At 43.3% G+C, this 144,179-nt stretch overlaps 1 protein-coding gene across 1 annotated transcript; it reads right to left on the bottom strand.

Moving 5' to 3' along the window:
- Window positions 1-28,576: 28,576 nt before the first annotated feature.
- On the bottom strand, window positions 28,577-127,204 carry ATG12 (autophagy related 12). Its single transcript, XM_075838902.1, has 4 exons — window positions 127,070-127,204; window positions 111,814-111,950; window positions 31,160-31,222; window positions 28,577-29,425 (listed from the first exon to the last, which is right to left on the bottom strand). Exons 1-4 carry the CDS (start codon window positions 127,185-127,187, stop codon window positions 29,366-29,368), a joined length of 378 nt encoding a protein of 125 aa, XP_075695017.1. The 5' UTR covers window positions 127,188-127,204; the 3' UTR covers window positions 28,577-29,365.
- Between the last annotated feature and the right edge of the window lie 16,975 nt (window positions 127,205-144,179).

The following is a 144,179-nucleotide window of genomic DNA, read 5'->3' as shown; positions in this document are numbered from 1 at the left end:
CCACAACATTGGAACCAGGGCTGGCCTTAGGTTGGATGGCGTCCTGTGCATGACTCTCTATTGTTGCCCCCCACAAACAAGAAATGAACCACAAATATAGACACGCACATACTGGAACATATATAATGTACATACATAAGGGCATATATTTAGACATACAGGCAAATCTATATAAACACATACACATAGGTAAATATATAGACATACAGAGGCTGTGTTCACGTCAGCGTCGGGTTACGTTCAACCTTTCCGTTAGAGGAAACGATGAACAGAATGCCAAACGGAAACCATATCTTCTGTTTGCATTACCATTGATTTCAATGGTAATGCTTCCGTTGCAGTTGGTTTCCGTTTGTTTCCATTTATTGTTTTATTTTGCGGAAACAACAGCGCAATCGACTACGCTATTGTTTCCACTTATAAAACGGACTGGTCGAACGCAACCGATGAATGGAACCCGATGCTGATCTCAACAGGCCCTGACACACACACAGGAGGCACACATATACAGTGAAGGAAATAAGTATTTGATCCCTTGCTGATTTTGTAAGTTTGCCCACTGTCAAAGACATGAACAGTCTAGAATTTTTAGGCTAGGTTAATTTTACCAGTGAGAGATAGATTATATTTAAAAAAAAAAGAAAATCACATAGTCAAAATGATATATATTTATTTGCATTGTGCACAGAGAAATAAGTATTTGATCCCCTACCAACCATTAAGAGTTCAGCCTCCTCCAGACCAGTTACACGCTCCAAATCAACTTGGTGCCTGCATTAAAGACAGCTCTTACATGGCCACCTGTATAAAAGACTCCTGTCCACAGACTCAATTAATCAGTCTGACTCTAACCTCTACAACATGGGCAAGACCAAAGAGCTTTCTAAGGATGTCAGGGACAAGATCATAGACCTGCACAGGCTGGAATGGGCTACAAAACGATAAGTAAGACGCTGGGTGAGGAGACAACTGTTGGTGCAATAGTAAGAAAATGGAAGACATACAAAATGACTGTCAATCGACATCGATCTGGAGCTCCATGCAAAATCTCACCTCGTGGGGTATCCTTGATCCTGAGGAAGGTGAGAGCTCAGCCGAAAACTACACGGGGGAAACTTGTTAATGATCTCAAGGCAGCTGGGACCACAGTCACAAAGAAAACCATTGGTAACACATTACGCCGTAACGGATTAAAATCCTGCAGTGCCCGCAAGGTCCCACTGCTCAAGAAAGCACATGTACAGGCCTGTCTGAAGTTTGCAAATTAACATCTGGATGATTCTGAGAGTGATTGGAAGGTGCTGTGGTCAGATGAGACTAAAATTGAGCTATTTGGTATTAACTCAACTCGCCATATTTGGAGGAAGAGAAATGCTGCCTATGACCCAAAGAACACCGTCCCCACTGTCAAGCATGGAGGTGGAAACATTATGTTTTGGGGGTGTTTCTCTGCTAAGGGCACAGGACTACTTCACCGCATCAATGGGAGAATGGATGGTGCCATGTACCATCAAATCCTGAGTGACAACCTCCTTCCCTCCACCAGGACATTAAAAATGGCTCGTGGCTGGGTCTTCCAGCACAACAATGACCCGAAACATACAGCCAAGGCAACAAAGGAGTGGCTCAAAAAGAAGCACATTAAGGTCATGGAGTGGCCTAGCCAGTCTCCAGACCTTAATCCCATCGAAAGCTTATGGAGGGAGCTGAAGATCCGAGTTGCCAAGCGACAGCCTCGAAATCTTAATGATTTACAGATGATCTGCAAAGAGGAGTGGGCCAAAATTCCATCTAACATGTGTGCAAACCTCATCATCAACTACAAAAACCATCTGACTGCTGTGCTTGCCAACAAGGGTTTTGCCACCAAGTATTAAGTCTTGTTTGCCAAAGGGATCAAATACTTATTTCTCTGTGCACAATGCAAATAAATATATATAATTTTGACAATGTGATTTTCTGTATTTTTTTTAATATAATCTATCTCTCACTGGTAAAATTAACCTAGCCTAAAAATTCTAGACTTGTAGAGACTGGTTCGGAATGCACTAGATCAGAGAAGGTGCACGAATAGGGTCCCAACCCAATCGTATTTACAAGAAAGTATTCGGCACACTAAGTCGTGAGTTTCAATTTCTTAGAATTTATTATATTAGATGCCAAGGGTTTGGTGCGTGCAACGTTTCGGTCAAAGGACCATCGTCAAGCACTAGTTCCGCAAGGTTCCTGGTATATCCATATGTACGGCGCTTTCTTCAGAATCGCGGGTTTCCGCTTTTTTGGCGCCAAAAAAGCGGAAACCCGCGATTCTGAAGAAAGCGCTGTACATATGGATATACCAGGAACCTTGGGGAACGAGTGCCTGATGAAGGTCCTTTGACCGAAACGTTGCACGCACCAAACCCTTGGCATCTAATATAATAAATTCTAAGAAATTGAAACTCACGACTTAGTGTGCCGAAAACTTTCTTGTAAAAATTCTAGACTGTTCATGTCTTTGACAGTGGGCAAACTTACAAAATCAGCAAGGGATCAAATACTTATTTCCTTCACTGTATATATATATATATATATATATATATATATATATATATATATATATATATATATATATATATATATATACACATACACACACACACAGGAACATATATACACATACAGAGAGCAATGGAGCAGGGTGAAACTGTAGCGGAGTGCGGCTTGACTGGGGCAGAAGTAACAGGGTCAGTAATGGGGATTACTGGGATTTTAGTGGTGGTTTGTAATACTTAATTTTGGCCACTAGATGGGGGTATTGTGTATGGCCTGGGAGGGGATATATAAAGGAGAGGAAAAGGGAGTCAGCACGAGGTAGAGAAGTTGCAGGAAGTGATTGCAGGAAGAGCAGTTAGCTAAGTTTTGGAAGCATGGCGTCCTCCATGGACGATTTTTTTTTGGCGGCCGTCCGGCAGGCAGTGACACAGCGAGGACAGGACTGGGTGCAGGCCACACTAATGGCTGCAGTGTCTGGTCCTGGGGAATCGAGGACAGCACCTCCGGTCCAGGAGCGGGCCCGCCGTTCCAGGCTACCCGGGCACCCTAGTCCGGAGCCAACTCCCAGAGTTCGGCGCCGGCTTGGGAGCCCCACCAGGGACGCTCCCGTACTTGCAGGCCGGCAGCGGTCTGCCCCGGCGGGCTTGCGGTCGGGGAGGAATCCCGTGCGCCGGTGGGACCCAGCGGAAGGTGGGAGGGAGGCCGCCCCTCCTCCCCCTTCTATTTGTCGCGTGTAAGCAGAGGAATCGTCGGCTGTATCCCCAGGTAAGAGAGCGACTGCAGAGGGTGAAATCACCGAGGAAGACCCGGATCGGGCAGACGACGTGCCACCGCGGAGGTGTCCTCCTCTAGGAGATGTGATGGCCGTTAGATCTGCTAGACAGCCTGGATGTCGGGATGGAGCCTTCACGGCGGCTGCTGGGGATCCTGCCCAGGGACAGCCAGGTGAGGGCACTATGGCGCAAATGAGGAATTATCAAAGTGGGGGGGCTGTTTTACCTGTGGGGGTTGTGGGGCATGAGCGTATAATTCAGGGAGTTTTGTCGGGTATGTACGAATGGTTGGCACGTGTTTGGGGGGCTCAGGGGCGGTTTAGGGTCCCCTGCGATGGCGTGGTCAGCGTTAGGGTCGCAGCAGGATGTCAGTGTGGTAGTTGGCGGCCGCCCGTTGCGTTACCGGTAACTGCTGGGGGAGCTGGAGAGGTTGCGGTGGGTGCTTCAGGGGCTGCGACGGTAGTGAGCGTCGCGTCCGATGGGGGGGATGCGCTCGCAAGTACGAGTAAAACGGGGGACGGTGTTGAAAAAGCTATGGCGGCGGAGGAAGTGAGGCTGGCGGACGTGGCAAAAGGGGAGGTATACATATGCTTTGAAGGTCTGTTAGGCGCTCATTTAAAAATAGAGACGAAGGAGAAAATTTGGAAGGACGAATTTGTTGAAATCTTCTCTTTGTTGCCTCTAGAAAAATTTTACTTGGATAGGGTTAAACCGGACGAAAGCAAAAAGGACGAGGAGGAGAAGCTTCTTTATCGCTTAATTCCCCGCACTTTTTTAAATTGGTTGCAGGCTTTTGCAATCTTGGCAAGCGTAGTGGGAGAGAAGGCACCGGAGAACTGTTCGCCGCTTTTTTGCTATATGGATGGGATTGGGGAGGCTTATCGTGTGTATGGTGGCATGGCTTGGTTACGGTACGACGAGCAGTTCCGCCAGAGGAAGTCGGTACGGCCTAGTTTGCGTTGGGACCACAAGGACATTGGTCTTTAGATGAAGCATATGGCGGCGCGAAAAGAGGGGGGACAGTCCTTTCCCGGAGCAGCCGGGGGCTCCTCAGCAGCGGGGTTCCCGGCCGGTTCGTGCAAGGGCTGTTGTTGGCAGTTCAATGAGGGACACTGCAAGTTCCTGTCGGAATGCCGCTACAAGCACGAGTGCTCTGGTTGCGGTGGAGGGCACAGCTTGTCGCGATGTTTCAAGCGGGGAAAAGGAAGAGGCGCGGAGGTTGGACAAAAGAGGGGTAACACCGGTGAGGGTGGCAGAGATGCTGCGGTTCCTCGGTAGGTATCCAGATAAGGCGGCAGCAGAGTTATTGCGGGCAGGGTTTTCAGACGGTTTTCGTATCCCTTGTCATTTGGACGGTTCAGGGTGGGTTTATAAGAATTTAAATTCGGCGTTAGAACAACCAGGGATAGTTTCGGAAAAAATTGAGAAGGAAGTTCGGCTGGGGCTGATCGCGGGGCCGTTTTGCGATCCTCCGTGGCCTAACATGTGGGTTTCTTCTTTGGGCTTGGTACCAAAGAAGGAACCTAACAAATTTCGCCTCATTCATCACCTGTCGTACCCTGCGGGTGGGTCGATGAATGAGGGCATTGATCCCGACTTATGTTCTGTGTCTTATACGTCGGTTGACACCGACGTTTCGTGGGTTCGGAAATTTGGCAGGGGCTCCTTAGTAGCAAAAACCGACATTGAGTCAGCTTTTAGGTTGCTGCCGGTACATCCCGATAGTTTCCCATTGCTGGGGTTTTGCTGGCAAGGAGTTTTTTACGTAGATTGTTGTCTTCCAATGGGCTGTTCGATCTCGTGCGCATATTTTGAGGCCTTCAGTTCCTTTTTGGAGTGGGTGGTGCAACAAGAGGCGGGCTGGATGTCGGTATTGCATTATCTCGATGACTTTTTGTTTGTGGGCCCCCCGGGTTCGAGGATCTGTTCAATTTTGTTGTGTACCATGGAGCGGGTAGCGGCTTTGTTTGGCATCCCGTTGGTGCCTGAGAAAATGGAAGGTCCGGCGACTCAGGTGAAATTTTTAGGGATCATAATTGATACCGAATGGATGGAGTGCAGGTTGCCGGATGATAAAGTGTTAGATTTGCGCGATACAATAGCTAGAATGGCGGGGATGCGAAAAGCACAGCTGCAAGAAGTTCAGTCCTTGTTAGGTAAATAGAATTTTGCCTGTAGAATATTACCGATGGGAAGGGTGTTCTGCCGCCGGCTGGCCTTAGCTACGGCGGGACCCCATCATTTCGTACGCTTGTCAGATGACGTGCGGGCAGATTTAGCAATCTGGCGGGAGTTTCTTGGGTGCTACAATTCGGTTGAGGCGGTCTTGGCGACAAATTATTCTATCCGTCTTCCTGATTATAGAATCCCCTACAACTATCAATTGTCTTGGCTTACCTGCATTACCATCCCGCCGACTACTAGCTGGGCTGTTCTCCCGGCTGTTAGGGAGATCAGTATCCACTAGGGCTGCCATTTCTGAGACCGACACCCTCGCATCATCACCCAACTTGGCAATTTTGCTTGGAATGTCAGAAATGTTAGAAACTAAGATTTTTTTTTAGTGATAAATTGGGCTGCATATACATCAGTCTGTGAGATGATGTGCTCTAATAAATCATCTGTGATGAAAAAATTGACAGGTGCAAAATCTTCCACCTCTACAGTTATATCTGGGATAGCATTAAAGTCAGGGATGAATGGGGTAGCAGAATTTGAAGTTTCTCATGTTGGAAATGCCACATCCAGGGCCGCACCGCCCATGAGGCCAGACGACCTGCTGCCTGTCTGAGGGGGCGACACCCCCTCATTTACTAATTGTACCTGCGTCTATATGACACAGAAACAATTACATGCAAAAGCGCTGAATGGCCGAGCACGTTCTGTGCCCGACCATTCAGCGCCTTACAATGACGCTGATTGGCAGGACAGAATGACTTGCCCAGCCAATCAGCACCTTTCAACGACGCGCGCCGCTTCTGTTTTTGAAAGGCGCTGATTGGCGGGGCAAGTCATTCTGTCCTGCCAATAAGCGCCTTTCAACAATGCAAGTGGCACAATTACGTCATCCCGTTTGTACTTCCTCGTTCACGGCTTTCGGTAGGAGTTGCCGAGGTGGCCGAGCTCGTGCAACTGCTGGTCGGCTTGGGACTTCAGAAAATACCATAAAAAAAAAAAAGATTTTTTTATTAAGAAGATAAAAAAAAAACTGCGGGACCGACCCGCAAACGACGCCGACGGGGACTTCCAGGAGGTCGGCATGAGGTGTGGAGCTCGTACACGGCTGCCCCCGGGCTTGCACAGCTTCCCCATGGCTCCTCTATCCCACCACGGGTGCAATAGGCAGGCACACGCCGTTCATACTCGGAGCTGGCTCACCGCCGCTGACATGCATCATTCGCGGACCGGAAGTGCTTGTCGGGCGGGTTGATTACGGGACTCACCGCAGGCGCTGTGGAGCTCATACACGGCTGCCCCCGGTCTTGCACAGCTTCCCCGTGGCTCCTCTATCCCCCCACGGGTGCAATAGCCATTTTTAATGTCCTGGTGGAGGGAAGGAGGTTGTCACTCAGGATTTGACGGTACATGGCTCCATCCATTCTCCCATTGATGCGGTGAAGTAGTCCTGTGCCCTTAGCAGAGAAACACCCCCAAAACATAATGTTTCCACCTCCATGCTTGACAGTGGGGACGGTGTTCTTTGGGTCATAGGTAGCATTTCTCTTCCTCCAAACACGGCAAGTTGAGTTAATGCCAAAGAGCTCAATTTTAGTCTCATCTGACCATAACACCTTCTCCCAATCACTCTCAGAATCATCCAGATGTTCATTTGCAAACTTCAGACGGGCCTGTACATGTGCCTTCTTGAGCAGGGGGACCTTGCGGGCACTGCAGGATTTTAATCCATTACGGCGTAATGTGTTACCAATGGTTTTCTTGGTGACTGTGGACCCAGCTGCCTTGAGATCATTAACAAGTTCCTCCCGTGTAGTTTTCGGCTGAGCTCTCACCTTCCTCAGGATCAAGGATACCCCACGAGGTGAGATTTTGCATGGAGCCCCAGATCGATGTCAATTGACAGTCATTTTGTATGTCTTCCATTTTCTTACTATTGCACCAACAGTTGTCTCCTTCTCACCCAGCGTCTTACTTATGGTTTTGTAGCCCATTCCAGCCTTGTGCAGGTCTATGATCTTGTCCCTGACATCCTTAGAAAGCTCTTCGGTCTTGCCCATGTTGTAGAGGTTAGAGTCAGACTGATTAATTGAGTCTGTGGACAGGAGTCTTTTATACAGGTGACCATTTAAGACAGCTGTCTTTAATGCAGGCACCAAGTTGATTTGGAACGTGTAACTGGTCTGGAGGAGGCTGAACTCTTAATGGTTGGTAGGGGATCAAATACTTATTTCTCTGTGCACAATGCAAATAAATATATATAATTTTGACAATGTGATTTTCTGTTGTTTTTTTTTATATAATCTATCTCTCACTGGTAAAATTAAACTAGCCTAAAAATTCTAGACTGTTCATGACTTTGACAGTGGGCAAACTTACAAAATCAGCAAGGGATCAAATACTTATTTCCTTCACTGTATATATATATATATATATATATATATAATAAAAAAATTACAAAAAATGAATGAATTCCCAAAAAGTTCTGGTACTGTATATATGTGCTGTGCTATGTTCTGGTGCTGTATATCTATACTGAGCTTGGTTCTGGTACTGTGTATATACCTATATATATATTAAGCTTTGTTCTGGTGTTGTATATATGTACTGAGCTTGCTTCCTGTACTGTATGTATGTATATATATATATATATATATATATATATGGAGCTTGGTTCTTGTGCTGTATTTATGTACTGAGCTTGGTTCTGGAGTTGTATGCATTTACTGAGATTGGTTCTGGTCTTGTATATATGTACTGAGCCTTGCTCTGGTGTTGTATATATGTACTGAGCTTGGTTCTAGTGCTGCATTTATGTACTGCGCTTTGTTCTGGTGCTGTATATATGTATTAAACTTGGTTCTTGTCATGGGCACGGCCGCGGGCCGTTAGGCTCACTCAGCTCCTGACGGCCGCAGCCATGGAACTGCGAGCGCTGGCCCCAGTCTCCTTCTCAGGAGACGCCAGCGCTCACTTCTGTTTACCTCGGCTGGGTCCTGTAGGGTGCGCGCGCACGCTCAAGTCTTCATCCCCGGGAGCCGGGTTCTTCTTTGTCAAGAAAAAGGATGGTTCACTGCATCCCTGTATCGACTACCGGGGTCTCAACCAGATCACGGTGAAAAATAAGTATCCGTTGCCATTGATCTCAGAACTGTTTGATCGTATACGTGGTGCCAAGATTTTTTCCAAACTAGACCTGCGTGGGGATTACAACCTGATCCGGATTCGCCAGGGTGACGAATGGAAGACTGCATTTAACACCCGTGACGGACACTATGAATATCTAGTAATGCCCTTCAGCCTGTGTAATGCTCCCGCGGTCTTCCAGGAGTTCGTTAATGACATCTTCCTTGACCTTCTCTATGTTTGTGTAGTAGTCTATCTTGATGACATCTTAATTTTTTCTCCAGATCCTATGACTCATCAGAGACATGTCTGCTGCGGTTATTGGAGAATCGTGTGTACGCTAAGTTAGAGAAGTGCGTGTTTGAGAAAGATGCTCTACCCTTCCTGGGAAACATGGTCTCGAATCGAGGTCTCAATATGGATCCTGAAAAGGTAAAGTCCGTCCTGGAATGGCCACGCCCTCAAGGCTTGAGGGCCATACAGCACTTTCTGGGATTCGCCAATTTTTACAGACAGTTCATTCTAAACTTCTCAATGAGATCTCCTATATCTAACCTTATCAAGAAGGGCATGAATACCAAGGTGTGGACTCCTGAGGCAGAGTCTGCATTCAATAGCCTGAAGAGTGCCTTCACGTCAGCCTCTATCCTCCATCATCCAGATTTTTCTCAACAGTTCTCGTTGGAGGTGGACGCCTCCTCTGTCGGTGCTGGTCAACTCCTGTTCCAGAGAGGTTCCAAGGGCAAGTCAATGGTATGTGGATATTTCATATTTCTCTAAGCTCTTCTCTTCCACAGAACGCAACTACTCAATTGGGGATCGGGAGTTACTGGCCATCAAATTGGCCCTGGAGGTGTGGAGACATCTACTAGAGGGCGCAGCTCATCCCATCCTAATTTATACAGACCACAAAAATTTCACCTATCTCCAGATGGCCCAACGGCTGAATCCTCGTCAGGCCAGGTGGTCGCTGTTCTTTACCAGGTTCCAGTTTGAGCTCCATTATCGCCAGGCTGACAAAAATGTGAGAGCCGACGCCTTGTCCAGGTCTTTCGAGACAGAAGACACCATGGAAATTCCACAGAACATTATTGACCAATTTTGCATTGTCTCTGTCAACCCCCTGCAAGTTGGGGACATTCCTCCAGGGAGGACTTTTGTGCGCCTGGCAGACAGAGGGAGAATCCTCTGCTGGGGACACTCCTCTAGACTGGCAAGTCACGCGGGGACCCGTAAGACCCGGGATCTGATTGGCCCACGCTGCCCAAAGAAATTATGGACTTTTTTTTTTTTTATTCCTGCTCAGTGTGTGCAGCTAACAAGGTCGCTCACTCTAGACCTGCTGGCCTTCTCCAGCCATTGCCTGTGCCGGATGCTCCCTGGCAGCATATAGCTATGGACTTTATCACTAACCTGCCTCTCTCTGCTGGATGCAGTACTGTCTGGGTGGTGGTGGATCGATTTTCGAAGATGGCCCACTTCGTTACACTGACCGGCCTTCCTTCTGCTCGACTGGCCAACCTCTTCATCCAACACATATTCTGCCTGCACGGCTTGCCGCGGCATATTGTAATTGTGTCTGATCGGGGGTTTCAGTTCACCTCAAAGTTCTGGAGAGCCCACTGCGGACTCCTTGGTGTGAAGTTGGACTTTTCCTCAGCGTACCATTCTCAGTCCAATGGCCAGGTTGAGAGGATCAATCAAATCTTGGAGAATTACCTATGCCACTTCATCTCCAAGAAGCATGATGACTGGGTGCAGCTGCTCCCGTGGGCTGAATTCTCATACAATAATCACACCAGCGAGTCCACAAGGAATACACCGCTCTTCATTGTTTATGGCCAACACCCACAAATTCCCCTCCCGGTGCCTGATACGTCCGAGGTACCAGCAGCTGACACTGCTTTTAGGGACTTTCTGCAGATCTGGCAGCAGACTCGATCCTCCATCCTACTGGCAGTCAAACGCATGAAACGGAAGGCAGACACAAGGAGAAGAGAACCTCCTCAAATTCTCCCTGGCACGAAGGTCTGGCTGTCCTCTAGGAATATCTGACTGAGGGAGCCATCATACAAATTTGCTCCCAGTTTCCTTGGACCCTTCGAGATCCTACAGCAGATGAACCCTGTCGCCTACAAGCTTTGACTGCCTCCTACCCTCAAGATCCCCAATTCCTCCCATGTCTCCCTCCTGAAGCCGGTGGTTTTGAACCGCTATACCAAGACTCCTAGCCCTGCGGTTGCCTCCAGCGGTCCTTCAGACACCTTCGATGTCAAAGAGATCTTGGACACGAAGAGAGTAAGAGGAAGAACTTTTTATTTCGTGGATTGAAAGGGGTTTGGTCCTGAAGAGAGGTCCTGGGAGCCAGAGGAGAACCACAATGCTCCTACCCTTCTGAAGAAGTTTCGCTCTCTCCTAGTGTTTTCCAGTTCCCAGTGTTCCCCGTACCTGTATCCTGGGCTACCTGGTCAAGTGCCGTGCTGAGCTGTAGTCATGCTGTGCTGTATTCCACGCCTGTCCTGCTACACCACGCCTGACTGCTGCCTAGTCCCAGCCGAGCCTGCCTTGCTACTGTCCGAGCTGCCACAGGTACACTATATGAACTATAGACTGTGACCTGCGCCCTGTTGGTCAGCTGCCATACCGTCAAGGCGGTACGGCCCAGTGGGTCTACGAACCCAACATGACAGTTCTATTGCTTTATATATGTACTGAGCTTGGCTCTGGTGCTGTATATATGTAAAGAGCTTGGTTCTGGTGCTGTATATACGTACTGAGCTTGGTTCTAGTGCTGTATTTATGTACTGAGCTTGATTCTGGTGCTGTATATATGTAATGAGCTCGGTTCTGGTGTTGTATATAGAACTATATTGCTTGTAAAATGTACAAATGGTTTTATGCTCAAGTTACACAAAAAAACAATGTGGAAAAAAAATTACACCTCATTCATTGGTAGAGAAAACAAACATGTAGAGAGGGAAGGAAATGTCGGGTGTAATGTCTATGGCTGTGGACCGTCGTCCGGACTTACCCTCTGGCGGCCGCGGACGAGTAAGTTCCCAGCGGCATCTCCCTCCTGAGGGACGCCGGCACTCACTTCCTGGTCCAGACACTGTCTCCCACAGGATGCGCGCGCCCGCGCGTGCACAGCCTTAGAGGGCCAGTACGCGAACAGTTGAAGAATACTGCAATCCACCCAGAATACTTTGGGGCTCTGCCCTCTCGATCCTTGCTTGAGCATTGTTGCGTTACCTAAATTTTGTCATTGCAAATGGCCTCCTAGTGTTACCTGTTCCTGCTGCCTGTACCCTGTATCCCGTGCTACCGTACCGTCAAGAGTTGGAGTCGTGTTGTGCCCTCCGCTGCATCTATAGTGTCGCACCCTGCCGGGTGTCTGTCTACTGTCAGAGCCTCATCTTAGCCTGAATCTACCGCTACTGTCTACATTGCCTCAGGTACCCTTTCTGAACTATAGACATTGCATTGTACCCGTTTGGCCAGCTGCTATCCCGCTACGCGGTACGGCACACTGGGTCCACACCCCGCTCCGTCACATCGGGAAAGACGTTGGTGGGGCGCCAAACTGAATCTTTGCCCCGGGTGCTGGAGAACCTAGCTACGACTCTGCTGACACGACACTCCCTATATAATTATATATATTATAAAACAGAACTGATATAAGTGGTATTAAAACTAAATTAATTAATTTGTACTAAAAATCTAAAGAACTGACGCAACAAAAATTAATTAAATGGTATTGGAAATTTTAAATACATTTTTAACTGATGTTAAAATTTTTATTAATTGTTAATATTAATTAACCCCTTCCTGTGGGAAAGTAGTAGAACGTGAAAAAACTATATAAATTTGGTGTCACTGTAATCATATCGACCCACTGAATGAAGTTAACATGTTGTTTATACTGCACGGTGAACACTGTAAAGAAGAAGAAACAAAACAATGCTAGAATTGCTGTTGTTTGGTTTCCTTGTCTCCCCAAATATTGAATAGTGATAATAAAAAAACGCATGTACCCCAAAATGGTACCAATAAAATGTACAGCTCATTCCACAAAAAACAAGCCATCACAAGCGTTGTGACTCTGAAAACGCAATGATGCAAAATGATGCTAAATGACGGCCCAAACTAATTTTTTAGGTCCAGCAGTTTTTCACTAAAAACCCCACATCGTCATTTGCTAGACCCCACAGGTGGACCCCGTAGATGCAGCAGAGATGTGGTAACCTTAGGGCTTTGTGCTGCTTATAGGGCTAGTGTAGAAGTCAAAGATTAGGCATTTCTGGAGCGCAGATATTTTGTACAATACCCGAAAAACCTGGCCTGTGCATAACATTGGTTCAAAGTGTACCACACCAATCCATGAATTATTAATTGTATTATTCATTCACCCCATTATTACATCATCCTATTATGCCCTGATGTATTCCGCCCAGCTTACATATACTGTGATGCACTCCGCCCTGTTTACATGTACCCTAATGTACTCCGCCCAGCTTACTTATACCCTGATGTACTCTGCGCAGCTTACCTATACCCTGATGTACTCCACACAGCTTCCATATACCCTGATGTACTCCACACAGCTTACATATACCCTGATGTACTCCGCACAGCTTACATATGCCCCCAGTTATAAGCAGAAATACCAGTAAAACCCCAAATAAAACTACTTTCAAGCAAAATCTACACTCCAAACACCAAGCGGCGATGCTTCTGAGCCTGACAGTGTGCCCAAACAGCAGTCAGGAACTAAGGGACTATATCCCATAACGTTCTAACCAGGCAAAAACATCCTACGGTTTGTCCAAAAATATGGTTGAGCCATTGTGCGCTAGCCTGAGTTTTGCAGGTTAGACCATAAAATAAGAGATTTGATTCTCCCGCAGAGTTCTTGGACTCATTAAATCGTTGCCTTTGTTTCTGTACCTCAAGAGAATAGTAGGGGAAGGCGCATACATCTTAATTATCATGTTTTAGAGGACCTTGTTTCCTTGCAAGTTCTAGCAGCTTGTCTCTATCCTTGAAGTTGAGAAACTTGGCTATAAATGTACAAGGAGGTGCTCCAGGTGGAGGAGTTCTGGTCTGGTTGCAGAACACAGGAGAGAAGGCAATTTGGCCAAAGGTCGATTTAAGCCAATTTTCCAAGAAGGCAGCAGGATCCGGCCTCTCTGCCCCTCCAGTAGACCAACAAAACGGATATTACACCTCCTCAAAGGGTTCTCTATAACATCCATTTTAGCTCGCCAAGAAATTTGTTGGGACTCTAGAGCGTCAACTCGAGATCTCAGAGGAGTCACTACATCTTCTAGGTCATGTATCTTTCGGACTCAGTAGCCCTCTCATGTACTGTGTGCACATCAGTCCTAAGGAAACCAAAGTCTGTCTGATGGGCATCTTTTTCCGTCAGTACTATATGGGATTCTTTTATAGCATTTAGGACATCCAGCATGGATGGTTGTGTAGGAGTCAGCAGTGGTGGAAGCAGAGGCCAAAGCAACAGAAGGCTGCGACATGCATGGACGAGACGCCGCTCCCGCCGATTTTTCCATCTTGTCGGTAATTTTGGATTGTTTGGAGGGCGCCATTACAAATGTATCACATGGAATATATATGTGCATTAACAAAGAGATTACTCAGGCTAGTGCACCAGAAATATACTTCAAAATAGTGTTCGCATAGGGGGGGGGGCCCTCCAGATGCTACATCACTGTCACATATTTAGATATAGTATAATGCCACAGGTAGAATGTATAGTAGCTTCAAGGAGTGGATCCAACCATAGAATGGCCACACACCGCACCACTGGGGAGAAGAATTCCCCCAGAGAGCCAGAGCTGGAAGTCCAAAAATAGCGGCCGCGTCCACCACACTGCTAGAAAAAGGTGATATGTAGGGATTACACCAGGACACACGTTCAGGAGGACACCAGGGAGAGGAGGCAGAATGTATGTGAGCTGCCGTTCTTAGGCTGTAGCCGTTGGTCTTAAGGGGTCTCCGACTGTACCGCCGGAAGTGCAGCCCACGCACTTTCAATATTAAATTTAGTTTGAAGATCCAGACGCCACAAACCGGGCGTAAGGGGCTCTAAATCACATGGCCACTTAGTAGGAGCACCATGGTATGCTCCAGAGAAGAATCACTGGCACCCTGAGGAAGGATGGGGCCGGATAGTTAGAGTCACTAGTGGAGCTCACCCGCCACACATCTGCTCCCACCAACATCCCCCCTTGAGCCAATTTTCAATCCAATTACAAATTATACCTTCTAAACCCTTCGTTTACCCATTAGGCATCTATAAGGGACAGTGTGAAATGCCTTCGCAAAGTCCAGAAGCACTATATCCACAGCGGCCTCTCTGGATTGACAACTTCTGTCCTTCGTAAACCCATGCTGGCTGTCACTTATAATACAATTTTTTGTCACATACTCCTGTATATAGTACCTCAATAGCCCCTCAAACATTTTTCCCACAATGGACGTTAAGCTTACTGGTCAATAATTACCCGGGAATGACCTAGAGCCCATTTTGAAAATAGGCACCACATTTCCCCTTTACCACTTCCTTGGCACTATACAAGTAACTAGAGAATCTCTGAATATTATGTTGTACCCTCAGATTTGTATATTTCAAATGCCCTTTTTTTGTCGTATATTGAACTTTTTACTGAAGGTGTAAGCCATGTGGGGTTTAATTTTAGTTGTAGATACTGTAAGTTAATCATGTCCCGCCTTAGTCATCTCTTTTCAAGGCTAAATAGGTTTAATTATTTTTATCTTTCCTCATAACATAGATTCTCCATGCCCTATATCAGTTTAGTTGGTCTTCTTTGTATTTTTTCCAACTCCAGGGCATCCTTTCTATGAACTGGAGCCCAGAACTGAACTGCATATTCTAGATGAGGCTGCTGTAAAGGATCTGCCAGGCACAGCTTCGGGGTTAACTCCCATAGGTAATCGGTCTACACCTGAATCTACGTCTCTGAGAATGACTCCATCTTCCACCACTCAGGATGGCAGGCTTAGGAGTGGGAGAGCCTATCGCAGCCTGGCCAGACGGAGCTAGTTCCCGCCCTCTGTCTATTTATACCTGCCTTTCCTGTTCTTCCCTTGCTTGTGATTCTTTCCGTGTGGTTTCCTGGCCCAGCTACAGCTCCTAACTATTTGATCCTGCTCCATACTGACCCTGGCTTACTGACTACTCTCCTGCTCTGCGTTTGGTACCTCGTGCTCTCCTGGTTTGACTTGGCTCGTTCACCACTCCGTTGCTCACGGTGTTTCCGTGGGCAACTGCCCCTTTCCCTTTGCTTTGTATTCCCTTGTATGTTTGTCTCGTGCACTTACTGAGCGTAGGGACCGCCGCCCAGTTGTACCCCGTCGCCTAGGGCGGGTCGTTGCAAGTAGGCAGGGACAGAGTGGCGGGTAGATTAGGGCTCACTTGTTCGTTTCCCTACCCCCGTCGTTACAGCTGCACTAATGTTTTGTAGAGAGTCCATGTCTCTATTAATAGATGACAATATCTTGCTGGCTTTGGAAGCAGCTGATTGACACGGTATGCTGTTATTTAGTCTATGATCTACAAGTATAACCAGATCCTTCTCAACAAGTGACTCTCCCAGTTTAGCTCCCTCTAAAACATATGATACATGCAGATTGTTCGTACCCAGGTGCATAACTCTACATTTATCCACATTGAATCTCATCTGCCAAGTGGATGCCCAAACACTTAGTGTGTCCAACTCAGCTTGCAATTTATGAACATCTTCCATAGACTGAACAATCCTACATAGCTTGTTGTCATCTGCAAAAATAGAGATAGTTGTATTAATCCCATCCTCTATATCATTAATAAATAAGTTGAATAATAGTGGTCCCAGTACTTAACCCTGGGGTACACCACTTATAACCGGTGACCATTCAGAGTAGGAATCATTAACCACAACTCTCTGGACACGGTCCTTGAGCCAATTTTCAATCCAATAACAAACTATACTTTCTAAACCTATAGTCCTTAATTTACCCATTAGACATCTATGAGGGACAGTGTCAAATGCCTTTGCAAAGTTCAAAAATACTATAACCACAGCGGCCCCTCTGTCTAGGCTTCTACTCACCTCTTCATAAAAACAAATCAGGTTGGTTTGACAACTTCTGTCCTTAGTAAAAGCGTGCTGGCTGTCACTTATGATACTATTTTTTGTCACATACTCCCTCAACAGCCCCTCAAACATTTTCCCACAATGGACGTTAAGCTTACTGGTCAATAATTACCCGGGAATGACCTAGAGCCCTTTTTGAAAATAGGCACCACATTTGCCCTGCGCCACTCCCTTGGCACTATACAAGTCACTCGAGAATCTCTGAATATTATGAAGAGGGGGACAGAAACAACTGAACTAAGTTCTTTAAGAACTCTAGGGTGTAACCCATCTGGTCCCGAAGCCTTGTGTACATTTATTTTAATTAACTTAGCTTGGACCATAACTACATTTAGCCAATTCAGTATATTAATTGATGTATTAACAGTACTGGCACCGGCTACATCAGCTGCTCTTTCTACTATTGAATATACAGAGCTAAAGAACCAATTTAGTAACTCTGCCTTCCCTTGATCCCCTGTGACCAACTCCCCATTACCACTATTTAGGGGTCCTACATGCTCAAACTTTGTCATTTTTGCATTTATATACTTAAATAACTTTTGGGGATTTGTTTTGCTATCCTTGGCCACCTGCCTTTCATTTTGTATTTTTGTTGATTTTATTAATATTTTGCAGATTTTATTAAGCTCTTTGTAATTTTCAAAGGCTAGAGCTGTACCCTCAGATTTGTATTTTTGAAATGCTCTTTTTTTTGTCATATATCGCCCTTTTTACAGAAGGTGTAAGCAATGTGGGGTTTAATTTTAGTTGTTTATACTTGTTACCTATAGGAATAAATTTTGCACTATGATTATACAAAGTAGATTTTAAGATCTCAGAAATATCATTTGTACCATTATTTGACTTTAGTTGTTACCGGTCTATGTCCTGAATTGCCGCCCTTATCCTGGGGAAATTGTTTTTTCCCTCCCAGACTGTTGTTTGGTTTTTACAGTATAGGTAGTACAATGGCAGTAGATTTTTATTTAAATGTTTTTTGTTTTTTTTACCAGAGTGCAACGTTTTGGTCCAAACATAGACCTTTGTCAAGCACTTCTATACACTGGCGAGTCAGCGTGACGGCACAAGGTAGAGCGGATAACCGTGTGATCTTGGTTACCGAGGTTTTCACGAACAATGACATTCCCAACAAACTCTGCATTATTAGAAATGACCAGATCCAAAAGAGCTTCGCCACTAGTCCGGTCTTCCTCAAACAGGGCCATCAAATTTTCCTGCAACAGGTTGAGGAAACGTCTCCCCTTGGCAGTTGTACCCGAACCATGACACCAATTAATATCTGAGTAATTAAAATTTCCCATAATCACAACGGTACCCGCCTGTGCAACCTGCTCCATCTGTTTATATAGCTGGCCTTCCATCTACTCAGATATATTGGAGGAGGGATCTATAGATTACACCAAAAGTAATTTTTTCAGTATTTACTTCCCTTTGTAATTCCAGCCACAAGGTTTCAACCTCCTCACAATCTTCACCCACTATTGCCTCTTTCACACTCGGCTTCATATCACTTCTGAGATACAGACATACACCACCGCCTTTCCTTTTTGACCTGTCTTTCTGAAACAGTGTAAAACCCTGCAGATTTACAGCCCAGTCATGTGAAGAGTCTAGCCAAATTTCAGCAACACCAACTATATCAATATGTTCCTCCAGTACGAAGACTTCAAGCTCCCCCATTTTGCTTGCTAGACTTCTGACATTTGTGAACATACACTTTAACTTACATTTCACTTTGTAACGTTCGGTATCAGAAATGCGATTTGGGCATTTTTATTTTCAATGTTGTTTTGTAACAAGAGAATCACCTTATCCTGTTGCTTAGTCCTCTCCCCAGAGTCTATTTCTGCCCCCACCAATATAGTCTGACCCTTCTCTAACCTAACTATCCCTTTATTTTCTACATTGACCTCCCTCCTCAGCCCTAGTTTAGATACTCCACCACCCCTGCTAGAATTCTCTCCCCCAGCACAGCGGACCCTCTTCCATTTAGGTGCAAATCATCTGCAGAATACATTTTGTACCCCAATGAAAACTCAGCCCAGTGCTCTAGGAACCCAAAGCCATCTCCTCTACACCAAGACTTAAGCCATGCATTTAACTCCCTGAGCTCCCGCAATCTTTCCTGTGATGCGCATGGCACGGGCAGTATTCCTGAGAATACAACCTTGGAGGCCCTTCTCTTCAGCTTGTAGCCTAGTTCTTTAAAATTATCCTTAAGGCTCCACCACCTGTCATGTATTCTGTCGTTGGGACCCATATGGACCACGACAGCTGGATCATCAGAAGTCCCTCCCAGTAATTTATCCACCCGTTCCACCATATGCCGAGCCCTGGAACAAGGGAGACAGAATCCCCTACCAATTGTTTTGCCTTACCTGCATTACCATCCCACCGACTACTAGCTGGGCTGTTCTCCCGGCTGTTAGGGAGATCAGTATCCACTAGGGCTGCCATTTCTGAGACCAATACCCTCGCATCATCACCCAACTTAGCAATTTTGCTTGGAATAACAAAAACAGGATGGCCTTCCTTTTCTTGGACCCCTTTCTACTGCCCCTAACTACATTAACCCAGCTACTTGCATGGTCCTGCTGACCCATGTCTTCACCCTCCAGATCTATCCCACTGACCGCTTGCTCAGTGAGCAGCATGCTCCGCTCAAGGTGTTCTATCGCCCTCAGTGTTGCATTTTGCTCCTCCAGATCTCTAATGCCAGTTTCCAGGTGAACAACATGCTCACATCGGCCACAGATGTAGTCACCCTGGAACTCCGGCTCCAGTCATGCATACATATGGCAAACTGTGCACTGAAGAAAACCTCCAATCTTGCTATCCATATCCCAGTCACAAAAAAAACAAAACAGTGAACAATTGATAAAGTAAAAGAAAAGAAGAGTACTTACAGGAACTTAAAGGGAACCTGTCACCAGCATTTTAGCTATAAAGCCAGCAATACCTGGTGAAAGTGGGTGAAAAATCATTGTCATCTAAGCTATAAATATGTTCTAAGTAAGCTCTGTAGCTTTAGTATTCCGTTTTTTAGTGGTCCCACGCCGTATGCAAATGAGCAGAAAAGAGTCAAATCTTCATCTGAAAAGAGTCAGGTTTTCATTCCTCCAGCATCTCAGAGTGGACTCCACCTCCTTCTTTTTGATTGACAGCTCCTTAGCCAGTCAGGGCCGGACAGGTGGTGGCAGTGGGCGTGGTTAAGAAGCTGCATCCCAGAGGGAAAAATAATTACCATAAAAGGCGGGAAAAGTTTAAACGACTATATTTACTGACAGAGGAGGACTTCAGGAAAGAAGAGAACAGGAATGAACTCTGGACAGCTGCGGCCATTGAGGGGTCAGGCGAGTTTAACAGGTAAGATGTTGATGACAGGATCCCTTTAAACTCCTCTTTTCAACTCCGGTTTAATAACTCCACTTGTTCACAAGCCACTTAGTCAACCAAGCCCAAATGAGATGTATGTGTTTCTATATATAGATATATGTATATGCACTTGCGGTCTTGTTTATATCGGTCACAATGTATGTATAGCATGAATATACTATATGCACAATACCTATATATGGTATTTATAGTATCTATACACTGGAAGATGTGTTAGGCTGCGTTCACATCTGCATTGTGGCTTTCGTACTAGAGGACCACAAGAACGGAAGTTAACGTTTCCATCAAGAAACCCATTGGTTTCATTCTTGCTTCAGTTGTGCTCAGTTAGGATACGCTCCATCAGGTTTCCATTGTTTCGACAGAAGAAAGTCGTAGTCTGCTGCGCTATTGTTTCTGTCAAAAATAACGGAAACCTGACTAAAAGGAGCTTTCCATTATTTTTAACATTGAAGTCAATGGATGACGGATTAAAAACCGATATGCATTACGTTTAACGGATCTTTTTTTTGTGCACGTGCACAGACTAAAAATTAAAGCAAAAGATACAAAGATAAAAACAGATCCGTTAAAAACGGAGTATAACTGATGACAAACTAAAAGAAGAGAGTCAGTTTTTTTTGACGGATCCGTCAAAAACAAAGATATTTTACATTCCGCTGCATTCAGTCTGGCATCAGTCAGTCAATTTTTTTAAATTTCAACGGATCTGCTAAAACGGATGCCACAACACAGATGTGAACGAAGCCTTAAAGATACTTTTATTCAGGCAATTCAAACTCGTGCTTATTCTCATTGTTTTTCCTTCTGAATAAAGTTTGGTGATAAAAAAAACTGTTCACTTTTATTTGCTGTATTATCTTTTACAAAACATTTACACAAAAGAGCATTAGGGCGCTAAAACACAGCCACGGGTAGCGCATCAAATTTACAGCTAGTTGCCGGCGGCACCCGGACTCTGTTATTGCTTGAATTGCTATTGCCCCAATTCGGATTAACCTCTTAACGATGAAGTACGGATATATCCGTCCTGTGCGGGTGTTCGTTCCAGCAAAAAGACGGATATATCCGTCCTCTAATCGCGCGGGTACTGCCAGTGTACCGATGCGATCAGCGGCAGGAGCACAGTTGTTATACACAGCCTGGCTCCTGCCGCAATCGAAGCGCACTCCGATTCCGTCAGTTTAACCCATTAGATGCTGCTGTCAATAGCGACAGCGGCTTCTAATGTGTTTGACAGAGGAAGGGAGCTCCCTCTGTCACCCCCTCAAAGAAATCACGTGACGCCGTAGGGTTTCCATGGCAGCCGGGGGGCTAACAAAGGCCCCCATGTCTGCCTTCTCAACTGCCTAAGGCCCCATGCACACGACCGTATCCACAAATACTGATCGTAAATACGGATCCGTATTGCTTTATAGTCATCAGCAACTTACCCATTTTTGCTGAATGGTATCCGCAAATACGGTCCGTAGTGCATCCGTATTACATCCGTATATACGGATCCGCAAAAAAGGAGGCCTAGTTGATGGGAAATCCCCTTTGTGTCGCTTAGCAACACTTCTGTATTTGCAGATGGCTATCCGTATTTGCGGACGCAACTCCGTAGCATTCCGCAATTTTGGCTTCCCCCATAGACTTCTATGGAGGAGTCCATGCCGCAATTGCGGACCAGGAATGGACATGCTCCATAATTCCCGGCACAGTTCTGCGGAACAGACACTTATCCGTAGCGATATGGAAAGGTGTCCGCGTTCAATTAAAGTGAATGGGTCCATTTTTGCGGACCACAATTTCGGTCCGCAAAAATTGAGTTTTTTTTATGGTCGTGTGCATGGGGACTAAGGCCCCATGCACACGACCGGGCCCGCAATCACAGCCCGCGATTGTGGGCACGGCCGGCCGCCGACTAGCACTCGCATTTTCGGGCCGTGCTCCCATACAAAGTATGGGAGCACGGCCCGCAAAATGCAAAACAACGGACATGTTCCATAATTTTCGGAACATTTCTACGGCACGGACACCCACCCGTAGCGCTACGGAAAGGTGTCCGCGTTCAATAAAAGTTAATGGGTCCTGAGGTTTTTTACGGTCGTGTGCATGGGGCCTAAGAGGCATGGCCTAATAGATTGCTGTCAGTTTTACACGGACAGGCAAGTATGCTTTCGTATACTAAGTATACCAAAGCATTATATAAGCAATCAGCAGATCGAATGGTGAAGTCCCCTGTAAAAGCCGTTAAAGGGAAGATGACATTTTTTTTTTTTTATCATTGTAAAGGATCTGCCAGGCACAACTTCTGTGGATACGCCCATAGGTAATCAGTCTGCACCTGAGTCTATGTCTCTGAGACTGACTCCATCTTCCACCACTCAGGATGGCAGGCTTAGGAGTGGGAGAGCCTATCGCAGCCTGGCCAGACGGAGCTAGCTCCCGCCCTCTATCTATTTATACCTGCCTTTCCAGTTCCTCCTTTGCTTGTGATTCTTCTCATGTGGTTTCCTGGCCCAGCTACAGCTTCTACTATTTGATTCTGCTCCATACTGACCCTGGCTTAAGGACTACTCTCCTGCTCTGCGTTTGGTACCTCGTACACTCCTGGTTTGACTCGGCTCGTTTACCTCTCTTGTTGCTCACGGTGTTGCAGTGGGCAACTGCCCCATTTCCCTTAGCTTTGTGTACCCTTGTCTGTTTGTCTCGTGCACTTACTGAGCGTAGGGACCGCTGCCCAGTTGTACCCCGTCGCCTAGGGCGGGTCGTTGCAATTAGGCAGGGACAGAGTGGCGGGTAGATTAGGGCTCACTTGTCCGTTTCCCTACCCCCTTCATTACATAATCACAAGCCCCTATACCTAGTCTACCCTGGTCCCTGACACTACTATGGACCCCCTTGAGACCCTGGCCCAGCAAATGCAGGGTCTCTTCCTACAGGTCCAGGCCCTGGCTCAGAGGGTCAACCAGCCAGACGCTACCATGGTAGTGCCCCTCACCTCACCTCTTGAACCCCACCTCAAGTTGCCTGACCGGTTCTCAGGGGACCGGAGGACTTTTCTCTCCTTTTGGGAGAGTTGTAGGCTTTACTTTCACTTAAAGCCTCACTCCTCAGGTTCTGAGAGCCAGCGGGTGGGTATAATTATGTCCCGGCTCCAGGAAGGGCCCCAAGAGTGGGCCTTCTCCTTGGCTCCTGACGCCCCTGAACTTTCCTCCGTTGATCGTTTCTTTTCTGCTCTCGGACTCATTTATGACGAGACTGACAGGACTGCCTTTGCCGAGAGTCAGCTGGTGACCTTACGTCAGGGTAAGAGACCTGTTGAGGAGTATTGTTCTGACTTTAGGAAGTGGTGCGTAGCTTCTCGGTGGAATGACCCTGCCTTAAGGTGCCAGTTTAGGTTGGGTCTGTCGGACGCCCTGAAAGACCTGCTAGTTAGCTATCCCTCTTCTGACTCCCTAGACAAGGTTATGGCTTTAGCGGTACGACTTGACCGACGTCTCAGGGAACGACAACTTGAAAGTTTTTGTGTTTTCCCCTCTGACTCCCCCATGATTCCTCCCGAGGTCCCGTTGCTTCGCTCTTCCACGGAAGACTCGGAGGTACCTATGCAACTCGGGGCCTCCGTGTCACCCCGACAACGTAGACAGTTCCGCAGGAAGAATGGTCTCTGCTTCTATTGTGGGGATGACAAGCATCAAGTGAACACCTGTCCTAGGCGTAAGAATAAACAGCTGGAAAACTTCCGCGCCTAAGTGATCATCGGGGAGGTCACTTGGGCGCACAGGTATTTCCCGTAAATATGAAACGTAATAAAATCTTGCTTCCCTTTCAGGTCTCTTTTGGTGGTAGGTCTGCTACCGGCAGTGCCTTCGTGGATTCAGGGTCTTCCGCTAATATCATGTCTGTGGAATTTGCTATGTCTCTAGCTATGCCTTTGATTGATTTGCCTAGGCCTATCCCGGTAGTGGGTATCGACTCCACTCCTCTTGCTAATGGTTATTTTACACAGCATACCCCTGTTTTTGAACTCTTTGTTGGCTCCATGCATTTGGAGCAGTGCTCTGTACTGTTGATGCAGGGACTATCGTCCGATTTGGTTTTAGGCCTTCCCTGGTTGCAGTTGCATAATCCCACGTTTGACTGGAATACTGGGGAGCTTACCAAATTGGGTAATGAATGCTTGACGTCATGTTTTTCTGTTAATTCTATTTCTCCCCCTGAGGTGAACATGCTACCTGAGTTTGTTCAGGACTTCGCTGATGTTTTCTCTAAGGAGGCCTCCGAAGTGTTACCTCCTCATAGAGAATATGATTGCCCTATCGAATTGGTACCAGGAGCTAAGCTCCCTAATGGTAGGATATTTAATCTTTCTTGTTCCGAACGTGAAGCCATGAGAGAGTATATCCAGGAATGCCTGGCCAAGGGTTACATTCGCCCCCCTACTTCTCCGGTAGGGGCTGGCTTCTTCTTCGTAGAGAAGAAGGATGGTGGTCTTAGGCCATGCATTGACTACCGTAACTTGAATAAGGTCACTGTAAGGAACCAGTATCCCCTTCCTTTGATTCCTGATCTCTTTATCAGGTTCAGGGGGCCCAATGGTTCTCTAAGTTTGATCTACGGGGGCGTATAACCTTATCCGCATCAAAGAGGGGGATGAGTGGAAGACTGCGTTTAACACGCCCGAAGGTCATTTCGAATACCTCGTCATGCCCTTTGGGTTGTGTAATGCTCCTGCGGTCTTCCAGAATTATACCAAAGCATTATATAAGCAATCAGCAGATCGAATGGTGAAGTCCCCTGTAAAAGCCGTTAAAGGGAAGATGACATTTTTTTTTTTTAATCATTGTAAAGGATCTCCCAGGCACAACTTCTGTGGATACGCCCATAGGTAATCAGTCTGCACATGAGTCTATGTCTCTGAGACTGACTCCATCTTCCACCACTCAGGATGGCAGGCTTAGGAGTGGGAGAGCCTATCGCAGCCTGGCCAGACGGAGCTAGCTCCCGCCCTCTGTCTATTTATACCTGCCTTTCCTGTTCCTCCTTTGCTTGCGATTCTTCTCGTGTGGTTTCCTGGCCCAGCTACAGCTTCTGACTATTTGACCCTGCTCCATATTGACCCCGGCTTACTGACTACTCCCCTGCTCTGCGTTTGGTACCTCGTACACTCCTGGTTTGACTTGGCTCGTTTACCTCTCTTGTTGCTCACGGTGTTGCCGTGGGCAACTGCCCCATTTCCCTTAGCTTTGTGTACCCTTGTCTGTTTGTCTCGTGCACTTACTGAGCGTAGCGACCGCCGCCCAGTTGTACCCCGTCGCCTAGGGCAGGTCGTTGCAAGTAGGCAGGGACAGAGTGGTGGGTAGATTAGGGCTCACTTGTCAATTTCCCTACCCCCTTCATTACAATCATATTGTTTTTATTTTATTATATTAACATAAATTTGATTGATTTTTGTTCTCATGTTCTCCTTTTTACTTTATTCTTACTTGTACTTCTCTATGGGGGCTGCCATTTTTTCTCATCTCTGTATGTGTCGATTAACGACACATACAGAGATGGAATACGGCACATACAACCCCATAGAGAATGCGAACGGGAGTCGTTCCATTCTCTGCAGCGTACGCCGTCTGTGTGGGAACGGTGCATGCCGAAACGAAGCTTGTTCGCAGAGCGAAATCCGGCGCCATTTTCATGTGGACCAGAAGACGCTGCCGGACAGTAAGATGACGACTTCCGGCCACGGCTTCCAGCCATATGTTCAAGGAAGCGAAGGCGAAAGGAATAGGAGCGGAGGCAGGAGAAAGTAATTTATGTTTGTGTATGTGATGTGTGTATTATGTTCGTGTATGTTCGTGTTAAACTGTCTCCTGAGCACTGTATCTAATCCTCCTACACTGCTGTCGCTCAGAAAATGGCGGCACACAGTGTAGGAGGTTTGAAGATTCAAACCCCTCCTTCTCCTGGCACTAGCCAGAAGAAGGGAGGGGGGATTGTGTGAGGACACTAGAGAGTGTGTCCACCCCAAATTTGCAGCATAAATCAATGAGGTTGCTTTACCACATTGACTATGCTGCAATTTTTGGAACTGCTCCCTCTAGTGACCAGCACATGGAAATGCTATAAATTAGAATCTAATTTATATTTCCTGACTGGTGAAAATTAAAAAAAAAAATCAAACAATGTATAATCACTTAAATAATAATTGTTTAACTAAAAAGAAAAAAAAAAAATTCTAGCGACACATTCCCATTAAAGGGAACCCGTCACCAGCATTTCACCTATTGAACTTTACTTATCCCTTACTGGCCGTTGCTATCAAAATTTCATTGCCGTTATCCCCTCTCCTAAACTCCTCCTCCGACTATAAATAACGGTCTGTAAACATGTTGCCCTTTTATCGTAATAATTCGGTGTCCCATTGTACGCTCACCCCAGAAGAGGACATCAATGCACAAGTGATGGATTTTGTGTGCTGGGGGAAGGCGAGGAGCTGTCAATCAAAAGTAAGGAGGCGGGGTAAACTCGGAAAGACTTGAGGAATGAAGATATGACTCTTTTCAAACAAAGATATGACTCTTTTATTCTCATTTTCATACAGTGTGGGAACACTCAAAAACTTAATACTAAAGCTACAGGGCCGACTAAGATGACAATTTTAGGTTAAATAAAAATGATATTTCACCCACTACCCCCAGGTATTGCTGGTTTAATCAGTAAAATGCTGGTGACAGGTTCCCTTTAAAGAGGCTCTGTCACCACATTATAAGTGCCCTATCTCCTACATAATGTGATTGGCGCTGTAATGTAGATAACAACAGTGTTTTTTTATTTTGAAAAACTATCAATTTAGAGCAAGTAATGCACAATTTTAGATTTATGAAGTGTCTTGGGAGCCAGGACGCGATGTCTATTCACACTCCTGAGAAATTCGGTAAAGTTTCCGTAAAAAAATCAAAACATATTACAGTCAAAATAAAATAAAACCATTTTTTCCCACCAAAAAGTGGTTTTATTTAGTAAAAATGTCAAAACAAATAACACATATACGGTATCCCTGCGATCATAACGACTCGAACAATAAAATTAACACATTAATTAAACAGCCGGATGAACGGCGTCCAAAGAAACCGCAAAAAACTAAGGCAAAATTCTCTTTTCTCCCATTCCCCCCATAAAAAATAAAATAAAAAAGTTAATGTATAAGTCCTATGTACCCCAAAATAGTACGAATGAAAACTACACCTTGGCGCACAAAAATCAAGCCCACATACGGCCACATTGATGGAAAAATAAAAAAGTTACAGCTCTTAGAATGCGGCGATGCAAAAATAAATAATGTTTTTCTAAAAGGGTTTTTATTGTGCAAACGTAGGAAAACATATAAAATCTTTACATATTTGGTATCCTCGTTATCGTGATGACCCATAGAATTAAGGTAACAAATTATTTACGCTGCATAGTAAACGGCATCAATTTATAATGTGAAAATCAATGTTGAAATAGCTGCTTATTTTCAATTCTCTCCTAAAATAAAGTTAATAAAAGTTAATCGATACATATTATATGCATCCAAAAATGGTGCAATTGCAAAATACAACTCGTCCCGCAAAAAACAAGTCCCAATATGGTTATGTTGACGGAATAAAAAAAAAAAAGTTACGACTCTTGGAATGCGACCGTGAGAAAACAAAAAATAATCCTTGGTCATTAACGAGCAAAATGGCCTAGTCATTAAGGGGTTAATCCTCAAACATGGGATACGAATTGTTATCTACATGGTTATCTAGAATTAAAAATATCTATGGTGCTTGAAATGTGCATATTTATCTGTGCTGGAATTTTTCTTCTGCGCAGTGTTTTTTTTTTCTGTATGTACTTTTCACATGAGCTCTTTTTATTTTTATACAAGGCCTTGTCATAGAACCTGCTGAACGATATCTTGATTCTTTACAAAATTAGACTGGCAACCTTCATTTTTTTTTTTTTTACACCTCAATATAGATATAAATGTGTACAAAGAACCGGAATAAAATGAATGACATCCCATGTTTGGTTATTTATATACCTCTCCTCTGTTAACCCCTTCCTGCCGCAGCCAGTTTTGACCTTCCTGACAGAGACTCATTTTTTCAAATCTGTGACTTTATGTGGTAATAACTTTGGAATACTTTTACCTATCCAAGTAATTCTGACATTGTTTTCTAGTGACACATTGTACTTTATGTTAGAGGTAAAATTTGATTCATAAATTCAGTGTTTATTTGGGAAATTAGAAAAAATTGCAAAAATGTGAATTTTCATGTATCTGCTTGGAATAGTACAATCTAGAATGTGGCCCTTAAACCCAAAAAGACTGTGCCCCGTGATTTAAAGTAATACAGTAAATATTAGACAAGAAGGAGGGGAGGTGCAGATGCTGCTTTTCTTTATTGAGAAGGGAGGGATGGCAGAAGTGGGGAGATATCTAAATGGCTCAGAGCACAATGCTCAGCACTATGGGAAGTTTGAACAAGAGGAAATGACAGAAAAGTAAAGACAATCAGCATGACAGGAAGAGTTATACAATTTACAAAAAAAAAACAAAAAAACATGTAGGTTAGATATAACAATTCTGCCTGCAATCCATCAAGTATACATCTACAGGTGCCCAGGAAGATTTTTTTTTTTTTTAACAAAAAGGAACTGACCTGCAGAACCTGTCCACATGGTGGTGGAAAGGGGGTGCAGTATCCCAGAAGTCTTAGGGATGCCTTATTCCCAAGACATACCTCTAAATAAAGAGTAGTGGCACAGTTTAGTTCACTGTTTATTTAAGGTTTAATTCAGAAATATATATTGAGAGGGGACACAATCTCACTGTTGAGATCACTGCAGCATAGTAATGTTAGAAGTAAAAAATGCTGCAGAGAAAATAAATGGACTGTCCATGCAGCAAACAAGTTAAGTTAAATTAAATGATTAATTGGTTAGAGCATTGTTCAGCATATATGTCTTGATCCATCTTGCCTTTCTCTGTATTGTAAGGTCACAGTCAAAGTATTATCTCCAAGAACTTCTTTGTACAGAATGGGATACAAACCAAAGATTCTCATAGAGACAACTGGACCCAGGATGTCTAAATGAAAGCAGGATATTCATAAATGTCTTCTAGAATAAGAAGCAATTACAAGAGGAGGTAAAACTGGCGGTTCTTCATCCCCAAGCTTGTGATTTACAGTAATGTAAAACAAGTTTTCCATCGCTGCCAAAGCACTGAAGAAAAAGAAAATATAGTTTAACATAAGGTTACACATGAAGCAATATTTTCTTAGTCAAAACGAAGTACACCATAGCAGACCCGCCTGTAAGTCAATGGCATAACTCTAAACCGTCCTGGATTCAACGGGACAGTTACGTATTCCGGTGATATGTCCTTTTGTCAACTGTATCTGTGTTCTCAGGACGCAGATACAGTTGAAACCAATGTTGAAGCAAGGAACCTTCAGCTCCCTACTTCAGCATTCACTGTGTGAAGCTGCTGCGAGACGCTCGTCGAAGACTCCCCGGGCACAGCGCTATTTTAAGCGCTGGGCCTGGGGAAGCCTTTGACGTCACAATCCATGTATGGACAGTGATGTCGGGCTTTCAACTATGGAGTCCCTGGCGAGAGCATTGCAAGCTCTCTGGCTGGGGAATCCTGTCTTGGGAAAGCCCTTGATGAGGCTCCTCCAAAAGCGGAATACCTGGCCAGAGTGTTGCAAACACTCTGGCCGGGGATTCCGGCATCTCAAAGCCCCTAACATCACTGTCCATGTCCAGTGATGTCAGGGTCTCCTCCTGGGACAGAATCCCCAGCCAGAGTGTTGCCGATGTCTGCTGCATTTACCCTGAGTCAAACGTTGTCCAGTTTCCCCGTGTGCACACAGACCCAGCTATGTATCATACCGTAGAAGTATATATGTAAATGGACTAATTTCTTAAGTTTATTCTTAGTATTTATTATATCCAGCAACTATGAAAAAAAAACTAAAAACAAGGAAACTAAGATTTACTAAATATATCTCTGTGAAAAACAGTCTAAGGCCCCATGCACACGAACGTAAAAACGCCCGTAATCATGGCCCGTAATCATGGCCCGTAATTACGGGGCCATAGACTTCTATTGGCCACGGGTACCTCCCCGTATGCTTACAGGAAGGTGCCCGGGCCGTTAAAAAAATATAGAACATGTCCTATTTTAGGCCGTAAATACGGCACTGGCAGGCACATAGAAGTCTATGGGGCTCCCGTAATTACAGGTGACTATGTGTGTGCACCTGTAATTATGGGAGCGTTGCTAGGCGACGTCAAGGGATCGACAGTAACTCTTTCAGCACCCTGGACAGTGCTACCGATCACAATATAGATCATCGTGTAAAAAAGAAAAAGAAAAGGACGTTCATACTTACCCAGAACTCCCTGCTTCTTCCTCCAGTCCGGCCTCCCGGGATAACGTTTCAGCCCATGTGACCACTGCAGCCAATCACAGGCTGCAGCTGTCACATAGACTGACGCGTCATCCAGGGAGGTCGGGCTGTATGTCGAAAGAGGGATGCGTCACCAAGATAACGGCCGGGTAAGTATGAATTTATTTTACTTTTATTACGGAAAGGGCAGTCCCTTCTCTCTATCCTGCACTGATGGAGAGAAGGGCTGCCGATTAGTGCAGTGCAATTTTGCAGCGAAAACGTGCCCGTAAATACGGGTGGAATACTGGTGACAACGGAACCGTATTTACGGGCACGGGTCCATAAATACTGGTGCAATACAGGTCGAATACGTGTGACCAAGGACCCGTATTTACGGACAGTAAATAATACGTTAGTGTGCATGGGGCCTAAGAATTACTACTTTAAAAACCGTAAGACCATCAGTAATCAGGTCAAATTCTCGAATTATCACAACTCAAACAAACACAAAAAAAGCAACTTTGTTAGAAACAATCATCAAAAACGAAGCGTTTTTTACCTCATATAATATGCCCACTTCTTGGTCAGGTGATGGAGCAAATGATTGATTGACATAGATAAACTGTAAATATATATAAAAGATCATTATATAAACAATTAGGTGTCCAGTATATATAGCCAACTAATAGAACATTTGCAAAAATAATTCTAACAAGAAGCAATGTTAAAGTGGTTTTCCAAGATCAAGACAATTCTATGAAAAAACTCTGCATTGTGCCTAAAGTATTAAACTCTGCAACTTTCAAGTATATCTTAAAGTATAACTAAACTGTTAAAAAAACTTTTGACAGGTCATAGTGACATGTCAGAAGTTTTGATCGGTAGGGGTCCAAGCACTGAGACACCCACTATCTCTAAAACGAAGCGGAAGAAGTGTTCGGGTAAGCAATGTCCTCTCCGTTTCTGATCGGCTTTCCTCAAGCGGTGCACGGCTCAATAAAAAGTCTTCGAGTCCGTACACCCCTCGTTTGGCTTTCCGAGGAAAGCCTATAATAAACGTATTGGCACAACACTCATCAGAGCACTTCTGCCACTTCATTTTAGCGATCGATGGAGGGTGGTCTCAATGCTCGGACTCCCACCGATCAAAACTTCTGACAGGTCACTATGACATGTTAAAGGATTTGTTATCAAAAGTTTAGTTACCCCATAAGTACTTGTTCTTTGCCTGTACAAGACTGCTGCTGCTTCTTTGTCCAGCTGTTAGGCCTCATTCACACGACTGTAGCCATGTGCACGGCCGTGATTTTTGGGTCGGCCGGGGGCGGATTGTCACCCGCGAGCCGCCTGCAAATCGCGGGCTGTGTACATGGCCACTTCCATTATTTTCTATGAGCCTGGACCGCAGAACACAACCGTAATAAGACATGTCCGTTCTTTCTGCGGTCCAGGCTCCTGGGCCATGCACGGACCGTGGAAAGAATGGTCGTGTGAAGGCTCATAGAAATGAATGGGGCCGCAATTCTCCCGTGGATTTTCGGGGGAATTGCAGCCACAAAAGCACGTCGTGTGCATGGGGCCTTAGTGTTTACTGTAGTAGACGCAATGTCATCTCTGTTCGCTGTGATTGGAAGCTGCAATCATTACATTACATACATTTAAGTGAAGAGCGCATGTGAGGCCTATTTTGGTGATTTTCACAGCCTTGGCCCACAATTGCAGGGCTCTGAGGTCAAATAGTAAAACAAACCTCCAAGTAGTGACCCCTATTTTGGAAACTACACCCCTCAGGGCATTTTAAATGTGTAGTGAGCATTTTGACCTGACAGTTTTTTTTCATTAGAAATGAATGCGCAGTGGATGGCGCAAAGTGAAATTTGTAATTTTCCACTGATATGCCATTTTAGTGCACAATATGATGTGCCCAGTTTGTGCCACGGAAGACAAATGCCTCATAAAATGTTAAGCAGGTTTTCCTGGGTATGGCGTTGCTATATATGTGGACGTAAACTGCTGTTTGGGCGCACTGTAGGTTTCAGAAGGGAGGGAGCGCCATTTGGAGCACAGAATTTGCTTGGTAGTTGTTCTGTTTTGGGTTTAACTGGTATTTCAGTTTATAATGTGGGGGCATATGTAATCTGTGCGGAGATCATCAGGGTATAATAAGAGGGTATAATAATGCGTTAAATTATCTGTAGATGCGTGGCCAATGTTACATTGATAAATGGTGCCCAATCTTATCCGCTTTTGGAAAGCACTGCACCTTTTGTGTCATATTCTGAGAGACAGAATTTTTTATTTTTTCTCCAACGGAGCTGTGTGAGGGCTTATTTCTTGCGAGACAATTTTTTCATTGGTACAGATTTGGGGTACACAGGATTTTTTTGATCATTTTATTCGAGTTTTTGGAAAGCAAAATGACCAAAAACCATACATTTTGACAATGTTTTTTTTTTTGTTTTTTTTACAGTGTTCACTATGCGCTATAATTTACATTTTTACTTTATTCTGCGGGTCGATACTATTACGGCGATACCATATGTATATAGTGTTTATGTTTTGCAGCTTTTGAACAATAAAATTACTTATTTTTTGTGTCCCCATATTCTGAGCGCCATAACGTTTATATTTTTCAGCCCAAAAAAATCTGTGTGAGGGCTTGTTATTGCGGGACGGGTTGCAGTTTTTATTGGTACTATATTGGGGTACATGCGACTTTTTGATCACTTTATTCTATGTTTTGAGAGGGGTGGTGACCAAAAAAAAATAGCGATTCTGGCATTGTCTTTTTATTTATTTTTGCTGTGTTCATCATGATGGAAAAATAACGTTATAGTTTGGGTCGTTGATACTAAATATGTGTACTTTTTTCATTAACGGTTTCATTTTTTTCCTACAATAAAAGATTATAGGAAAAAAGTCAGTTTTTGTATTTATTAACGTGACACTTTTATTTTTACACTTGTATACAACATTTTTATTAATTTTCCCACTAGGGACTTGAAGGCCTGCACTTCTGATCTTTACTCTAATACATTGCACTACCCACATAGTGCAATGCATTAGAGCTGTCAGTTATTCACGGACAGGTGGCTCCATTCCCTGCCATTAGAGCAGGGTGTCAGCTGTACCATACAGCTGACACCCGTGGCTGATGTCGCAGGCTCAGCTTCTGAGCCATCTTTTTGCGGCTAGAAGCCTTATAGGCAGGACGTCCTCCGGGCAGGACGTAAAAGGCTTCCGCCCTTGTCAGAAAGGAAGCCAGATTGCATTGTGGGGTTTCGATCAGCAGTACACCCCATAGATGCAGCGCTCGTTTTTGAGCACTGCATCTTAGTGGTTAATCAACAGGGTCAGAGGCTAGCTCTGATCCTGGCCCTGCAGCAGGGTGTCAGCAGTAATATACAGCTGACACACGCGGGCGATGGTGCGGGCTTAGCTTCTGACCCCGCACCAGCAAAACACAATGTACCTATCTGTTGTGCTGCCGTAAGTACTTAACGACAACAATGTACTAGTACGTTGGTTGTCGTTAAGGGGTTAAACAACTAAACTACAAGCTGAAGGGAAGGACCTCCAAGGTGGTATTCTCTGGAATACTGCCTGTAACATGCACATCACAGGACAACCAGCGGGAGTTCAGGGAGTTAAAGGGTAACCATGGGCTCCGTATTATGGATCTGTACAACACGGATCCATAATACAGCCATGACTAAGTCTCCCCCTCCCCAAAAGATTGAGGAATTGCTGATTTTTTTTTTCCTATTCCACCCCGCAAATAATTGTTTTCACAATATCCCACTGTTATTTGGTACAATAAACGTGGCATGAAAATCTACATCTCATCCCGCAGAAAACAAGCCCTCATATGGCTATATAGACGGAAAAATATAAAAAGTTATGGCTTTTGGAAAGTGGGGAGGAAAAAACAAAATTAAAATTAAAATCCAAAAAATGGCTGAGGCGGGAAGGGGTTAAACTAGGGATGAGGAGTGATGTAGACAATAAAGGGGTAGTTATGTAAGAGAGGGGTCAGACTATATTAGTGGTTGGAGAAATGGACTGTGGGAGGAGAATTAGGCAACACAGGCATCACATTCCTGATGATACTAGGGCTGGACAATTTAGCCAAAAAATAAAATCTACATTTTTTTTCCAACCCTATGTGCGATTTTCGATTTGAATCTCGATTTTCTTATTACTATTAAATAAACTGAAAATAAAAACCAATAGATAATTTTATAAATTGTTTTAATTATTTAAATAACTTAACATATATTGCTATAATAATTGTACGTAACTTCAGGTTGTTGTTTTTTTAACATTAGATTTTTATAGAAAATGTAGTAACAGTGGAATAATTTTGTACAAAACATGTATCTTACAGTATATCTACCATAATAGAAAGGTCAGCAACAAACATAAGGTATTGTTCATACAACATTTTTTAATTCATGGAAAAACAGAAAAGGAAAGAATCAGCGGTGCGGGGAAGGAGGGAGGGGGAAGGAGCCGAGAGACATAAGCATAAAGCAGCATCAATCATCAAAATATCGAATCCAAGTATCCCAGAAAGTAGCAAAGGATGCATATCTGTTCTGACGAAGGTAGAAAAGGTGTTCATATATACAATGATTTGAAATTTTCTCGATCACCTCTTTGCAAGAGGGAAATGTGGAGGACCTTCAAGCCTTAGCTATGAGAAGCTTTGCAGAAAGCAATATATGGCAAACCAATCGTCTAAAATCGACAGGTATCTCTTCTACTTCCAACGATAATAATGCCAGGGCAGGGTTTTTACTAATGGACACCCCAGTTATATCTGAAAGAAGGTGGAAAATCTCATTCCAGAAAGGAGTATAGAACATCCCCAAAAAATATTATATAAAGTGCCTACATCGCCACATTGGCGCCAACACAGGTCAGACAAGTGGGGAAAGCCAATTTGAGGGGAGTATAGTACCATCTCATCAATGTACTTCATGTAGATTTGTACACAGTGTGGATTTCATAGTCCATTTATGTGCTGTGGTTAAGGGAAAATGTTTTATTAAGATTCCCTTCCTAATTTAAAAAAGGAGCTTGCTTGGTAATCTCCACATCCCCATTCAGTACATCATGCATTTTCCTAGTATGATTCAAGTCCCCTGTTTTAGGGTCAGAAAGAGGTTTACATATAAAAAGAGGTAATTGACTGTAGTTACAGGCGACCCTTCTAAATACGACTTTATCTGAACATACTTCTAAATCTCTTTGGCAGGAATTTCGGACATATTCACTAATTCGGAGAAAGGTCTAATGCAGTGTTCTTGAAATAAATCTGACGTTATGTAAACCATTCTTGGACCAGTACTTGACTTTAGGTTAGGGATGTTAGGTCAGCAAGTTCAAAACATCTACTGGGATAGGGATTGGATCACCCATAGTAGTAACCGAGGACTTTGAAAGTAGGGAAAGCCATCCCTGCAGGGAGACTCTAACCGTGGGAGTGTTGGGAAGAGGAAGGATCGGTTTTAAAGCATATGCTAAAGAGCGTTATAAAAGGAGTGTCCTCCAAGTATGTGCTTTTCAATTGAGGGCCAACTGGAACCTGTAGTTGAAGATAACCAAGATTCTATTTGCTTGATTAGAAACCTTTTATGTTAATTCACTATGTTTGGAACACCCAGACCTCCTCTGTTTCTGTGAACTGTGGGAATTGATGCTGCTACTCTGGATTTTCTACCACTCCACAAAAAAGATCTAAGCTGTGTTTGGAATTTCATAAGCAGTGGGTGTAGGGACAGTTAGGGTCCGGAAGAAATATAAAAGTTTTGGCAATATAAACATCTTATAACAAACATTGCGTCCCAAACAAGATGGTTCATGTTTAGAAATGTTATTAAGTTCTCCTTCAAGAGATATCAGAAAAGGCCCAAGATTTAATTTAGGACGTCTAGACAAAGGGTATCCATTTTGAATTCCTAGGTAGGGGATAGAAACGTTTTCCCATTGGAAGGGAAATTCTGTTTGTATAATTTGTTTCAGGGTAGATTGAATATGCATACCAAATATTTGGGATTTAGAAGCGCTAATTTTGTAGTTGGAAACGGAGACAACTCGGGAAATAGTATTGGAGATTTCTTTCAGGTAGGGTAGAGGGTCAGTAATTGTAAGAATGACATAGTAGGGAAATAGACCCAACTTGTGTTGACGAAACCCTATTGGAATACCGCTTATGTTCAGGTTAGATCGTATGGATTCCGCTAGTGGTTCCATTACCATTGTAAATAATAGGGGTGAGAGTGCACACCCCTGACGGGTCCCATTGGAAATTTGAAAAGTGGACGAAAGAAAACCATTTGTTAGTTCTTTTCGCTGAGGGAGTGGTGTAGAGAGCCTGAATAGCACTCAAGAAAATCCAATAAATCCAGTAAATCCAAATTTGTTCAAAGTCGAAAAAGCAAAACCCCAATTTATTCTATCGAACACCTTCTCTGCGTCCAAAGTAAGGAAGAGAAAAGGCGCTCGACTACATCCCACCGTAGCCATGAGATTAAAAATTTGTCTTGTACCATCAGGTGCTTGTCACCCTTTAGTGAACCCAACCTGGTCTGAGTGTATGATTGTTGGAAGAACATCTATTAAACGGATAGATAGGAGCTTGGCGTATATCTTCGTGTCGCAGTTAAGAAGAGATATTGGTCAAAAGTTAGCTGCGGTGGTTGGGGATAGTTACTATTGTTGCCAGAAGCATCTCTTGTGGTAAATTACCTGAGGACATTGCTAAATTGTAAACTGTAGTCAGGTGTCGGGAGAGAATGGAGGTGAAGGCACGATACTACTCATTAAAAAGAGTCATCAGGTCCTGGTGCTTTATTAAGTTTTGGTGAACCCATTATTTTGGAAACCTCGGATTGCATTCAAAAAGGACTATTGCTCTAAAGAGAGGGAGGGTAAATGGATAGATTCCAAGAATTTAGTTTTATCAATATTTGTGGGTTGGGGGGGGGGGGGGGGGTGGAAGGGTCTTCCTTCAGATTATATAAAGGGGAATAATAGGAGCTAAATCTCTTGGGAGTTTAGAATCTTAGACCATTAACTGGTGATACTAAATAGGGAATTTTTGTTCTTATTTGACATTATTTTATTTTAGGAGCCATCAATCAGCTAGCTTTATTGTAAGAGGTGTCGTAGGTCATATGCAGGGAGGTGATCTTTTTGTCGTACTCATCTAATAAAAGGGACCTGAGTTTTTGTCTTAAAATCATGAGGTTGTCGTGCAGAGATGGCGATTTTTCACTTTGAAGTTGTGTTTCTAGGGAATGCACTTGTGATAACAGGGAGTCTAAATTAGCTAATTTCAGTTTTTTATAACAGGCTCCTTTTTTAATCAAAAAACCTCTCATAACTGACTCATGGGCATTCCATGAGGAATATGGGTTAATATGGGTTAACTTCTGGGGAGCAATTCAACGAAAAGTACTCTTTTAGTTGGACAGATATACATACGGTCCTTATATTCCGGAATATTCAGGAGGAAAATGTATTAATATGCCATGAAAAGGAAGGGGAAGGATTCTGGGACAGGGAAATAGGTACACAGGAGCATGATCAGACCATGGTGTTTGTCCTATTTCTGACGACTTAACATTGTGAAGAGATCCCCTATCTATCAGAAAGTGATCAATTCTGGAGAAGGATCTATGTCTTGGAGAATAATAAGTAAATTCTCTAGAAGAGGAATAATTTCGTGCATCTAAAACGAGTCATATAGCTCTTCTTTATGAAGCCATGGAGAAAGAATAGGAGGAGACCTCCTGTCCTGATTCGTAGTATCCCATTGAGTATCGGGGATAATATTAAAAAGTCTCGGCATACAATAAGCTTTCCTTTAGTAATCTTTGAATCTTGCGCATTATCTTATTGAGAAAGAGAATTTGTGAAACATTGGGAGCATATACAGTAGCTATTGTAACTAGGCAATTATCGAACAAGCCCACCAGGACAAGATATCTCCCCCTCACATCAACCATAGAGTCACACAACTGAAAGGATACAGAATCTCTTATAGCAATTAATACACCAACTTGCTTTTTAACCACATTGGCCATGTGAATGATGGGGAATTTATGATGTGTACATTTTAGACAACTAGATTGGGGGAAATGGGTTACCTGCAGGCAGAGGATGTCCGAATTAGAGGACAATGCATCTCTGCACACTGAAGCCCTTTTAAAAGGGGAGTTTAACCCCTTAGTGTTACAAATGTAATTTTAAGAGCCATAGAAAAAAACAACTCTGGAGCTTTATCATTCCTAATAGTTGCCCTTGAGACAGAAATAGAATAAAGTAATATGTGACCCAGAAAGGTAGAGAAAACACATCTATATATCTCGGCAGGAGGGAAGGAAACAATTTGGGAGGTTATATAAAACTGAATAGATAAGAAAATAAACAGATCAGTTAGTAACAGAATAACTTCACCAAATAAATTGGCAGTCAGCCACTGAAAAGTGGGGGGAAAGAGTCTACCTGAAGACCAAATCGACCTCTATCAAAATAAGAGAAAAATGGACGCATGTGGAATCAGCAATTCTTAGACATTTGAAGCCAATCCGGAGAGAGTCTTGCGTGTGCATTTCTGTGTGAATCAGAAGAGGGAGACAGAGTCGAAAGTCCCCACTGTTTAAGCATGGATCCACCTTCCTCCAGGTTAATGATGGCGTACATGACTCCATTTCTGTGGATGAGTAGCTTTGTAGGAAAGCCCCATTTAAAGGCTATATTATTTTTCCTCAGGAGTGAGAGGTAGGTATTTCTTTCTTGTTTGTATGGCTGTCTGGGATAGGTCTCCATACAGGTGAATTTTGTCATGTGGCGCAGGTAAAACTTGAATGCGTCGCGCTGTAGTCATGAGGGAGTTTTGTGTGGTAAAAGTGGATCCATGCAATTACATCTCTAGAGATTTCAGGAGGCAAGAATTTTGGTTTGGGGAGCCTATGAACTCTATCAACTATGATATTCGCAGGTTAGGATGAAGGTATCAGATGCTAAATAAAGCTGTTGGATATATGCGATAAGTGCAGCCGGTTGAACAGATTCAGGAATGCCTCTAAACTTAACGTTGTTTCTCCTGTTTCTGTCCTCTAAGTCGGCCATCGTGGATCTGAGATATGTTACTTCTTCTTACAGGGTTTGACGAGCATCCACCATATCATTATGTGCATGAGTAATTTCCCCCATCTTATTTTCTACATGATCCACCCTGTCACCTATTCAGTCTATAGCAGCAGACATCTTTGTAGAATATCGTGATAGGGGCTCATTTCAAAATTACCTAAGTGCCAGGACCATGGTTTTAATAAAGAGTTCTGATGCTACTTGAGCCATAGAAGGAATATCCTCAATAGGATCTCTCATAGGAGACTGCAAAAATCTGTCCTCTTGCCAAGTATGAGCTTCCAGCTCTAGTCTGGGTCTCTGCTTTTCTGGGTTTGCAGAGGGGGGACACCATATTAGATTGCACGGGAGCCTTTACCGCCATTTCAGTCTGGCTAATGATCGGTTCTAATATTTCTGATAGTGGAGAATCTCTAGCGGTCTCCGAACGACTATGGCAAGTCGGACTAGCTGTCCCCAAGGAAGGTAAGGACTTACCCTTACCAATTGTGAGGGATGGCGTTGCTTTGGCATCGCTTCTAGAAGATGAGGTAGGAGAAGCGCTTCCGGAAGGTGGCAGGCTACACAGGCTGGTACTGTAGTAGTAAAGGGAAATGTTAATTACCCAGATATTGATTGGGGTTATGGTTCTGATTGAACTGTAAAGGAGGGGGGGGGGGTCAAGAAATGACAAAAATAGGACATTTGAAAAATATAAAAATCGGAAGGCACAGCTTTAGACTTTGAAAATCACAAAGAGCTTAATAAAATCTGAAGTAAAAAAAAAAAAAAAAAATTAAAAAAGGCAGGTGACTAAAGCAAATAGCAGAACAAATCCTGAAAAAGTCCTCAAGTCTATAAATGCAAAGAAACGAAGGTCAGAACATGTAGGACCTCTAAATAGTGGTAATGGGGAGTTGGTCGCAGGGGGATCAAGAGAAGGCAGAGTTACTAAATGGGCTCTTTAGCTCTGTATTTACAACAGAGCAGCCGATATAGCCGGTGCCAGTGCTGTTAATACATCAATTTAATATACTGAATTAGCTGAATGTGGATATGGTCAAAGCGAAGTTAAATAAAATAAAATGTGCACAAGACTCCGGGACCAGATGGGTTACACCCAAGTACTTTTTGTTCAGGTATTTCGGTGACCCTGTTCATAATATTCAGAGATTCTCTAGTGACTGGTATAGTGCCAAGGGACTGGCGCAGAGCAAATGTGGTGCCTATTTTCATAAACCGCTCTTGGTTTTTCCCAGGTGATCATAGACCAGCAAGCTTAGCATTCATCGTGGGAAAAAGGTTTGAAGGGCTCTTAACCGCTTCCCGACCGCCCACTGTATATTCACGTTGCCATTTGCTGGGCTCTATGCAGTGCCGACGTGAATTCACGGTGGGTGTTAAAAGAACGATCCGGGTATCTCAGAGTAGCGCTGACACCCGGATCGCGCTGTTAACCCCTGCCTCTGGTCCCGGAGACATGACCGGGACCTAATTGGTTCAGGTCCCGGTCATGTGATCGCAGGGAAAGCTTGTTGTAGCAACGAACTGGAAAGTTTGTTACTACAAAAAAACTGGAAAGTTTGTTGCTACAACAAACTTTCCCGGGGACCGATTGCGGGTGCTGCAGTCGGTTATAAGGCAGAACCGGAGGCCATACAACAGCCGCCGGGCCTGCCATGCACAGCAGCCTATGAGAACCAGCCAGAGGCTGGTCCTCATAAGCTTCCTGTCAGTGTGACTCTCAGCGTCACACTGACAGTTTATAATACTTTATACTACCTAGGTAGTGTAATGTATTATAGCAGCCATCAGTGCTGCCAGTCTTCAAGTAAAATAAGTAAAAAATAAAGTAATAAAAATGTTTTATAAAAGTGTAAAAACAAGTTATAAAAGTTACAAAAACAAAAAATGCTTTTTTCCCTATAATAAGGCCTCATTCACACGGCAGGGTTTCCCGGCCGGGTGTCGGCCGTTCATAAATCGGCCGGCACCCGGCTGCATTAGGAATAATAGACCCCTAATGGGGCTATTCACACGACCGATTTAATAGGACATGCTCTATCTTCGGCCGGGTACCCAGCCGCCCGGCTCCCATAGAAGTCTATGGGGCCGGGTAATACACGGCCATCACCGGGATGTGTCCCGAGTGATGGCCGGGTTTTCCGGCGCTTGCGCTCTATCTCCTCCTCCTCACAGCGCAGAGTGCATGTGAGGAGGAGGAGTTGATGCCATTCTGACGAATGGTATCGCTGTACACTGTGTGGCAGGGCCGGGGTGTACAGCAGGTGGAAGGGAGCGCTGCGCTGGCTCCCTTCCCCTGCTTGTTTTAAAAGCGCCCTGGCCAGGCGACACCTTCGATGGCGCCGCTAGCAGCAGCAGCTGCTGCTACTACTGCAGCAACGCCACTATAGCAGAGCAGGGAGGTATCTCCCCGCTCTGCTATGTGCTAGCCGCACTTTAGCTCCTTGAAGGAGCGGAATCCCCGTGTTTTCGGGGATTCCGCTCCTGGACAGAGCGCTTGATGTCTCTGTCCATATCTGGGCAGTGACATCAGGGGAAACTCCTGAAGCGGAATCCCCGAACACATGGGGATTTCACTTCAGGAGTTGCCGCTGATGTCACTGTCCAGATCTGCCCGGCCCGGCACAGATGCAAAACTTTATGCAAACCGGCCGGGCAGAATGGCCGATTTTACCGGCCGGCGCTCGGGCGCGACCCGTTCGTGTGAATCCCGCCCAAGTCTTTTTTTATAGGAAAAAAATGAAAACGTTAAAAAAAGTACACATATTTGGTATCACCGCGTTCGTACCGACCCAAACTATAATATTATTTTTCCCGCACGGTAACAGCGCAAAAAAAATAATTAAAAAACAATGTCAGAATCGCTATTTTTTTGGTCATCAACCCTCCAAAAATATAGAATAAAAAGTGATCAAAAAGTCGCAAGTACCCTAAAATAGTACCAATAAAAACGACAACCCGTCCCGCAAAAAACAAGCCCTTACACAGCTTTTTTGACTGAAAAATAAAAAAAAGTTATGGCTCTCAGAATATGGTGACACAAAAAATAAATAATTTTATCGAAAAGTGATTTTATTGCGCAAATGCCACAAAACATTAAAAAACTATATACATCTGGTATCGCCGTAATTGTATCGACCCGCAGAACAAAGTAACATGTCATTTATAGCGCACGGTGAAAAGTGTAAAAAAAAAAAAAAAGACCAAAAACATTGTCAGAATTTGTTTTTCTGTCACTTTGCTTGCCAAAAAAATCTAATAAAAAGTGCTAAGAAAAAATAAAAAAAAAATCACATGTACCCTAAAATGGTACCAATGAAAACTACAGTTTGTCCCGCAACAAATAAGTCCTCACACAGCTCCGGTGAATAAAAAATAAAAAAAGTTCTGGCTCTCAGAATATAGCGACAGAAATTGTGCAGTGTCCAAAAGCTCATAAGATAGGGCGCCATTTATCAGTGCAACATTGGCCACATATCTGCGGATTATTATTTACCGAATTATTATACCCTCTTATTATGTCCTGATGTACTCTGCCCAATTTACACATACCCCCACATCATAAACTGAAATACCAGCAAAACCCCAAACAGAACAGTTACCAAGCAAACTCTGCGCTCCAAAAGCCAAATGGCGCTCCCTCCCTTCTGAGCCCCACAGCGTGCCCAAACACCAGCTTACGTCCAACATATATGATATTTTATATCCGGGAGAACCCGCTCAACATTGTTCGAGGTATATGTCTTCAGTGGCACAAACTGGGCACAACATATTGTGCGTTAAAATGGCATATCAGTGGAAAATTTTAATTTTCACTTTGCACCATCCGCTGCGCATTAACGCCTTCGCGCACCACGACTTAATAGCATGTCGTGGTGCGGGGGGTTATATATGGAGCAGGCTCATGCGCTGCGCCCGCGCCATATTCTGCAGGTGTCCGCTGTGTATTACCGGGACTAATGGACAGGAACAGCGATCGCGCTGTTACAGGAGCCTGTAAAAATGATATTATACTGCAATACATTAGTACTGCAGTGTATTGTACCAGCGACCTAATGATCGCTCGTTCCAGTCCCCTAAAGGGACTTTTGGGAGGTTTCCACTGTTTTGGTACCTCAGGGGCTTTGCAAATAATGTTCCTTCCCTTCTGAGTCATGCCGTGGGTCCAAACAGCAGTTTATTACCACATATGGCGTATTGCTGTAATCAGGACAAATCGCTTTACAAATTTTGGGGTGATTTTTCTCCTTTATGCATTGTAAAAATTAAACATTTCTATGTTTTTTCAGAAAAAAGTAGATTTTAATTTTCACGGCCTAATTCCATTAAATTCAGCAAAAAAACTGTGTGGTCAAAATGCTAACTAAACCCCTAGAAACATTCCTTGAGGGGTGTAGTCTACAAAATGGGGTCACTTTTGGGGGGTTTCCACCGTTTTGCTCCCTCCAGGGCGCTGCAAACGCGACATGGCACTGAAAACCAATCCAGCAAAATCTGCGCTTCAAAATTCAAATGGCGCTCCCTCCCTTCTGAGCTCTGTCGTGGGTCCAAACAGCAGTTTAGTACCACATATGGGGTATTGCTGTAATCGGGAGAAGTAGCTTTACAAGTTTTGGGGTGCTTTTTATTCTTTATTGCTTGCAAATATCTTTTTTTTTTATATATTTTTTCAGAAAAAAAGTAGATTTTAACTTTCACAGGCAAACTCCAATAAATATAGCAGAAGACCTGTGGGGTCAAGATGCTAACTATAACCCTAGAAAAATTCCTTGAGGGGTGCAGTTTCCAAAACCGTGTCACTTTTGGGGGATTTCCACTGTTTTGGTACAAGACCTCTTCAAACCCTACATGGTGCCTAAAATATATTCTAAAAAAAAGGAGGCCACAAAATCCACTAGGTGCTACTTTGCTTCTGAGGCCGGTATTTCCGTCCATTTTCACACTAGGGCCACATGTGGGATATTTCTAAAAACTGCATAATCTGGGCAATAAATATTGTGTTGCGTTTCTCTGGTAAAACCTTCTGTGTTACAGAAAAAAAAAGGATTACAAATGAATTGCAGCAAAAAAATAAAATAAAAAATTGACATTTTCCCCTCTACATTGCTTTCATTCCTGTGAAACGCCTAAAGGGTTAAGAATCTTTCTCAATGCCGGTTTGAATACTTTGAGGGGTGCAGTTTTTAATATGGTGTGATTTATGGGGTCTATCTAGTACATAAGGACCTCAAAGCCGCTTTAGAACTGAACTGGTGCCTGTAAAAATCGCCTTTTGAAATTTTCTTGAAAATGTGAGAAATTGCTGGTAAAGTACGAAGCCTTGTAACGTCCTAGAAAAATAAAATAATGTTCAAAAAACTATGCAAATATAAAGTAGACATATGGAATATGTGAAATAGTAACTATTTTGTGTGGTATTATTATCTGTTTTACAAGCAGATACATTTAAAATTAGAAAAATCATAATTTTTGCACATTTTCACTAAATTTTGGTGTTTTTCACAAATAAGCAATTTCCACTAATATAAAGTACAATATGTCACGAGAAAACAATCTCAGAATCGCTTGGATAGGCAAAAGCATTCCGGAGTTATTACCACATAAAGTAACATGTCAGATTTGAAAAAATGGGGCTGGTCCTGAAGGCCAAAATGAGCTCGGTCTTGAAAGGGTTAAGGGACTATATAGAGGAGTTTGACAAAAAAATTTTTTAATTATAAGTGACAGCCAGCACGGTTTTACTAAGGACAGAAGTTGTCAAACCAACCAGATTTGTTTTTATGAAGAGGTGAGTAGAAGCCTAGACAGAGGGGCCGCTGTGGATATAGTGTTTTTGGACTTTGCAAAGGCAAATTCCTTCCAGTTCTCCCCCTATCACCCTTTCATTGCCACTTCCCCTAATGTGTCTGCTGCTGGTAAGTGTTTACATTGTGGATTAACCTGGTCAATAAGGGGCCTTAGGCTAGGCAACCGCCGCCTTTTCACGGCAGCCTATCCGAAGTCCTGCACAGGTGTCCCATGCAGGCTGGAGTGGGTGCTCGGCTGTCTGATGACAGCCGGGCTCCTGCTCCAAAAGTAGCGATCGAAGTGTACTTCGATCCTGGCCGTTTAACTCCTTAAATGATGCAGTCAATAGCGACCGCATTATTTAAGTTGATTACAGAGGGTGGGAGCTCCCTCTGTGACCCGTTGGCAGCCCGCAAATGCAATCACAGGTCTCCAATGGCATGTCATGGCAGCTGGGGACCTAACAAATGTACATGCCACTTCTTCAGCCCTTTTTGAAGCCGTTTCTCATAGACTCTATAGAAAAACAGCTCCAAAAACTTGCGTAAAAAACTCCACGAAAAACGCTGCGAAAATCGCGAGTGGCTTAAAAAATGTCTGAAAATCAGGAGCTGTTTTCCCTTGAAAACAGCTCCGTATTTTCAGACGTTTTTGAGTTTGTGTGTGCACATACCCTAATATATTGCCTGTCAGTTTTACACTGACAGGCAAAAACGCCTTGGTATACTAAGTATACCAAAGCATTATAGCAGCTATCAAAAGATCGCATAGTGAAGTCCCCTAGTGGGACTAAAAAGAAGTAATAAATGTTAAATAAAAATTCATAAAGATGCACAGTCAAAAACAAATAAAAAAGAAACAATTTTTTCCATTAAAAAGTGGTTTTATTTAGTAAAAGTGTAAAAAACAAATAAAAGTACACATATATGGTATCGCCGTGAACGTAATGACCCAAAAATAAAGATAAGTAATTTAAACTGCAAGGTGAACGCCGTAAAAAAAATAAAAAACGCTAAACAAAATATGATGAAATTGCTATTCTTTTCCATTGCCAACTCCCATGTACCCTCAAAAAGTACCAATGAAAACTACGTCTTGTCCCGCAGAAAAACAAGCCCACATATAACAAAAAATAAAAAAAGTTATGGCTCTTGGAAAGAGTCTATGCAAAAACAAAATTTATATTCAAAAGTGTTTTTATTGTGCCAAAGTATTAGAACATAAAAAAAACTATACATATGTGGTACCGTAATCGTAAAGACCAATAGAATAAAGGTAACATGTTATTAACGCCGCACGGTAAACGGCGTAAAATTAAAACGCATAGAACAATGGCAGGACTGCCGTTTTGTTTCTATTCCCCCCCCACCAAAAAAAGATAATAAAAGTTAACCCGTTGGTGACCGCCCATTAGGGTTTTTACGGCTGCCACTCACTAACGGGCTTTATTCCGATGCAATTTCCTTTTTACGGTGCTGCATCAGAATAAATAAATAGAGCAGGGCGAGAACGGGCGAGATTGAAATAAGTATCGATAATCAATAGTGAGAGCCGCATCTGAGAGGTTTTGGAGGAAGGGGGCTCTCTCTCTTACTCCACCAGCACCCTGCGATAAGACGGTGTCTAATAAAGGCCCCCAGGTCTGCCTCTAGTTAATGCCTGCTAGGCCTCTGGCATGGTCTAGCAAATGGCTGTCAGTTTTACATGGACAGGCAGTAATACACTGCAATACAGAAGTATTGCAGCGTATTATAAAAGCGATCAGGTGATCGCATAGTAAAGTCCCCTAGTGAGACTAGTAAAAATGTAAAAAAATAAGTTAAATAAAGTTAATAATAATCCAAAGTGGGAAAAATGAAAAACCCACTTTTTTCCCTTACAAAATGATTAACCCTTTCATGACCAAAAGTCATTGATGTCCCTGTGTCCAAGTCAAATTTTCCATTTCTGATGTGCACTTCTTTAAACGATAATATCTTTGTAACCGCTTTGAATATCCTAACAATTTTTACTTTGTATTTTACAAGACTTATGAGGCTTTAATTTTCTAGATTAGTTTAATTAATTCCATGCTTGAAAAAGGTCCTATAGCAGGATGGAATCGTTGCAGCTGTTGACAATAAATTACATATCTTTTTTGGAATCATGGGAGTGCTGGGGGATTTCTTTCATTTATGCATTATAATCCACGGATCTGGATTACCTACTTGCACCCAATACTGCGTTGAAATTTGGCGCTGAGTGCTGCTATATATATATATATATATATATATATATATATATATACACACACACATACATATACACACACACACACACACACACACCAGCTCTTTTAGGCTGGATTCACAGGGGGGTGTTCGGTCCCTAAAGGGCAGAACGTATTTCGGCCGACAGTCCCGGATCGAACACACTGCAGGAAGCCGGGCTCCTAGATCATTGTTATATACGAAGCTAGGAGTCCCTGCCTCTCCGTGGAACTACTGTCCCGTACTGAAAACATGATTACAGTACGGGACAGTTGTCCCACAGCGAGGCAGGGACTCCCATCGTCGTACATAACTATGATGCTAGGAGCCCGGCTCCCTGCAGTGTGTTCGGTCCGGGACCTTTACGGACTGAACATGCTCGTGTGAATCCAGCCTAACAGTTAGCCTTCTTCACTACCCAGGAGAGAGAAGCCTAAAGAGTTAAAACAAAACTTTTAGTACCCTATCTGCCCAGATAACGAGCATACTGGCTCCGTTATCTCTGGGCAGAAGTGATCTCCGGGCAGAAGCCTACGGAGGTAGAAGGAGGAGTGTGGTGCCGACACACACGGGGGAGAGAAAAGTGCACACTCACGTTTGTTTTACGAAACAAAGTCAAAGACGTGTCGGCACTTGTAAAGAGAGCCGACACATAGATTAGTGCAGAACTGCTCACGCTGAAGCAGCTTTTGCACTCCTTAAACCCCAATGCACGCTGCAAACATCTATATACGTGCTAACTGCACAGAGCATTGGAAGTATGGCAGTGGTGTAGGGGGTTAAAAAAAATATGCATCTGGTATTGCTGCGTCCGTAAAAACAACCTCAGCTATAAAGCTATTACATTATTTAACCCGCTCGATGAACGTCCGAAAATAATTATTAAAAAACAATGCTATGTTTTCTGTGAATCCTGCCTTAAAAAAAATTTGATAAAAAGTGATGAAGTCGTATGTACTCCAAAATGGTACCAATAGAAACTAGTCGTCCAGCAAAAAAAAAACAAAAAAAAAAGAAAAAAAAAAAACCCTCATACAGCTGCATTGACAGAAAAATAAAGACGTTTTGGCTCTTGAAATGTGGAGACAAAACCAAATAATTAAAAAAAAAAAAAAAAAAAAAGGAGTTTTTACTGTGTACAAGTAGTAAAACATACAAAATCTATATAAATGTGGTATAATCAATACATGCACTCCAACACGCATTAGTACTAAGGGCAAGGTCAGGATCAGGGTCCGACCTCCCATATATAATCAGATAGGCAACTCTATTTGATTATTGAGAACACAGAGAAACAAGAGCTTATAGCCAAGAAATTTTGTTTAACCATTACAAAATTTTATTATTTAACATATACAAAAAATACATATATATAAAATACAATATAAAAAAGGACAAGACTCTAGAAAGAAGTTTCAAGGAGCAAACATCGAAGATATCAATATGCAAAGATTGGTTTGGCTATATTATCCATAAACACAGAATCGTTCAAAAGTAGGAAAATACCTCTTGTGGGGCAAGATCGCATTGCAAATAGCCCAATGTAAACAGAGGTATTGTGTGGGGATCTAGATACCGAGTATTGCATCAGGATCAACTACCAAGAGTTAGTTACTAGGAGATAAGAAGTGTTGGATAAGGCTTACCCATATGAAATAGCAGTAGTAGTACGATGTGTGCTCCAGCACAAAAACCCCAACGCACGTTTCGCTATGGTATTGCTTCCTCAGGGGGAGATGTGTAACTGTGTCCTGTGTCAGGGAGCCCTTTTATATTGTGTAACGCAACAAGAAATCGCCGATGATTATCGGCGCATGTCCAGGACCACAGCTGGAAGCGATTCCCACTTATAGTTGCAATCATAACAACTCGCTGAATAAAGTTAGAATTATTTATACCACACAGTAAATGGTGTAAATTTAGGACGCAAAAAAAGTGGCGAAATTGCTGTTTTTTCTATTCCCTCCCAAAAAAGTAAATACAAGTTAATCAATAAATTATATGTACCCCAAAATGGTGCAATAAAAATACATCTTGTCCCGCAAAAAAGAAGACCTTATACAGCTATGTCGAAGCAAAAATAAAAAAGTTATAGCTCTTTGAATGAGACAATGGAAAAAAAAAAAATAGCTTGGTCATTAACCCCTTCCCGACATCCGCCGTATATATACGGCGCTGCCGGGAAGGTGTTCCCGCAAAGCGCAGTACAGTTACGTCGCAGTGATGGTGCGGGCTCAGAAGCAGAGCCGGCACCATCACCGCGGGGTGACAGCTGTATTATACAGCTGGCACCCTTCTGTAACTGCCAGGACCGGAGCTATTCTCCGATCCGGCAGATTAACCCCTCAGATGCTGCGCTCAATAGAGCGACCCAACCCAATCGCAATCGGACGCCAGAAAATGGCGTCCGAGTCTGCCTTGTACGGGAGCCGGTGAGGACCCGCCTGCAGCGTGTCCTCATAGGCTTGCTGTCAGTGAATAACTAACAGCGCTAATACACTGCACTACGTATGTAGTGCAGTGTATTAGACTAGCGATCGGGGCATCAGGCCCTCATGTCCCCTAGTGGGACAAGTCAGAAAAGTAAAATAAAGATAATAAAAATGTGGTAAAACAATAAAAACACACACATTTTAAATAAAAATAAAGGGGTGCCGCGCCGGGCGGGGATTTCTTTCTCCCCGCCCGCCAGGCGGGGCTGCACTGCTGGGGGCATACACGAGAGGAGGTGATTTTAACCATGGGTTTATACGATAGGACGCTATCGTGGGTGGGTGGGTGGGGTATATCGGCGGCTGTCATTAGTGACTGCCGCCGAACACCTTACCGCCTAATGGGAAACAGCTGCTGCTTCATTTGAAACCACTTGAGAGGAGAGTATATCTAGGGCTATGTGGGGCATTTGGACATCACCCCTGACGAAGCACCAGCGAAACGCGCGTCGGGTCTGGCAGCGGTCTCCCCTCCCGGGCCTGATCTCCTGCTCATTTTCCACTATGTAGGTGTAGGTATACTGCTCATTAGTTTGCCTATGACTGCACTTTGCATGTATTTTATTAGGTATCTATGTGTGCAAATGTACTATGCTTAGCACCTGCCAAAAAATATTTATTTATGCGCTTTGTGGAATCTTGTGACCAATTTAACATCAGGGGGACCAGGCTGCTTTCATGTTCGGATTCCATCTCTTTATGAGGGTTCATTCTTTTTACTGTGTATAGTTGTAATGTGTTTTTTCTGTGTATTTTTGACTGAAATAAAGATTCTTTGTAATTTTGCAAATACTTGGTCGTGACTTTTCTTCTCTTTCTGGTTTAAATAAAAATAAAGCTAAACTAACTTTTTTCCCATAGTAAGTCTTTTATTATGGGAAAAACCGTAAAAATTAAAAAAACTATACATAATTGGTATCGCCGCGTCCGTAACGACCCAAACTACAAAACTATTATGTAATTTATCTCGCACGGTGAACGCCGTAAAAAAAAAACCACATGAAAACAACGCCAGAATCTTTGTTTTTAGGTCACATCTCCTTCCAAAAAAATGCTATAAAAAGTGATCAAAAAGTCACATTTACTCCAAAATAGTACTAATAAAAACGACAATCCGTCCCGCAAAAAATAATCCCTTACACCGCTTTGTGCACGCAAAAATAAAAAAGTTATGGGTCTTAGAATATGGCGACACAGAAAACAAATGATTTTATAAAAAAAGTGATTTTATTGTGCAAAAGCCGCAATACATTAAAAAAACTATATAAATTTGGTATCGCCGTAATCGTATCGACCCGCAGAATAAAGCGAACATGTAATTTAGGGCACACTGTGGATGGCGAAAAAAAAAACAATAAAAAACTATTCCAGAATTGCTTGTTTTTGGTAATTTCCTTTACCAAAAAATGAAATAAAAAGTGATCAAAAAGTCGTATGTGTTCTAAAATGGTACCAATAAAATCTACAGCCCGTCTCGCAAAAAACAAGCCCGCACACCGCTCAATCAACTGAAAAATAAAAAAGTTATGGCACTAGTAATGCGGTGATGAAAAAACATCTCAATGCGAAGGCTGGAGGGGAACATTCCTTCAGTTTCGGGGCCCTAGTATTTAGGAACTAGGAAGGTAAGGGACATGGCACATCCGCTGGAAACGAGGGTGCCCGTATTATACCAGCGCAAAACTTTCCCAGTAATATTTCTGAAACTACGAAGGAGAAAAAGTCCCCAAAAGGTGCAGAGTGTTACAAAAGGGGGATAAGAAAGAAAACCGTTTATCAGTGTGACACCGGCCTGTGCATAACGGATCGCTTCACAGCGTAACACACATCTATGGATAATTGTATTATTTACCCCATTATTATACCCTCTTATTATGCCCTGATGTACTCCGCACAGATTACATATATACTGATGTACTCCGCACAGATTACATATGCCACCACATTATAAACTGAAATACCAGCAAAACCCCAAACAGAACTATTACCAAGCAAAATCCATGCACAAAATGGCGGTTTTTCCCTTCTTAACCCTACAGTGTGCCCAAACAGCAATTTATGGTCACAAGTAAGGCATTACCATACCCGGGAGAACCCGCTTAACAATTTATGTGGTAAGGTTCTCTAAGGGCACAACATATTGTGCGGTGAATGGGCATATCAGTGGAGAAATTGCAATTTTCACTTTGCACCATCCACTGTGTATTCATTTCTGAAAAACACCTGTGGAGTCTAAATTCTCACTACACCCCTTGATAAATGCCTTTAGGGGTGTAGTTTCTAAAACGGGTCACTTTTGTTTGGTACATCAGTGGTTTTGCAATATATGTAAACAGCTGATTATAACCACATATGGGGTGTTACCGTACTCGGGAGAAATTACTTTACAAATGTTGGGGTGCTTTTTCTTCTCTATTCCTTGTAAAAATGAAAAATGTTGATCTAAAACTACATCTTGTTGGAAAAAAAATATATATTTTTCATTTTCATGGCTTAATTCTAATTAATTCAGCAAAAAACCTTTGGGATCAAAATTTTCACTATACCCCTAGATGATTCCTCAGGGGGTGCAGTTTCACAAATGTAGTCACTTTTGGGGTGTTTCCACTGTACTAGTACTACAGGGGCTCAGCAAATGTGACATGGCGCCCAGAAACCATTCCAAAATCCAAATGGTGCTAGTTCCATTCTGAGCCCTACCGTGTGTCCAAACAGATGTTTGTGACCACATTTGGGGTATTGTTTTACTCGGGAGAAGTTGCTTTACAAATTTTATGGTGCTTTTTCTCCTTCAGTCCTTGTGGAAATGAAAAAAAAAATACCTAAACCTACATTTTATTTGAAAAAAATGTAGATTTTCATTTTCACAGCCTACTTCCAAAAATTTCTGCAAAAAACTTGTGGGGTCAAAATGCTCACTATACCCATAGATAATTTCCTCAAAGGGTATAGTTTCCAAAATGGGGTCACTTGTTGGGGGTTTCCACTGTTTTGTCACCTTAGGGGCTTTGCAAATGTGACATGGCCTCCGCAAACCATTCCTGCTAAATTTGAGCTCCAAAAGCCAAATGGCGCTCTTTCCCTTCTAAGCCCTGCCGTGTGTCCAAACAACCTTTTATTACCACATGTGGGGTATTGTTTTACTCGGGAGAAATTGCTCTACAAATCTTGTGGTGCTTTTTCTCCTTCAGTCCTTGTGGAAATGAAAAAAAATTAGCTAAACCTACATTTTATTTGAAAAAAATGTAGATTTTCATTTTCATGGCCTAGTTCCAAACATTTTTGCAAAAAAACTGGAAGGTCAAAATGCTTGCTACACCCCTAAATAAATTCCTCGAGGGGTGTAGTTTCCCAAATGGGGTCACTTTTGGGGGGTTTCCACTGTTTTAGTTCCACAAGACCTGTTCAAAGCTGACATGGTGCCTAAAATATATTCTAATAAAAAGGAGGCCCAAAATCCACCAGGTGCTCCTTTGCTTCTGAGGCCGGTGCTTCAGTCCAGTAGCACACTAAAGCCACATGTTGGATATTTCCTAAAACTGCAGAACCTGGCCAATAAATATTGAGATGCATTTCTTGGGTAAAACCTTCTGTGGTACAAAAAAAATGTATTCAAAATGAATTTCTGGAAAAAAATAATGAACTTTGTAAATTTCACCTCTACTTTGCCTTAATTCCTGCGCAATGTCTAAAGGATTAAGAAACTTTCTAAATGCTGTTTTGAATACTTTGAGGGGTGCAGTTTTTAAAATGTGGTGACTTATTGGGGGTTTCTAATATCTAAGGACCTCAAAGCCACTTCACAACTGAACTGGCCCCTGTAAAAATAGCATTTTTAAATTTTCTTGAAAATGTGAGAAATTGCTGCTAAAGTTCTAAACCTTGTAACGTCCTAGAAAAATAAAATGATGTTCAAAAAACGATGCCAATCTAAAGTAGACATATGGGGGATGTTAGTTAGCAACATTTTTGTGTGGTATAACTGCCTGTCTTACAAGCAGATACATTTAAATTGAGAAAAATGCTAATTTTTGCAATTTTTCGCAAAATTTTGGTGTTTTTCACAATTAAATACTGAATGTATCGGGCAAATTTTGCCAGTAACATAAAGTCCAATGTGTCACGAGAAAACAATCTCAGAATCGCTTGGATAGGTAAAAGCATTCCGGAGTTATTACCACATAAAGTGAAACATGTCAGATTTGAAAAATGAGACTGTCAGGAAGGTCAAAAGTGGCCAAAGAGGGAAGGGGTTAAGGTTTCACAATAACGACACTTCGTTAACGTTTGTGTGTGATTTACAGCAGATCAAGCGTAATCTCGCGAGATCACGCTGTAAATGACAGGTTACAGCGAGATTACGCTTACTCTGCTGTAAGTACCACAGAAATGATAATGAAGTGCCGGGATTGTGAATAGACATCCCGTCCTGGCTGGAAGGAATGTCTATTCACTGTCTAAACACTTCAGTAACGTTAACGTGTCAGTATAAGACAGCACATAGCGAACAACGCAGTGTCACTATGCGCTGACTAAATGAATGGAGAGAAGTGCATGTCGCTGATTGGTCAGCGTCACACACTCCTCTTTACAACGCCCACTTGGTCTAAAGTAAACACACGCCCACTTGGACATTAAGAAACTAATTAAATAGATCGTTTTGTAAATAAAAAGCAGGGCTTACATTATAGCGCCAATATCCTTATATAGGAGATAGGGCACTTATAATGTGGTGACAGAATGTCTTTAAGTACAACGGTCCAGCCATCTTTTATACATATGGGGTAGTACACATAAAGCTGTATGAGCTGGTCACCAGCCAGTATCTGTGTATGACAGAGATGAAGTGCATTAGGGTCAGCCTTCTGAGCTCTTTCATATGTCCAGCCATATGATAAATGCCTTGAGGGGTGTAGTTTCTAAAATGGTGTCACTTCTTCCACTGTACTCTGGTCTTAGGGTTTTGCAAATGCAACAAGGCGCCCAAAGACCAATCCAGCTAAATCTGCATGCTAAGTAGCTCTCCTGCCTTTCTGAGCCCTGCCGTGTGTCCAAACAGCAGTTTATGATCATATATGGTGTATTGTTTTACTCTGGAAAAATTGCTTTACAAATGTTGGAGTGCTTTTTCTCCTTTAGTCCCTGTGGAAATGAAAAAAAAATTGCTAAACCTACATGTTCTTTGAAAAAATTGTAGATTTTCATACTGCTTTAGAAATGTTGGGCGGCTTTTTCTCCTATAACCCTTGTAGAAATTAATAAAATGCAACATTTTGTTGGAAAAAAAAATGATAATATTCATTTTCATGGCCTAATTCCACTAAATTCAGCAAAAAACTGGGGTCAAAACGCTCACTATACCGCTCTATAAATTCCTTCACAACATCAAATCATGCTGCATGCGCGAGAACAGCAAGTGTGCGTGCGTGCTCAGGAATGGGACAATGGCAGTAGCACACATCTGCAGCCCTGCTCTAACCACGGAGAACAGGGGAAACTCTGATCTCGCCATTATCCCCTTGAATGCCGCAATCAAAGGGAAAATGATCGCAGCATTCAAATGGAAAATGAGAATGTGGGAATACCTGTGACGCGATTGAGAGACATACCTTATATGGACAGACAGCCTGCAAAACACATTTAGAGCATCATTTATGATGATTCGTGTATACTGTATAAACAACTAAAAAAGGGGGAAAAAAGAAACACTGCTTTTTCTACATTTTTGCCAAAAATCTAAATTTATACGATAATGTAAATTTACCAAAAGACATGACCTTCATAAAGTATAACTTGTCCTGCATAAAACAAAGTCTCAGATAGCAATCTCAAAGCCTCAAACAGCTATAAACGCCAGAATGCAAAGAAATTATTCTGTTCTCGGGTGTCGTTTTTTTTTTTTTTTACATAGTTACACAGGTTGAAATAAGACATAGGTCCATCAAGCTCAACCTTTCTTAATCAATTACCCGTCATTCATTGCTTGATTAATTATAACCCTCTTTGCCATTTGTCAGTAAATAAGAATCTAGCCTTTTTTTTTTTTTTTTTAAATGCTGACAAAAGTATCTGCCATCACTACCTCTTGGGGGAAGGGCATTCCATAGCTTAACCACTCTAAATGTAAGGATTTATAGAGTGGTAATATTACATTTGAATCACAGGTTTTTATCTCTCTTTTTATACACCCTAAAATCCTATTTGCTATTGCAGCTGCTGCCTGACATTGAATGGTGCTGCTTAGCTTATTTGTTACCAGAATACCCAGGTCCTTCTGTTGTTCCATTATATCCAGTTTTATTCCATTCAACCGGTTAGTGACCGCCAATACACCTTTTCACGGCATCCACTAATGGGCTTTATTTCAATGCATACGCCTTTTCACGACGCTGCAAAGGAATAAACAGAGTAGGGAGCCGTTAAATCTCCCTGCTCTAACGGGTGAGATCGATATCAGTATCGATCTCACCAGTTTAACCCCTCAGATGCGGCGCTCAATAGCGAAAGCCACCTCTGAGTGGTCTTAGAGAGAGGGCTCCCTCCGTCACCCGACCAGCATCCTGCGATAAGATCGCAGGGTGTCTGTGTCTCCTATGGCAGCCGTGTGGCCTAATAAAGGCCCCCAGGGCTGCCACTAGTTATGTGGGGAACCTTTATTACTGTCCCCTTGAATATCTGGTACTGGCAGCTCATCAATGAACACCGAGCAAAAGTACGTCTTTAACCCCTTCGGGACAAAGCCATTTTTGATTTTTCGTTTTCATTTTTCACAACCCTTATTCCAAGAGCCAAAAAGTTTCTTTTGGTACCATTTATAGTTCCATATAATGTACTGGGAAACTGAAAAAAAATTATTTGCGGGCTGAAGTTGGAAAAAACTGTAATTCCTCAATGGTTTTTGGGGTTTTGTTTATAAGTCTTTCACCGTGCGGTAAAAACGTCAACTTATCTTTATTCTGTGGCTTAATACGATTACGGTGATATCAAATTTATATAGGTTTATTTTATATTTTACTACTTTTATTGATAATAAACTTTTTGTTAAAAAAAAACAACAAACTTTTGTGTCGCCACATTCTGAGACTTTATTTTTTCAGCGATTAATCGGTGTGAGGGCTTATATTTTGCGGGACTAGTTGGTACGTAGAAGTTTTTGATCACTTTCTATTACATTTATTTGAGAGACAAGTTGACAAAAAAAACTGCGATTGTGGCGTTTTACTTTTTTTTTTACTGCGTGCACATTAAAAAACGCTATATTGTAATAGTTTAGACTTATGGACGTAGCAATACCAATTTTGTTTACTTTTTACATTACTTTAGGGGGAAAATGGAAAAAGGTGGTGTTTTTTTTTTCACTACAAAAAATTTTCCCCACACTTTATTAGCCCCCCCTAGGGGACTTGAACCAGTGATCGTTAGATTGCCGGTACAATACACCTCAATACTAATGTATTGCAGTAAATCATAGTTTCTACAGGCTTCTGCTAAGCCCTGCCAGAGGCAGGGCTTAACAGAGCCAGAGTGGAGGCAGCCCTGGTGGCCTTCATTAGGCCCCTGGGCTGCCATAACAACCGTCGTCACCCCCAATCTCAATGCAGGAGGGTGCGATGAGATGTCGGAGGGGGCCGCCCCCTCTTTTCAACGCCTCAGATGCTGCGGTTTTGATTGACCGCAGCATTTGAGGGGTTAAACAGCCAGGAACAGCGCGATCGCTGCTCCCGGATGTCCGCTGTAAAATACAGCAGACACCCGCAGCATATGGACCGTGCGAAGCGCATGAGCGCGCTCCAAACATCACTCCTGGCACCCGGACGTAATAGCACGTCTGGGTGCGCAATGGGGTTAATATCTCAGCCTCCTCTTTGTCCTCTACAATTGTATTCCCATGGTTATCTCTAACCCCTTAAAGAGGCTCTGTCACCAGATTCTCAAATCCCTATCTCCTATTGCATGTGATCGGCGCTGAAATGTAGAGAACAGTAACTTATTTTTTTTTTTACGTTAATTCTTGGCCAAATTATGAGCTATTTTATATATATATATATATATATATATATATATATATATATATATATATATATATATATGCAAATGAGGTTTGAAATGGACAACTGGGCGTTTTTTTTTTCGTTATGTCCAACTGGGCGTGTATTGTGTTTTTAACTGGGCGTGTTTACGTGTATGACGCTGACCAATGATATGAAAGTTTTTAAATTTATGATTATTTGATGTAATGAAATCAATTGAGTTATGCACAGCTTATTAGGAAATGTTTTTAGCTGATCAAGTGTTAAATATGCTCGTCTGACACGATGCAGGACCTGTGAGTGACGTCACAGCGTGATCTGGCAGAAGCTGGGCGTTCTGAAGAGAAGTGGATGATACTTCTCATCAGAACGCCCAGCTAGTAAAAGTATTAAAAACACCCCGATGTACGCACATAATACACGCCCACTTGGACTTTTACTTTTAAACACACCCACTTGGACTTTTGCAAGCCTCATTTGCATAACTACAAAAATGGTCATAACTTGGCCAAAAATGCTCGTTTTTTAAAAATAAAAACGTTACTGTAATCTACATTGCAGCGCCTATCTGCTGCAATAGCAGATAGGGGTTGCAAAATCTGGTGACAGAGCCTCTTTAAAGAAAGATAAAGACTTTCAAACTGTGGTGTAAAGACACATCCATAACATCTGCTGCTGGTTTGACCAGCCTCTTATTGTCTCTGGACGCCCCTGACACCAGAAGTTTTAAAGTAATCAAGTATTTCTTTGGTGCAGTTGAAAGAAATGGTTGTTATACAGGGTGGGCCATTTATATGGATACACCTAAATAAAATGGGAATGGTTGGTGATATTAACTTCCTGTTTGTGGCACATTAGTATATGGGAGGGGGGAAACTTTTCAAGCTGGGTGTTGACCATGGCGGCCATTTTGAAGTCGGTCATTTTGTATCCAACTTTAGTTTTTTCAATGGGAAGAGGGTCATGTGACATCAAACTTATCGAGAATTTCACAAGAAAAACAATGGTGTGCTTGGTTTTAACGTTACTTTATTTTTTCATTAGTTATTTACAAGCTTCTCTTTGTTTACAGCCATTGACATGTCGCAGAGGTTAACACGTGAGGAGCGGATAGAAATTGTGTTGATGTCTGGTGAACGCAGTACCCGGGTCATTGCAGCAGATTTCAATGCAAGACACCCTACGAGACCACCCATCTCCCGTGCTACAGTTTGCAAACTGCTTGCCAAGTTTCGTGAAACTGGTTCAGTGTTGGATTTGCCCAAATGTGGACGCATGAAAACTGTCACTAATGAAGAAACATCAGTGGCTGTCCTAGCTTCATTCAGCAAGAGCCCACAGCGTAGCACTCGCCGCATGTCACTGGAGAGTGGCATCAGTCAAACATCCCTTCGGCAGATATTAGCTACTCACAAATGGCACCCTTACAAACTCCAGCTGCTGCAGCATCTCAACAAGGATGACCCAGATCGCCGCACTGAATTTGCAGAATGGGCAAAACAAAAATTGGAACAGGACCCTCAGTTTACACAGAACATTTTGTCCAGTGATGAGGCAAACTTTTATGTGAATGGTGAAGTTAACAAACAAAACCACCGCTATTGGTCTGACACTAACCCACATTGGATAGATCCCTCCAAGACTGTTGGAACACAAAAATTGATGGTATGGTGTGGTATATGGGGTACAAAGATAGTGGGGCCATTCTTCATCAATGGAAACCTCAAGGCCACGGGATATCTGAAATTGCTACATGATGATGTGTTTCCCTCTTTATGCACTGAAGCTGGCAGTTCCCTGAGTTTTTCCAGCAAGAAGGTGCACCACCACATTATGGGTGTCAGGTCCGAGCATTCCTAGATGAACAGTTTCCTGGAAAGTGGATTGGTCGTCGTGGGCCAGTTGAATGGCCCCCTAGGTCTCTCGATCTGACCCCCTTGGACTTTTATCTTTGGGGTCATCTGAAGGCAATTGTCTATGCTGTGAAGATACGAGATGTGCAGCAACTGAAACTACGGATACTGGAAGCCTGTGCTAGCATTTCTTCTGCGGTGTTGCTATCAGTGTGTGAAGAGTGGGAGAAGAGGGTTGCATTGACAATCCAACACAATGGGCAGCACTTTGAACACATTTTATAAGTGGTCAGAAACTTGTAAATAACTCATGAAAGAATAAAGTAACGTTAAAACCAAGCACACCATTGTTTTTCTTGTGAAATTCTCGATAAGTTTAATGTGTCACATGACCCTCTTCCCATTGAAAAAACTAAAGTTGGATACAAAATGGCCAACTTCAAAATGGCCGCCATGGTCAATACCCAGCTTGAAAAGTTTCCCCCCTCCCATATACTAATGTGCCACAAACAGGAAGTTAATATCACCAACCATTCCCATTTTATTTAGGTGTATGCATATAAATGGCTCACCCTCTAGATTAAACATATATGAGACTCCTTGACTGTGAAGATTGAATGTATGAGGGTTAAATAAATGAAACCCTGTGTGTATAAGGGAGTCCAATTAGGAATGGTCCTTTGTAAAATTGTTACAAGGACAAACCAGTAGGAAAAATACTGTAAAAAATACCCAGGAACATTAAGTATATGACTGATCAGCATTATACTTGTGAATGTTGTTGTAAATTTTGTGTGTGTACTGTGACGTTGGTGAAAATACCTTGTGGTCACATATACTTAGATAGTATACACTCAACAATATATCATAGACCTCCGATATACCACAGAGATATAACCATAATTACCCTTTGTTGCCATGAAATAATATCTCCAGAATTTATCGGTAAAAGGTGGCAAAACATAGAGCAAATAAACAAAAGCTATTTAGGACATAGTATAATCTCTGAAGACTATTTAGATCCGGGATATTAATGAATACTACTGAGCCTTGTTTTTCCAATCTGAAGTGGGTTAATGTCTATTGTCCTGAAGGCTTCTCATTAAAGGGGTTTTCCGGAAGTAAAAAATTACATTCATTTAAATTAAACAATGAAAAATATACAACTTTACAATGTACTTACGTTTCATCAGATGTTTGTAGCGTCGTATATCCTCTTCCGTCACCGCCCCCTTAGTAAAGCAAAATCTGCACTTCCTGTGCAGACCCGTCCATTTGGTCTGCTACCTTACTTCCGGTTTCCGGCTTTCACACTGTACGGTTACGTCACAAATGACGTAACTGTACCACGTGCTTATCAGCGACGGAATATGAAGTTGCGGGAATAACGGCCTTTTCGGCCGTCTTCCCGACAGATGCAGGTGCTGTGACAGCTGCTGTCTCGTACAGCAGCTGCCGCAGCTCCTACAGCGGGGACCGATCGCTGTGTCCCCACTGTTTAACCCCTTAAAAGCCGCGTTCAATAGAGATCGCGGCTTTTTAGGGGTTAAGTTACCATCGCCGGCCTGCTATACGATAGCGGCCGGCGATGGTTACTATGGCAACCGGACACCAAACAATGGCGTCCGGCTATGCCATAAACGGAAGCCTAGTGGGTCCGGACAACGTCAGGACCCACTATGCTTGCTGTCAGTGAGTAGCTGACAGTTCTAATACACTGCACTACGCATGTAGTGCAGTGTATTAGAATAGCGATCAGGGCCTCCTGCCCTCAAGTCCCCTAGTGGGACAAAGTAATAAAGTTAAAAAAAGTTACAAAAAGATGTGTAAAAATAAGAAAATAAAAGTTTTAAAAGTGAAAAAAAAGACCCTTTTTTTTCCCTTATCAGTCATTTATTATTAATAAAAATATATAAATAAATAAATGATACATAATTGGTATCGCCGCGTCCGTAACGGCCTGAACTACAAAATTGTTTCGTTATTTATCCCGCGCGGTGAACGCCGTAAAAGAAAATAATAATAAACCGTACCAGAATCACAATTGTTTGGTCACTTCACCTCCCAAAAAATGGAATAAAAACAGATCAAAAAGTCGCATGTACCGAAAAATGGTACTGATCGAAACTACAGTTCGTTACGCAAAAAAAACGTCATCGCACGGCTTTATTGATGGAAAAATAATAAAGTTCTGGCTCTTAGAATAAGGTAACACAAAAAGTGAATGATTGTTTACAAAACTTATTTTATTGTGCAAATGCCATAAGACATAAAAAAAAAACTATAAACATCTGGTGTCACCGTAAGGCTGGGTTCACAAGAGCGTGTGCGTTTTGCGCAAGCAAAAAACGCTGCGTTTCGCGTGCGCAAAAGGCACTTAACAGCTCCGTGTGTCAGCCCTTTATGATGCGCGGCTGCGTGGTTTTCGCGCAGCCACCATCATTATGACACTCCGTTTGAATGTTTGTAAACAGAAAAGAACGTGGTGCTTTTCTGTTTTCATTCATCCTTTACAGTGCTGTTGCGCGAATCACGCTTGTCCCACGGAATTGATTCCGTGCGACATGCGTGGTTTTCACACACCCATTGACTTCAATGGGTGCGTGATGCGCGAGCAGCGCACAAATATAGGACGTCGTGCGTTTCACGGAGCGGACATACGCTGCGTGAAAATCACGCACCTGTCTGCACGGCCCCATAGACTAACATAGGTCCCTGCGACGCGCGTTGCACGGATGTATAACACGCTCGTGTAAATGAGCCCTAATCGTATCTCCCCATAGAATAAAGTGAATATGTCATTTATAGCGCACGGTGAACGCTGTAACAAAAATAGAATAAAAAAACAATAGTAGAATTGCTGTTTTTTAGTCACCACGCCACCTAAAAATAGAATAAAAACTGATCAAAAAGGCGCATGCACCCCAAGAAAACTACAATGGATTCCTCAAGGGGTCTAGTTTCCAAAATGGGGTCACCTTTTGGGGGTTTCCACTGTTTTGGTACCACAAGACCTCTTCAAACCGTTTAACCCCTTAATGACCAGGCCATTTTGCGCGTTAATGACCTTTGGATTATTTTTTGTTTTTTCATGGTCGCATTCCAAGAGTCGTAACTTTTTTTTTATTCCGTCGACATAGCCGTATAAGGGCTTGTTTTTTGCGGGACGAGTTGTATTTTGTAATTGTACCATTTTTAGATGCTTACAATATATTGATTAACTTTTATTAACTTTATTTTCGGAGAGTATTGAAAATAAGCAGCTATTCCAGCATTGATTTTCACGTTATAAGTTTACGCCGTTTACTATGCAGCGTAAATAACATGTTAACTTTATTCTATGGGTCGGCACGATTACGGCGATACCAAATATGTAAAGGTATTATATGTTTTCCTACGTTTGCACAATAAAAAGCCTTTTAGAAAAAAATTACTTGTTTTTGCATCGCCGCAATCCAAGAACCGTAACGTTTTTATTTTTCCGTCGATGTGGCCGTACGTGGGCTTGATTTTTGCGGGACAATGTGTAGTTTTCATTAGTACTATTTTGGGGTACATAGGACTTATAGATTAACTTTTATTTTATTTTTTATGGGGGGAATGGGAGAAAAGAGCGAATTTTGCCGTTATTTTTTTGCGTTTTTTTGGACGCCGTTCATCCGGCGGTATAATTAATGTGTTCATTTTATTGTTCAAGTTGTTACGATCGCGGGGATACCATATATGTGTATGTGTGATTTGTTTTGACACTTTTACTAAATAAAACCACTTTTTGGGCAAAAAAGTTTTATTTGATTTTCACTGTAATTGTTTTGTTTTTTTTCACCAAGTTTATTTAACGGATTGACATCTTTTTTTTAGTCCCACCAGGGGACTTCACTATGCGATGTGCTGATCGCATATATAATGCTTTGGTATACTTAGTATACCGAAGCATTATTGCTTGTCAGTGTAAAACTGACAGGCAATCTGTTAGGTCATGCCTCCGGCATCGCCTAACAGGCAGATGCTGAAGACAGACCTGGGGGTCTTTGTTAGACCCCCGCTGCCATGGAAACCCGACGGCGACCCGCGATTTCTTTGCGGGGGCGCCGATGGGGGGACAGAGGGAGCTCCCTCCCTCTGTCAAACACATTAGATGCCGCTGTCACTATTGACAGCGGCATTTAATGTGTTAAATGGCCGGAATCGGAGCGCGCTTCGATTCCGGCAGTTGCAGCAGGAGCCAGGCTGTGTATAACAGCCGTGCTCCTGCCGCTGATCGCGTGGGTACAGTGACAGTACCCGCACGATTACAGGACGGATATATCCGTCCTCCTGCGCGAACTAGCTGCTGCTGAGGACTGATATATCCGTCCTTCGGCGTTAAGAGGTTAAAAACGCAGATATCCAGTGATTTCAGCTTGTGCTATCAGTAATAGAATGAGAGCACCAAAATGAAGACTGAGATTGCAGAAGTTAGTAGAGCTGGGTGTAGTAGGCGGAGCAAGTGCACTGCTGCATGCACATTGCATGCTGGGACTAGAGCAGTGCATGCAGGGAGGAGAAACACAAGAAGAGAAGAGGAATGAACTTACTGAGCAAAACAAACCTCTCAAGGTAAACAATAGGGAGTAATGTTACTAAAACCATTTATTATCAAGAAAAAGATAGTCAGAGTGCACTAATATATTAATAGAGGAACATTGCATTGATTTTAAAAAAAAAAAAGGATTGGAAAACCCCTTTAAGTTTGGTTGGTCTTCTATTATTTACTGTATTTTTGATGACTAAGATATTTAAAAATATTAGAAAAGGACAAAGCCCCACTAGATTGTTTTAAATATTTTTGTCCTGAGTGTCTGGTTGGATTAATGTTGGCTATTTCTACTGAAGGTTGGAGAACAGTCAGAATAATTGATAAAGGATACGAAGTTAATCAAACAGGATTTGGTTTCTTAAAAAATAAATAAATAAAATAAATAAAAAATCTTTCTACATTTAAAGTGTTTAGAGTCAATATACATAAGACTCCTAAACGAAAAATAAAACTATTGGCACATTATTAACGGACCTAGAAGGAGGCAAACTATATATCCCTAAAAGACGCCCCATTTAGGTGTCCATTAAATAGAGAGGAACCCGAGACATATACTGAAATTTCTAAATTAGACGTCCTTTCAAAAGGACACTGCTTGTAATATGGGTAACGTATCAGGAAAAGCTTCAGGATGTGGTTGCGTGTGTTGTTATAAAAAAAATATGCCTTTAGAAATGGGATGTTAAGTATATGCACAAATTGGATGTGGTGAATGTAAAATATATTGATAAGTGGTGTGGCAAATTTGGATTTAAAAGGAAGTTGAGTGTAATTGAATGTGATAATCTAGTGAAGGAAATTGAAAAGTTTGATGATAAAAAGAGCAGAAAGTATGGTCTTGATTGTGCAAGACGATGGTTGGAAGAATCTAAGAAACGGGAGGAAGGTAAACAAAAAAAAAACAAAGACAGGAAATGTTGCCTCTATGTGATAAGGAAGATGAGAATTGTCTAATTCTGTCCAGACCTCCTCCATACCAACCTAATATCAGAGCGCAGGCTCCACTCTTGCAAAATAGTCACACCAAATCACCTCCCGTACATAGAACTCCCCCAGCCATCTTAGATGAAACTAACACATCTTCATTTTCTGAAACTGCTGACAACCGTCAGGTAACTCCTGTTAGGTTACAGAGACATTCCGGACTGACCACAAGGAGTGGATGGATACATGACGGTTGGGCCATAGTACCCAAATCACCAGTGGTTTTGAGAGGAGAGGGAGAAGAAATTTTACCCATGGTTGAAGTTCCAGACCCTCAAGCTGGACAAACAAACAATATAGTTAGGGGACCAACCATGTATGTCTATAGACCTTGGACAGCCGAGGACGTGAGGAAAGCCACAGAAGGCATTCCCCACCCAAAAGTGAAAGTACAGGAATTTGAACGATTAGTGAGAGGCTTATATCAGAGTTTCAGATTAAATGGTACTGAATTAGAGAGCAATGAGGCAAATTATGGGTGCAGATTGGTGTGTGATTGCAGGAAATTTTAAAAGGAGTAGATGCTAATCTTAACTCTCCTATGCCACTGCAATATGATACGGCAGATCTAACTCAAGAACTTGATACCTTGATGGAAAGAGTCAGGAACAGATATACAGGTGCCCCTAATTGGACAGAAATAAATAGATGCATTCAGAAAGATGATGAGGATGTGGATCAGTATTTTCATAGGTTAAAAGAGATTTTTGATTGCCATAGTGGATTAAAGCCACCTGCTAATATGGATAACAATACGCCATATGAACAACAGCTAACAAAATGCCTTCTTAAAAGGGTCCTTGCTCCAAATCAGTTGTTTTGTGACAAAACACATGGTGACACACAGGACAGGCAGACTTATTGAAGTATTGGATTATGCCCGACATGCAGAGAAACATTTTAAAAAGGCTCTGTCACCAGATTTTGCAACCCCTATCTGCTATTGCAGCAGATAGGCGCTGCAATGTAGATTACAGTAAAGTTCTTATTTTTAAAAAACAAGCATTTTTGGCCAAGTTATGACCATTTTTGTAGTTATGCAAATGAGGCTTGCAAAAGTCCAAGTGGGTGTGTTTAAAAGTAAAAGTCCAAGTGGGCGTGTATTATGTGCGTACATCGGGGCGTTTTTAATACTTTTACTAGCTGGGCGCTCTGAAGAGAAGTATCATCCACTTCTCTTCAGAACGCCCAGCTTCTGGCAGTGCAGATCTGTGACGTCACTCACAGGTCCTGCATCGTGTCGGACACATCGGCACCAGAGGCTACAGTTGATTCTGCAGCAGCATCAGCGTTTGCAGGTAAGTAGCTACATCGACTTACCTGCTAACGCCGATGCTGCTGCAGAATCAACTGTAGCCTCTGGTGCCGATGTGTCCTCGCTCGTCCGACACGATGCAGGACCTGTGAGTGACGTCACAGCGTGATCTGGCAGAAGCTGGGCGTTCTGAAGAGAAGTGGATGATACTTCTCTTCAGAGCGCCCAGCTAGTAAAAGTATTAAAAACGCCCCGATGTACGCACCTAATACACGCCCACTTGGACTTTTGCAAGCCTCATTTGCATAACTACAGAAATGGTCATAACTTGGCCAAAAATGCTTGTTTTTTAAAAATAAGAACTTTACTGTAATCTACATTGCAGCGCCTATCTGCTGCAATAGCAGATAGGGGTTGCAAAATCTGGTGACAGAGCCTCTTTAAAGAGAAAAAGAAACAGAAAAAGAGTAGTAACACCTTTGCACTTGAACAGGGATGTGAGGTCTATGTCTCTTACCAAGGAAGGGGAAATCAAAACTTTAGAGGCAGAGATCGAGGCGCAGGAGGAAATAGTGGCAGTTGGAACAAATGTTACAACTGTGGGAAAGAAGGTCATTTTGCAAGAGATTGCACCGAAGAGAATCCCCAATGACTAAGACGTGATCCTCAACTTATAGATCCCAAGGACTATGATAAAGAATTAAAAAGACAAACCCCAATGACTAGACAAGACATGGAACAACTAATGAGGCAAGCTAGGAATACAGAGGATTTTGTAGATTTGGCTGAAGCATTTGTTTCTCTCCACAGCACCCAATTGCCTGAGATAACTTTGAAAGTGGGTCCCCACAAAGTGACTTTTCTGGTGGACTCTGGTGCTACTAGAACTCTGATATATCCTGATGATGTTCCCTCCTTGGCAATGACCGCTTCTTTTATTGTAGTAAAGGGAGCAAATGGACATGCCCACGAGGAACCACTATCAGCACCAGTGGACATAGTCCACCCAGAAACAGGGAAACAAGCCAAATGTCAAATCGTTCTTTCCAGAGTTTGTCCTTGTAATTTATTGGGAAGAGATATAATGCAAGCATTGAAAATAGGTGTAGTCCCAACAAAGAAAGGAATACAAGCTAGGATAATGACAGAAACCATGGTAGTAGAAGGTCTCAATGAGCCACGATATTATTATAGCTTAGATCTAGCTATAAAAGGACCAGCCTCGGTTACAACAGACTTAGTTAAGGAAGCCCAGACAAGAGCAAGTTCATCTGCAATGTTTCACACCCCTGGTGAACTGCATTGCACAATGTATTCTATAGGTCCAGACAAAAAATAAGAAAGGTTCTTCAAGGAATCTTTCACAAAGATGTTTCTCAAGACTATGTTTTGGGATAAGAAAGGTAATTGTGGAGTGAGTACCCATTTGTCTGGAGAAATGCAAAAACTCTTTAGAGGATCAACTCCTCATGTGTCACTAGCCAAAGATCGATATGGTAAGTGGGAAGATATTGGAGAATTTGTGGAGAAGTGCAGTGGGAGCCATTTTTGGGTGGAACCTGTTGATGGTGTCAGATTCAACCCCAGATTGGAAGCCTACTCCAGGACATTGAATTGGTTGACGGTGGCAGTTCCAACTGCACATCTCTGCAAAACATCAGAAATCAATTGACAGACAATGGTTCTTACAGAGGAGCAAGATAGAGAACTGAGGGAATACCCCGAGTCCTTGTGGTCCCAAGGACCTGCAGACGTGGGTCTAATGAAAGGAGTAGAACCTGTAATGATTACCCCTAAAACTACCTTTAGGCCACATCAGAGACAATATCCTCTGAAACCGGAAGCAGAAAAAGGTATTGAACCAATAATTAAGGCTCTATTGGCCTCAGGAATAATTGTCCCCTGTCCAGATTCTCCATGCAATACTCCTTTGTTTCCAGTGAAAAAGGCTCCTCCTTCTGTAGGATGGAGAATGGTCCTAGACCTGCAAGCAGTAAACAAAGCAGTAATGCCCCGAGCTCCTACTGTACCTGACCCACATACTCTTCTAAATGAACTATTACCAGAAAGTAAGTTTTTCACTGTCATTGATATAAGTAATGCGTTTTTCAGTGTTCCTGTACATCCAGATTGCCGGTTTTGGTTTGCTTTTACTTACCAAGGGAAAAGGTACACATTTACCACAATTCCTCAAGGGTATTGTGAATCTCCAACCATATTTTCACAAGCCATGTCTGCAAATTTGGCCCGATTTGAACCTCCAAATGGTAGTTAGATACTTCTGTATGTAGATGACATTTTAAAGGCATCACCCACCGAAGAAGACTGCAAGGCAGATACAAAAGCCTTGCTATGGTTCTTAAGTGAACAAGGCCACAAAGTAAATAGAAGCAAACTACAACTCTGGCAAAATATAGTTCGATACTTGGGATATAATTTATCCCAAGAAGGTAAACATCTAGATGAAGGAAGAAAGTCAGCAATACTCCAAGCACCGAAACCTCTGACAAAAAGACAAATTATGTCCTTTTTGGGTATGACTAACTTCTGCAGAAGTTGGATAGCCAATTATGCTACTATTACGGGACCATTGATGTCTTTGATTTATGAGGAACCCCTTGCAGCCCAGGATTCCATTAAATGGACTCCTGAGGCTGAGGGGGCATTTTTTCAGATAAAACAGGTTCTTGTAGGATCTTCAGTGCTTGGACTACCTGATTATTCAAAACCCTTTATTCAAACTGTAGATTGTAAAAATGGATACATGACTTCAGTGTTAACACAGGAGTATGGGGGTAAGGATAGACCTCTAGCTTACTACTCATCAAAACTTGACCCAGTAGCTAGAGCCTTACCTCCCTGTGTTCAATCAGTTGTAGCCGCTGCAGAAGTTATAAGAGCTTCCGCCACATTAGTGTAATTTCATCCATTAACTCTTAAAGTACCACATGCAGTAACTGTAATTTTATTACAAAACAAGATTTCTTATCTTTCACCATCCAGACACTTGTCATGCATGACATTGCTACTTTTACAACCACATTTGATGATAGAAAGATGTACCACTTTAAATCCTTCGACCTTGATGCCTACTGCAGAGGATGGTGAACCACATGATTGCCTATCCTCCATAGGAGAAAGAGTGTTACCAAGATCAGATCTCAGAGATACTCCACTACTAAATAGTGATCTCATACTGTTTGTAGATGGATCTTGTAAGAAAAATCCGGATGGCACCAATGCCACAGGGTTTGCAGTGGTCACACAAGAGGAAACATTACTAGCAAAGGCTTTACCGAAACACTTGTCAGCACAAGCAGCTGAATTAATAGCATTAACTGAAGCGTGTAAAATTGCAAAAGATAAAACGGTAACTGTCTATACTGATAGTCAATATGCATTTTCAACTATCCATGTGTTTGCCCAACAATGGAAAAATAGAGGCATGGTAACGTCTACAGGTAAAGATAAAGATCTTATATTGCAACTCTTGGAGGCTGTTCAGCTACCAAAAGCAGTTGCAATATATAAATGTGCCGCACACACAAGGAAAGACGACCCCATTTCAAAAGGAAATGAAAAAGCTAACATAGCAGCAAAACATGTAGCTACAGGACAAGAGCATCTACTCATACAACAGACACCGCAAATTATAGATCTCCAAATACTACAAGACATGCAACAGTCCTCACCTAAGTCAGAACAAAATAAATGGACAAATAAAAGAGCCATCATTCAAAATGGGATATATATATATATATATATATATATATCCGCAGAGAACAAATACATCTTACCCAGCAACTTATTCAGATATGCCGCTATATTGAGCCATGGGACAAGTCATGTCTCAACAGGGGGGATGGTAGAAATCATATCTAGAGTGTTCACGGCATATGGCTTTACTAACTACTCTAAAAAATTTAGTTTAACTTGTTTAACATGCACCAAACATAATCCACAGGGGAATGTAAGACTAAAGAGAGGACAGTTCCCAAGTCCACAATATCCATTCCAACACATTTGTATGGATTTCATTGAATTAAACAAATGTGAAGGGAAGAAATATTGCTTAGTGATTATTGATGCATTTACCAAATGCATTTACTCATCCATATGGACCGACCAGAATGTCCTGAGAGCGGACCTATGGTGGTTATGTGGAGATGGCAGGTTACAGGCCTGGTTGGCGCATGGTTCCCAAGGGGATTGTGCTCTAGCTCAGCTCGTCATGCCTTTTCACCTATTACCTACAGGAGAATGGCCCAAAGGGAGTAAACTAAAGAGACAGAAAAGAGAAGCCCCAAAAGGCTCTTTTGATTCTAGTATCTACATGGACGACATTAGAGTACCCCGAGGAGTGCCAAATGAGTTCAAAGCTAGAAACCAGATAGTGGCTGGGTGAGAATCTATCCTTTGGTGGGTAACTATAAATAAAAATGTTGACTGGATCAACTATATTTATTACAACCAACAGAGGTTTGTAAATTACACACGAGATGCAATTAGAGGAATAGGCGAACAACTAGGACCAACTTCATTAATGGCATGGCAGAACCGAATGGCCCTAGATATGTTGTTGGCAAAGAAAGGCGGGGTATGTAAGATGATTGGGGGATATTGTTGTACCTTTGTTCATAATAACACAGCTCCTGATGGCAGTATCTCTAAGGCCCTTGAAGGATTGGCAGCATTTTCCCTGGAATTAGCAGAAAATTCTGGATATAATGATCCCTTCACCTCATGGATTGAGGGGTGGTTTGGAAAATGGACTGGCCTGGTAACCTCTGCACACATGACCATTGCCGTTGTTGCCAGTATATTGACTGTTTGTGGATGTTGTGCGATACCCTGCATAAGAGGATTGATCCAAAGGTTAATTAAGACCTCAGTGACAAAGACTATGTACCAAGGGATTCCAAGCAAGGATGTATATGATGACTCAGAAACACCCCATGATGACTACCAAGATTCTGAAGTATGAAAGGATTGGTGAAAACTTTGAAGAGAACCTGTCCTAGATGTCTAACAGAACATTTCTTGATAAAATTGAAAACAGGATGGAATCATATGAAAGTTTTTAAATTTATGATTATTTGATGTAATGAAATTAAATCAATTGAGCTATGCACAGCTTATTAGGAAATGTTTTTAGCTGATCAAGTGTTAAATATGCTTTGCTTTCATGTCTGGGACAGTGAAAATTTCTTAATAAAGTCAGATGCAATTTAAGGAAGTTCAACTTTATCCCAGTTTCAGATGTAAGTGTCAAAATGTGCTATATGAAGCAAAACTGCATTAGACTACTTTTGATTTGTAAGATACTCAGTGTCATGTGTTAGATGTCACCTGTTTGTGGTTAAACTCTATATAAACCACGGCTTATGTGTTGAAGCTCAGACAAACTGCTGATTTATTGTCATTTTGTCTCCTTGCGGCAAGAATAAAAGAAGCTCTTAAAACTTATTCAGATGAATTCCTTGAAAACCTTTTTGATAAGAAAATTCTCCTAACATCTATCAGTGACCAGTCAGCATCATACACTCCTCTACATTTATTTACACAGCAGCGATGTGCAGCCACATAAACAGAGATTAACGTTAATCAAGTGTCCTGATAATGAATACACATGAAATCCAGCCTGGACGTCATGTGTATTCAGAATCCTCACACTTCTGACTCTTTTCTTTGAGATTTCTAGCAAGGGAAACGAAATCTCGCGAGATTACGGAGGTAAACGAGATTTCATTTCACTTGCTGGAAATCTCACAGAAAAGATTCAGAAGTGTCAGGATTCTGAATACACATGACGTCCAGGCTGGATGATCATGTGTATTCATTATCAGGACACTTCTGAATCTTTTCTGTGAGATTTCCAGCAAGTGAAACGAAATCTCGTTTACCTCCGTAATCTCGCAAGATTTCGTTTCCCTTGCTAGAAATCTCAAAGAAAAGAGAGTCAGAAGTGTCAGGATTCTGAATACACATGACGTCCAGGCCGGATGATCATGTGTCTTCATTATCAGGACACTTGATTAACGTTAATCTCTGTTTATGAGGCTGCACATCGCTGCTGTGTAAATAAATGTAGAGGAGTGTATGATGCTGACTGGTCACTGATTGGTCAGTGTCATACACGTAAATACGCCCAGTTAAAAACACAATACACGCCCAGTTGGACATAACGGAAAAAAAACGCCCAGTTGTCCATTTCAAACCTCATTTGCATATATATATATATATATATATATATATATATATATATATATATATATAAAAAATAGCTCATAACTTGGCCAAAAATGAACGCTTTTTTTTTAAAAAAAACACACGTTACTGTTATCTACATTGCAGCACCGATCACATGCAATAGGAGATAGGTATTTGAGAATCTGGTGACCGAGCCGCTTTAAGGACGCAGCCTATTTTGGCCTTCAGGACACCGCCATATATTTCAAATCTGACATGTTTCACTTTATGTGGTAATAACTTCGAAATGCTTTTACCTACCCAAGTGATTCTGAGATTGTTTTCTCGTGACACATTGGACTTTATGCTACTGGCAAAATTTGCTCAATACATTATTTATTTAATTGTGAAAAACACCAAAATTTAGCGAAAAATTTCAAAAATTTGAATTTTTATACATTTAAATGTATCTGCTTGTAAAGACAGATAGTAATACCATACAAAATTGTTGCTAATTAACATCACCCATATGTCTACTTTAGATTGGCATTATTTTTTGAACATCCTTTCATTTTTCTAGGACGTTACACGGCTTAGAACTTTAGCAGCAATTTCTCATCTTTTTCAAAAGGCTATTTTTACAGGGGTCAGTTCAGTTGTGTAGCGGATTTTAGGGCCTTATATATTATTAAAAACTTTACCCTTCAAAGTATTAAAATCAGCATTTAGAAAGTTTCTTAACCCTTTAGACGAAAAAATAAATGTTAAAATTTCACATCTACTTTGCCTACGTTTCCTGTGAAACACAGGAAACGTAGGCAAAGTAGATGTGAGATTTTAACATTTTTTTTTTGCAGAAATTCATTTTTTTATCTATTTTTTTGTAACACAGAAAGTTTTCCCAGAGAAACGCAACTCAATATCTATTGCCCAGATTTTGCAGATTTTAGAAATACCCCACATGTGGCCCTAGTGAACTTATTGACTGAAGCACAGGCCTCAGAAGCAAAGGAGCACCTAGTAGATTTTGTGGCCTCCTTTTTTTAGAATATATTTTAGGCATCATGTCAAGTTTGAAAGGCTCTTGCGGTGCCAAAACAGTGGAAATCCCCCAAAAGTGACCCCATTTTGCAAACTATACCCCTTGAGGAAATTATCTAGGGGTATAGTGAGCATTTTGACCCGCAGGTTTTATGCAGAAATTATTGGAAGTAGGCTGTGAAAATGAAAATCTACATTCTTTCAAAGAAAATGTAGGTTTAGCTATTTTTTTCTAATTTTCTCAACAAATAAAGGAATAAAAGAACCCCAACATTTGTAAAGCAACTTCTCTGGAGTACGGCAATACCCCATTTGTGGTCATAAACGGCTGTTTGGGCACACAGCAAGGATCAGAAGTGAAGGAGCGCCATTTGGCTTGTGGAGCATAGATTTTGCTGGATTGGTTTCTTGACACTATGTCACTTTTGCAAAGCTCCTAAAAGGTACCAGTACAGTGGAAACTCCCCAAAAGTGACTCGATTCACGAAACTACACCCCTTGAGGAATTCATCTAGGGGTGTAGTGAGCATTTTGACCCCACATTTGTTTCATAGATTTTATTAGAATTGGGCAGTGAAAATAAAAAAATCCTTTTTCTTCAATAAGACGTAGGTTTAGCTGAAAATGTTTCATTTTATCAACAAATAAATGAAAATAAGCACCCCAACACTTGTAAAGCAAGTTCTCCTGTGTACGGCAATACCATATAAGTGGTCAAAACCTGCTGTTTGGGCACAGAGTAGGGCTCAGAACCGAAGAAGCGCCATTTGGATTTTGGAGTACAGATTTTGCTGGATTGGTTTCTGGGTGCTATGTCGCATTTGCAAAGTCCCTGTGGGACCAAAACAGTGGATCCCCCCAGAAGTGACCCCATTTTGGAAATTACACCCCTCAAGGAGTGAAAATGGGATTTCCAGTACATCCCTCATGACAGCACTACAGGAGGATGCCCTCTTGATCTCTGTAGGGACAGGAAGACAGAGAGGTTAAAAGGCCCCTCCCACCACCCACTTGCCAGTGTTCTTCCTGTCCCCACAAGGGTCAGGAGCAGAGAGCGTCGCTCCTGTATTAGTGCAGGAAAAAACTCGGGCAGGGGGCAAGATCGGGGGGTCCGTGCACTCCCCCTTCTCTTCCCCCTAAAGCCCAGGCTAACACCCCTCATACGACGGGTCCCTTAGCTCCCTCCCTAAGACACCTACCGGAGGAATCCTAGGCAGGGTTCTGGTAGTGTGTGGGGGCTGGGGTATCCCAAGCAGGCTTCGGCCGGACCGCGGACCAGGCGGGGACCGGCAGCTCCATAGGCATGGACGCACCGGCAGGGATCCTCGCTGCACCGCATAGCAAGCCTTAGCGCCGGCTATGGCGGCTGCACTCCAGGTACACGCTGGACGAATAGCCGACCGGATATGACGTCGGGCTACTTCCGGTCCGCGGCCATCTTGGAAGGCGGGAAATTCAAAACGCCCGCATTTAAAGGGACACGCACAGGTATGTAGTTAGAGCTGATAACTCTAACTTGGATTTATTTTTTGTGGTTTGCATATTGCATTGCCCGTTACCTGTCGCGATATGGAACTTCCTCGTCCTGATGGAACTCCAGATATGTCCCAGGGTCACGTGAGTCTCACCCTTGGGGAAGGGTATGACCCCTTATGTATGTACACCATACTTTACCTACCTTCTGTTTTCTCTAGGAAAAAGATTTCTCTCAGAGACAAACTGATAAAAAGAAGGTTAAAAAATGTGCGACTTGTGCAAAAAAATTGCCAGAGTCCCATAAAAAACAATTGTGTCAGGATTGTATTGCCAAAATACTAAAGGAGGAACAACCAACGTTCATGTCCGAACTTAGGACTATGATTCGTGAGGAAGTGGGTCAGTCAGTAGCCTCCCTCGCCCCTCCGCAAGAAACTCCCTCACACTCCCGGGCAAAAAGACCACGGATTGAAGTGGATCAAAAATATTGGCCTCCTTCTCAGGGGTCGGACTCTGAACAGGAGTGCTATTACCTATCGGAAGATGAGTTAGAAGAAAGAGACGAACTCTTACCTTCAACTTCTTCCACTCAAGAGAAAAAAAATTTCTTCTCTTCCGAGATGTCTGATACCCTAATTCAAGCAATACGGGAAACTATGGAGATTCCCGAAGTGGACCAACCACATACCATCCAGGATGAGATGTTTGGAGGTCTAACGGGAAAGAAAACAAGGGTTTTTCCGGTAAACGAAAATCTTAAAAGAATGGTGACAACTGAATGGGAAGATTCAGAAAAAAGGCTCTTCATTTCAAGAGATTTTAAGAACAGACTTCTCTTTGATCCAGAGGACACTAAGCCTTGGGATGAAATCCCAAAAGTAGATGTCCCAGTCACCAGGGTTGCTAAAAAAAACGCAATCCCCTTTGAAGATTCCTCTCAGTTGAGGGACGCCATGGACCGAAAGGCAGACGGACTACTAAAAAGAGCGTGGGAATCTTCCTCTGCCTTGATCTCAACTAATATCGCGGCCACATCAGTAGCAAGAGCAATGTTCATATGGCTAAACCAGCTAGAGACCCATCTGATGATGAAGACATCACGACAAGAGCTACTAGAACCTCTACCGTTACTAAAAATGGCAACCGGATTCTTGGTAGACGCTTCAGCAGAATCTATTAGATTTGCTGCCAGGAATGGGGCTCTCTCAAATGCTGCTAGAAGAGCATTATGGCTCAAAATGTGGTCAGGAGATACTAAGTCCAAAAACAAGTTGTGTTCTATCCCATTTACAGGGTCTCTGATGTTCGGTCCTCTCCTTGATAACATACTGGAGAGTGCAACAGATAGAAAAAAGGGGTTTCCTGAAGAGAAACCAAAAGAACCCTCAATTTGGAAGATTTCGCCAACAGAGGGATCCTACTTCACAGAACTACAGCGGGAAAGGGAAGTCCGGTCGCTGGAGTTACCCCAAAGGGAAAAGGGGTCGAGGATATCTCCTTAACCCAAATAATTCATTCCAGCCCTCAAAGCAATGACGCCAAGAGTGTGGGGGGAAGACTCCTACAATTTTATCCCGAATGGTCGAGAATAACCCAGAACCCCTGGGTTCTAAAGATAATAGAAGAAGGATACAAAATAGAATTTTCCTCCATTCCTCCAGAGAAATTCCTAATAACCCAGTACCAAGCAAAAGATCTTCATCAGGTACTTATCCAGGACGTCCAGAAATTACTCAGATTGAGAGCCATTTCCCCAGTTCCCCACAACGAGATATGCAAGGGCCACTATTCGAAAATCTTCTTGGTCAAAAAACCAGATGGTTCCTACAGGACAATAATCAACCTGAAGTTCCTAAACAAATGGGTGAATTATCGGAAATTCAAGATGGAGTCTATCAGATCGACTATTCCTCTAATAAGGGAAGAGGCATCAATGTGTACGATCGATTTAAAGGATGCGTATTATCACGTTCCTATCCACCCCGCGTACCAGAGATTCCTCAGATTCGCAATTCAGGACGGTCCTTCCATTCTCCACTTCCAGTTTGTCTGCCTCCCCTTCGGCCTTTCCTCCGCCCCCAGAATTTTTACAAAAATTATGGCAGAGATCATGGCATTCATAAGAAGTCAAGATATAGTAATTATCCCATATCTAGACGACTTCTTGTTGACAGCAGATACTCCGGCTATCTTAGTCAATCAGTCACAGGTTCTTTCCCTACTACAAAAATTGGGATGGATAATCAACTTTCAGAAGTCGAGTCTTCCTCCCCAGAAACAGAAGGTCTTCTTAGGAGTACTACTAGACTCCTCCCTTCAACATTCCTTCCTCCCAAGAGAGAAACAAATACTCCTACTGGCAGAAGTAAGAAAATTTTGGGGGAAAGACGCCTGTTCCATAAGGGAATGTATGCGGATGTTGGGAATGATGACATCTTGCATCCAATCTATTCCATGGAGCCAATTTCACTCCAGACCCTTACAGAATCTGATCTTGTCCCGGTGGGATCGAAAACAAAACTCCCTGAATTTAAAAATGCAAATTTCCGAGACTGTGAAATCATCTCTCCTATGGTGGCTCTGCACAAACAACATAGACAAGGGAGTCCCCTGGAGAACTTCTCCTTATGTAGTGATTACCACAGATGCCAGCAAACACGGCTGGGGGTCAGTAATCCAAGACCAACACTTTCAGGGCACATGGACTGGTCAAATGAAGATGATGTCTTCAAACTTCAAAGAACTAAGAGCTGTATGGGAGACACTTATAAGAGCTTCACCCACCATAAAAGGGAAGCATATAAGAATTTTATCGGACAACACGACAGCAGTGTCCTTTCTCCGCCATCAAGGGGGAACAAGACACACTCTTCTTCAGGGCCTCTCTGCACAAATTTTCAGTTGGGCAGAAGAAAACGTCCTATCAGTCACGGCAGTCCACCTAAAAGGCTCAGAGAACCTATCAGCAGATTTCCTGAGTCGGGAAAAAGTAGACCCAGGAGAATGGTCCCTAAACAAGGAAGTCTTTCGTTGCCTAACCCGAAATTGGGGTTATCCACAAATAGACCTGTTTGCCACGAGGAAAAACACTCAAGTAGAGACATTCTTCTCCCTAAATCTCAGAGACAACCCATTGGGAGTAGATGCATTGTCCCAACACTGGCACATGGATCTGGCCTATGCCTTTCCTCCGTTTCCTCTAATACCAATGGTGTTAAGAAAAATCCAGGAAGATTTGACAAAGCTCATCATTATTCTTCCCTATTGGCCGAAAAGAAGTTGGTTTCCAATCGTACAATACCTAGCGTTGGAAGATCCTATCATGCTCCCAGTCAAGGAGAATCTTCTCTCCCAGGGTCCCTTACTCTTCCAGGGAATAGAGACTCTGAAATTGTCAGCCTGGATCCTGAAAGGCAGATCTTGAGGAACCACGGTCTGTCAGACGAGGTAATTTCAACTATCTTATCAAGTCATAAAGAAGTTACCTCAAAAATCTATCAAAAGATTTGGAAGAAATTCTGATCCTGGCATGGAATCCCAGGACCAGATCCCTTTTCTCCCAACATTGCAAAAATCCTAGATTTTTTACAATCGGGATTCAAAAAAGGTCTTAGCCCTAGTACCTTAAAGGTACAGATTTCAGCCTTAGGTAATTTTTTTAACACTCCTCTGGCTGAACATCAGTGGATCAGAAGATTCACCCAAGCGGTCTCTAAACTGAAACCTTCCCTAAAGAAATCAGTTCCTACCTGGGATTTGAATGTTGTGTTAACGACTCTTTGTGAGCCCCCCTTTGAGCCGCTCGACGAAATTAGTATGCATTTTTTAACTCTAAAAGCTGCATTCTTAGTCGCTATTACTTCAGCAAGAAGGATTGGAGAAATCCAATCTCTGTCAATCATAGAACCGTACCTAAAAGTACAAGAGGATAAGATCATCCTAAAGCTGGATCCCTCATTTATTCCAAAGGTATCTACCGCTTTCCATAGAGAACAAGAAATAATTCTACCTTCCTTTTATCCAGATCCAAAAAACCAACAAGAAGAAAAATTCCATTGCCTGGATGTCAGGCGAACAATTCTTCAGTATCTGGATAGAACCTCCTCCTGGAGACGAGATAAAAATCTATTTGTCCTATTCGGGGGAAAGAATAGAGGAAAGAAAGCCTCAAAAGGCTCTCTAGCGAGATGGGTAAAAACCACCATACAAGAAGCCTACAAGTCCCAAGGACTATGTGCCCCACAAGGCATCAGAGCCCATTCAACAAGGGCAGTCTCGGCATCCTGGGCAGAAAGAAGAGAAGCCTCTATTGACCAAATCTGCAAAGCTGCCACTTGGTCAAGCCATCATACGTTTTACAAACATTATAGACTCGATGTGCTGTCCGATACGGATTTAAGTTTGACGGAAAATCCTCCAATCCATAGTCCCGCCCTGAGCATTATAATCTGGTATTGCTCCTGTAGTGCTGTCATGAGGGATGTACTGGAAAATAGCAATTAGACCTACCGGTAATTGTATTTCCAGGAATCCATCATGACAGCACCATTATATACCCTCCATTATTGAATTCTGATTTGTGCATTTAACATGTCAGTTATTATCCCTAGAAATAAAATAGGGTTGCATCCATCCTGGTGTAGTAATTGAAAAACACTGGCAAGTGGGTGGTGGGAGGGGCCTTTTAACCTCTCTGTCTTTCTGTCCCTACAGAGGTCAAGAGGGCATCCTCCTGTAGTGCTGTCATGATGGATTCCTGGAAATACAATTACCGGTAGGTCTAATTGCTATTTTTTTTTCCATAGATATGCCAATATGTGGTGCCCAGCTTGTACCACCATAACAAGACCGCTCTCTTATTATTATGCTGTGTTTCCCGGTTTTAGAAACACCCTGCGTGTGGCCCTAATCTGTTGCCTGGACATTCGACAAGGCTCAGGAGTGAAAGAGTACCATGTAAAATTAAGGCCTAATTTGGTAATTTACAAAGTATTGGATCACAATTGCAGAGGCTCGGATGTGAAATAATAAAAGAAACTGCTAAGAAGTGACCCCATTTTGGAAACTGCACCCCTCATTAAGGGGTGTAGTGAGAATTTTCACCCCACAGGCCTTTTCCATGAATAATTGCGCTGCGGAAGGTGCAAAGTAAAAATTAACATTTTTCCCTAGATATGCTATTTCAGTGGCAAATATGTCGTGCCCAGCTTGTGCCACTGGAGACACACACCCCACAAATTGTTAAAAGGGTTCTCCCGGGTGTGGCGATGCCATTTACAGTGAAGGAAATAAGTATTTGATCCCTTGCCGATTTTGTAAGTTTGCCCACTGTCAAAGACATGAACAGTCTAGAATTTTTAGGCTAGGTTAATTTTACCAGTGAGAGATAGATTATATTAAAAAAAAAAAAACTGAAAATCACGTAGTCAAAATTATATATATGTATTTGCATTGTGCACAGAGAAATAAGTATTTGATCCCCTACCAACCATTAAGAGTTCAGACTCCTCCAGACCAGTTACACGCTCCAAATCAACTTGGTGCCTGCATTAAAGACAGCTGTCTTAAATGGTCACCTGTATAAAAGACTCCTGTCCACAGACTCAATTAATCAGTCTGACTAACCTCTACAACATGGGCAAGACCAAAGAGCTTTCTAAGGATGTCAGGGACAAGATCATAGACCTGCACAAGGCTGGAATGGGCTACAAAACCATAAGTAAGACGCTGGGTGAGAAGGAGACAACTGTTGGTGCAATAGTAAGAAAATGGAAGACATACAAAATGACTGTCAATCGACATCGATCTGGGGCTCCATGCAAAATCTCACCTCGTGGGGTATCCTTGATCCTGAGGAAGGTGAGCGCTCAGCCGAAAACTACACGGGGGAACTTGTTAATGATCTCAAGGCAGCTGGGACCACAGTCACCACGAAAACCATTGGTAACACATTACGCCGTAATGGATTAAAATCCTGCAGTGCCCGCAAGGTCCCCCTGCTCAAGAAGGCACATGTACAGGCCCGTCTGAAGTTTGCAAATGAACATCTGGATGATTCTGAGAGTGATTGGGAGAAGGTGCTGTGGTTAAATGAGACTAAAATTTAGCTCTTTGGCATTAACTCAACTCGCCGTGTTTGGAGGAAGAGAAATGCTGCCTATGACCCAAAGAACACCGTCCCCACTGTCAAGCATGGAGGTGGAAACATTATGTTTTGGGGGTGTTTCTCTGCAGAGGGCACAGGACTACTTCACCGCATCAAATGGGAGAATGGATGGAGTCATGTACCGTCAAATCCTGAGTGACAACCTCCTTCCCTCCACCAGGACATTAAAAATCGCTCGTGGCTGGGTCTTCCAGCACGACAATGACCCGAAACATACAGCCAAGGCAACAAAGGAGTGGCTCAAAAAGAAGCACATTAAGGTCATGGAGTGGCCTAGCCAGTCTCCAGACCTTAATCCCATCGAAAGCTTATGGAGGGAGCTGAAGATCCGAGTTGCCAAGCGACAGCCTCGAAATCTTAATGATTTACAGATGATCTGCAAAGAGGAGTGGGCCAAAATTCCATCTAACATGTGTGCAAACCTCATCATCAACTACAAAAAAAGTCTCACTGCTGTGCTTGCCAACAAGGGTTTTGCCACCAAGTATTAAGTCTTGTTTGCCAAAGGGATCAAATACTTATTTCTCTGTGCACAATGCAAATAAATATATATAATTTTGACAATGTGATTTTCTGTTTTTCTTTTTATATAATCTATCTCTCACTGGTAAAATTAACCTAGGCTAAAAATTCTAGACTGTTCAGGTCTTTGACAGTGGGCAAACTTACAAAATCAGCAAGGAATCAAATACTTATTTCCTTCACTGTATGTGGAAGTAAACTGCTGTTTGGGCACACTGTAGGGTTCAGAAGGGAGGTAGAATCATTTGGCTTTTGGAGCATGGATTTTGCTTGGTAGTAGTTTTGTTTGGAGTCCGTTTATAATGTGGGGGTACATGCAAGCCGGGTGGAATATATAAGTGGCAGTGTCAGGTGGTATAATAATGGTGTAAAAAAAAAACAAGAACATAATCCATAGATGTGTGTTACGCTGTGACACAATCCTGTCTTCACAGGCCAGTTTCTCACTAATAAATGGTCCTTACTTATTCTATTCCCCTTTTGGTCCACACTCGGCACATTTGCAGTTTGGAGAATTTTGCTGGGAATGTGTTGTCCTGGTATAATACGGGCGCCCTCGCTTCCAGCAGATAGGTTTGGGCCCTCCCCTTCCTGGTTCCCTAATTTAAGGTGCCTTGATAATTTGCCACTTGAAACAGAAGAAATGTCCCCCTCGGGTTGGCACAACTGCATATTTTTTCTTTCCTGACTTATTGGAGCCTTAACTAAATTTTATTTTTTCATAAACGTAGTGATATGAGGGCTGTTTTTTGCGGGACGAGCTGTAGTTATTATTGGTACCATTTTGGGGTACATGCGACTTTTTGATCACTTGTTATAAAAAAAATTTGGGAGGCAAGGTGACCAAAAAATAGCAATTCTGGCATATTTTTTTAGTTCTTTTTATACAGCTTTCACCACGCATTATAAATTACATGTTACCTTTATTCTGCGGGTCAGCCCGATTCTGGCGATACCCAATTTATAGCACTTTATGTTTTACAACTTTTTGCACAATAAAATAACTTTTGTAAAGAGAATGGATTTTTTCTGTCGCCTAATCGGCTTCCGTAATGGCAGATAGGAAGCCATTGTTAGGCCTCCTGTTGCCATAGTAGCAGTCACTAGCCTTGCCATCGCATGGCAGGCTGCCGATTTGATACAAACCACTTTATTGCAGCGATTGCATTGGATCGCTGCATTGAAGGGGTTAATGGCAGGAATCAGCGCTAGCTCCAGTTCCTGCCTTTACAGTGGGATGTCCACTGTAACATACAGCGGACACCCACTGCTGATGACGCCGGCTCAGCTTCTGAGCCGGAAGCTGAGCCGGTGCCATCTTGCCGATGGTACCGGAAGCCTTTTGGGCCCCGCCGACAACGGGGCATAGGAGGATTTCGTTGCTGGCAGAACGAGAGGTAAGTATTAGGGTATGTGCACACACACTAATTACGTCCGTAATTTACGGACGTATTTCGGCCGCAAGTTCCGGACCGAACTCAGTGCAGGGAGCCGGGCTCCTAGCATCATACTTATGTACGACGCTAGGAGTCCCTGCCTCGCTGCAGGACAACTGTCACGTACTGAAAACATGATTACAGTACGGGACAGTTGTCCGGCAGCGAGGCAGGGACTCCTAGCGTCGTACATAAGTATGATGCTAGGAGCCCGGCTCCCTGCACTGAGTTCGGTCCGGAACTTGCGGCCGAAATACGTCCGTAAATTACGGACGTAATTAGTGTGTGTGCACATACCCTTAGGCCTCCGATCGCCTTTGCAGCCACCGGCAACCCAGCGATCAAGTTGCTGGGGTGCCGGTAGCTATAAACGCCTCACATGCTGCGATCTCTATTGAACACAGCATGTGAGGGGTTAATTGGTCGGATCGGAGGCTAGCTCTGGTCCTGGCCGATACCTTACGGTGCCAGCTGTAACATACAGCTGTCACCCGGCGGTTATGTCGCTGGCTCAGCTCCTGAGCCAGCTCCATCTCCTTCACGTACAGTTACATGAAATTGCGGGAAAACACCAGCTCCCATCACGTAACTGTACGTGAAAATGCGGGAAGGGGTTAAGAGGGCCAATATCACCAGCCTTTTTCTTTGTGGCATTAATATATTTATAAAAAATTTTGGGAATTCATTTTAATGTTGTTAGCGATTTATTTTTCCGTAGCTAACTTTGCAAACTCTATTTCATTTGTACATTTCCTATTGAGATCTTTGTAGGTCTGGAATGATTTTGCTGTGCCCTCAGCCTTAAAGGGAATGTGTTGCCAGAAAAACATGGTTTTTTTTAAAAAATTAAACATTTAGTGTGTGGGTGATTAAACATTGTTCAAATTTTTTTTATTTTTTTTGCACGAGTCTGGAAATATTATAAATTATTTCTAATTTATAATACTACCCATTTTTGGCCACTAGATGGAGCTGTTCCCAAAGTTGCAGCATTGCAACATTGGGTTAAAAGCCCTCGCTCTAGTGAGCTCTCAGCATTCCCCCCTCCTTTATCCTGGCTAGTGCCGGGATAAACGAGGGGTTTGAACGGTGTAATCTCCTACACTGTGTGTCGCCATTTTTTGAGCTAACCCACAGTGTAGTAGGTTAACATACAGTAGTAAACACACACAAACACGAACATACATTGAAATCTCTTACCTGCTCCTGCCGCCGCGGCTCCCTCTGGCCCGTCCGCTCTGTTTGCTGCCGCTGTTCCATGTGCACAAATCCGGAAGCCGCGACCGGAAGTAGTAATATTACTGTCCGGCCGCGACTTCCGGTCCACAGGAAAATGGCGCCGGACGGCGCCAATTTCGAATAGGACTGTGTGGGAGCGGCGCATGCGCAGTTCCCACACAGACGCCGTACACTGCAGTCAATGGGACGGGAGCCGTTCGCAGTCCCTATGGGACTGTGGCTGCCGTATTCCATGTCTGTATGTGTCGTTAATCGACACACACAGAAATGGAACAAAAAATGGCAGCCCCCATAGGGAAGAAAAAGTGTAAAAATAAGAAAAAGTAAAACACAAACACACAAATGAATATAAACGTTTTTAATAAAGCACTAACATCTTTAACATATAAAAAAATAATTTGTGATGACACTGTTCCTTTAAATGTTTTGAATGTTTTGTTTTTGTCGTCTTATATTCCGTAATTCCCTATTCATCCATATTGGTCTCCTTTTATCCCTAGACATTTTGTTACCAGTGGGTATAAACTTACTATCTGATTCATGTAATATATCTTTAACCGATTCCCGACCGCCGACGGTAAATTAATGTCGGCGCTTGCTGTGCCTTGTGCAGCGCCTATGTTAATTTATGTTACTCCTTATGTCGGAGATCGGGTCCCTTAGAGTGCATCTAGCACCCGGAAGGGCCGTTGCAATAAGCCTCTGGTCCGGGTTTTCTCATCAGGGCCTGATCATGTGATCGCTGTGATAGCCAATCATAACGACCACAGGGAAAGTTCGTTGTAGTAACAAACTTTCCCGAAACTTTATGTTTATAACTTTCTCTCTCCCCTTGCCTCCTGTCAGTGTGAGTTCGGAGGACAGAGAGAGTGTTAGCAGCGCGATCGGGTATCTCAGAGTAGCGCTGACACCTGGATTGTGCTGTTAACACAGGCCTCTGGTCCCGGAGACATGATCTTGACCGGATTAGTTCAGGTCCCGATCATGTGATCGCAGGGAAAGTTTGTTGCCGCAACAAACTTTCCAGGGGACCGATTGCGGGTGCTGGCGTTGGTATCATGGCAAAACCGGAGGCCTTCCAACGGTCTCTGGGTCTGCCGTGCACAGCTTCCTGTCCGTGTGACTCTCAGCGTCACACTGACCGTTTATAATACATTACGCTACCTAGGTAGTGTAATGTATTATAGCAGCTATCAGTGCTGCAAGTCTTCCAGTGAAAACTAATAAAAATGTTTTAAGTTACAAAAACATAAAATGCTTTTTTTCCTAGCAGTCTTTTATTATAGGAAAAAAATGAAAACGTTAAAAAAGTACACACATTTGGTATCACTCCATTTGTAACGACCCAAACTATAAAACTAATATTTTTCCCGCGCGGTGAATACCGCAAAAAAAAATAAAAAATGAAAAACTATGCCAGCATCGCTATTTTTTGGTCACCACCCCTCCCAAGATATAGAATAAAAAGTGATCAGTCGCTTGTACCCCAAAATATTACAAATAAAAATGAACACCCATCCCACAAAAAACAAGCCCTTACACAGATTTTTTTGACTGAAAAATAAAAAAGTTATGGTTCTCAGAATATGGCGACACAGAAAATAAATGTATTTTTTATTTTCCAACAATTACAGACAAATAACCAAATATTCAAAAATTCAAACAGCATGTCCCATGGCAATAACATCTCTGAACACGGATATCAATATATTGCAGAAAATATATCCTACAGGTAATAGAAATTATTACAAATGATCCTTGTTAAAACGGTACGAGAGATTTTACCCCAAAAACAAGTCGAGAAAAGGAGTATCAATGTTCATAGGACATGTAACACAACCATAAAGAAGGGGAAGGGAAGGATAGAAGGGGAAGGGGGGGGGGGGAGAGGATGGACACGTGTATCCCCCGCAGTACCACAATTCCACACTGATGTTTAAGGATTCATAGCCTGATCGGTGTCACACCAGACAACTGACGCTCCAGGTACCAGGTTGAGGAGCCAAAACATGCAATCAGCTTTTGTTTGATGTGAAGCGGTAAGAGAGGTATAAAATTCTCCCACAGTTTAAAAAAATCGCTCAGTTTTGTGCTCTTTCCGAAGGGAGGTTTCCACCCAATCCATGCGGAAAAGGTAAGATAGTTTTTCCAGGAAGATATGATGTGTAGGGGGGTGTTCGTTATCCAGACCTGTAGAATCGCCTTCCTAGCAGCCGCAGACACATAGTACAGCAGTTTTTTGTGATGATTCGGGATATAGAGCATGGAAGGTGGAAGGATCCCAAAGAGACCCCACTTTTGGGTTGAGGGGCAGTGTATGAACAGGGTATTTCACATAAAACATTGAATCTTACGCCAAAACTCAACAATAGTTGGGCATGACCAGAGGCAATGTAACAGGTCTGCATGCGGTGCTCCACACTTTAAACACGAATGGTCAGAGGAGTTACCCATGAGGAAGCCCCTGTAAGGGGACACGTAAGCTCTATGTGCTATTTTATAAGACATCTCCCAGTACATGGCTGACGGGAGGTATTTAATCCTAAATGTTGTCTGACCTTGGTCCATGTCTTCCAGGCGGACATGATTAGGGGATTAGCCCGTTGATCAGGCGTTAGAGCCGAGTAGGGAGTGTGTAAAAGGCAAGTTAAGGAAATGGGTCTGGAAAATTGTAGATCTAATGTCGAATCCGTAAAGCAGGAGCTGCCGGTTATCCAATCCCCAATCAGTTGAGCTGCCATGTTGTACAAATGAATCTGGGGAAAGTTAACCCCTCCATGTTCACGGCGTTGTTGCAGTATGCTTAGACTCACTCGTGGTCTCCTCTGGTTCCAAATGAAACCTCGGAAAAGGGCATTCAGCCGCCTAACGTCCACTGGTCTCAAGTATATAGGCAAGGATTGTAGTAAGTATAACAATTTAGGGAAGACAACCATTTTTAATAGGTTTGCCCTACCCAAAAACGACAAAGTCAAGTGCCTCCAAGCCACGAGTTGGGATTCCAAAACATGTTACATAGGAAGTAAGATTTTGTTGGTATAAAACGCGATGGTTGTCTCGTGATGCGTACCCCCAAATAGGGAATGTAGTCAGAGTTCCATTTAAATGCATGTTTCGAAGACCAGAGTGGCCTGGAGGGACCCTTGAGAATTAGGGCTTCTAATTTTTGTATATTGATTTTAAAACCTGACAAGGCGCCATAAAACGAGATATCCTGGAGGATCGGCTGTAGCGTAGAGGCAGGGTTGGATATGAACAGCAAAATATCTGCAAATGACGATAATTTAATTTGAGATCCTCCAATTTGTATACCCTGAAAACATGCTAGGGACTGGAGATGACGGAGAAGGGGGTCTAGGGACAGGTTAAAAAGTAACGGGGAGAGAGGACACCCCTGACGCGTGCCCCTGAAAATAGGGATAGGAGGCGAGTTAAGCGAGTTAAGCCCGTTGACGGTAAGGGATGTGACAGAACAGGCCTGTGAGCGGGAGAGAAATGAAGTCCCGGGACTGTAACACCACTGTGAGAAATGGCCATGAAACGGAGTCAAACGCCTTTTCCGCGAAGTCCCAGCAGCATGGTCACTGGGGAGGAGGGGTCTAGGGCAGACACCGTGGCTGCTACAGCCTGGCGAATACCTTTAGTGGAATGTCTATTCCTCAAAAAACCTAACTGGGTTGGGGCAATGATCGGGCCTAGCATGGTTTGGAGACGGTCAGCCAAGATCTTTGTTAGGAGCTTATAGTCCTGGTTTAAAGGAACAGTGTCATCACAAATATTTTATTAATATGTTAAAGATGTTAGTGCCTTAATATAAACGTTTATTTTCATTTGTGTGTTTGTGTTTTACTGTTTCTTTTTTTCACACTTTTTTTTCCCTATGGGGGCTGCCATTTTTTGTTCCATTTCTGTGTGTGTCGATTAACGACACACACAGACATGGAATACGGCAGCCACAGTCCCATAGGGACTGCGAACGGCTCCCGTCCCATTGACTGCCGTGTACGGCGTCTGTGTGGGAACTGCGCATGCGCCGCTCCCACACAGTCCTATTCGAAATTGGCGCCGTCCGGCGCCATTTTCCTGTGGACCGGAAGTCGCGGCCGGACAGTAATATTACTACTTCCGGTCGCGGCTTCCGGACAAGTGCACATGGAACAGCGGCAGCAAAGGGAGCGGACGGGCCGCGGCGGCAGGAGCAGGTAAGCGATTTCAATGTATGTTAGTGTTTGTGTGTGTTTACTACTGCATGTAAACCTACTACACTGTGGGTTACCTCAAAAAATGGCGACGCACAGTGTAGCAGGTTAAACCTTTCAAACCCCTCGTTTATCCCGGCACTAGCCAGGATAAAGGAGGGGGGGATGCTGAGCGCTCACTAGAGCGATAGCTTTTAACCCAATGTTGCAATGCTGCAATTTTGGGAACTAGCTCCAAACAGCTCCATCTAGTGACCAAAAATGGGTAGTATTATAAATTTGAAAAAATTTATAATATTTCCTGACTCGCGAAAAAAATAAAAAAAATTTGAACAATGTTTTATCACCCACACACTAAATGTTTAAATTTTAAAAAAAAAACATGTTTTTGGGGCGACACCATGCCTTTAAGAGGGAGATCGGGCGGTATGAGGAAAGGAGAGTTAGGTCCCTATCTGGTTTGGGAAGCAATATGGTCCTGGACTCATGAAAGTCGGGCATGTCGATATCCCCACTAAATATGGCTTGTAAGGTCCTCGTCAATGTCGGTACAATATCAGGCAATAGTTTGTAATATTCCACCGATAGACCATCAGGACCCGGCGCTTTATTATTGGGTAGGTTAGAAATTGCTAAAGCAACCTCCGCCTCCGTGATATCAGTATTTAACACTGCTCTATTCTCTTCAGTCAGTTTGGGCAGATGAAGCTTAGATAGGAATGATTTAATTTCCTCCTCATCATATGTTGTCGTTCGATAGAAATCCGTAAAATAATTCACGAACTCCCGTCGGATAAGATCTGAGTCCAGAATCTCAGAGCGAGACACGGGATCCACTAGTTTCACAATGTTGTGGTTCGAGCGCTTAGGCCTGTGAATCTTTGCCAGCAGAGAGCCGATACGGTTACACCATCTAAAATATCTGTTGTTGGTCATATCCACGCCCCATCTAACCTGACCCTGTAGGTAAGTCTCCAATAGAGATTTACTTGCTAGATATGCTGTTTTAGCCTCAGGAGTACAGGAATCCACCAGTAATTTATGAGCCTTGATAAGGTCTATATTTAAGGAGTGAAATTTCTTACGATATTCCCGTCGTTTAAAATTAACATAAGAAATAACCGCCTTAGATGTGGACCAAAAAAGAGCCGTATCATCCAGGTGGGCAATATTGTCATCTACATAATGAGACCAGTGGACGGTCAGGTATTTGCGGAAATCCTCAGAGGTCAACAGATAGGAAGGGAACCGTCAATTACGACTATAGGACGTTGGAGCGCCCGTGGTAAATTCCATGCATACTGGGGCATGATCTGATATATATATGGGCGTCAGGTCTACTGAAGTGAGTGATGGGAAAAGGGAATCCGGCACAAGAAAATAATCAATGCGAGAGTGAGTGCTGTGAACATGCGAGAAGTGCGTGTATTCTCGAGAGGATGTGTGGGTCACACGCCAGGGATCACACAAAGACAGGTGTTCCATGAGTGTAAGGAGCACCGAGGCCCCCGCGCGGTCCTGTGTGGTCGGCTTGGACCGGTCAATGTCTGAATTCAAGGTGAGATTAAAGACGCCTCCCAAAATCAGGGTGTATGTTTGTCTCTGTAATAGGAAAGTAAAAAGAGAGGAGTAAAAGTCTGCGTTCGGGTACACAGGTGCGTAGATGTTAACCAGGCTATATCTGTGCGTGTTGGTAGTAGCGTCAATGTAGAGGAAATGTCCCCCCGGGTCTGAGTACGTGTCATGAACGGTCAGGTCCAGAGATTTATGAAAGAGAGTCGCCACCCCCCTAGATTTAGAAGTGTAAGAGGCCGTGTAACAGTCACCCAACCACGGGGCCTTCAGTGAACCCCCCGCGCCCTCTCGCCAGTGTGTCTCCTGTGAGAAGATGACATGGGGTCTCAGTCGCTTTAAGTGAATTACAACCTTTTTACGTTTGACCACAGTGTTTAAGCCGGCAACGTTCCAGCTGACCATTTGTAGTGTGGAAGGTGTGACGACAGGTGTGTCTAGAGTGCTATAAAGGGTACTCATCCTATCCCAGTAGGGGCGATCTTAGAGTGGGGTCCACTGTCCCAGCGAGAAGTAAATCCCACGATGCAGCGACCTAGGAGGATAACACGTGTCCGGGGAAGAGGGGGGTAGGAAAAAACCTGAGTTAAGAAAAAAATATAGGTAAATAAGATGAACAGTACAGTAGTTGAAACCGTATTCTCTTCTCGTGCAGATGGCGACATATTGGAGTGAACGCCTTTCGTTTCAAGGAGACGGCGGAGGAGAAGTCCTGGAAAATGAGGAGTTTAGATCCTCTGACCTGCAAGTTCCTGGCCTGTCTATAAGCCTGTAAGACACGTTCCTTGATCGCCCAGTTCAGATATTTCGCTATCACTGGGCGAGGTCTGCTCTCTCTCTCTCCCCGCGGGGCGCTAATTCTGTGAGCACGCTCAATGCTGAACGGGTCCGGTGTAAGATCCAGTTGGAGGGCGGATGGGAGGTCTGCCGTGAGGAGCTGCATAAGATCATTGCCCACAACACTTTCGGGAATTCCCACAAAGCGAAGGTTGTTCCGCCTGTCACGGTTCTCCAGGTCCTCTAGCTTGTCTCTCAGGATGATTTCTGCATTTTGGTGCCGAGCCACCGAGTTCTCCAGATCAGACACTGTAGTTTCGCACGCCAGCACACGGTTTTCCAGGTCCGCTATTTTTTGTGCGTTTGCAGTAATCTGCGCCAGTGCCGAGTTGATGGAAGTGTGAATCAGATCCAGTCTCCTGTCAAATAAAGGCATCATTAAGCGAGACACCTCTTCCGCTACTGCAGTGGCATGATGATGATCCATAAGCGGAGAGGACATAGGGCTGTCAGCCGGCGATCGGTTCGGTGGAGTGATGTCACTGGAGTGTAGGAGTTCAGGTGAATGAGGACAGGACAGCGATGCAGATGGGGGTCTAGGCCCCTGTTTATCTTTACCAGTTTTTCCCTTCGGCATAGTTTCTGTTTTAGGGTTGGTCCCTTGAGATTGCCTAGTAAGACGTGGAGGCTGAGCGTGTCTTTGAAGAAATGTGTCCATTATCAAGACAGGGAGAGAGATAAAAGGGCTGGATTAGGTCTGGCGGTTCGTCTCCTACATTGCAGAGTTACGGCATCAGCATGGTATCAGAATGTGCAAAGTAAAGAACAAAAAAGTGGTGCAACAGACAGGACTAGGATGACCACTAGATGGCAGCAACGTCACACGCATTCAACTATTACTGAGGCCAGATGGGTATAACTGATAGGACTAGGATGACCACTAGATGGCAGCAGCGTCACACGTATTCATCTATAGAGACTCAAAATGGCCGCCAACCTCCCGATGGCAGGGAAGGGGCCAGGCCACACAGATCCACCACGTTGCAGCGTCTGGTATAGGGTCTTTAGCTCCCTCCTGCAAACCCCTATGAGTGGGGATGATGTGCTCCTCACAGTCCCCCTCCGTGAGGCAACTGTGGGAGTCAGATGTAGCAAAGAGGCCCTCCACCCACCTCAGGATCAGCAGCAGAGGAGAGGGGATCCAGCAGCACGGCAGGCCCCAAGATGGCCGACAGTCTCTGGGGCAGCGTGTCTCTCTGGAGACACCAAGGACTCCCGGAGCAGAAAAGAAGAAACTCCGGCGATGCAGGGGAGGATGTGCTGTCACCCACCCATCGATAAGGAGGACAGCGGACCCCCGATGGCAGAGATGACAGCTGGATTCCCTGCACGATGCCCGGAGCCGAGGTAAGATGGGGCCACTCAGGATGCCCCGCCTCCAGAAGTCCAAAATAAATTATTTTATAGAAAAGTGAATTTATTGTGCAAACCCTGCATAACATAAAAACACTATATACATATGGTATAGCCGTAATCGTATCGACACGCAGAAAAAGTAAAATGTAATTTATAGCGCACAGTGAACACTGTAAAAAAAAATAAAAAAAAGGACAAAAAACATTGTCAGAATTAGTTTTTTTGTCACCCTGCTTGCCAAAAAATGGAATAAAAAGTTGTGTGTACCAAAAAATTGTACCAATAAAAGCTACAGCTCATCTCGCAAAAAGTAAGCCCTCACACTGCTCAATCGACCAAAAAACAAAAAAAGGTTTGGCTCTCGGAATGTGCTGAAACAAAACGTTTGATTTTTTTAACAAATAGTTTTTACTTTGTAAAAGTAGTAAAATATATATATAAAAAAAAACAAAACACTGTATAAATTTGGTATCACCTGAATCGTATTAAGTCTCCGAAAAAAATTTAAGTTGTCGTTTTTACCACACGGTGAAAGCCGTAAAAACTAAATCCAACTAACAATGGAGGAATGGAACCGGTTTCTAATTTCAGCCTGTAAAGAATTTTATTTTGAATTTCCCAGTACATTAAATGGTACTTTAAATGGTGTCAATAGAAACTACAATTCCTCAGGCAAATAAACTAAGCCCTCACACCACTCTACTGACGGAAAAAGAAAAAAAAAATAACTTTATGGCTCTTGGAAAGCAGGGAGGGAAAAACTAAAATGAAATAAGCAACAAATGTTTAAGTCCTGAAAGGGTTACATAGTTACATAGTTAGTACGGCTGAAAAAAGACACATGTCCATCAAGTTCAACCAAGGGAAGGAAAAAGGGAAGGAAAAATTTCTACACATAGGAGCTAATATTTTTTGTTCTAGGAAATTATCTAACCCTTTTTTAAAGCCATCTACTGTCCCTGCTGTGACCAGCTCCTGCGGTAGGCTATTCCATAGATTCACAGTTCTCACTGTAAAGAAGGCTTGTCGCCCCTGAAGCTTGAACCTTTTTTTCTCCAGACGGAGGGAGTGCCCCCTTGTTTTTTGAGGGGGTTTTACAAGGAACAGGATATCACCATATTTTTTGTATGTGCCATTAATATATTTATATAAAAGTTAATCATGTCCCCCCTTAGTCGTCTTTTTTCAAGGCTAAATAGGTTTAATTCTTTCAATCTTTCCTCATAACTTAGATTCTCCATGCCCCTAATTAGCTTCGTTGCTCTTCTTTGTATTTTTTCCAACTCCAGGGCATCCTTTCTATGAACTGGAGCCCAGAACTGAACTGCATATTCTAGATGAGGCCTCACTAATGCTTTGTAAAGTGGTAATATTACATCCCTGTCCCGCGAGTTCATGCCTCTTTTAATACACGACAATATCCTGCTGGCCTTTGAAGCAGCTGATTGACACTGCATGCTGTTATTGAGTTTATGATTTACAAGTACACCCAGATCCTTCTCAACAAGTGAATCCGCCAGTGTAGCTCCCCCTAGGACATATGATGCATGCAGGTTGTTGGTACCCAGATGCATAACTTTACATTTATCTACATTAAACTTCATCTGCCAAGTGGACGCCCAAACACTTAGTTTGTTTAAATCTGCCTGCAATTCATGAACATCTTCCATAGACTGAACTATAGCTTGGTGTCATCTGCAAAAATAGAAATAGTGCTATTAATCCCATCTTCTATATCATTAATAAATAAGTTGAATAATAGTGGTCCCAGCACTGAACCCTGGGGTACACCACTTATTACCGGGGACCATTCAGAGTAGGAATCATTGACCACAACTCTCTGGATACGGTCCTTGAGCCAATTCTCAATCCAATTACAAACTATATTTTCTAAACCTATAGCTCTTAATTTACCCATTAGGCGTCTATGGGGGACAGTCTCAAATGCCTTTGCAAAGTCCAAAAACACTAAATCCACAGCGGCCTCTCTGTCTAGACTTCTGCTCACCTCTTCATAAAAACAGATTAGGTTAGTTTGACAACTTCTGTCCTTAGTAAAACCGTGCTGGCTGTCACTTATAATACTATTTTTCGTCACATAATCCTGTATATAGTCCCTCAATAGCCCCTCAAACATTTTCCCCACGATGGATGTTAAGCTTACTGGTCTATAATTACCTGGGGAAGACCTAGAGCCCTTTTTGAAAATAGGCACCACATTTGCGCTGCGCCAGTCCCTTGGCACTATACCAGTCACTAGAGATTCTCTGAATATTATGAAAAGGGGGACATAAATAACGGAACTAAGCTCTTTAAGAATTCTAGGGTGTAACCCATCTGGTCCCGGGGCCTTGTGCACATTTATTTTATTTAATTTAGCTTGGACCATCTCTACATTCATCCAATTCAGTATATTAACTGATATATTAACAGCACTGGCCCCGGCTACATCAGCTGCTCTTTCTTCTGTTGTATATACAGAGCTAAAGAACCCATTTAGTAACTCTGCCTTCTCTTGATCCCCTGTGATCAACTCCCCATTACCATTATCTAGGGGTCCTACATGTTCAGACCTTGGCTTTTTAGCATTTATATACTTGAAGAATTTTTTGGGATTTGTTTTACTATCCTTGGCCACCTGCCTTTCATTTTGTATTTTTGCTAATTTTATTACATTTTTACAGATTTTATTAAGCTCTTTATATTTTACAAAGGCTACAGCTGTACCCTCAGATTTGTATTTTTTAAATGCCCTTTTTTTGTCATGCATTGCCCCTTTCACAGAAGGTGTAAGCCATGTGGGGTTTAATTTGAGTCGTTTATACTTGTTACCTATAGGAATAAATTTTGCACTATAATAACTCAAACTAGATTTGAAAATCTCCCATTTATCATTTGTTCCATTATTCGACATTAGTTCTTCCCAGTCCATATCCTGAATTGCAGCCCTCATCCTGGGGAAATTGGCTTTCTTAAAATTAAATGTTTTTGCCCTCCCAGCCTGCGTTTGTTTTTTACAGTATAGGTAAAATGTAACTATATTATGATCACTGTTACCGAGGTTCTCACGAACATTGACATTCCCAACAAGATCTGCATTATTAGAAATGACCAGATCCAACAGAGCTTCACCTCTAGTCGGGTCTTCCACAAACAGGCCCATAAAATTTTCCTGCAACAGGTTGAGGAAATGTCTCCCCTTTGCAGTTGAAGCTGAACCATGACACCAATTAATATCCCGGAAATTAAAATCTCCCATTATCACTACAGTACCCGCCTGTGCAGCCCGCTCCATCTGTTTATATAGCTGAACATCCATCTCCTCAGTTATATTGGGGGGTCTATAGATTACACCAAAAGTAATTTTTTCAGTGTTTACCTCCCTTTGTAATTCCACCCACAAGGTTTCAACCTCCTCACAGTATTCACCCACTATTGTCTCTTTCACACTCGCCTTCATATCATTTCTCACATACAGACATACACCACCGCCTTTCCTATTTGTCCTGTCTTTCCGAAAAAGTGTAAAACCCTGTAGATTTACAGCCCAGTCATGTGAAGAGTCCAGCCATGTTTCAGCAACACCAACTATATCTATATTTTCTTCCAGTATCAAGGCCTCCAGCTCCCCCATTTTGCTTGCTAGACTTCTGGCATTTGTGAACATACACTTTAACTTGCCTGTCAGTTTTTCACTTTTATTATCAGAAATGTGATTTGACATTAATCAGGCCTTTTTATTTACACTGATGTTTTGTAACGAAAGGATCTCCTTATCTTGTTGTCTAGTCCTCTCCCCACATTCTGTTTCTCCCCCCACCAATATAGTCTGACCCCTCTCTAACCTGGCTACCCCTTTTTTTTCTACATTGACCTCCCTCCTCAGCCCTAGTTTAAATACTCCGCCACCCCAGCTAGAATTCTCTCCCCCAGCACACCTTCCATTTAGGTGCAAATCATCTGCAGAATACAGTTTGTACCCCAATGAAAAGTCAGCCCAGTGCTCTAGGAACCCAAATCCTTCTCCTCTACACCAAGACTTCAGCCATGCATTTAATTCCCTGAGCTCCCGCTGTCTTTCCTGTGATTCGCATGGCACAGGCAGTATTCCTGAGAATACTACTTTGGAGGTCCTTCCCTTCAACTTGTAGCCTAGTTCTTTAAAATTATTCTTAAGGCTCCTCCACCTACCATTTATTCTGTCGTTGGTACCGACATGGACCACGACAGCTGGATCATCACCAGCCCCTCCCAGCAATTTGTCCACCCGTTCCACCACATGCCGAACCCTGGCACCAGGGAGACAGCAAACCATTCGGTTGAGGCGGACTTGGCGACAAATTATTCTATCCGTCTTCCTGATTATAGAATCCCCTACGACTATCAATTGTCTTGGCTTACCTGCATTACCATCCCACCGACTACTAGATGGGCTGTTCTCCCGGCTGTTAGGGAGATCAGTATCCACTAGGGCTGCCATTTCTGAGACTGACACCCTCGCATCATCACCCAACTTGGCAATTTTGCCTGGAATGTCAGAAACCGGATCGGCCTTCCTTTTCTTTGACCCCTTTCTACTGCCCCTAACTACATTAACCCAGCTACTTACCTGATCCTGCTCACCCATGTCTTCACCCTCCAGTTGTAACCCACTAACTGCATGCTCCGTGAGCAGCAAGCTCAGCTCAAGATTGTCTATCCTCCTCAGTGTTGCATTCTGTTCCTCCAGATCTCTAATACGAGCTTCCAGGTGACCAACATGCTCACATCTGCCACAGAGATATTCACCCTGGAACTCCGGCTCCAGTCGTGCATACATATGGCAAACTGTGCACCGAAGAAAACCTCCAATCTTGCTATCCATTATCCAAGTTACAAAAAAAACAGCGAACAGGTGTTAATCAAAAAGAAAAAGAAGTAGAAGAAGAGCACTTACTTGGGCTTTAACTCCTCTTTTCAATCCGGTTTTTGGAACTCCACTTGATCTACAACCCACTTGTTTTTTCAAGCCACAGAGCAGGCTCTACAGAGTACGGAGGCCTGATTTATAGCACCTGGGACCAGCTAACCCCTCCCCCTTACTCAGCTACTCAGGAAGGAAACTGCAAGGGAAAAATGGTTTTAAATAATGTCACTTATGCAAACTTTGTAGCAAGCAAGCAATCAATACATGTATCACATACAATGGCCCCCCACTTTGTCACACACAACACAGTAAGTCAATCCGGTTTTTGGAACTCCACTTGATCTACAACCCACTTGTTTTTTCAAGCCACAGAGCCTTGGGTTAATTAACTTCTAATGAAAAAGCATTTATGACCACGTGGGTATTGCCATACTTGGGAGAAATTGCTTTACAAACGTTTGGGTCCTTTTTCTCCTTAATCCTTTGTGAAAATGAAAAAATGCAACATTTTAGTGGAAAAATGTTGATATTCATTTTTACGGCCTAATTCTAATAAATTCTGCAAAAGACCTGTGGGGTCTAAATGCTCACTGTACCCCTAGAAAACTATTCCAGCTAAATTTGAGCTCCAAATAGCGCTCCTTCCATTCTGAGCTCTGCCGTATTGCTGGGGTATTGCCGTAATCAGGAGAAATTGCTTCACAAATTTTGGGGTTCTTTTTCTCCTTTATTAATTGTAAAAAATAAACATTTCTATGTTTTTTTCAGAAAAAACAGTGGATTTTCATGCACACGACCGTATTTTTTCCCACCCGTAAATACTGGCGTAAATACGGGTCCGGTGTCACACGTATTCCACCCGTTTTGCACCAGTATTTACGAACCCGTGCCCGTAAATATGGGTCCGGTGTCACACGTATTCCACCCGTATTTACGAGAACGTTTTTGGCGGCAAAATAGCACTGCACTAATCGGCAGCCCCTTCTCTATCAGTGCAGTATAGAGAGAAGGGACAGCCTTTTCTGTAATAAAAGTTAAAGAAATTCATACTTACCCGGCCGTTGTCTTGGTGACGCGTCCCTCTCTTCACATCCAGCCCGACATCCCTGGATGACGCGGCAGTCCATGTGACCGCTGCAGCCTGTGATTGACCTGTGATTGGCTGCAGCGGTCACATGGCCTGAAACGTCATCCAGGACGTCGGGCCGGATGTCGAGAGGGACGCGTCACCAAGGCAACGGGCGGGAGACCGGACTGGAGGAAGCAGGAAGTTCTCGGTAAGTATGAACGTCTTTTATTTTTATTTTTTACAGGTTTATACTGATCGGTAGTCACTGTCCAGGGTGCTGAAAGAGTTACTGCCGATCAGTTAACTCTTTCAGCTCCCTGGACAGTGACTATTTACTGACGTCGCTTAGCAACGCTGCCGTAATGACGGGTGCACACATGTAGCCACCCGTTATTACGAGAGCTCCATAGACTTCTATGGACTGTCCGTGCCGTTATTACGGCCTGAAATAGGACATGTTCTATCTTTTTCAACGGCACGGGCACCTTCCCGTGAGAAAACGGGAAGGCACCCGTTGCCAATAGAAGTCTATGAGCCCGTTATTACGGGTCGTGATTACGACCCGTAATAACGGGAGTTTTTACGGTCGTGTGCATGAGGCCTAAGTTCAGCAAAAACCTGTAGGGTCAAAATGCTAACTATACCCATAGAAAAATTCCTTAAGGGGTGTAGTTTCCAAAATGGGGTCACTTTTGGGGGGTTTACACTGTTTTGGTCCCTCCAGGGCGTTGCAAACGCGTCATGGCACCGAAAACCAATCCAGCAAAATCTTCGCTTCAAAATCCTAATGGTACTTTTTCCCTTCTGAGCCCTGCCGTGGGTCCAAACAGAGTTTATTACCACATATGGGGTATTACCGTAATCGGGAGAAATAGCTTTAGTTTTTTGGTGCTTTTTATTGTTTACTCCTTGTAAAAATTTAAGATTTCTATGTTTTTTCAGAAAAAAGGAGATTTTCATTTTCATAGACTAACTCCAATAAATTTATCAAAAGACCTGTGGGGTTAGGATGCTAAGTACCTCTAGATAAACTCCTTGAGAAGTGTTTCGAAAACAGTGTCCTTTTTGGGGAGTTTACACTGTTTTGGCACCACAAGACCTGACATGGTGCCTAAAATACATTATAAAAAAAGGGGGCCCCAAAATCCTCTAGGTGTTCCTTTGCTTCTGAGGCTTGTGTTTCAGTCCATTAGCACACTAGGGCCACATTTTTGCAAATTTGCTTTAAATTTTGGTGTTTTTCACAAATAAACAATGAATTCATTGACCAAATTTTTCCACTAACAAAGTACAATATGTCATGATAAAACAATCCCAGAATCGCTAAGATAGGTAAAAGCATTCCAGAGTTATTACCACATAAAATGACTTGAAAAAAAGGGGCTGGTCCTAAAGGCCAAAATTAGCTCAGTCCTGAAAGGGTTTAAAGCTCCCCAGTTAACGTCAGTATCCCTATTTACAATTACATGGTCCCAGTCAATAAGACTAAGCTTTTCCCTCAGTGGATTGAATTTTGCTTTTCTAAAATTACAGGTTTTTGTTGATACGAAGCAGAGCATTTTATTTAAATTATATTAAAACTTACCATATTGCAGTCACTATTGCCCAAGTGTTCCCGGACCACCACATCTGATATGGTGTCTGGTCTATTAGAGAAGACCAGATCCAGCACATTATCGACTCTGGTTGGTTTATCAACCAACTGAGTGAAATAATAGTCTTGAGTGGTGTATAAAAACTTCCAGTTTTTAGCACATCCAGCGGCCTCTATGTCCCAATTCATGTCAGGATAGTTAAAATCCCCCATTATAATGCCCTTATTATTATTTGCTGCCTTTTCTATTTGTTGCAGCATTTCATCCTCAGCCTGTTCCGCTATGTTCGGTAGCTTATACATAATGTGATCGGCGCTGTAATGTAGAGGACAGCAGTGTTTTTTATTTAGAAAAATGGATCATTCTTTACAGAGTTACGACCTATTTTAGCTTTATGCTAATGAGTTTCTTAATGCCCAACTGGGCGTGTTTTACTTTTTGGCCAAGTGGGCGTTGTGGAGAGAAGTATATGACGCTGACCAATCAGCGTCATACACTTCTCTGCATTCATTTACACAGCACATAGTGTTCTTACTAGATCACTATGTGCAGCCACATACACACACACTAACGTTACTCAAGTGTCCTGAGAGTTAATAGACATCACTACCAACCAGGACGTTTTGTCTATTCAGAATACTGACACCTCACTAATGTTTGTGTGTGATTTACAGCATAGCAAGCGTAATCTCGCTGTAAATGACAGCCCAGAATGAGCTTGATGTGCTGTGCTGTAAATCACACACAAAAGTTAGCGAAGTGTCAGGATTCTGAATAGACATCACGTCCTGGTTGGTAGTGATGTCTATTAACTCTCAGGAAACTTGAGTAACGTTAGTGTGTGTGTATGTGGCTGCACATAGTGATCTATTAAGAACACTATGTGCTTTGTAAATGAATGGGGAGAAGTGTATGACGCTGATTGGTCAGCGTCATACACTTCTCTCCACAACGCCCACTTGGTCAAAAGTAAAACAGGCCCAATTGGGCATTAAGAAACTCATTAGCAAAAAGCTAAAATAGGTCGTAACTCCTTCAGAAATTATAGTTTTTCTAAATAAAAAAAACTCTGCTGAGCCTCTTTAAGGGGGTTATACACTGGACGATTATCGGGCAGACGAGCGTTCTAGGAACGCTCGTTGCCGCTAATTGCCTAGTGTAAACATGGAAACGATCAGTATCTGCTGGTCGTATCGTTTTTAAAAAAGTTAAATATTATCATTGTCGGTAGCATATCTCCCTGTAAACAGGGAGACGCGCTGCCGACATGATAATAATGTATGGGGACGATCGATCGGAGTATCGACCACTTGTCCCGATCCATAGCTCCGTGTGATGGGAGCAAATGAGCGAGGATCAACGATGTCTCGTTGATCGGCGCTCACTGCACTGGACACTTATCGGCCGGTGTAAAAGGGCCTCTAGGCTGGATTTTACAAACAGACAAACCCCTCCACCTTTTTTATCTTTCTAATCTCTTCTAAATACTGCCCTCCACTTTTGTTACCCAGTCGTGGCTTTCATCCAGCCAGGTTTCTGTTATGCCCACTACATCATAATCCATGTCGATCATTAGAATCTTCAACTCGTCCATTTTACTTGCAGGACTTCTTGCATTCGCCAGCATACATTTTACCTTACCGACACCTTTAATATTCTTAGGTCCGTTTTTATTCACAGCATATTACGGATCGAAGACAGATTGGGTGGGGCTGAGGAAGATCTCATAGTTCCCTAAAATAATTTTTAAAGGACCTTCCATCTCCCACTGACTGTCATTGGTACCGATGTGTACTATGACCTCCGGATCTTCCCCAGCCTCACCTAATCTGTCTATTCGATCCGTAATATGCCTGTGAAAGTGATTAAAATAATGTTTCAATTAATTCATTTTGTGCAGCCGCCATCTTGCCTGGAGTCTTCATCTTGTTTCTTTTGTAATGAAGAAAGCTATTACTCCTTTAAGACAGGTTTTCGTGTTTCTAAGTTGAGAGATCTTTGCCCTTCGTTCCCATACAAGGCTTGGAAAGAAGGAACAGGTAGTGAGATGGGAGGAGGGCAAATATGCATGTGAGAATACCTCCCCCATCTTACAGGAATATTCTTGCCGAGAGATAAGACACCTGCAAACCTTGATGTGTGAAGAATTATAATAAGGTATCTGGAATGTATGGTGTGTCTGTAATTGGCTGAATTTGAAATATTGTCACATTGCCTCCGATTGGTTAACTTCAAGCCTAAACCCCTTGTGAAAGATATTATTGTAATGGAGTTTGGCAATAAACCCGCAGAGAAGGATTTTGAGAACACAAAGCATGGTCTCGTGTCATCTTTTCTCTCAGAGATATGTATATCGATCACCTATGATTTGGATCTGGAGGGCGGGTATCGGTTGACATACCCATTACAAATTTCAGTCTAATATATTTTGCCCCATGATTGCGTTAACAATGCTGAACCTGAGCACCCGGCAGACAACACACTGTTAGGCATTCACAGTCGCGGCGACAGATAACCCGGTCTGTCCGCCTAATAATAGAATCCTCTGCCACCAGCATCTGTCTGACCTTTGCTGCACTCCTACTTCCATCCTTCCTGGCTGCTATGAGAAATGCCCTGCTGTAGTGATGCTGGCCCCGGGCTTGCATCCCGAATATCAGCCAAACAGGCATATTTACTAGGTTGTCCAGTTCAAGATTAGCCTACCTGCCACTTTTTCCCCTACTCCTTCCTCTAACTGTTACCCAGCTACTTATCTGAGGATCCTGAGCTTGCCCACCTCGATCCAATTCCATCTCATTGGCCCCAGCAAGTTCTTGCTCAGTGGCTCTAATCTCCTCTCCAGGTTTGTAATGCTCCTAAGTGTTGCCAGCTACATATTTAGATCCAGTACCTGGGCTTCCAAATACACAACATGCATGCATCTTTTGCTGAGATATTCACCCTCAAACGGATGTTCAAGGCATGCATACATTGCACAAGACACACACCTGGTAGCATTGTCCATAGAGCACATTCTTAAATGGGGATAAACAGTATAGCAAGACAACTTAAAAACTTTTGTAATACAGAATACACAACAATGCACAACGACAATGTATCAAACCTTATTTTCCTATAACCCTTAACCCCTTCCCCCTGCTTGCATTCTGGGCCCTAATGACCAAGCAATTGTTAGAGTTTTTCCATTGTCACATTCGAAGAGCTATAACTTTTTTATTCTTGCGTCGACCTAGCTGTATAAGGTCTTGTTTTTCGCGGGACAAGTTGTATTTTTTAATAGCACCATTTTGGGGTACATATTATTGATTGATTAACTTTTTATGGGGGGGGGGGCTGAAATTTTGCCACTCTTTTTTGCGTCCTAAATCTACGCCGTTTACCGTGTGGTATAAATAACACAATAACTTTATTCAACGGGTTGTTACGATTGCAACGATACCAAATTTGTATAGATTTTTTATGTTTTACTACTTTTACACAGTAAAAACACTTTTTTTTTTTTTTTTAATTGTTTGTTTTTGTCTCCATATGTGAAGAGCCATAACTTTTTATTGTTCTGCCGATGCAGTTGTATGAGGGCTTTTTTTTTTTGCGGGACGACTTGTCGTTTTTATTGGTACCATTTTGGAGTGGATGCGACTTTTTGATCACTTTTTATCACATTTTTTTTAAGTCAGGATTCATAGAAAATAGCAATTTTTCCATTGTTTTTTTATCTAATTTTTTACGGTATTCACCGTGCGGGTTAAATAATGTAATAGCTTTATAGTTGGGGTCGTTATGGACGTAGCAATACCAAATATGTGTAACTTTTTTGCTTTATTTTGTTTTTTAACAGTAAAGCATTTAAGGGGAAAAATGGGTTTTTTTTCCACATTTTTTTTATTAACTTTATTAAACTTTTTTTTTTACTAGTCCTACTAGGAGACTTTAATATGCGATCATCCGATCGCTTTTATAATACACTGCAATACTTCTGTATTGCAGTGTATTACTGCCTGTCCGTTTAAAACGGACAGGCATCCACTGGGCAAATGCCTCTGGCATGACCTAGCAGGCATTTACTACAGGCAGACCTGGGGGCCTTTATTAAGCCCGGCTGCCATCGGAGACACAGACACTCGGCGATCTTATCACCGGGTGTCAGTGGGATGAGAAGGAGCTCCCTCCCTCTCTCCAAAACCACTCAGATGCGGCGCTCGCATAAACGGGTGAGATCGATACTAATATTGACCTCACCTGTTCGAGCAGGGGTGCCCCCTGCGCTCAGCTACCTCTGGTAGCTGAGAGCAGGGACATTTAACTGCTCCCTGCTCTGTTTATTTATTCCGATGCAGCATCGTGAAAAGGCTACTGCATCGTAATAAAGACCACTAATGACTGCCGTGAAAATTGCTTTGTCATTAAGGCCTAATATAGGCTGGTCACTAAGGGTTGAAAACCCAATAAAAACTAGGGACAAAAAAAAAATTAATCGTCAATGCAACTTCCTTTTTTGCCATTGTGTGGGACAGTTTTATCCAGTCCTGTTAGGCTTGCCCTTATATTTTTTCCACTTATCCTGGTGCTGTTTATCTCTCTAATTTTATTTTTAAAAAATCATCCCTTTTAAACCAAGACTATAAGCTCCTAACAAAGATTTTGGCCGACCGCCTCCAAACCATGCTTGGATTGATCATTGCCCAAACCCAGCTAGGTTTCTTGAGTAATAGACATTCCACTAAAAGTATCCGTCAGGCTGTAGAAGCCACGGTGTCTGCACTAGACCCCCTCCTCCCCAGTGACCATGCTGCTGGGACTTGACGCGGAAAAGGCGTTTGACTCTTTATCATGGCCATTTCTCACAGCGGTGTTACAGTCCCGGGCCTTCGGGGACCGCTTTCTAACATTCCTTTCACGCTCGCAGGCCTGTTCTGCCACATCTCTTACCATCAATGGGCTTAACTCACCTCCTATCTCAATTTGCAGGGGTACGCGTCAGGGATGCCCACTCTCACCGTTACTTTTTAATTTGTCCCTAGATCCAATTCTTCAAAAAATACAATATTTGAAGCAGCACAAATCCCGATATCAGGAGCGGTGTCACGCTGTAAAATCAGACAAACCCAGTCTGACGTAATGTAATCTTCAGAAAAAGCGTGGTGAACAGCAGCACACGTCTCCCAAGTTTCAATCAACATGTTCTTTTATTGGTCAAACATCCAGTAAAAAAATGGCAACGTTTCGACCAGTGACAGGTGGAGGGTCTTTCTCAAGCCTAGGCTTTCCGTAACTCCCATAGTAGTGAATGGCAGGTACAAAAGCAGCGTAGAATGCTACAATGTTTCTGTAACTATTATTCAGTTACATAGTTTGTACGGGTGAAAAAAGACACATGTCCATCAAGTTTAACCACGGGATGGGAAAGGGGAGGTAAAAAATTTCTACACATAGGAGCTAATATTTTTTAGTTCTAGGAAATTATCTAAGCCTTTTTTAAAGCCATCTACTGTCCCTGCTGTGACCAGCTCCTGCGGTAGGCTATTCCATAGATTCATAGTTCTCACAGTAAAGAATGCTTGTCGCCTCCGCAGGTTGAACCTTTCTTTTTCAAGACGGAGGGAGTGCCCCCTTGTTTTTTGAGGGAGTTTTACATGGAACAGGATTTCACCATATTTTTTGTATGTGCCATTAATATATTTATATAAGTTAATCATGACCCCCTTTAGTCGTCTTTTTTCAAGGCTAAATAGGTTTCATTCTTTTAACCCTTTCAAGACCTAGCTCATTTTGGCCTTCAGGACCAGCCCCATTTTTTCAAATCTGACATGTGTCAATTTATGCAGTGATAACTCTGGAATGCTTTTGCCTATCCAAGCGATTCTGAGATTGTTTTCTCGTGACATATTGTACTTTATTTGAAGAAGTATTTGGCACACAAAATGTAGTTTTTAAATTCTTCAGGTTTATTGTATTTTGGCGCCAAAACAAGCGGTTAGCCGCCATACAGACAGTAGCGCCGAGCACCTGGATACGCCAGGAACCAGTGGAAGTAAGTGCCTAATGAAGGTCTCCTGACCGAAACGTCGCACGCACTAAGCCTCTGGCATCAAATACAATAAACCAGAGGAATTTAAAAACTACATTTTGTGTGCCGAATACTTCTTCAAATACGATTGGGTTGGGACCCTATTCGTGCACCTGCCTTGGTCCAGTGCATTCTGAACCACTACCTACCATATTGTACTTGTATTGTGCCTGTGAAAGTGAAAATCTACTTTTTTTCTGAAAAAAATATATAAAAAAAATAATATTTGCAAGGTAGAATAGAAAGCACCCCAAAACTTGTAAAGCTACTTCTCCCGATTACAGCAATACCCCATATGTGGTACTAAACTGCTGTTTGGACCCAAGGCAGAGCTCAGAAGGGAAGGAGCGCCATTTGGATTTTGAAGCGCAGATTGTGCTGGATTGGTTTTCAGTGCCTTGTCGTATTTGCAACGCCCTGGAGGGAGCAAAACGGTGGAAACCCCCCAAAAGTGAACCCATTTAATAGACTACACCCCTCAAGGAATTTTTCTAGGGGTATAGTTAGCATTTTGACCCCACAGTTTTTTTGCTGAATTTAGTGGAATTAGGCCGTGAAAATTAAAATCTACTTTTTTCTGAAAATACATAGAAATGTTTAATTTTTACAATGAATAAAGCAGAAAAATCACCCCAAAATTTGTAGAGCAATTTGTCCTGATTACAGCAATAAATGGTAATAAACTGCTGTTTGGACCCACGGCAAGACTCAGAAGGGAAGGAACAATATTAGGCTTTTGGAGCTCAAATTTAGCTGGAATGGTTTTCGGGTGTCATGTCGCATTTGCAAAGCCCCTGAAGTACCAAAACAGTGGAAACCTCCCAAAAGTCCCTTTAGGGGACTGGAACAAGCGATCATTAGGTCGCTGGTACAAGTACTAATGTATTGCAGTATAATATAGTTTTTACAGGCTCCTGTAACAGAGCGATCGCTGTTCCTGTCCATTAGTCCCGGGTGTCAGCTGTAATACACAGCAGACACCTGCAGAATATGGAGCGGGCGCAGCGCATGAGCCCGCTCCATATATAACCCCCCGAACCACGACATGCTATTAAGTCGTGGTGGGCAAAGGTGTTAATGCGCAGCGGATGGTGCAAAGTGAAAATTTCAATTATCCACTGATATGCCATTTCAATGCACAATATGTTGTGCCCAGTTTGTGCCACTGAAGACAAATACCTCGAACAATGTTGAGCGGGTTCTCCCGGATATAAAATATCATATATGTGGACGTAAGCTGGTGCTTGGGCACGCTGTGGGGCTCAGAAGGGAGGTAGCGCCATTTGGCTTTTGGAGCACAGAGTTTGCTTGGTAACTGTTCTGTTTGGGGTTTTGCTGGTATTTCAGTTTATGATGTGGGGGTATGTGTAAATTGGGCAGAGTACATCAGGACATAATAAGAGGGTATAATAATTTGGTAAATAAATAATAATCTGCAGATATGTGGCCGGTGTCGAAAAGATAAATGGCGCCCGACCTTTTCCGCTTTTGGACACTGCACAATTTCTGTCGCTATATTCTGAGAGCCAGAACTTTTTTTATTTTTTCTTCACCGGAGCCGTGCGAGGGCTTATTTGTTGCGGGACAAACTGTAGTTTTCATTGGTACCATTTTAGGGTACATGTGATTTTTTTATCATTTTTTATTAGATTTTTTTTGGCAACAAAGTGACAAAAAAACAAATTCTGACAATGTTTTTTGTCTTTTTTTTTTTTACACTTTTCACCGTGCGCTATAAATGACATTTTACTTTATTCTGCGGATCTATACGATTACGGCGATACCAGATGTATGTAGTTTTTTTATGTTTTGTGGCGTTTGCGCAATAAAATCACTTTTCGATAAAATTATTTCTTTTTTGTGTCACCATATTCTGAGAGCCATAGCTTTTGTATTTTTCAGTCAAAAAAGCTGTGTAAGGGCTTGTTTTTTTGCGGGATGGGTTGTAGTTTTTATTGGTACTATTTAGGGGTACATGCGACTTTTTGATCACTTTTTATTCTAGATTTTTGGAGGGGTGATGACCAAAAAAAATAGTGATTCTGACATTGTTTTTTAATAAAAAAATTTTGCGCTGTTCACAGTGCGGGAAAAATAATATTATAGTTTTATAGTTGGGGTCGTTATGAACGCCGTGATACCAAATATGTGTACTTTTTTTTTACATTTTCATTTTTTTCCTATAATAAAATAATTATTATAGGAAAAAAAAGCATTTTTTGTTTTTGTAACATATAACTTATTTTTACACTTTTATAAAACATTTTTATTACATTTTTTTTTTAACTTTTTACTTGTTTAACTTGAAGACCTGCAGCACTGATCGCTAGTGTAACGTATTATAAACGGTCAGTGTGACGCTTAGAGTCACACTGACAGGAAGCTTATGAGGACCAGCCTTCGGCTGGTTCTCATAGGCTGCTGTGCATGGTAGACCCGGGGGCTGTTGTATGGCCTCCGGTTTTGCCTTATTACTGATTGCAGCACCTGCAATCGGTCCCCGGGAAAGTTTGTTGTAGCAACAAACTTTCCAGTTCGTTGTAGTAACAAACTTTCCAGTTCGTTGCTACAACAAACTTTCCGGGAAGCGGTTAATCTTTCCTCATAACTTAGATTCTCCATGCCCCTTATTAGTTTCGTTGTTCCTCTTTGTATTTTTTCCAACTCCAGGGCATCCTTTCTATGAACTGGAGCCCAGAACTGAACTGCATATTCTAGATTCTTACCCCTTGAGGAAGCACACCGCGAAACGCGCGTTGGGGTTCTGTGCACGCCTGTCGGACTTTCCTACTAAGTACAAATGGGTAAGACTCTCCATAAGTAGAGGGGAAGGGTGGATTTACCAGTCTCTTGACTGATTGCTACTTGTTACCTAGTACTCGAATTTATCTCTGTACACCCTTATGCACTACTTGCACGATGTCAGGGTATAGTAATTAGTTCGTATTATAATGTTTACCACCCATACCTCACAATCATCTCTTGGATTGTTCAATACTCTCCCAATATGTTATAGGTAGTCTGCCATATCGTGTTCACACTGCAACTGTATTGAGTCCTCCTGTCCTTTTTGTACCTTTTAATACTTTGTATGTATGTCAATATGTGTTAATAAAGCAGTTTATTTTTACTATATGGCCTCCATGCTCCTTTTTCCCCTGCATTGTATAAATATATGTATGGGAGTTGCCTTTCCTGTTACTTAGGGAGTATGCTTTACTTTAATAGCATCTAGCCCCTTATTTGAATTGCTATAGGAGTTATTTTGTATATATAATATTCTAGATGAGGCCGCACTAATGCTTTGTAAAGTAATATTACATCCCTGTCCCGCGAGTCCATGCCTCTTTTAATACACAACAATATCTTGCTGGCCTTTGAAGCAGCTGATTGACACTGCATGCTGTTATTGAGTTTATGATTTACAAGTACACCCAGATACTTCTCAACAAGTGAATCTCCCTGTATAGCTCCCCCTAGGACATATGATGCATGCAGGTTGTTGGTACCCAGATACATAACTTTACATTTATCTACATTAAATTTCATTTGCCAAGTGGATGCCCAAACACTTAGTTTGTTTAAATCCGCTTGCAATTTACAAACATCCTCCATAGACTGAACATTACTACATAGCTTGGTGTCATCTGCAAAAATAGAAATAGTGCTATTAATCCCATTCTCTATATCATTAATAAATAAGTTGAATAATAGTGGTCCCAGCACTGAACCCTGGGGTACACCACTTATAACCGGTGACCATTCAGAGTAGGAATCATTGACCACAACTCTCTGGATACGGTCCTTGAGCCAATTCTCAATCCAATTGCAAACTATACTTTCTAAACCTATAGTCCTTTATTTACCCATTAGACGTCTATGAGGGACAGTGTCAAATGCCTTTGCAAAGTCCAAAAACACTATATCCACAGCGGCCCCTCTGTCTAGGCTTCTGCTCACCTCTTCATAAAAACAGATCAGGTTGGTTTGACAACTTATATCCTTACTTTTAGGGAGGTTTCTGTAGTGTAGTGGTTATCAGGTTCGCCTAACGCGCAAAAGGTCCCCTGTTCGAGACAGGGCAGAAACATGGAACTTATATCCTTAGTAAAACCGTGCTGGCTGTCACTTATACTACTATTTTTTATCAGATAATCCTGTCTAATAATAATGATAATCCCTCAGTAGCCCCTCAAACATTTTCCCCACGGTAGATGTGAAGCTTACTGCCTGTGTGTTATTTCTCCTCTGTCGATATATATCGGTATGAAATATCCTGATTAGGATGCTGGATAAAGTTCCTGGCATGAGTGTCTGTTGGAACACTCGTCTAAATTTCTAATATATTTTAACCCCTTAAAGACGCAGCCTAGTTATGGTGTAGCAGGCCGCCGATGGCAGCTTAACCCCTAAAAAGCTGCGTTCCCTATTGAACGCGGCTTTTAAGGGGTTAATCAGCGAGGACACAGCGATCGGTCCCCGCTGTAGGAGCTGCGGCAGCTGCTGTATGAGACAGCAGCTGTCACAGCTCCTGTATGTGTCGGGAGGACGGCCGAGACGTACTATTAGGTCATGGAGCGCGAAAGATGCAGCTACCATGACCTAATAGTACGTCCAGGAGCGGGAAGGGGTTAAACCATTGACTTCCACAACAGTAGGAAGGATAGACATGCATATGGGAGATGAACACATTATCCAGGTCTTGCAAGCACTCCATTTACATGTAGCAGGATTTTCGGTACAGATTCAAGAGCAAACTGTGGATTTTCAAATTTTGATGCAGATTTGCAGCCGATTTTCCATTGCAATTCAAAAGGTGAAATCCACGTCAAATGCAGCAAAAGCCACATGTGGCAGAAAAAAATCTGCAATACATCTGAGCTCACCCGGAGAGCATGTTACGGTCAAGGATAGCCTCGTCATTCTTAGCGCCGTTTTTTTAGTTTTTTTGTTTTTTTTTCACCCAATGAAACGGATAATATAACCATCAACTATTAGCTAATAGGACAAATATAAAATATCAACAATCAATATAAGTAAACGTGACAGTTGTGGCCATGCCAGGGAGGCTGTGCGGTTGTTATTTGTGGATCTTATGTATAGATATATGCAAGTGATATCATTCTAGGAATCTAAAAATACCTACCATCTGTTCTGATGCCTCCAGCTTGAGGTACTTTTTGATAAAGTCCATAAGACCTCGCACTGTTCGAGTCTTCTCTATCGTCCACTTCTTATTTTTCATTATTGGTGTATCTCCAACAGCCTTCAGCAGGACATCAACTGGAATATACAAAAAAAATAATAATTATATGGCTGATCACTGGCCCACGTAAAAGGGCTTTTAAACTGGCAGAGAACTGTGAGAGTTGTCAGAGTAAGAGGAAATCTCTATAACACCCCAGCAGCCACAGAAGAGATATAAGAATTAGGGATTACCACTAGCTGTACCCTAAACTGAATCTCAACTTTTTAGGTGTGTGAGAAACACACTTTTAAATTATTTTTTTTTACACCGGTAAAAGGAGCATAAGGGTTTATGCACACATCTTCTCCAATCCATAGTACGACAGCCTAAGGGCCCATACTGTACCACGGTGTGCCTCAGATATTAATAGAGGCGCAAACATTTCTTTTTAGTCTCACTGATTCCCTATGAAACCAACCAATAGTGCTTCATGTATTACAGAGGTAATCTCCCTGACAATATTTTCTGCAGCAAAATATATGCAGTGGAACCTCAAAACAGATGCAGGTAAACCAGTAACAGGAATCTGCAGCTAACAGGGATTTTTGCTGCACATATTCTGCAGAAACACAATGTAGCCGCGTATATCATTGCAGATTTTCCACAATGGTTTTACTTGCTATTTACCTGCAGGTGACTTTACGTGCACCTGCAGATTTCCAGCTGTTTTTGAAGCGTTATCGCTTGCATATTTTAGTGCCGAATTTATGCTCCCTTTTCAAGTCTATCGCCCAGCCATGCAGCATCTCCGCTCCGGATATGCAGCACAAATGGACATGCTGCGGATTTGACAGCCGCAGTGTAGAATCCTCCCCCCCCCCACTACATTTCTGCATTTTTTTTCCTGCAGAATGTGGCGAGATTTCTGCAAATCTCATCCACTTTGTTGCTACAGTAAGGCTGGGTTCACACACCCTATTTACGGACGTAATTCGGGCGTTTTAACCTCAAATTACGTCCGAAAATACGGCTCCAATGCGCCGGCAAACATTTGCCCATTCATTTGAATGGACTTTACGATGTTCTGTGCCGACGGTCATTTTTTTTACGAGCCGCTGTCAAAAGACGGCGCGTAAAAAAGACGCCCGCCTCAAAGAAGTGCCTGTCACTTCATGTGACGTAATTGGAGCCGTTTTCCATTGACTCCATATAAAAACAGCTCCAATTACGTCCGTAATGGACGCTGCGAAAAACGCCTGCACTTGACTTTACGTCTGAAATTCCGGAGCGGTTTTCTCCTGAAAACACCTCCGTAATTTCAGGCGTATCGGACGTGTACATGTAAACATACCCTAAATGCTGTGGAAGATCCACACAGAATACCATTGCGGAAATTCCACAGCCTATCCTACCTGTGGAAACATATCCAAAGGGTGCCTACAGGTATGCAATAAGGTAGGGCCACTCTTGTGCCCTAAAAATTTACAGGTTTTAAAGGGAATGTGGTGCAAACATTTTTTTCTATTGAGTTACTTATTTTTAATATATTTTCTTGTGTATTTTTTTTTTCCAGAAGGTAGGAAACATTAAAAAATAAATAACAATGACATGTTTTCCTATGTTGGCCACCAGAGGGAGCACTTCTCATAATTACAGAAAGGTGAATCAGGCAAAACAACCTGACTCCCGTTTGCTGTAAATGTGGGAGAGAGACTCATTCCCTTCCTATTTTTGGCTTAAAGCCAGGAAGAGGAGTCTTCAAATTGCCTACCACTGTGCAGCCCCATTTTGTGAGTGACTGTACAATGGTAAGACGTGCCGATTACGGCAGCAGCAGCTACAGGACACACAAAAAGGATAAGAACGATGAAAGTCAAGAGGGAGACCCTGTGATGGATGACTTTTCAGTTGACAGGTAGCAGGAGTTACATAATGAGGAATTATTGTTTCCTGTCTTGTAACTCTGCTACCGGTCAATGGAAAAATCCTCCACCAGAGTGAACAAGGTCTCCCCGTGGTGGAGTACCAAAAAGAAACACCTGGGAATTAGACATGGTGGATGATGTTTCAATAGCAATGTTACATGAACGGGAATTATTTTTCATTGACCTCCAGTTTCTATTGCAGCGCAGGTGAGAAAAATAGAATTAGACTTACTCATACCTCCCAACTTTTGAATTCGGAAAAGAGGGACATTTTAAGCCACGCCCCCTAACCACGCCCAATATTCCGCATAAACACATCAAATCGCGGCCAGATCCTTCTGCAAATAACGTGCGCACATTCTCACTGCGGATCTCTAGACTGTCTGGATATCAGATATTATGGATCCGGTTATATCGTCTTTATGTTACTTTTCCTATCTTGGGTATAACATTTGCTCATCACGGCGGCAGCAGCTGCAGGGCAAACCAACAGGCTGAGAACAATGAACGTCAAGAGGGAGACCCTGTGGTGGATGACTTTTCAATTGACAGGTAGCAGTGTTACATGATGGGGATTTTTTTTTCCAGTTGTGTAACTCTGCTACCGGTCAATGGAAAAATCATCCACCAGAGCCCCCCTGTAGATAGCTCCACACACAGCCCCCCCTGTAGATAGCTCCACACACAGCCCCCCCCCCGTAGATAGCTCCACACACAGCCCCCCCCCCCCCGTAGATAGCTCCACACACAGCCCCCCCCGTAGATAGCTCCACACACAGCCCCCCCCGTAGATAGCTCCACACACAGCCCCCCCCCGTAGATAGCTCCACACACAGCCCCCCCCCGTAGATAGCTCCACACACAGCCCCCCCCGTAGATAGCTCCACACACAGCCCCCCCTGTAGATAGCTCCACACACAGCCCCCCCTGTAGATAGCTCCACACACAGCCCCCCCTGTAGATAGCTCCACACACAGCCCCCCCTGTAGATAGCTCCACACACAGCCCCCCCTGTAGATAGCTCCACACACAGCCCCCCCTGTAGATAGCTCCACACACAGCCCCCCCTGTAGATAGCATCACACACAGCCCACCCTGTAGATAGCACCACACACAGCCCACCCTGTAGATCGCTCCAGATACAGCCCACCCTGTACATAGTGTTAGATACAGCCCCCTGTACATAGTGCTAGATACAGCCCCCTGTAGATAGCTCCAGACACAGCCCCCCGTACATAGCTCCAGATACAGCCCCCCCCCCGGTAGGTAGCGCAACACACAGCCCCTTATACTTTGTGCGGAGAGCGGTAGAGGTAGCCGGCCCTACTGCTGCCACTCTCCGCTCTGCTTTCCCTCACTGTCAGAAGGAGGCAGGTGTCTTGCAGCGGCGTTCTCACTGGTGTCGATGCCAGCCCGGGAGTGGACCAGTCCAGTCACCTGACCGGTGAGGTCAGGTGACAGGTCAGGTGACAGGTCAGGTGACTGGACTGGTCCACTCCCGGGCAGGCATCGATCTCAGTGAGAACACCGCCGCAAGACTCCTGCCTTCTTCTGATCGCTGCTGCAGTCAGCAGCGATCAGCTGTTTAGATGCAGCGCACAGCGGGACATTTTGAAGACAGGCCGGGACGGGGTGAGAAACCGGGACTGTCCTGCCAGAATCCGGACGGTTGGGAGGTATGGACTTACCAGTAATTCGGTTTCTAAGAACCCTCCATGACAGTCCCACAGGAGGCAAGGGCTCCGCCTCTAATTGGGACATTAAACACAAGAGGTTAAATAGCTCCTTCCCGCCTCCCTCCCCAGTGTATTTCAAATTACCATATGGTAAAGTGATTCAACATACTTATTCTTTCATAATCACATTGATCACTTATGAATAAAAATACGGGGGGGGGGGGGACGGACTCAGGGTGCTGTCATGGAGGATTTCTTAGAAACCGAATTACCGGCAAGTCTAATTCTATTTTCGCTCTTACCTCTCTTGTGGTGCTGTCATGGAGGGTAACAAATGCAAAATTATTAGGACGACCACTATGGCGTGAAGAATTTTCCTGCCAAAAGAAAGAGATTCTCAACGGAAGCCAAATTAAGTCTGTAGCGGTTAAATTAATCTTTGGACGGAAGACCGACTAGCTGCTTTGCAGATCTGATCCAAGGTAGCATCACCTCTTTCAGCCCAAGATACAGACATTTCTCTGGTAGATTGAGCTTTTAGATTTTCTGGGAAATTAAGATCTGGGATCTGATAAGCTTCTATGATAGCTTTCTTAATCAGTTTGCAATGGTTGTTTTGGAAGCTTTTTTGCCTTTATTTGATCCCCAGGACTGGATAAAGATTTTGATCTGTCCTTCAAGAATTTGTCAATTCTAAATAGTTTAGTATGGTTTTGCGTACATCTAATGAGTGGAACTTCTCTTCCTTTTTATTCTTAGGATTTTGACAGAAAGATGGAAGTACAATAACCTGGGACATGTGGAATTCGGAAACCACTTTCGGTAAAAAGGTGGGGTCTGGACAAAAAATTATTCTGTCTTCCATAATTTTCAGATATGGTTGTCGTATGGAGAAGGCTTGAATTTCTCCCACTCTGTGTGCCGTAGTAATGGCCACTAGATGAGATGCTCAGTGGTTGGTTCAAACGGAGGTAAAGAAAGTCCATTTAACACAATATTTAGGTCCCAGGTGTGGTCTAGAATCATTTTCTTCAATGATAGACTGTAGGCTCCTACGAAAAATCTTTTGCCACCTCTGTGGGAAGCAAGAAACTGAACGATATCTGTACTTTTAGCGTACTTGGTTTTAAACCCTTCTCAAGACCTGCTTGTAGGAAGTCCAGAACTTTTTCTATGTTTGGATGAAGAATATTTGGTTTCTCATCCCCACACCAGGAAAGAAATTTCTTCCAAACTTTATAATAGATCGAATTGGTCACTTTTTTTTTACTCTTCTGTAGCGTATTTATTACTGATTCAGACAATCCTTTAGATGTTAGGATGGTGGCTTTAGAAGCCAGGCTGCTAGTTGAAGCTCTTGAGGGTCTGTATATAAAATTGGTCGATGATGTAGGAGATCCTGATGTATTGGTAGTATCCAAAGTTCTGCTAGTTTTAGACTGTTTAACAGGCCAAACCAGGCCCTTTTTGGCCAGAGGGGGGGCAATTAAGATAACCTTTGTTTTTCTCTAACCTTATCTTTTGTAAGGTCTCTGGTATTAAGGGGATTGGAGGAAAAGCATAAGCCAGTTGGAATTTGTGAACCAATATGTCTACCCCTAAACTCTTTTCCCTTGGATTTAGGGAAAAAATAGAGGAGTTTTTGAGTTCTGATTTGCGAATAAGTCCACTTCTGGAGATAGCCATTTTTGGGTTATGTGCAGATAGACTTCCTGTTTTAGGCACCACTCAGTTGGATCTAAGTCCTTTCGACTTAAAGAGGCTCTGTCACCACATTATAAGTGCCCTATCTCCTATATAAGGAGATCGGCGCTATAATGTAGGTGACAGTAATGCTTTTTATTTAGAAAAACGATCTATTTTAAACCACTTTGAGCGATTTTTAGCTATATGGTAATGAGTTTCTTAATGCCCAAGTGGGCGTGTTTTTACTTTAGACCAAGTAGGCGTTGTACAGAGGAGTGTATGACGCGGACCAATAAGCGTCATACACTTCTCTCCATTCATTTACACTGCACTAGCGATATAGTTATATCGTTATGTGCAGCCACATACACTAACATTACTGCAGTGTCCTGATAATTAATATACATCACTACCAGCCTGGACGTGATGTTTATTCAGAATCCTGACACTTCTGAATCTTTTCTGTGAGATTTACAGCAAGGCAAACGTAATCTCGCGAGATTACAATGTAACCTGTCATTTCAAACGAGATTACGTTTGCCTTGCTGTAAATCTCACAGAAAAGACTCAGAAGTGGTCAGGATTCTGAATAAACATCACGTCCAGGCTGGTAGTGATGTATATTCATTAGCAGGACACCTTTCCTTTAACATAAGTAGTATAGAGCTATATAAGTCGTCAAACTAATTTTGTTCGGTGCTCCGTCCCCTTTAGGGTGGGACTATGATAGCCACACCCCAACCTATGATCTTGATATTAGGCCGTGCCCCAGGCACGCCCTTCCGGTTTGGTCTTAAAGAACGACCCGTCTCTTCCGGATCCGTCGTACACCCCCTTCCGGTTTCCGTATTCTTCCCCGCCTATTCCGGAATCGCATCATATTTGATTGGTTATCGCTGTAACAATGCTGTGATTGGTGCGTACGGCATTGTGGGCGTGTTCATGCACGTAGAATGAATGCGATTGGTGCGCACTGAAACCATGATGTGATTGGGGCATACTGAGTTGTGGGCGTGTTCATTAAACAGAAACATGCCCCGAGATGCCTGGAATGTGTCCAAACATGTTTTCGGCGCCCCAACATGTTTTCTGCTGTTTTCTGAAAGTAGAAGTATACCTGTGCGCATGACAGGGTTACATTTTGAATAATGATTGTGATTGGTGCTTGTTGTAACCAAGGCATGACCAGGGTTATATTTGAACACATTATTCACAATTTATTTGAATAAAAGCGCAATTTGTTCTTTGTGTATAAAACACAGAAAATTGCTGGCTATATTTATTATAAAAAAAATTATGTTTAAAAGGATTCGAACGCACGCCAGCATAGATGATATATGCCGATTGGATTTTTAAGTCCAACGCCTTAAACCACTGGGCCATTCTATGTGGAAATAAAATGAAGAAGTGTATTTAGGTGATGATTGAGATGGAGCTTTAGCTTAGGCATAGCTAACATTGCGGAGCTAACATCGAATCCCACCCCAGGTAATCCTCTTACTGACCAGGCCTGAAAAGGTCTTAATGTCCAGCTACATTTTTCAGTTTTTACCGCTCTGTATTTCAGCAGCCATAATTTCTCTACCTTTTCATTGATGTGGCCGTATGAGGCCTCGTTTTATGCGGGAGAAGTTGTATTATTTTTCTTCATAGCTTGGTGGTAGAAAAAAAAAATTTTACAGCGTGAATATAAGAAAAAGCGATTTTTGGCATTGTTTCTCTTGTTAATTTTTTATCCCGTTCACGTTTCACAGGTTATTACGGCCGTTTACATACCGAATATGTGTAGTTTTTTTGCTTGTATTTAGTGTAGGGGCAATAAAATATATTTTATGCAAAATATACTTTTTTTTAATTTATTAATTTTTTTGTTACTTTTTTTTTAAATCCCATTAAGGGATAACGCTAGATATAACTTTATTTTTTACTTACTCCTGTATGCTAATACATCACATAGTGTGCCCAAACAGCAGGCTTACTGAACAGACAGACTTGGGGTCCTTTGTAGGTTCCTGGAGATGACTACAGAGGGACTACCTGGTCTTTGATCACGTCACCGGGTTTCCGATGACGAGATCAAAGCGGGTCGTTCCCTTTGATCTTGCCACAGTCATGGACCGCGGTGATCAAAGGGTTAAACTTCTGGGGTCCAAATGTTTTCAAGAGATCTGTGCGGGTCCCAAAGGTGACCTGTGGATATGTAAAAAAATGTTTCATGGAAAAACCCCTTTAACTCCGATTGCGGCCATTAAAAGGCTATGCACCTTAAACTGATGTTCCCTCTGATTTTTAGGGGACTCACAAAAAGAGGGAAGAATAATCTCTTGGTCTAGTTGAAATGGAGAGACTACCTTAGGAAGGAAACCCAGTAAAGTTTTCAAAATGACTATCGTCTAATAGTAGGGTATATGGAGGAAAGGCAGAGAGGGCCTGTATCTCACTTTGAGTGTCAGCATCTTTAGGGTTATAGAGTCTAGTGGTTCAAATAGTGAGTTTGTCACAGGCTGGAGAACAATTTTTAAGTCCCATGGAGGAACAGTTGACCTAATCTGGGGTTTACGCCTAGAGGCGGCTGCCAGGAATCTCCTGACCCAGGGGTGCTCCACCAATCTGAAATAAAAAAAGAAACTCAATGCGGTAATCTCAACTCTAATGGTGTTCGGCTTGAGGTTTTTATTTAATCGTGCCTAGAGAAAATCTAATATCAAGGGGATATATGGTTTGGCTAGGGGATCTATGTCTATTCCCGCAAAATTTGTAAACGCTTTCCAGGCTCTCAAATATATCTGCGCGGTAACCGGTTTCGTAAGGATTTCCCTTTCAGTCTCCAGTCTGTCAGGTGAAGTTTTTGTATTTCTGGGTGCATTACTTGGCCCTGGTATAGGAGATCTGGTATGGTCGGGAGAATCCAAGGCTGAGCCGAGGACAGTCTCCTTAACCATGTAAACCACGGTCTCTGCGACCAGAAGGGGGCTATTAGTATTGAAGAAGCCCTGTCTTCCCTGGTATTTCTTATCATCCTTGGAAGGAGACATAGGGGAGGAAAGGCATAACCACTCTCCTGATTCCAACACTGGGAATATGCATCTATTGCTGTTGGGTAGTCTGTGGGATCCAGGGAGAAGAATCTTTTGACCTTCCTGTTGTCTCTGGACGCAAACAGGTCTATCGAGGGAACACCCCAACACGTTTGTTTTTTTAAACAAAGTCAAAGAGGTGTCAGCACTGGTAAAGAGAGCCGACAGATTAGTACAGAGCGGCTTACGCTGAAGCAGGTTCTGCACTCAAACTCCGATGCACGCTGCAAACGTCTATATACGTGCTAACTGCACGGGGCATCGGCAGTTCGAATGTATTTAGCCTTATGGCAGTAGTTTCAAATTTTAGCCTGCAAATCATTTTTTTTTTCGTTTCCCAGTACATTATAGGCTACCAATAGAAACTACAACACCTCCAGCAAAAGATAAGCCCTTACACCACTCTATTGACAGAAAAATACGAGAGTTATGGCTCTAGGAAGGCGGGGAGTGAAAAACTAAAATTAAAAAAATGGGACCTGAAAGGGTTAATATTCTTACATTTTCAAAAGTGAGCTGGTCGCGCATCTCATGACCTATGATGTCACGTATGCTTCCCGCTGTAGTAACATCCCGTATACCAATAACATGGGCTAGGAGCTGATAGTCCTAGCCCAGTATACAGCATATCATAGTGATGTGTTATTTTGGGTGCGTGTAGTTTTGCGGAGAGGAACTTTGCATGCGCTGTCCCCGCTTTACGTTTGAGAGCTGGCTCGGAAATCGAGGGAGGAGCCTACTAGACGCTGCTTGAATCGGGCCAAGTATCATGGGAACTGTAGGCTCAACAATTCGCTGAGTAAACAAATACTCCCTGCAATTGCAGGCCAGCAATGAAAAGAAACGGTGCGTGCCAGGATCGCAAATATCGTTTACCGTTTTTTTTTTTTATACACACGGTCTCATTATGTTGGATACAGTTCTGCGAGACCAGCCTCTTTTACTCGGTCATTCCGGAGCCGCCACCATTCAGAAGGTAGGTGCAGACGGCACAGGCTCCAGACAGGATTAGAGTCTGGTCTCGTGAGAATAGGAAAATTTTGCGAGATTAGAATGTCTCCTGCATCGCTGTGAAGCAGACTGAGTTGATCGGACCGCATCACAGCGAGTAGAAGGCATTGCCCACTAAGGAGAATTTCAGTCTCCTCCCTGTAACGATGCTAGTAATTAGCATATTGGGCGCCAAATTGGAGCACCGCCGTAGCAGGACAACAGAGGGGACAATTTAAAAACAAGTGCAGGAATTAGGAGACCATGAGGGATAAGGGTTTATAAATGGTTTACAAAAAAAACAAAAAAACAACTGATGACATGTATATGATTGGTGGGCGTCCGACACCCTGCCTCCTTACCGATCAGCTGCCTCTGGGCATCGGATGTCCGTGTAGGAAGCAGATCTTGCTGCAGTACTGCAGATCCGCTCCTGTTCAAATGAACAGAACTGCAGTTTGCCCGCTATACAGTGGTCCGAGCGATCTTCTTCAGGCTCAAACTACTGCATACTGTTAAAAACATCCGGCACCCGGAGGCAGCCGAAACAGCTGATCAGTGCGGGGTCCGGGAGTCAGACCCACACCGATCATATATTGATGACCTATACTGTGAATAGGTCATCAGTTGTCCGGTTGTGGACAACCCCTTCAAAGGGCTTTTACCATGAGACATTTATGACATATCCACAGGATATGTCATAAATGCGGGTTCCACACCTATCTCTAGAACGGGGCCTGTTAAACCCTGTTCTAGCTTTGTGTGTTCTCGCTGACTCCCAAGAACTTCCTGTTTCCGTTACTCCATAGTAGTAAACGGCAGCCACGGAAGCAGCATAGCATGCGAGCTATACTGTTTCCGTAACCATACCTCCCAACTTCTGAATTCGGAAAAAAGGGCCATTTTAAGCCACGCCCCTAACCACGCCCAATATCCGGCATCAACACATGAAATCGCGGCCAGATCCTTCTGCAAATAACGTGCGCACATTCTCACTGCGGATCTCTAGACTGTCTGGATATCACAGATATTATGGATCCGGTTATATTGTCTTTGTGTTACTTTTCCTATCTTGGGTATAACATTTGCTCATCACAGAGGCAGCAGCTGCAGGACAAACCGAAAGGCTGAGAATAATGAACGTCAAGAGGGAGACCCTGTGGTGGATGACTTTTCAATTGACAGGTAGCAGAGTTACATGATGGGGATTTTTTTTTTCCAGTTGCTACCGGTCAATGGAAAAATCATCCACCAGAGCCCCCATGTAGATCGCTCCAGATACAGCCCCCCTGTACATAGCTCCACACACAGCCCCCCCCCTGTGCATAGCGCCACTCACAGCCCCCCCTGTGCATAGCGCCACGCACAGCGCCCCCCTGTGCATAGCGCCACGCACAGCCCCCCCCCTGTGCATAGCGCCACGCACAGCCCCCCCCCTGTGCATAGCGCCACGCACAGCCCCCCCCCGTGCATAGCGCCACGCACAGCCCCCCCCCCGTGCATAGCGCCACGCACAGCCCCCCCCCCTGTGCATAGCGCCAAGCACAGCCCCCACCCCCCCCTGTACATAGCGCCTCGCACAGCCCCCCCCCCCCTGTACATAGCGCCACGCACAGGCCCCCCCTGTACATAGCGCCACGCACAGCCCCCCCCCCCCCGTGCAAAGCGCCACGCACAGCCTCCACCCCCCGTACATAGCGCCACGCACAGCCTCCACCCCCCGTACATAGCGCCACACACAGCCCCGACCCCCCGTACATAGCGCCACGCACAGCCCCCACCCCCTGTACATAGCGCCACGCACAGCCCTCCCCCCGTACATAGCGCCACACAGCCCTCCCACCGTACATAGCGCCACGCACAGCCCCCCCCCCCCTGTACATAGCGCCACGCACAGCCCCCCCCCCCCCCCGTACATAGCGCCACTCACAGCCCCCACCCCCTGTACATAGCGCCACGCACAGCCCCCACATAGCGCCACGCACAGCCCCCACCCCAGATCTGGACAGTGACATCAGCGGCAACACCTGAAGGGGAATCCCCATGTGTTCGGGGATTCCGCTTCAGGAGTTTCCCCTGATGTCACTGCCCAGATATGGACAGAGACATCAAGCGCTCTGTCCAGGAGCGGAATCCCCGAACACACGGGGATTCCGCTCCTTCAGGGAGCTAAAATGGAGCTAGCACATAGCAGAGCGGGGAGATACCTCCCTGCTCTGCTATAGTGGCGTCACTACAGCAGTAGCAGCAGCAGCTGCTAGCGGCGCCATGGAAGGTGTCGCCGGGCCAGGGCGCTTTTAAAACAAGCAGGGGAAGGGAGCCAGCGCAGTGCTCCCTTCCACCTGCTGTACACCCCGGCCCTGCCACACAGTGTACAGCCATTAGACCGAATGGCATAAACTCCTCCTCCTCACATGCACTCTGCGCTGTGAGGAGGAGGAGATAGAGCGCAAGCCACGGAAAACCCAGCCATCACTCGGGACACATTCCGGTGATGGCCGTGTATTACCCGGCCCCATAGACTTCTATGGGAGCCGGGCGGCCGGGTACCCGGCCGAAAATAGAGCATTATCTGAAGAGAGAAAAACGTACACAGCGCCACATGGTGCAAGATAAACCATAAAAGCTAGTACTGGCAGGTACAGCTTAATGTAAAAGTCCGTTAGATGAAGCCAGGTTGCAGCTTTCCGTATCCAGGTACCGGCATCAATGTGATTGAGCCGCAGGCGAGTAAGGGTAGTATATTTCAGTGAAATATATAAATAAAACTGGATATTTTTTGGAGAGCGCTACTTGATATGAAGAAAAGGCAGATGAGTAATCATGAGTTGATTTATTATGCAACGCGTTTCAACGCAGGACATGCGTCTACGTCAGGCAAAGAAATCGGTAAGATATGGACAGAGACATCAAGCGCTCTGTCCAGAAGCGGAATCCTCGAAAACACGGGGATTCCGCTCCTTCAAGGAGCTAAAGTGCGGCTAGCACATAGCAGAGCGGGGTGATACCTCCCTGCTCTGCTATAGTGGCGTTGCTGCAGCAGTAGTAGTAGCAGCAGCAGCAGCTGCTGCTGCTAGCGGTGCCATCGAAGGTGTCGCCAGGCCAGGGCGCTTTTAAAACAAGCAGGGGAAGGGAGCCAGCGCAGCGCTCCCTTCCACCTGCTGTACACCCCGGCCCTGCCACACAGTGTACAGCGATGCCATTCGTCAGAATGGCATCAACTCCTCCTCCTCACATGCACTCTGCGCTGTGAGGAGGAGATAGAGCGCAAGCGCCGGAAAACTCGGCAATCACTCGGGACACATCCCGGTGATGACCGTGTATTACCCGGCCCCATAGACTTCTATGGGAGCCGGGGGGCTGGGTACCCGGCCGAAGATAGAGCATCTCCTATTTTTTGACGGCCGGTTTTCCCGGCCGTCAAAAAAACGGTCGTGTGAATGGCCCCATTAGGGGTCTATTATTCCTAATGCAGCCGGGTGCCGGCCGATTTATGAACGGCCGGCACCCGGCCAGGAAACCCTGTCGTGTGAATGAGGCCTTAGGCCTCATTCACACGACATGGTCCGAGTGTCGGCCGATAAAAACGGACGTTTTGCATCCGTTCCGATTCCGTGTTGCCGTTTTTAACGGCCGATTTTGACCCGGTTTGCATCCGTTTTTTTCCCTGTCCGTTTTAAAATCGAATGAATTTCATTTAAATTTGTTGCCACACAATTCCCTCTGTAGATAATGCCGCAGCCCCCCTGGTAGGTAATGCCACCCAGCCCACGGCAGGTAAGGCCACCCAGCCCACGGCAGGTAAGGCCACCCAGCCCACGGCAGGTAAGGCCACCCAGCCCACGGCAGGTAAGGCCACCCAGCCCACGGCAGGTAAGGCCACCCAGCCCACGGCAGGTAAGGCCACCCAGCCCACGGCAGGTAAGGCCACCCAGCCCACGGCAGGTAAGGCCACCCAGCCCACGGCAGGTAAGGCCACCAAGTCCCATGTAGGTAATGCCACACAGCCCCCTGTAAGTACCACCCATCCCCCCCTTCCAGGAGAAGTCACTGACTTCAATGTCCATATATGGACGGTGTAGTCACGGACTTCTCCTGTAGCGGAATCCCGGGCCACAGGGTCGGGGATTCCGCTTCAGAAGTGAGTGACGTCGCTGTGTCCATATACGGACAGTGTAGTCACTCACTTCTCCTGTAGAAGAATCCCCGGCCATAGGGTCGGGGATTCCGCTTCAGAAGTGACGTCGCTGTGTTCATATATGGACAGTGTAGTCACACACTTCTCCTGTAGCGGAATCCCCGGCCATAGGGTCGGGGATTCAGCTTCAGAAGTGAGTGACGTAGCTGTGTCCATATATGGACAATGTAGTCACCCACTTGTCCTGTAGAAGAATCCCCGGCCATAGGGTCGGGGATTCCGCTTCAGAAGTGACGTCGCTGTGTTCATATATGGACAGTGTAGTCACTCACTTCTCCTGTAGCGGAATCCCCGGCCATAGGGTCGGGGATTCCGCTTCAGAAGTGAGTGACGTCGCTGTGTCCATATATGGACAGTGTAGTCACTCACTACTCCTGTAGCGGAATCCTCAATCCCCGGTCGGGGATGGGGGATTCCGACTCCTAAAGGGAGCAAAAAAAGACCCGACTCCTCACATGCACTCTGCCGGCCCTACTGCTGCCACTCTCCGCTCTGCTTTCACTCACCGTCAGAAGAAGTCAGGAGTCTTGCAGCGGCGTTCTCACTGGTGTCGATGCCAGCCCGGGAGTGGACCAGTCCAGTCATCTGACCGGTGAGGTCAGATGACAGGTCAAGTGACTCGACTGGTCCACTCCCGGGCCGGCATCGATCCCAGTGAGAACACCGCCGCAAGACTCCTGCCTTCTTCTGATCGCTGCTGCCGTCAGCAGCGATCACTTGTTTTGATACAGCTCCCGGCTGGACATTTTGAAGACCGGGCGGGACGGCGGACAGCGGTGAGAAACCGGGACTGTCCCGCTGGAATCGGGACGGTTTGAAAAAAAAAAAAACATTTAAAGGGGTATTCCGGTTACAACAAGTTACCCCCTATCCGTAGGGTAAGGGGTAACTTGCTGATCTTTGGGTGTCCGACAGCTTGGACCCCCACCGTTTACAAGGACGGGGAGCCAGAAGTTGCAGAACCCCAAGTTTGAACTGAGCGGCAGGTCGCTCATGCACACTGCCGCTCCATTCATTTTCTATGGCAGCGCCGGAAAAAGCTAAACACTGCACTCGGCTATCTCTAGCGCTCCCATAGAGAACGAATGGAGCGGTAGTGCGCATGAGTGACCTGCCGCTCGGTACAAACGTGGGGTTCGGGCAACTTCAGGCTCGCCGTTCTTGTAAACGGTGGGGGTCTGAGCTGTCGGACACCCACCAATCAGCAAGTTATCCCATACACTACGGAAACTTGTATCCGGAATATGTTTACACATTCAGCATCAGCAGCAGAAATAAGGGGGAAGACGCTCGGATTTCTCACGCGGATGTGCCAGTGGGCAAATATTGAGCATGCTACAGATAATAAAATCCACAGCGCTGTTATTATTTCAGATGCAGGTTTATTCCACTGCATGTAAATGGGGTATAAAATATCCAATTCACTTGCATTGGATGTGAAACACCAAGGGATTTGATGAGGATTTTAGGTGTGGAATCCGCTCCTAACTCATCAAATCCTGAACATGTGAACATAGCCTTAGCGTGCAGGGTATTCTATTTTATCTAACAGTTTAATGGTAAAACACAAGGATTCCACAATGCCGGACTACAGCGAACTCAACTTTGAGCGCCCCCTAAAGGACTACAATGACACCACTTTCAGCACGATAACTTTCTTACTTTTACGTTTCGCCTCGCACATCAGCTCCTCGGATGTTGGTGACACTGCGGGTGCGGGTACAGACTCACTCGCTGCATCACCGCCACCATTACCCTGACTTCCGCCCGCTTCCTCCATCTTGGTTTCTGGCAGCTTAATCACTGAAAAGCCGGAAGCGGAAATACATCACCACCCGGTTAGTACTGTCAGACGTAATTGATTACCGATAGAGTTGCGTCTAGAATGGAGTTGTTCCTGGATAGTCTCCCTCCTGCAACTTCATTCTAGACGGTTCATTAGTGAGGTAGATGGGAGTTGCTGGAGGGAGCACCTGCCAGGAATAAATCCATTCTAGACAATTTACTAGTGAGTTGACTAGATTAGAGTTGCTGGAGGGAGGACTTTATCGGAACAACTCCAATCTAGACAGGTCACTGCTGAAATGACTAGAATAGAGTTGCCTACAGGCAGGTCCGGCCTTAGGGGTACACAACCTGTGTCATTGCACAGGGCGTGTCACTCCAGCAGGTGGAAGTGGGCGCTGCGCTGGCTCCCTTTCCCTGCTTGTTTCATAAGCGCCCGGGGCCGGAGACTCCGCAGTCGCCTTTCAGCCCGGGCTCTTCACTCAGTGGAGTCACTACCGCTGTAGCAGACATAGCGGCGATACCAGGGATGAGGGTGTCCGTGTTGCCCCCCAATGGCCGACGGGGCCGCTAGCAGTCACTGCGACTGTGACAGCGACGCTACTATAGCGGAGCAGGGTGGTATCTCACTGCTCTGCTATCTACAAGCGCGTGTGGCCGGGGATTCCGTTCCTAGACAGAGCGTTTGATGTCTCTGTCCATATATGGACAGTGACATCAGGGGCAACTCCTGAAGCGGAATCCCCGTCCACAGCGTTGCCAACTCTGTAATAGGGGATTCCACTCCAGGAGAAGCCCCTGACGTCACTGTCCATACATAAATGGACACAGACAACAAGGGCTTCTCCTGGATGGAATCCGCGGTCACAGCGTCTGCAACTCTGTGGACAGAGATTCCGCTTCAGGAGTTGCTGCTGATGTCTCTGTCCGTATATGGACAGAGACATCAAGCGGAGCGCTCTAGGAGCGGAATTCCCGGCCATATATTATATATATATGGTATCGCCGTAATCGTACCGACCCGCAGAATAACGTAAAATTGTCATTCATAGCGCATGGCGAACGCCGTAAAAAAAATAAAATAAAAAACATCAGAATTGCAGGTTTTTGGTCACCTGGCTTGCCAAAAAAATGAAATACAAAGTGATCAAAAAATCGCATGTACCCCAAAATGGTGCCAATGAAATTTACAGATTGTCCCACAACAAATAAGCCCTCACACAGCTCCGGGGGAGAAAAAATAAAGACGTTTTGGCTCTCAGAATATGGCGATGCAAAATGTGCAAAGTGTCCAAAAGCGGATAAGATCAGGCGCCATTTATCAGTGCGACACCGGCCACATATCTGCGGATTATTTATTTACCACATAATTATACCCTCTTATTATACCCCTGATGTACTCCGCACAGATTACATATGCCCCCACATTACAAACTGTAATACCAGCAAAACCCCAAACAGAACAACTAGCGAGCAAAATCCACGCTCCAAAAGCCAAATGGCGCTTCCTCCCTTCTGAGCCCTGCAGCGTGCCCAAGCAGCAGTGTACGTCCACATATATGGTATCGCCATACCCGGGAGAACCCGCTTAACAGTTTGAGGTATTTGTCTTCAGTGGCACAAAATATTGTGCACTAAAATGCACACACCTGTGGAAATTTGCAATTTTCACTTTGCACCATCCACTGAGCATTCATTTCTAATAGAAAAAAAAAAAACCTGTGTGGTCAAAATGCTCACTACACCCGTTAATATAATGCCTTTAGGGGTGCAGTTTCCAAAATGGGGGTCACTACTTGCGGGTTTGTTTTAAGAGGCTCTGTCACCAGATTTTGCAGCCCCTATCTGCTATTGCAGCAGATCGGCGCTGCAATGTAGATTACAGTAACGTTTTTATTTTAAAAAAACGAGCATTTTTGGCCAAGTTATGACCATTTTCGTATTTATGCAAATGAGGCTTGCAAAAGTACAACTGGGCGTGTTGAAAAGTAAAAGTACAACTGGGCGTGTATTATGTGCGTACATCGGGGCGTGTTTACTACTTTTACTAGCTGGGCGTTGTGTATAGAAGTGTCATCCATTTCTCTTCACAACGCCCAGCTTCTGGCAGTGCAGCACTGTGACGTCACTCACAGGTCCTGCATCGTGTCGGCACCAGAGGCTACAGATGATTCTGCAGCAGCATCGGCACTTACCTGCAAATGCTGATGCTGCTGCAGAATCAAGTGTAGCCTCTGGTGCCGACACGATGCAGGACCTGTGAGTGACGTCACAGTGCTGCACTGCCAGAAGCTGGGCGTTGTGAAGAGAAGTGGATGACACTTCTATACACAACGCCCAGCTAGTAATAGTAGTAAACACGCCCCGATGTACGCACATAATACACGCCCAGTTGTACTTTTACTTTTCAACACGCCCAGTTGTACTTTTGCAAGCCTCATTTGCATAAATACGAAAATGGTCATAACTTGGCCAAAAATGCTCGTTTTTAAAAAATAAAAACGTTACTGTAATCTACATTGCAGCGCCGATCACATGCAATAGCAGATAGGGGCTGCAAAATCTGGTGACAGAGCCTCTTTTACTATTTGACCCCAGAGCCCTGCCATTGTGGGCTAATGCTGCGAAAATCACCAAAATAGGTCTCACATGCGCCTTTCACTCCTAAGCCCTGTCATATGTCCAGGCAAATGATAAATGCCTTGAGGGGTGTAGTTTACAAAATGGGGTCACTTCTCATGGTTTTACACTCTACTCTGGTACCTAAGAGCGCTCTGCAAATGCGACATGGCGCCCATAAACCAGTCCAGCAAAATCTGTGCTCTAAAAGCCACATGGCACTCCTTCCATTTTGAGCTCTGCCATGTGCCCAAACAGCAGTTTAGGGCCACACATTGGGTATTGCCGTACTCGGGAGAAATTGGGTAACAAATTATGTGTTAATTTTTCTCCAATTACCCCTTGTGGGGAAAAAAATTGGGTGCAAAACGACATATTTTTTGGAAAAATTTTTTTTTGCATTTTCACTGCCTGATTCTAATACAATCTATGAAACACCTGTGGGATCAAAATTCTCAGTACACCCCTAGATGATTACCCTGAAGGGTAAAGTTTCCAAAATGGAGTCACTTCTCAGGGGTTTCTACTGTACGGGTACTTCAGGGGCTCTGCAAATGCGACATGGCGCCCAAAAAAACAATCAACCAAAATCTACATGCCAAGTAGCACTCCTGCCATTCTGAGCCCTGCGGTGTATCCAAGCAGCAGTTTATAACCACATATGGGGTATTGCCGTACTCGGGAGAAATTGCTTTACAATTGTTGGGGTGCTTTTTCTCCTTTATTCCTTGTGAAAATGAAAACAATTCAACATTTTAATGGAAAGAATGTAGATTTTCATTTTCACTGCATAATCCCAATAATTCAGCAAAAAAACTGTGGGGTCAAAATGCTCACTATACCGCTAGATAAATTCCACGAGGGGTATAGTTTCCCAAATGGGGTCACTTTTGCCGGGTTTGCACTATTTTGGCCCCTCAGTGGCTTTGCAAATGTGACAATGGGCCGCAAACCATTCCAGCAAAACTTGAGCTCCAAAAGTCAAATGGCGCTCCGTCCTTTCTAACTTCCGCCATGTGTCCAAACAGCAGTTTATTACCACATATGGGGTATTGCTGTGCTCAGAAGAGTTTGCTTTATAAATATTGGGGTGTTTTTTTCTCCTTTATCTGTTGGAAAAATGAAAAAATGTGAGCTAAAACTACATTTTATTAGAAAAAATTTAGATTTTCAATTTCACGGCATAATTCCCATAGATTCAGCAAAAACCGTGTAGGGTCAAAATGCTAACTATACCCCTAGAAAAATTCCTTGAGGGGTGTAGTTTCCAAAATGGGGTCACTTTTGGGGAGTTTCCACTGTTTTGGTCCCTCCAGGGCTTTGCAAACACGACATGGCACCGAAAACCATTCCAGCAAGTTTATTACCACATATTGCCGTAATCGGGAGACATTGCTTTACAAATGTTGGGGTGCTTTTTCTCCTTTATTCCTTGTAAAAACGAAAACATCGTATGTTTTTTCAAAAAAAAAGTAGATTTTCATTTTCACAGACAAGTTCCAATAAATTTAGCAAAAAACCTGTGGGCTAAAAATGCTAACTATACCCCTAGAAAATTCCTTGAGGGGTGTAGTTTCACTTTTGGGGGGTTTCCACTATTTTGGCACCACAAGACCTCTTCAAACCTGACATGGTGCCTAAAATATATTCTAATAAAATAGAGGCCCCAAAATCCACCAGGTGCTCCTTTGCTTCTGAGGCCGGTGTTTCGGTCCTTTACCGCACTAGGACCACATTTGGGATATTTCTAAAAATTGCAGAATCTGGGCAATAAGTATTGAGTTGCATTTCTCTGGTAAAACCTTCTCTTTTACAGAAAAAACTGTATTATAAATGAATTTCGTAAAAAAAAAAAAAATGTGTAAATTTCACCTCTACTTTGCTTTATTTCTTGTGAAATGCCTAAAGGGTTCAAATAATTTCTGAATGTTGTTTTGAATACTTTGAGGTGTGCAGTTTTTAAAATGGGGTGACTTATTGGGGGTTTCTAATATATAAGGCCCTCAAAGCCACTTCAGAACTGAACTGGTCCCTGAAAAAATTGCCTTTTGAAATTTTCTTGAAAATGCGAGAAATCGCTGCTAAAGTTCTATGTCTTGCCAATATGTGGTGCCCGGCTTGTGCCACCATAACAAGACAGCCCTCTAATTATTATGCGGTGTTTCCCGGTTTTAGAAACACCCTACATGTGACCCTAATCTTTTGCCTGGACATTTGAGCAGGCTCAGGAGTGAGAGAGTACCATGCGAAATTGAGGCGATTTACAAAGTATTGGTTCACAATTGCAGAAGCTCTGATGTGAAATAATAAAAAGAAACCCCTGAGAAGTGACCCCCATTTGGAAACTACACCCCTCAATGCATTTATTAAGAGGTGTAGTGAGCATTTCACCCCACAGGTCTTTTCCATAAATGAATGCGCTGCGGATGGTGCAAATTAAACATTTATATTTTTCCCTAGATATGCCATTTCAGTGGCAAATATGTCATGCCCAGCTTATGCCACTGGAGACACACACCCCAAAAATTATTAAAAGGGTTCTCCCGGGTATGGCGATGCCATATATGTGGAAGGAAACTGCTGTTTGGGCACGCTGTAGGGTTCAGAGCGGAGGGAGCGCCATTTGTCTTTTGGAGAGCGGATATTGCTTGGTAGTAGTTTTGTTTGAGTATTGCTGGTGTTTTCGCTTATAATGTGGCGGCACATGAAAGCTGGGCAGAGTACATCAGGGGCATAGTCAGGTGCTATAATAATGGGGTAAAAAAAACAATAAAATAATCCATAGATGTGTGTTACGCTGTGAGGCAATCCTTTCTGCACAGGCCGTGTCGCACTGATATATGGCGTCCTTTCTTATGCCCCTCAAGGTCCACACTCCGCACCTTTGCAGTTTGGGGAATTTTGCTGGGAAAGTGTTGTCCTGGTATAATACGGGCACCCTCGCTTCCAGCGTACATGTTTGGGCCCTCCCTTTCCTGGTTCCCTAATTTTAGGTCCTTGATAAATCACCTCTTCAAACAACTGCATATTTCTTATTTCCTGACTTATTGGAGCCATAACTAATTTAATTTTTTCATAGACGTAGTTGTATGAGGGCTTTTTTTGCGGGACGAGCTGTAGTTATTATTGGTACCATTTTGGGGTACATGCGACTTTTTGATCACCTTTTATCCTATTTTTTGGGAGGCCAGGTAAACAAAAAACCGCAATTCTGGCATTGTTTTATTTAGTTTTTTTATACAGCTTTCACCAAGCGTTATAAATTACATGTTAACTTTATTCTGCAGGTCAGTACGATTCCGGCGATACCTATTTTATAGGACTTTTTTATGTTTTGCAACTTTTGTAAAAATAATGTATTTTTTCTGTTGCAAAGATGTAAGAACCATAACTTTTTAATTTTTTTGTCGACGCAGCTATATGAGGGTTTGTTTTTTGCGAGACGAGCTATAGTTTTTATAGGTACCATTTTTGGAATATGTGCGACTTTTTGATCATTTTTCATTCCTTTATTTATAGGTCAAAGTGACCAAAAAACAGAAACTCTGGTATAGTTTTTTAAGGTTTTTTTTATGCGGTTCACCACCTGCAATAAATAATATAATATTTTGATACCTCAGGTCGTTACGGTCGCGGCGATACCAAATACGTATGGTTTATTATTTTTTTTCAATAATAAAAGGACTGGATAAAACGCAATCCCCCTTTTACTCTTATTTTATTACTTGCAACTTTTATTTTTTTTAAACTTTAATTTTTTTCACTTTTTTTTTTACATTTTTTTACACTTTTTCTTAAGTCCCACTAGGGGACTTGAAGGTCCAGCTGTCAGATTTATTTTTTTCTAATACATTGCACTACCTACGTAGTGCAATGTATTAGATCTGTCAGTTATTCACTGACAGCAAGCCGATTAGGCTTCGCCTCCCGGTGGGGCCTAATCGGCTTCCGTAATGGCAGAGCAGGAGACCATTGTGTCTCCTGTTGCCATAGCAGCAGTCGCCAGTCCCGATTGCCTGTCAGGGCTGGCGATCAGCTAGTAACCGCTACGATGCAGCAATCGCTTTCGATTGCTGCATCGAAGGGGTTAATGGCAGGGATCGGAGCTAGCTCCGGTTCCTGCATTTACAGGTGGATGTCAGCTGTCACATACAGCTGACTTCCACCGCTGATGACGCCGGATCAGCTCCTGACCCGGCGCCATCTTGCCGGCGGCTACGGCAGCCGATCAGGCTCCGCCGCCGGGCGGATCTTGACCGGTTTCCGTGCTAGGCAGACCGGGAGGCCAATCCGATAAAAGCAACATGAATCTACATACCCAAATGAAGAGCCTATCAAGAGTAAGATAAATGTCTAGCTCTATGGGTTGATTCCAGGGTGTTATACCCTGTCAGCATCAAATTAGGATAAATAGAACCGAAAAGAGAGAAAATAAATGCTGAGAGACAAGAAAGTATAGAAAGTTACAAAAATGCTTTATTAAATACAAAATACACAATATAATGATAAAAGAATCCATAAACCAACAATAATAAAAATTAAAAAAAACACAGATACTCGGCTGAAAATTTGGTGAGATATGTAAAAAATGGTACATGCGGATTTCACATACAGGTATTTTACCAAGACATAAGTACTGCCGTAATAAATAAACCAAATATATGTGTGATTACAAATGCATGTAAATCAACTAGCTCCATTAGCCAAGGTCACAGCCCACAAATGGTTAAATAATGTCGATATAGCAATCTTGGTCAACTGACCTCAGCATTAAATATATCACGATGTAATCAGAGTGGGTTTAAACATGTAGGAGCAAGAATTAGGTCACATCAAATAAGGAAAAGCACACGTACCCATAATGGACAAGAGAAATGAGAACAGCCGGGATCCTCCCCAACGCGCGTTTCGGCGCTAATGCCTTCGTCTGGGGGTGGTGAGGGGTTGAGGTCAAAGGGTCTTTATATGGAAGTAAGCCAATGAAATGTCATACTGACCGGGAGGCCAGTATTAGGCCGTTTGCAGCCACCGGAACCCCGGCAATTTCATTGCTGGGGTTCCGATGAGCTGCAAACACCTTAACTGGTTGCCGACACAGGACGAGTATGCTCGTCCTGAGCGGCGAGCACTACGCGCATTAGGACGAGCATACTCGTCCTGTGTGACAGCCGTCTCTGCGTGCGTCTGTGCGCGCGATCGAGAGCGGGGCAACGGCTCTAATACACAGCCACGGCCCCGCTCTGACAGCGGAGAGGAGAGAAACATCTTCTCTCCGCCGTTAACCCTTTGAACGCTGCGATGACAGCTGATTGCGGCGTTCAAAGAGGGGGGACTGCACATTGATCGCGTCACAGAAAATAACTGTGACGCAATCAAAGCCTACAACTCGTATGGGCAGACAGCCCAGGGTCCATTGAAGGACTCCAGGACTGTCTGAACATATTTCCTGTTGTTAGGGCATACTGAGGTATGCCCTAGCAACTGCCTGTGTACAATCAGTACACAGGCTAATGTACTGGCATATAGATCTATGCCAGTACATTACAGTTACAAAATCAAAATGATAAATCCCTTTATGGGATTAAAAAAATAAGTTAAATGAATGTAAAAAAAAATTAATGATAAATAAATAAATAAATAAAAAGTAAAAAAAACACAGAAACACACATTTTGTATAATAAATAAACTTTTTAAAATATAAGTCCCAAAACCTGAAATAATATAGACATATTTGATATAACCACGACCGTAACAACCTGTACAACACATGTATAACATTATTTATGATGATCGGTGTATGGTGTAAAAAAATAAATATTAAAACTGCAGCGGAACTGCTTTTTTCTGCATTTTCGCCAAAATAAAAATGTATAGAAATGAAACGATAATGTATTTGTACCAAAAAAGTTGTTCATAATTTGCTCAAAAATGGTTGTTTTTTTAAAATAAAAACCACTGTTGTCATCTACATTACAGCGCCGATTAGATTATGTAGAAGATAGGGCATTTATAAACGGGTGACAGAGCCTCTTTAACCCCTTACTGCCGCAGCCCTTTTTCAGATTTTAATTTCCGTTTTTTCCTCCCCACCTTCCAAAAGCCATAACGTCTTTATTTTTCCATCGATATAGTACTATGAGGGCTTGATTTTTATGTTAACTTTATTCTGTGGGTCAATACAATTACGGCGATACCAAATATATATAGTTTTTTCTATATTTTACTACTTTTACAAGTAAAAACCTAACTGTAAAAAAGAAAATTTATCGCCAAATTCAGACAGCCATAACTTTTTTATTTTTCCATCGATTAAGTGGTGTGAGGGCTTATTTTTTGCGGGATAAGCTTTGGTTTTTAATAATACTATTTTGGTGTAAATGTGACGGTTTGATCACTTTTTATTTCATTTTTTGTGGGAGATTAGGTGCCCAAAAAATAGAGATTCTGGCGTTTACATTGTTTTTTTTACGGCGTTGACCATGCGGGTTAAATAATGATATATTGTAATAGTTCAGACTTTTACGGAGGCGGCGATACCAATTATGTTTATTTATTTTTTTACTATGCTCTAGGGGGAAAATGGGAAAAGGTTTTTTTTTGAAACTTTTAATTAAAAATTTTTTTTTTACACAAAAAAAACCCTTTATTTAACTCTTTTTCACTTTTTTTAATAGTCCCCCTAGGGGACTTCAACCAGCGATCGTTAGATCGCTTGCACGATATACTGCAATACTAATGCAATACTAATGCAATTCTAATCGGCATCGTATGGATCGGGTTCACTCCGTGAGCCCGCTCCATACTTCCCCTACCCGACTTTGGCGTATGGATACATCAAATGTCGGGAAGGGGTTAATGACTACAGGTGATATCCACAGTCTAGGGATATAATGTTTTTTGCACTTTTATCGCCTTGTACCGTTGTCCATTTGTTACTGGAACACTTTGAACTACTATTATGACAGTGTTGTCAGTGGCGGATTATCATATGGGCGATTCGGGCGGCCGCCCGGGGCCCGAGGCTCCCAGGGGGCCCATGGCAGCCCGAACCGCACATTATCGTACAAACCTATTCAGCGCGCTAGCGCTGCTAATTTCCGAAGATGAGGGGAGGAGCAGGGAATTGGCCGGGAAAGGGGTAGGACACGCCTCCCTGACAAGTGCGGGCGCCGCCATGAGTAACAGAACAGCGACGGACGGCTGTTCTGTTGCTCTAAAGCTGCAAGAGAAGACCCGGGCGGGCGTTCACCGGCGCTGAGGTTAGTCGGCTTATCCTCCTGCCCAACTGGTTCCCGACCGCTGGCTGTATTTTTACGGCCAGCGGTCAGGGACGGGTCCTTAAAACCCGAGCCATAGACTTTCTACGGCTCGGGTTTTAACTTGCTGCCCGCGCGATTCGGCAGCTGAATGTCGGGTCTCCGGCTGTCAGTGACTGCCGGGGACCCTGAGGAGAGGATAGAAGCAGCTTTCGCTGCTTCTGTCTTCTCCGATGTCTTCTTACACAGCGTTCAATGAACGCTGTGTATAGGAATAGAGACAGCAGCAGCGGCGCTGTCTCTATTCCTCCCGGTGATCATGTGACTGGTCACATGATCGCCGGGTGCCGTTACTAACATACTGCTGCTGGGTCTTACTAGACCCAGCACAGCCCTATTAGTGACAATCGTCACTATGAGAGGGCTGATTTCCCCTGTAACTGGGGCTGCTGTGCAGCTCCAGTTACAGGGGAAAAGATGGTGTAAAAGAAAGAAAAAAAAATATATAAAGTTCCCCAAAGGTCTTTTTTGACCTTTGAGGAACAGACCATAGTAATAAAAAAATAATAAAGTAAAGTGCAAAAAAAAATTTAATAATAAATACACATAAAATACCCACCCCAAAAAAACGTTCCCCCCGCCAATCATTGTTGTAACGCTAGCGCTGACCCAATTACCCTAATATAGACATGTAATATATTAAAATTTACGGTAAACAATGACGATTACAAATAAAAGGTCTATTTTAGGGTAAAACTATGTTATTACCAAAAAAAATAGCTGAAACGTAAAAAAGCTTATTTTTTTTACTATTATTTTCAAACTTTATGAATAAAAATTCTAAAATAGCAAAAAAGTGTGCATAAAAACGATAAAAAAGGAAACCTGCATTGTCTACGGAAAAAAACGTCGCAAAAATCACGTCGTCTTTTTTTTTCTTTTTATAAAAATGTGTGTTTGGTGCAACTTTGCAATTCCGTTTTATTAAAAAATATTTTCACTTTTTGAGATACAGCTGCTTTGTATCCTGTATCCGTCAGGTCAGCAGGACTGACGGGATCAGTGAAACGGGCCTTGCGCTAAATTATAATCTTAGATGTGATAGATTTGAGGTGGATCCTGTGTGTCACTGATCCTGTCAGTCCTGCTGACCTGACGGATACAAAGCAGCTGTATCTCAAAAAGTGAAAATATTTTTTAATAAAATCAATCAATCACACACATACTAATATATATATATATATATATATATGAACCGCTGGCTGTATTTTTGCGGTCAGGGACGGGTCCTTAAAACCCGAGCCATAGACTTTCTACGGCTCGGGTTTTAACTTGCTGCCCGCGCGATTCGGCAGCTGAATGTCGGGTCTCCGGCTGTCAGTGACTGGTCTATATATATATATATAATTATGATATAAAGTTTTTAAATGTGTACATAACCTTGTGGCACTATATACAAGGGGGAGCGCTCTGTGCCACTATATACAAGGGGGATATATACAAGGGGAGTGCTGTGTGGCACTATATACAAGGGGGATATATACAAGGGGAGTGCTGTGTGGCACTATATACAAGGGGGAGCGCTGTGTGGCACTATATACAAGGGGGAGCGCTGTGTGGCGCTATATACAAGGGGGGGCTGTGTAGTGCTATCCACAGTGGTATGTGTGTGGCGCTCTTTATAGGGGGGGCTTTTTGGTGCTATTTACAAGAGGGGGAGGGCTGTATGGCACTATCTATATGGGGCTGTGTGTAACACTCTACGGGGGGATGTGTAATATATAGAGGGGGCTGTGTATGGCGATATCTATGGGGGTGTGTAATATCTACAGGGGCTGTGTGTGGCACTATGTACAGGGGGCTGTGTGTATGTGGTGTTTTACAGTGTGTGGTATTATTATATTCAGGCGCGCAGTGTTTGGTGCTATTATATTTAGGGGTACACTATGTGGCACCATGATAACTTTATTTTCGTTTATAGGTGTGGAAATGTTGGAAAAGTGAGGAGACGTCTGAGTGGCTAATTCTGCAGAAATGAGTCATGGCCGGGAGAAGTCGTCATGAGCGCTGGACCGGATGGAGAAGAAAAGAGGAAAAAAACTTCTAGAATCTGAGACGTCGTCACCTGTGAGTCACTAGATTTATAGAGAATCTGTCACCTCTCCTGACATGTTTATTATAGGAATCCTTGTATTTCACAAAAAGTCTTTCTGCAGTCCAGGACTGATAGACAATTCCCCTTGTCAGGAGGTTGTGTCCCTGCACAGTGTGACAAGGGAAATCGTAACACTGTTAATGCTTGCCCAAAAAGGTAGTGTTAAAAATAGATACGGCGCGGCAGGGCGGCGGTGAGGAAGGGGGGCCCAAGTTTGGGTAACAGCCCAGGGCCCATGGTCTACTTAATCCGCCACTGAGTGTTGTTTGTCTTAAACTATTTGACATTATGTACTTTATTTTGATCACTATGTTCGTTTTTGTTGTAATCCCACCCATAAGGGTGTGTATAAAGGTCTATTCTTCACCTGCATATTGATTCTTGACAAAGGCTGCATTGAGCAGCTGAAACGTTGCACTGTTTATTGCTCTGATGGGAGAATAAATCCACTTTTCAGACGACATCTATTTGGAGTGCTGCCTCTCTTTTCTACTTGTTTGGACATTGTGGGATTTAAAAGTCAGATCCCTAGAAGTCGGCTCCCATCTGGGTCCTGGAGGCTTCTTTTGTTCTGCTTTGCTGTTCACACTCTCTTTCCTGTGTTCTGCAACAGGACGTCTATCTGCGCTGATGATCATTTTGTAATCATTGCTTTGCCCCTGCGGAATAGACTGTAATGCAGCTTTAAAACTATGCACGCACTGATTCACCTGATGCAGCATGTTTTGAAGTGGAGATATATGGTTACTATTTAGTTGTGGAAAGTTCTGATTTCTGATATTGGCCTGTTTATTGTAATAGATCTGAAGACATTTTGGCTCCTCTTGTGGTAGCAAAGATCCGATGAGATGGTAAACTTGGCCTTGCACCTTGAAAGTTGGCATGAATGGTCCCTCTGTAATTAGTTTTGCCCCAAAAGATCTAATTTGGAATGCGCTGTTATATAAACGGATAGTGTCTAAGAAGGGTTTTGATTGTGGATGGTCAGCATTTAAAAGTTGTTTTATAATGTCTGACGGTTCTTGAAATTTTTCAATGTGAACTTTACCACTCAACCAACAGATTTAATTTGGTTCTTTTCTGCAAAACTTGCAAATTACGACCATACCACCTACGGAAGTGAATTCAGCATAGTCAATTCTAGGGGAATACATAAAACCTGCTGTTTCCTTATTGACCCAAGGAAGAACATTGTTTGCCGCACCATACTCCTGAGACTCATTTGAATCTTCTGATGAAATAGACATTCTATTAAGAGAGTATCGAATTCAATCAGCCTCTGAGCGTGATTCACGTTGTTCTGCTGTTTCTGCCTACCGTATTTCATCTACTCTTTCCCTTTCAGTCAATAAATAACTTTCATTATCTTAGCATGTGCGTTCATAATTCTCTCCAGCTGATTCCAATCTTCGTTGTTATTGGTCTTCGCTTTCGAGAGCTCTGGCATAGTTGTGACGTTTGCGATCGGCAGTTAATCACGCTTCACGTTCTTCACTACTTTCAAGCTCTCGGGAGGCCGCTGTGCGAGGTCTCTGCGAACTCAAGCAAGATTTTCTGTCGGTGAAAGTTTCGCATGACGATGCATGTCACTCAGCAGATAGTCGCGCTTCGCGTTCCTCGTTACTCTCCAGAGACCGAGAGGCCGCCACGCGAGCACGCTGTGTACTTAGCCGAGACTCACGCTGGGTACAAGTTTCTGATGCACGAGTTTTGGCCTAACTTTCTTGGGCTGCAGTAAGTGTCGCCTCATGATCTTCTTCAGATTCTTGAGACCTAATTAGTCTCATTCTTTTTGCATTTCTGCTATATTGAGAAATATTTGATCTTTTTCTGGAAGGCATTTACTCTCTTGAGACCGAGAGGCCGCTGTCCGAGCCCTTTGAGCCAACCAATCAGATTCCAGTTTTTTGAGGCAGCTAGGTGCATAAAAGCAGAGAGCAGATTGGTTGCTTTATTTCTCTTCTATATGTAATATCCAATGCAGACAAATATTGGAACTGTTGTCCGTAGCAACCAATCAGATTACAGTTTAGATTCTTGTGAGGAGAATGAAAGCAGGAACCTGATTGGTTATTTTATCTCCCTCCTATGTGTAAGAACCAAAATAAACAAATGTTGGAACTTTTTTCCATAGCAACCAATCAGATTGTAGTTTACATTCTTGTGAGGCAGCAGGTGAGTGATAGCAGCGATCTGATTGGTTGCTGTATCTCCTTACTATGTGTAAAAATCAATGTAGACAAATGTTGGAGCTGTTGTCCATAACAACCAATTAGATTACAGTTCTTTTTTTCTGAGGCAGCTTGGACAATGACAGCAGAAAACTAGTTATATGTGCCTCCGATGCATAAAAAAAAACAAAATCGACGAAAGTTGGAGTTGTTGTCCTTAGCAACCAATCAGATCACAGCTGTAATTTGTCTGAGGCAGCTTGAAAAATTTGCAGCAATCTAATTGATTGCAACCTCTCCCTTATATGACAATTAGTATAGATGAAATTTGGAGCAGTTGCATATAGCAACCTACTGGTGTCTATTTTTCCAAAACAATACAAAATGAAAGTAAAAATGTGCTTGACTGCCATGGTTTCCATGTGTTTGTTGTTGTTGTACTAATACAATGTAAATTAATTTTTGAAAACATTAAATTTGCATATCTTTTGATTGAGTAAACCGATTGCGATGAAATTAAAACGAAATGTTACTTCAAGTTGACCCCTATGTTTTTCTAAAAACGCCATCCGGATTGGGACAGTAGTTTTTATGTGATGCATGCAAAAACAAACAGACAAAAATTCCAAAAATGATCTTAATGCATTCTATCACTTATCCTTCATCATCCCCCCAAATATTTTTTTCTGCAAATATTTTCAAATGTACAGACACGCAAAGTTTAAAGTTTTATTATATGTAGAGATAACTTTGGAATGCTTTCACCTATTCAAGCGATTCTGAGATTGTTTTCTCGTGACACATTGGACTTTATGTTACTGGCAAAATTTGCTTGATACACTCAGTATTTAATTGTGAAAAACACCAAAATGTAGCAAAAAATTTCAAAAATGTGCATTTTTATAAATTTTCATGTATCTGCTTGTAAGATAGGCAGTTATACCACACAAAATTGTTGCTAATTAACATCCCCCATATGTCTACTTTAGATTGGCATAGTTTTTTGAACATCCTTTTATTTTTCTAGGATATTACAAGGCTTAGAACTTTAGCAGCAATTTCTCACAATTTAAGAACATTTCAAAAGGCTATTTTTACAGGGGCCAGTTCAGTTGTTACAGGGGCCTTATATATTAGAAACCCCCAATAAGTCACCCCATTTTAAAAACTTCACCCCTCAAAGTATTCAAAACAGCATTTAGAAAGTTTCTCAACCCTTTAGGTTTTTCACAGGAATTAAAGATATGCATAAGTGAAATTTACAAATTCAATTTTTTTTGCAGAATTTCATTTTAAATCCATTTTTTTTCTAACCCAGAAAGATTTACCAGAGAAACGCAATGCAATATTTATTGGCCAGATTCTGCAGTTTTTAGAAATATCCCACATGTGGTACTAGTGTGCTTATGGACTGAAGCACAGGCCTTTGAAGCAAAGGAGCACCTAGTAGATTTTGGGGCCTCCTTTTTATTAGAAAATATTTTAGGCACCATTTCAGGTTTGAAGGGCTCTTATGATGTCAAAATAGTGGAAACCCCCCACAAGTGACCCCATTTTGCAAATTACATCCCTTGATGAAATTATCTAGGGGCATAGTGAGTATTTTGGGCCCACATGTTTTTTGCAAAAATGATTGGAAGTAGGCCGTGAAAATGAAAATCTACATTCTTTCAAAGAAAATGTAGGTTTAGCAAATTTTTTTCTCATTTCCACAAGGACTGAAGGAGAAAAAGCACCTGTAATGCCGGGGTAGGGAGACAGACAGGTGAGCCTTAATCTACCCGCCACTCAGTCCCTGCCTACTTGCAACGGCCCGTCCTAGGCGACGGCGTACAACTGGTCGACTGTCCCTACGCTCACTATGTGCACGACAGACAAACAGACAAGGGTACACAGAAGCTAGGGAAACGGGGCAGTTGCCCACGGCAACACTGTGAGCAACAAGAGTGGTGAGCGAGCCGAGTCAAACCAGGAATGTACGAGGTACCAAACGCAGAACAGGAGAGTAGTGAACGAGCCGAGTCAAACCAGGAGTGTACGAGGTACCAAACGCAGAGCAGGAGAGTAGTGAACGAGCTGAGTCAAACCAGGAGTGTACGAGGTACCAAACGCAGAGCAGGAGAGTAGTCAGTAAGCCAGGGTCTATATGGAGCAGAGGACAAAAGTACAAGCAGCAGCAGAGCCAGGAAACCGACAGAATCACAGGCAAAGAAGGAGCAGGAAGTGAAGGTATAAATAGACAGAGGGCGGGAGCTAGCTCCGTCTGGCCAGGCTGTGATAGGCTCTCCCACACCTCAGCCTCCCAGCCTGATTGGTAGAAGGAGAGGTCACTCGATCAGACCTAGGAGCAGGTGCAGACTGACTAACCACGGGCATCAACACAGAAGCTGTGTCCGGCAGATCCGTTACAGTACCCCCCCCTTTTATGAGGGGCCACTGGACCCTTTCTAGGTGGACCTGGCTTATTGGGGAACCGAAGATGGAACCTCCTGAGCAATACTGCAGCGTGAACATCCCGGGCGGGTACCCAAGTCCTCTCCTCAGGCCCGTATCCTCTTCAATGGACCAGGTACTGGAGGGAGCCTTGGACCATCCTGCTGTCCACAATCTTGGCCACCTCTAATTCTACCCCTTCAGGGGTGAGAACAGGGACCGGGGGTTTCCTTGAGGGAGCCAAGGACGGGGAGCAGCATTTCAGGAGGGAGGCATGAAACACGTCGTGTATTCGAAAAGACGAGGGTAACTCCAGTCGGTAGGAGACAGGGTTAAGGACTTCAATGACCTTG

This window comes from Rhinoderma darwinii, chromosome 10, assembly GCF_050947455.1.
Source record: "Rhinoderma darwinii isolate aRhiDar2 chromosome 10, aRhiDar2.hap1, whole genome shotgun sequence".
Lineage (NCBI taxonomy): Eukaryota > Metazoa > Chordata > Amphibia > Anura > Rhinodermatidae > Rhinoderma > Rhinoderma darwinii.
The sequence above is the reverse complement of the archived record's forward strand: the minus strand, read 5'-3'. Positions and strand labels throughout refer to the sequence as shown.

Bases quoted from the DNA above. Each gene is read 5' to 3' on its own strand.
- ATG12 (XM_075838902.1), bottom strand. From the start codon at position 127,187: ATGGAGGAAGCGGGCGGAAGTCAGGGTAATGGTGGCGGTGATGCAGCG. The intron at 111,951-127,069 runs GTAAGAAAGTTA...TGTATATTCCAG, and splicing joins GTGCGAGGCGAAACGTAAAA to TTGATGTCCTGCTGAAGGCT. The intron at 31,223-111,813 runs GTAGGTATTTTT...ATATATTTACAG, and splicing joins TGGAGGCATCAGAACAGATG to TTTATCTATGTCAATCAATC.